This window comes from Nesoenas mayeri (genome assembly GCF_963082525.1).
Source record: "Nesoenas mayeri genome assembly, chromosome: W".
In the NCBI taxonomy this organism is placed as follows: Eukaryota; Metazoa; Chordata; class Aves; order Columbiformes; family Columbidae; genus Nesoenas; species Nesoenas mayeri.
This window is the reverse complement of record NC_137553.1, coordinates 11,466,168-11,599,502: the sequence shown is the minus strand read 5'-3', so window position 1 is coordinate 11,599,502 and position 133,335 is coordinate 11,466,168. Positions and strand designations below refer to the sequence as shown.

Sequence of the window (133,335 nt, the reverse complement as noted above, 5' to 3'; positions counted from 1 at the left end):
ATTTGAAATTGCTATATCTCTGCAACCATGAACCACCCATGAATGAAACTTGTACCAGGGCACAGAGTTTCAAATGATTACTGCTAGATGCCTTTCCCAGAACACAAACAGCCCCCAGCCTCAGTCATCTGCAAGATTAAATTGGGTTGATGAAATTGGGTCCATCTTTTTGAAACACCCTGTATAATGTAATATACACTTTCATTATGTTGGATTCATTGCAGCTGTCTTGATTTTCTTGGCTGCAAACAGGAAGGCCATCTTGTTCAAAAAGTTCTGCTACCTGCCTGATAGAAGGTTACTTGGTTTTGATACAGGGAATTGACAATTAACTAATTAACACTTAAAGAACTGGCACTTGAGAACTAACCCTACCCCACATCACTAAAGACATTTAGAGAGCTAACCCTTTAACCCACATCACTATTGCCTAGCCTTGCTTAAATCTGTGTAACTTATTGTACAAAAAACAGGACTTCACTGACGCCTTGCAAAAATAATAATCCTTGGGTGCATCCTTGGGTGAACTAGATTACAGAAACTTGGGCACAGGACAGGAGATATGCCAGTTTTAACTAACTCAGCAGTCTGAGACCTAACCAACTCATCACACTGGACCAAAGGTGACCATGTACAGAGAAAGAGGACCAGGGTTCACGATCACTGTGCAGCTGCAACCGGGAGGAGCCAGAGGTGGAGACTATGGAAATGGTCTCCCAGAACTCATTGTAATACGAACCGCCTTCTCAGGGACAGGTTATGAATATGTATAGGCATTCCTAAAACTTTAATGAATATGTAAAACTTTACTGCATTTAACCAAGTTCACAGCTACTGTAATTTTACACACATATTAGATGAAATGATTCCCCGTGTGTCCGGCATTGTAAATAAATACATAGCTTCTTTATAACCTCAAGGGTTGTAAGGTCATTCCGTGCCTCATTTTGGCGAGTCAGCCAGGAGGGTGTTTTGCTTGCCTTTTTGCACAATTGGGAAGGGATGTCTTAGGCGCGCCCCAAAGTTAGTTTTTTGTTTTTTTTTTCGGAAAGATCTCCAGTCCCAGTTGTTCATTGCAGGAGCAGACAAAAGATCTCCGGCCACGATAGCGAATAAGGTATGTTGCAATAAATTTAATTTAAATGCATTTAATTGCATTTGGCAGCGAGCCAGTAAGGCGTGGAGAGACGTCTCGTGCGTGGCCAGAGTTCCACAGTGGGAAGAGATACCTGGGAAATGGGGGGAGTTGCTGTCTGGATACAGCCGCTAGCGATCTTGGGGGTAGATCTAGCAACTCTGCGATTTCTGCGTCTCGATTCCGAGAGCCAGGATGGACTTTTGTTAATGACTAATTTAGCAAGAGTGAAGGGTAATGCAGAAATATTTTTTTCAGCTGCTGAAAAAGGTAATAGTGAAAAAGGAATAATTGGTCTATAACTGCGTGTTATCTTTTGTAAGTGCCCGGGTATTCCATGCATTCCATTCTAAATCATAAAGTAACTTGTAAATCGTAAGACCAACCAGCCGTGTTTGTGTGAGCTGTGTGAGTGTGTGCTACTTAAAGTAATTGCTGTTTATGGTGGTACGCTTTAGCATGTGATCTGCATAAAGCATAAGATGAGTTTAGAACACCTTGATTTAAGTCACGTGACATATGAGTTAAAATTACAGTGTGCACAATGTAAGAAAGTATATGCAGATATGTTTTTCACCCTCCAAAATCAGGGACATAATAACAAAATGGGAACCGATTCCATTAGAATACTAAAGTACCATCTTGCTCTCCGTAGGATGCATTTTTACACATTAGAGTCATTAGTGGGGAATCCTGATAAGAGAAAGTTTGAAACAATATTGTATTCACTTGTGGTTTGAATGTGGGCCTATATCAATTAGTGGCAATTAAATGCTGTTCTGCAGAACTTGGAAAATAGGATGAGATATAGTACTTTAAGATAATTTGCTTTTATTGTTATCTAATAATTTTGGGACCAGGAAAGGATTTAAGTTGTTAAACTCTGATCCGTATTGAATTTATGTGCTAGTTGGAGATATGGAAAAAGAACAAACTAAATGTTATGATGGATGTGAGCTTGGGAGATTGTATTTAATAGTGGTTTGAAAGTGGCCAGAATATGAATTGAATTGGATCTAGGAAAATAGAAATAATGGACTTATGTTTAATATGCTGTTTTTCTGACATCTGCAAAAGGTAAATGGGACTGGGGAATGTAACTATAGCTGAGGTAATATGGAATTGCATATGAAGTGTATTATGACTGGAATTAAACGGGAAAACAAGAAAGCGAAATATCCCAGGCCTGTGTTGTTATATAAATTACAAGCCTGTGCCAAGCTCTAAGATAAACTCAACCTCCCCCGTCCGCGTGGCCTTGCCTGTGTCTAAACTGCAGCAAGGAGAGAAAGAAAAATATAGAGAAAAAAAAACCCAACACTCTGATACAAGTGGCAGAGAGGGAAGGAGGTGGGGGGAGGACAAGCCGTATGCCTCTCAGGGTAGCCTGACACCTAAAATGGTGCGAGCTCCCCTAGAGAAGTTATAGAAGCTGAGGGCAACAGAGAGTAGAAATTTGGAAATGTTGTTAGATGAAGCTTGGAGAGTATTTAGTAACAGGGAAAAGGAAGAATGTCGAAAGGATAAGAAAGTAGGGAACTAAAGAGGTTGGAAGGCTTTGGAAGCCTTTAGAGAGAAGTCAGTGTATATATATTGGGAAAATGAATGTTGGGGAAGGTACAGAAGAAGTAGGCAGAGAGAGAAAGGGACAGTTGCAAGTTTTGAAAAAGACAGATGGGAACCTGGAATGAACAAAAACAAGTGGAATTTTTGGTGGATTGACAATAAGTAACAATTACATAGTAGGTAAAGGGAGTCACTGGCCAAAGTGAAAGGGCATATTTTTGTAAACCTTTGAAATACAAATTGGGTAAACAAGTAGGTATTGATAAATTTCTATATATGTCCAATTCCTTGAAACCTTTTCGGGAGAAATTTGTTGGAACAAATGGATGCAGTAATCAGGTTTGAAAAAGGATAAATTACTCTGGAGGCAAATGATCAGCAATATATGAAAATAATGGGCTTGCTTTTAGCAACTGTTCCCACAGAAGGCAAGATTAATGAAGAAGTCGTGAACCAAGTGTATCCCGGGATATAGACTACTGATGTACCTGGAAGGGCAAAAATGCTGTACCCATCGAGGTAAAAATCAAAGAAGGAGAAAAGCCGGTAAGGATAAAACAATGCCCTTAGAAAAGGGAGGACAGGGAAGGAATTCGGCCAGTAATAGAGAAATTAATACAAATCAGGTTATAAACAGAATAACAAAGGACCTCCACCAGTGGTAACAAACACTTTTCTGAATGTATTAACTCTAATTTGATTTGGTTTACTGTTTTAGATTTAAAAGATGCCTTTTTGCCTCTCTCTCCGTGAAGCCAGCCAGACAATATTTATGTAAAACCCAGCTCACGTGGACGGTGTTGCCACAAGGATTTAAAAACAGCCTGACAATATTTGGAAATCAGTTTGCTAAAGATGTTGAATCCTGGGAAGCCCCATCTGATGAAGGGCAGATGCAACAATATGTGGATGATCACTACCAGGACACAGAAGATGTGCATAACCTGAACTGTAATTTTATTGAACTTTTTGGGGCTCCAAGGACACTGGGTATCACAGAAGAAAGCCCAGATGATACAGCAACAAGTAACTTATTTGGGCTATGAAATTAGTGCAGGGCAGAGGACCCTGGGACAGGCTCAAAAGGAGGCTGTATCCAAACTCCAAAGCCTCAAACTATAAAAGAATTAAGGACCCTTTTTGGGCATGAAAAGGTGGTGCCGGTTATGGATTTATAATCGTGGATTTTTTGTCAAGGCATTGTATGTACTAGCAGCCACAGATCAGGAACATCTGCAATGGAAAAAAGGAGCTACATGAGCCTTTGAAGAACTTGGTAAGGCTTTGATGACAGTGCCTGCTTTAGAACTCACAGATGTCAGTAAACCACTTTTTTTTTCTATTCTCTCACAAGAAGCAGGGAATAGTCTTGGGTATACTGGCACAGGATCTTGGCCTGTACTGACGAGCGGTGGCCTATTTCTCCAAACAATTAGATGCAACTGCAAAAGAGTGGTCTGGATGCCTGCGGGCAGTTGCAACAGTGGTACTGAACATACAGGAGGCCCGGAAATTTACCATTGGTCAGAAAATGACTGTGCTAGTATCCTATACGGTGTCTACAGTTCTAAAAGAAAAAGGGGGACATTGGCTTTCCCCACAAAGATTTCTCAAATATCAGGCTAAATCATTGTCACTAACATTGTCAATCCAGCTTCTTTCCTCAGTGACAACATTGGAAGACAAGTTCATCATAGTTGCCTGGAAACCATTGAAACCACATACTCCAGCTGACCAGATCTAAAGGACAATCCTATGGAGAACACTGAGAACTGCTTTGTGGATGAAAGCAGCAATATCCTGAATGGTGAAAGGCATGCTGGTTATGCTATAACTACTAGCCATGAAGTGATGGAATCTGGACCTCTGCCTGAAAGTACTTCAGCACAAAAGGCAGAAATAATTGCCCTTACTTGTGCTCTGGAACTAGCTGAAGGTAAAACTGTGAATGTTTATATGGACTCTAAGTATGTTTTCAGGGTCGTGCATGTGCACGGAACAATTTGGAAAGAAAAAGGACTCTTGAACTCTCAAGGAAAACATGTCAAACATGCAGAAGAAATATTGGCAGCTCAACTTCCTAAGAAGGTGGCAATCATGCATATCAAGGCGCACCAGAAAGTGAGCTCGGAATTGGAAAAAGGAAATGAGCTGATGGACAGAGAGGCAAAACTGGTGCCTAAGCAAAAGGTAAAAGTGGAAAGTGCCCTAGTCTCCAACGGGCAGGTTATTTTAGAAGGTAAGCCAGAATATACTAAGGAAGATCAGAAACTTATTATAGATTTAGATGTATCATATAATGAGGAAGGGTGGGCTCACACCTCACAAGGCAAAACTTATTGTTACCTCCTATTTAGTTTGGCCTTTAGTAGCAGAAGCATTATATAAACATTTGATCAAAAATAGTAGCTAGAAATTTGTATACTACTGTAAGACAGGTGACACAGCAATGCGATCTTTGCCTCCAGACTAATCCTAAGAATATAACTAAGCCAGAAATGGGTCAAATTGGGAAAGGAAACGGACCTGGGCAATAATGGCACATTGATTTTTTCGGAACTCCCAAGAAAAGGGGGGTGCTGATATTGGTTGGTACTAACCTTTTCAGGTTGACCAGAAGCACTCCCTGCCAGAACAGCAAAAGCTTGGGAGGTAACTAAAATATTAGTACAAGAAATAATACCAAGGTCTAAAGTTCCAGCTGATATATCCTCTGATAAAAGGCCACATTTTATTTCAAAAATTGTACAGCAAATCAGTCAGTACTTGGGAATAGACTGGCAACTACATACCCCTTATCATTCTTAATCCAGTGGCCAGGTAGAAAGAGAAAAAATGAAATGAACCATCTAATTAAACAACAAATTGTAAAATTGGGGCAGGAGGTGAATTTGGCTTGGTCTCAATCTTTACCTTTGGCCCTCTTGCATATGAACAAGGCCAAGGGCAAAGGAAGGGCTAAATCCTTTTGAAATCCTGTATGGGAGACCCTATAGTGTACAGAAGGGGATGTCTGCACAAGAAGGGGATGAAATGATGACTTCTTATATGGTAGTATTGGGTAAACAACTTAACAAAATTGGGAAACATGTTTGGAACTTGGAGTAGGGGTTTGGATGGACCAGTATATAACATCCAATTGGGAGATTATGTGTATGTGAAGTCTCTTGCAGAAAAGGACTTTGGAACCACAATAGGAAGGTCCATTTCAAGTCCTCCTGACATCCTTCACTGCTATCAAGATTAGAGAACGGAACACCTGGATCCATCATTCTAGAGTGAAGAAAGCCTGCAAAGCACCATGAAGGGTAACCAAGGCGCAACCTGGAAAATTGTGGTTCTTACAGTCATAACCTTACCACACAGGTGAGATGGAAATTGGCATGAGCAAGATCTGAATAAAACCATGGGGGAATGCTTTAAATTGGTGCTTTGGAATCAAAACAATCAGAGTATATATATTACATTGCCCACTTCTGCAGAACAGAGCTTTAAATTTGTAGTAATTAACCAAAACCTTTTTGAAATTCTATCAAAGAAATTAGTTTATGTCCACCTTGACATGTTTTGGTCCTTCTGGACTTTCTGGCTAACCTTTTGGTCCCTTTGGCCCTTTTGGTCCTTCTGGGTGACCGGCCCGGGTGGCACTTACTACCTCAGCAAGAAGAAACCCAAAAGAGAAGACAAATGTTACAACTGCAGTGAGCGGGGCCGTCATGTGAAAGAATGTAAGCTCCTGTCGCAGCCCAGAAGATGCAGTGCACTAAAGAAAAAAGAGCAAAAGTCAAACAGTTAAAACCTTTATTAGTTTTTAGGTATTGCTAGAAATGTTTGCTTTATTTATTTTTTTTTTTTTTTACTTTTTAACCATACTTGTTGCTTAATACTTTATAGCATTGAGCATTTTAAGGTATAGTATGTTTGCTAAGTTGCTTAGAGTAAAATATGCATTTAATATGTCCTTTTGAATATAACAGAGTTAAAGATCTTTCTTAAAACCAAGCATAATGAGCTAGTGTTTAAGTCTAACAATAATGTACAAAACTAGTGAATGGCAAATTGGTTTTAATTATTTCTCATTTATTCAACAGGCTTAAAAAATAATTTAGTTTAAATAACCTTTACTGGCTTCATTCATGCCATACAATCTGCAGCCATCTGTATTTCTTGAGCTTTCATCTTATGATTCTGTATTTGTATATATGCAAGATTGAAATCCAAAACATACAGTAACACAGCTGTGAGATGTTGAGTGTCCCTAATCCCCAACACCTCTTTTTCAATTCAGAAATCAGAAAAATGTTCCTAAAAGAATCTGAGAAATCAAGCTGGTCTACAGCAAACTAATTACTGAATAGGTGAGTTTCTAGAATAAAATCTCTGCAGAGCTTGGACTACACTCACCAAAATGGCCATTGTCCTTCTTGCTCTCCCCTTAGCATCTGGATGCACATATTGTTTTTGAAGATCCATGTAAGGCTATCTTTTTGACAGTTTTCCCCAAAAAATCTACAACTGTTACTGTTCCTTCCCATGCCTGCATTTGAAAATGACACAAACTGCCAGATGTGTTGTTGCCACTGAACTATGCTTGTGCAACACCAGGCAGTGAGGAAGAAAGTGGGTATAAATTACGCTTGTGTTTATTTGGTCCTAGGATGAGCTGCCAACAGCTCAGAGGCAGTGCTGGCAGCTTCAAGTCCCTGAGAGTTTATGGCAAGCAAACTATGAGATCCTATATCGTGTGCGAATCCATGCTATCTAGAGGTATCACAGTTTATTTTGATATAAACAGTTGCACCTGCTTTCCAGCTATGTTGCATGGCCAGAACACTGGAGGTGAGCTGAACTGACTCCAGGATTTAACACAAAACTCTGTTCATCATTCCCAAACATTTAACATAATGGGGAAAATTAATCCTACTTGTCTGGAGTGGAACTAATGCTACTAAGCAAAAATAGAGAACTGTTTTAAAAAATACCTGTTATTCCATGATATGTTCTCTGCTTAGCACCATTGAGAGGTAGTGGACATATGCAGCATTATTAAGAAAATGTAAACAAGACAATTTGAACATTACTTTGCAGAGTCAGGTCCATTCTCAAAAAAAAAAACAAAACAAAACAAAATCAGTTTATAACTGTGCATTTAATTGACATGTACAGTTACTGAGATTGAACTACATGCATTTGGATGGAGTTTCTTGATGGTTGGTTGTGTTATGTTGTTGTTTGTTGGTTGGTTCGTTGGGTTTTTTTGTCTTTTGACATTCAGACCTAATCTCTAATCATGTTTATATTTTACCTCATCCAATATTTCTGTAATCAAATAAATTAAGTGCTTTTACCTGCAGAGAGTTAAGGTCTGCAACAGTTTTCCATTCTTCTTTTCATGCATTATTTCTGAAAAAGGCTTTGATTTGCCTTTCAAATAAACTTGAAATAAATGAGGGGTTCAGAGAGTGCTTTTCAGAAGCCACTTCAGTACAGAATATAAAAGATGAAAAAACAATTTGAGTTTTAGCCCGTTATTGAAGATAAGCATGAAGTTAGTCCCTAACTGGAAGAAAAATGAGCAGAAATCAGAAATCTTCCACAACTTACAATTGAAAAGACACATCTCAAAATATTCCTGGGAATGCCACCAGTAGCATTAAATGATACTTATTTTTGTTACATCTGGTTTAGCCCTTTATATATTTATTATACCTGAAAATATATTTTCTTAGAGACCTTAAAACAGCATTTCTGCATTATCAGTTCATTTTGTTCTCCTCTTTCCTGGGAATATTAACCAGGAAAAGGAATTCCCAGTCTGCAACAAACAGATTAATTCACATGTTTTACTTTGTCCACATAGAAAAATGCAATTTCTGGATCATTGAGGCATATGGATTATGAACAAGACACTCCAAAAACTAACTATCCAGATGGGGATATACTTAAAAAAATCTTTTATGTCCAAGTTGGATTTCACACCATAACATGCTAATTCAAAATCCAGCAGTACCTGAAAGATTAACATAGCTGCTGCTATCACTTGCACATAGTTGAAAAAGTTTGAAGAAAAAGAGAGTATAAGTACATTCTCCAGAGAACAGAGAGTGTATTTCAAAAAAAAAAGGTGTATTTTTGATTACTTTCCTTTTTTGTTTTTGTTCTGTTGGGTATTTCTGTTAGGTGTGTTTTTTGTGTGTGTGTTTCTGTTTTGTTTTGGTTTTGTTTGTTTGGGTTTTGTTTTTGTTGGTGTTTTGGTTTGTTTGGTTTTTTTTTTTAAGTTTTTTTTTTTGGTTTTTTTTTTTTTTTACAAGACTGTAGTTGTCATGCAAGTTATATGTGATGTGTCTGCTCTCCCCTCCTGTGCAAGTTCACAGTCATGTTTTCAGGCTGTAGTATTCAACACTGTTTTCTGGTATACATATTCCCATAGTTTCATCGAAGGTAGATACAATGCGTAATACCCGTCTCTGGGAAAAGTAATGTTTCAAACAAGCAGACTTTTATCTTAGAAGTGGAGAGGCTACAGTAGGTTGCAATTTCAAAACACCTACTGTAAATAAACATTAAAAATACTCTTAGCAATAAGATTTTATATGTGCACATATGTCCACCTTATCCCATATTTATGTTTGACAACTATTTGGGAATTCAAAGGTGCAGCCCTCAATAATTGTATTATTTAAAAATAGGCAAGGAAGCATATCTACAGAGAAAATAACTTCTCAAATATCAATTTCCAATTTTAAATTTAATTTAACTAGGAAAATATTTAAAATGTGCACATCTAAATTTTTTCATGTTGTTATACATATGTGTGTACGTACACATAGAAATACTCATGTACCACACATATTCACAAAATTTAAGTGGAAATATTTTGGTCACTACTTTCCCACATGTAAATGACATAATATCTTAAAAAATGTCAATAATAATATCATTAAAAATAATATTACATTTATCCCATCATCAGCTTTCTGTGGTTTTATTCTTTCTTCATCCGTATTATGTCCACTGAGCATTAACAGGACAGATTCTCCTTGTACTTCCACAGATGTTGTGCCAACTGAATGTTGCTGACATCACAAGGACACATTTTGTTGACAGCAGCACAAGTGACAAGAGAATCAGGCCCAAACATCCCCAGGTAAATTAAAAACTGGTTGTATCTGCTCATTTGGACCTGATGAAGATATATATACATATATATATAAAATATATATGCCCCACCATCTAAAATTCACCAAATGAAAAACCCATAGCTTACCACAAAGTTTTCAACCAGTAGCATGTTGAACCAAGCTCCCCCCACTCCTTTAATAAATAAAATTAATAAAATAATTGAGAAAATAAATATGGTATAAACTTAAACATTGTGTACATTACACACAGTATAATACATGACGGTTTAGCATTTGACCTAAACCATTTTCCTGACTAGTCAGAGGACACCTAATAAATTACTGGTAAAGAAAAAACCCCAGTATTTTAGAAATAAAGTATGTATTTCTGATATAAATGAGAACCTGTGTGTATTATATGGTGTATATACACACAGTACACACATAAAAACAAACTTATCTTTTCTAGTTTTGAATAGCAGTCTCTAGTGGAGAAAATTGTATTGTACAAATTTAATAAGCAGCTAGATTTCATGTTTAACATTCAAATTAATTTGGGGAGCAAACAAACGTCAGTGCATCTTTTGACTTTGAAGTATGACACATTCATATGTTTTAAAAAATCTCTCTTCAACATTACAAGCAATTTATGGCAAGAATGTACTTTGATGTAAAACAGGACACTTGGCTTACCTTTCAAAGATTTGTTTTGTTTCCTTTGTTTTTAAATAAATCTATTATATAAAGAAATGCATGTGTTGTCAAAAGTCTGTTAAAATTACATCAAAACAACTTGAAAACTTGTTCACTGAGGATAACTGAATTTGATTTCCTGTTTTCAAACATTTAGTTAACAGTTCAGAATATTGCCTTGTGTAGTTTCAATAAAGATGTGATATGAAAAACCATAAAAACATATCTCCATTTCAATTTGTTATGACAACAAAACTTCTAGAAACAGCTTTCTTGTCTGGGCAAGTTCAGTGTACATGTAATCCCTTGCAATAGCTCTATGCCCTTAATGCAATCTGTAATAAACAATGTTCCTCATAAGCCATTATTCCCAAAACCTCAAATTCATGTGACATTCTGAATAAGTCTCCTGAAGAACAGGTTAACAGTTAATTGAACATAGTCAATATATGGATCATGGCCAAAAAACAAACAACTGGCTATTTCTTGTTATCTGTGCATGTCAAATTTTACATGTAAAATTCTCAAGGGTTTTTCGCCTATTTTTTTTTTTTTTTTCTTCTGAGAGGCTCACCTGCCATCATTAGTTGACTTCAAAATATAGTTAAGTGAAAGATAGTATTTCACTATAATTACATGGAATTCATATGAAAAAGTAAACCTTACATTGGCAATACTGTAGAACACCAGAGTAAGCTCCATAAAGAAATACAGTATCCCCAACCAACCAACTAACTGAAAAACCCCAAAAGGAATAAATTTATACAAGCAGATATAGTAATGTTGTTTCAATTAAAGATGCAGCTCTCTCTCACTCCTGGAAGGAATAAATTAGTAACAGCAGTGCTGCTCCACAGTGGAAAGTATCCTGAGAAATTATTAAGAACAACGAAATACAGGGCTGTCATCACTATGTTCTTGCACAAAACACAGCAATTAAATATCTTAAATAAATAAAACAGCAGATAACCTATATTGTATCTATCACAAAAAGGGAATGTGAACTGGGACACTGCTAATTCTTTCATCACTGATAACTGGAAAAGGATTGCATTAAGTGACTGTTAATATCTTTCAAGTTATCTATGGCCAATAACGTACAAGGAGGTAATTTGTAATTCAAGTTTGTTTGTAGTTTTTTTCTTCAACTAGCTACAAGCCGTGTTCTAAATTTTACATTGAAATATGACTCAAATTTAAAACAATCCCTCTCAGAGGAGCATTTTCTATTTTTGTGCAACTTTGATGCAGGATCCAACACAGTCCTATGAAGAGAGACAGTGCATCTTTAGGCTGATTGGTATTGAAATCCCATTTTCTTTAGCTGCATTCTATTAGCTTGGCCAAGTTATCTCGTAACTCTGTTAGTTCAAATATTTTTCCATCAAGAATTTCTAAAAGTGTCTTCAAGTTATTGCGAAAAGCTTCTTGCTCATTCTGACTTTTCTCCAGACGTTGCTCTAGATCAGACAGCTGGACTTCCAGGTCTTTGTTTCGAATTTCTACTTCCTTCAAAGAAAATACATAACATGTTAATGTATTGTCTGCAAACAGAAACCAGTCTAACCTCCTGCTGGTATTCATGTGCTATTTTTGTCAACTGATTTTTGAAACAATTTGTGATTGTGACCCTTTACAGTTTCCACTGAGCCAAAACCAGAACCCAAATTGTTATTAGTATTGCACATGTACTATAATTTCCTCCATTTTTTTCAGTAATTCATCTGAAGGACAGAAACTTTTGGACAGGGATAAAATTTAGTCAGTGAACAATGGATGTGCTATTCAGGTAACCTGTGTAACCTCATCTAGGTGTTCCTGCTCCAGCAGGGGGATTGGACTAGATGATCTTTCGAGGTCCCTTCCAATCCCTAACATTCTGTGATTCTATCATACAGAAATATGCCATCTACTGAAAACAGTTTCTCAAAGGTTTCCCTAAGTTCAAGTATTCCCTTATTTAGACTATATGAATTGTTCAAGTATACAGTCCCCATTAAATGGTCTCATATAGAAGCTCATCCAGAATACTGCTTTACAGATGGAGGAGTACTACCTTACTCCTGTCCCACATTATAGGCCTTTTCACCTGAAAATTAAGACAGAAACATAAACTGGCAAGACTAACGTCAAGGTGAAATCGACTGTAACAAATTTAAACCAGCAAGTGCAATCTTGTCTCGTTGCACTGTGCCCCAAAACTCTCACCTGTAAGTTCTGCAGTAGTGCAGCTGTGGGAGCAGGGAAAGTGCGTGAGCCACCAGTTCTGTACAGACAAGCTGTTCCCATACAGCGGGTGGAAGGATGAATTAGCAGCACATTACACATAGCTGAGGGGATCCCTGAGCAAACTCAGCTCTTGTTAATGATGAAGAGAAGGTCTCTCATTCCAGACAGCTTTCTTTCTGCCCTCTCACTCTTCCACTGTTTTTTTTTACAATTCTTCTGTCTCCCTTAAAGCTAACAAATACATTCATGTTTATATTGAAGAGATCTCAGCTAACCATAAGAAATAACCTGAGCCATACAGAATATGTATTTGGGCAGTCAAGAGTAACAGGTATAAAATGGCAGCTTTGTGTCAAAGTCCGTGGCCTTTCCATCTGTGAGGGTTGTGATGGCAATGTCGATGGGCCACTGCACCCCTGGCCAGAGGAGAGATGGGATCATGTCTTATGAGGAGCAATTGAGAGAACTGGGGCTGTTTATCCTGGAGAAAAGGAGGCTGAGGGGAGACCTTATTGCTGTCTACAACTACCTGAAAGGAGGTTGTAGCATGGAGGGTGTTGGTCTCTTCTCCCAAGTAGCAAGTGATAAGACAAGAGGAAATGGCTTCAAGTTGCACCAGGGGAGGTTTAGATTGGATATTAGGAAAAAATTCTTCACGGAAAGGATTGTCAGACATTGGAACAGGCTGCCCAGGGAAGTGGTGGAGTCACCAACCCTGGAGGTGTTTAGATGAGGTTCTTAGGGACATAGTTTAGTGCTAGAGTTAAGTTATGCTTGGACTTGATGATCCTGAGGGTCTCTTTCAACCTAAATGATTCTATAATTCTATGTGGCCAGAGCTCAGTGTCAGCTCCCAGCCTTGGAGTGGGGGTAGCTCTGGGATCCCCAGCAGCAGTGCAGGTGGAGAAGGGAGAGCCTTGGGGGGCCCGATCTCCTCATAGCTGTGGTTGCTTGTGCAATCAAGGTTTACATCCAAGCTGAACTGGAATACCTCCCTTCTTTGTAAATGGGCAAGTTAGAAATTACAGAGTTTTGGCCACTGGTCTTGAACAGCACAGCTAAGAGCAGGAATTATCCCTTGCTGCCAGGACCAAGAGAAGAACTAGCTTAATCTGTTTAACACTGAATAATATAGTTGCCAAAGCATTAAAGGAAGCTAACTGAAAAGAGTATTTGTAGAAACAATATAAATTAAAATGTCTACATACTTATGTAAGGATTAACTACTCCACCATTGCTACAAATGAACAAGCTAACTGAATATAACCCAGTCCATTCACTCTGTAAACTCTCCTTCATTGACTCTACTCCTGCCCTCCAAACAGTACTGACAAGTACTACCCAGTGTAATGACTGCATGGGTTCAAGGCCCTCTGAGGCTGAGTAACTGCAGTAGAGAAAGAAAAGGGAAATTCAGAGTCCTCTCAGCTCTGCGGGAATGTCCTTCTTTTAGCTCACAGAAAACCGATTGCTGTTTTCCCACATTTGCTCATTCTTTCTGCTTCTCCTGTCACTGCTCCTCTTCTACTCACGAAATGCATGTGCTCTAGGAAGTGTCCTTGCCACTGCTCTTACCCCAGAGATACTTAATTTTTTTAAGTAGGCAAGCCAGTGATGAAAGGGAACAAATCCATGGATATGCATATGGTTTTATTTCATGACATCTGGGCCTGAAAAGCAGCCTGTATCTAGCAGCCTATATCTAGCACTGAACATCATCTTTCAGGCCCTCCTCAGATGCTCTTAAACTGAGGAATTGTTCTGCTGTGAGCTGTTAGGTGGGAGCACCCAGATAAAACCAAAATCTTTATGTTAGATGTAGGAACTTTTATCCATATTCAGCATAAGGTGTTTCCCTTTAACTCTCCATTGCTAGTCCTTGCCCTGCATTTCTTCAAAACAGAAAAGTTTCCTTCTTTTTTTAAATTTTCATTTAGCTTCCCCAAACACATCCTCAGATATACTTTCTCCCATACTTCCTTCTGTTTTATTTTCCCTAACTTCTGCTTAACATATTTAATGACTTATGGTAAGTAGAACTAACTGAAATATGCTATGAGCTGTTGCTTTTAATTTCTGGAAAACACTTCTTCCCAAATTTTATATTTGATCCTTATACATATTTACCCTAGATTAGTATTACTGATTTTCGCAATAGTATTGCATTACATGTCCAGCTCATGCAGTTTCTTATTACAAGTCAGTGCACCTCAAAACTGTTACTTCTTGATGGGAAGAAATGGAGACGTGTCCATATGAGAAAATCTATTCCCCTGGTCGTGCAATTTAAATTTATGTGCAGTTAATCTCATCTAACAATAAACTAACTCTTCTGATACATTCAAGCCCTTTACATGGTTTATTTTACACTGTTTTTTCAAGCTTTTCTTACACCAGGGACAATAATTTGTCATACATTTTGTTTTGTTTTAGAAAAAAAATTATTAACAAGTTTTGATTGTTGTTTGCACTTTAATAATCTTTTGTGGAATTCAGTGCAAGGATCTGAATAAAATATTTGAAACATAGACAACATTTATATTTAGGAATCAGTCATAGTAATAAAGATATCCTGACTTACTGTGAGAATGATACTCATTATAACTCATTGACAGGTCTTCTCTACATTACTAATGAAATTATTGAGTAATAAGGACTCTGATACTTACCATTCACAGTGCTAACATACTGCTCTTCACTGGAATTTGCCAATGATAGATTTCTAATTCTTTCCCTGATATGAATGTGTCAGAAATGTCATACACTTTGATAAACTAATTTCTTTGCATAGAGTTTTTCATACAGGCTATATTCCAAAATGCTTTAGAGTTACATAAGCCATTTGCAAACACAAGAGGGGAAAAAGAAAAAGCAGAAGAAAAAAGAATGAGACAAACAGATATAGACCCTGGAGACAATCACCCTGAAAACAGATGATGAGTCAACTAAGTGAACGGATGTGAGATGGTCAGTCTGCAGCTACAGAAGAAAACACCATTTCACTGACATCACAGACACAGGGTAAAGTGGCTCAGAGAAAGCCAGTATTATCAAAGCAGGAAGATTATAGCAAGGTAAAGATTCAAGATCTTTTAGTTGGGCTGCATCAGGTCAGTAATAAGCTTTAAGCTGAAGAAAAGCAACTTTTACCTTGAATCCTAAGACAGCTTTAAATTTATTTGAATAGGATCATATAGAACCATTTTCAGAAACTGATCTCCTACAACGTGACATATGAAAATATATACATAATATATCCATTTTGTTACTAAAGATATAAATATACCAAAAGGAAGCTACTGACTTTATAAAGTATAATTTTTAATAAAAAATCTAAATTCTAAAACTGCTTTCATCTCTTACTAGTCTCTCATAATTCTAAGGATGACTAGTTCTCAGCTCATTATTACTTTTCATGTGATCTTACACTGAAATTATTCCATATGCTACTGCTAGAACAATTTACATTTTGAGTCTCTCGGATAAGTTCTTTTCAGCTGAAAACTCTCATACCTAGTCTAAAGCCAGCAACAATTTTTGGAATAGTGGAATAGGCAAGCTCAGATGTATTCAAAATAGTCTTTAAAGAAACACTGTAATAACATACTTTTTCCAAAGAATTTGACTTAAGAATGGGGAAAAATGAATAAACTAATTTTGTTCTTATGTGGTTTATTCTGTAGTTAAAATGACATTCAAGGAAGTTCCAAATCATATAATGCATTTCAAAGAATATCAGCTTAATGATTTTTAAGCTCTGGATAATCTGACAGGGTTTGTTTTCAGCATGATTTAGGTCAAGCCACAGAACAGCAAGGGTCACCCTTCAGTACTTTGGATTTTGAGTTATTTAATGCCTGAGTTTCCAGTCCTATCAAAACTCTTAAGTCTGAATTCAGAGTTTAAACCCAACTAAGCTTTGGCTCAGCCTCATTCAGAAGACAGGTTTCACAAGGGAGGTGTGTCTGTGCTGGTTGGTCAGCCCAGAGACAGAAGGACAGGAGCCTAGACGTAACAAGTGAGGGTATACTGAGGGCATACTGCTTCCAGTAGGCTGAGGTATCTGGCTTTACACACAGTAAAGAAACAACCCAGAAAAAACAATAAAAACACAGTGATTCTAATTCCAAGAAAATGTCAGTGTGTTTTTGAAGTCTGTACTACATAACACTTTGACCTTTACTTTCTCAAAGCACGTTTAAAAACTGAATACAAATTCATCCCAACATGATGATACACAGCCTGACAGTTCAGTGGCACATGACTTCTGGGAAGACACTGCAGTGAAAATGACACCAGAATTGGCTAGAACTTGTATCAATGAAGCACATCTGCTAGTCTAAGTGTATTCCATGCACTTGTAAATGAAATTTTCCCTCAGGAAAAAATAATGACTTACAGCAGGTGGAAATTTTGGTACAAATTCCCAAGGAGCATCCCAACCCACCACTTTGCAACACAATGTAATTTGCATATTTATCTGGCACCTTCAGTGAATATACCACAAGTTGCTCATGTGAACTGCTCACTTGATGATCATTTTTCCCTTCTGTCTAAGTTGAGATGGTGCACTATAGCTCACCTGTAACTTCTGGGTCAGAGAATCATTCTGTGCCTGGAGCTTTCTGGCACTGTCAATTTCTTGTTTCAGTCTTTCTATTTCCTAAGGAAGAAGAAACAACCTCACTAGCAACATTACCTGGCTTGGACTCAGTTCAGGTAAGCTGGCTGCTGCTGCTTCTCCTGAGCAAGCCATTGCAATATCAATAGTGGCAGTTAGCTACTGCCCATCATAGCACATGAAGTTTAAGCCCTGCTTCCAATATTCCTGAATCACAGTCGAAAAAGAGAAGTTCTATTGTGAATAAACACATAAAAGCATTTTTTTTGCTATAAAAATCCCAGTCTTTCCCACACAAAAGATATGAAGTAATGTTTTCCTAGAAAATTATGTACTTTTAATTAGAGGAACAGTTTTATACTTTAAATTCTATTATAATATATCCTCCATTTTTTTCAAGAGAAAAATCTAGTTTTCATTTGTGAGTTGCTTATTATGTCACTAGCAGGGCTGGGCATCAAAAAATTGCCTGCTTTGACCATTAATTTCTGTAAAAAGAGAGTCTAAAAGAAATTGTATCCCTAATTTAGCAAGAAGGAAATAATAAAGTATAAAAAATAACAAATATAGATAAAATAATGAATGAAAGAGAAATTTTTTCTTAGCTTACTTTCAGGAGACAAGAATAGAAACAATTAATGAAACTAAAAGGTATGAAACTTAAAGCTAGCATTTTTCCTCAGAAATCATAGTCACCTCCCAGAAATCCTTTCTGAAAGATCTCTTTGCAACAAATAGCTCAGCATAATTCAAAAGTGCATGGGCACCAAAATAAGAAACATTATCAATCTGAGGCTAATCTCTTAAGTATGAGGGAGTTTGGAAAAAATTTGTTCCATTTTGGAAGGATATTCTGTAACTCATGCATCCTCCTTGGAAACACCTAACAACAGCTCCACTGGAGGAAAGACCCTGCAAGATACACAGCCCCTCGAAACATCCACACCAGTGCCCACTGCATCTGTTACAGAGGTCTCAAGGGATCTGGTCTTACACGGGGAAAACAATCCTTCATACGTGGCTCCTTCCATCTCCTTTTTCTCATCCATAAAGGGGCGATTCTTGATCATTCTGTGGCACAAATCTGCTTTCCTCTAGGACCCGTGCCAGTGCACGTGTTACTCCCTCGCATTTTCTTGCTGCTGGTCCAGCCCAAGGTAGATGGCGCAATAACATCAAGTTACAGGCTGGGGGTTGGGCATGCGTTTAAGGAAGAGGCTGATCTTAGGGATCATAAAAGTCAGCTATCTTAACATAGCCTGAAAAACAGATTGGCCTGAAAAACACACGGATCTATTATTTGCTCCAAACCCTACAGCCCAAAACCCTACTCTCCAGAAACAAGGAAAGTGTGCTTACAGCTTCTTCCCTTCTTAGTGAATGTGGACTGCATCAGTGTGATGGCTGCACTGTAGAAACTACGTATGCCTCAATGCAGAGTTACTTTTGCAAAGAGAGATGCTTGGTAAAAGCAAACAAGAAAAAAATTATATTTTTTTGTTGTTGTTCAGATACCCAGCTCTATATTGGACTGATGTAATTATATACCTGGAAAAATATTAATCATTTCAAAGAAGCTGAAAAAAATGGATTTTACTTCATAACGTCTATAGGAAATAATACAGTATTTACTAGTCATCACAAGTTTAATATTGAAAGCCTTTAGAAATGACGCAACAAAAAAGGCAAGAATAAATGTTAGCAAATACCTCTTCTTTTTTCTTCAGTGTAGACTCTAACTCCTGTATTGTCTGGTTTAATTCTGTTTTATGCTTGTGGACTACATTGGCTTGACTGTTCATACACTCTAGCTCAGTCACCTGTTGAAATAAGTAGAAGCAACACATACAGAATTTATTGCAACAAATTCAAGGTACTATCACTTCTTTGGATAAATAGCTGCATTTGAAATATACCCTTAGTTCTCAGTGACTTATGTTGATTAAAATGGTGAAGGTGTTCTTATGAAGTTAGCATAAAATTAGTTAAAAAATTGTTTTGCATAAAATGGTTGCTATGACTTCTAATTTTTACTGTAATACCTTGGAATCAATATATTCAGTATGTTACAGCCTGAAAAAGCATTAGTTAAAAGTTATACTTACTAATTTTTGAAAATTTTATGAAAGTAGCTGAATTACCATTTCAGAAACAGTAATATCTAGATGATTAAACACAGATCTGCTTGTCTAACTAACCTCTCCATCTGGCACTTTCTAATGTTGCACTTTCTTAATCAACTAAGCTACAATGCTCACCTATTTCCTAGCAAGTCAACTGACATTTCACAGCCTCAATTTCTGACTCAGCATCAACAATACAATAGCAGACACTCAGGCACCAATGTACAGCTGTCAATTTCTTACTTCCTCTACTTTCGGATCTCATCTCTCAGTCACAAAGCCAACAGCTTAATGGCACAATTTGTATTTGTACAGGTCCTCTTTATTAGCAGGGAGCAAACATATGCCTGCATGGATGTCTGCACCAAAACCTTTTTCTTTAGTAACAAACTGTTAAAATATTAAAAATACAATAACTCATTTTTTTTCCAGAAGATATGTGCCTGACAATCTTAGTATACAGTCTTCAATAAAGCTGCATCATCTATGTACAGTAACTAACAAATCTGGCCCCCAAACTCCTTTGAACAAAGTTTATTTCTGTGCTACCCAGTTCTGCAACAAAACCCTTAAGGTCTCCATTTACCTTTCTCAGAGAAGTAGCCCCTAGACAGAGGGCATGTATTCTCCAAGAAAATTTTATTTCTTACATAAAATAACATCTTGAGGAATCAAGGTTGGTGCCCTCCAGCACCGATGTAGTCTAGCTCGTGAAGCCACTGTTATGCCAGTGATTTCAGACTCCGAACTGTTTGTAGGCTCAAAAGGTAGATTACTGAGTGCAGGGAGAAATCAAAGGAAAGCCAAGATGAAATATAAGAAAATTAAACCAAAATCCCTATCAGCTTCTCCTTTCTGAGTCACAGAGCATAAATTTCCCCTCTGTAACAGCTATGAGAAGTCTAGTTTCTTCTACTGGAAAACTATGATTAGACATTTTTGCATATAAGTCTTACAAATGAAAAGAAACTGAGATTATAGTAAATTCTTGGAAGGAGTAAGGGGAATGAGGGATGAGGAGATAGCTTGGTAGCACAACACCTCACCCCTCACCCCCAAGAACTATCTCTGGAATTGTCCCAAAAGAAATAACAGTGCTCATGGCAAAAAATGTAATAGAAGTTTGCTTGGTTTTATATGCCACTGAGCATTACGAGTGAAGTCTTGGATAATTTTCTCAATTTGCTTCAATTACACAAAAATATATCTAGATGATTTATGACTGCTACCAATTATGACTCTTACAGTATTCACCACTATAATCACACAAAAACCAAACAAGCACAATTGTGGCACACTGACTAGGAAAACCCTATGTCTAAACAGTGTCTGAACAAACATCTAAATATAGCAAGAATCACAGAGGTACAGAATAAATTAGGCTGGAAGGGGACCCTGGTGGTCATCTGGTAGAGGGCCCCTGCTCAAATTAGGGCCCATTTTGAAGTCATATTTGGGTTCTCAGGGTCTCAGCCAGTCAAGAACGCTTCACCATCTACTACAGTTGTACATAGGCTCTTGTATTTCTGCCACTGCAGCTTTATGCAGAGCTCTAGTTAATTTCTAAGTTTTTCTGGAACTGTCAAATTCACCCACCTCATCCATCTTCACTCCTTTTGAAGTTCAATTTATCAAAGAATCATAGAATTGTTCTGGTTAGAAGAGACCCTCAAGATCATTGACTCCAACCATAACCTAACTCTAACACTAAACTATGTCCCGAAGAACCTCATCTAAACGCCTTTTAAACACCTCCAGGGATGGTGACTCTACCACTTACCTAGGCAGCCTGTTCCAGTGCCTGACAATCCTTTCCATGAAGAATTTTTTCCTAATATCCAATCTGATCCTTCCCTGGTGCAACTTGAGGCCATTTCCCCTTGTCCTATCACTTGCTACTTGGGAGAAAAGACCAACACCCTATATGCTACAATCTCCTTTCAGGTAGTTGTAGATAGCAATAAGGTCTCTCCTCAGCTTCTTTTCTCCAGGCTAAACAGCCCCATTTCTCTCAACTGCTCCTCATAAGACTTGTGCTCCAGGTCCTTCACCAGCTGCTTTGCCCTCCTCTGCACTCTCTCTAGTACCTCAATGCCTTTCCTAAAGCAAGGGGCCCAAAACTAAACACAGTATTCAAGGTGGGGCCTCACCAGCACCAAGTACAGTGGAATGATCACTTCCCTAGTCCTGCTGGGCTGCACTATTCTTGATACAAGCCAGGATGCTGTTGGCCTTTTTGGCCACCTGGGCACACTGCTGGCTCATATTCAGCTGGCTGTCGATCAACACCCCCAGATCCTTTTCTGTCCGGCAGCTTTCCAGCCACTCTTCCCTGAGCCTGTAGCATTGCATAGGGTTGTTGTGACCCAAGTGTAGGACCCGGCGCTTGGCCTTATTAAACCTCATACTATTTGCCTCAGCCTGACGATCCAGCTGTTTCAGATCCATCTGTATAGCATTCCTACCCTCCCACCCAATTTTATGTAATCTGCAAAATTACTGAGAGTGCACTTAATCCCCTCATCCCAATCATTGATAAAGACATTAAACAGAACTGGCCCCAATACTGAGCCTTGGGGAACACCACTCGTGACCGGCTGCCAACTGGATTTGACCCCATTCACCACAAACTTGTTAAAAATTTCCATGCTTTTTTGCTGAACTGAGTCTCTAATTGGAGGTGGAAGCCTCTGTGAACCCAGGACTAGGGTTGTTATGGGAACCCAGGGTCAGACCCTCTCCTATCCATTGGTAAATACCAGAAGGTTGTGTGGTAACCTCCAAGAAGATCAATCTCTCTTTTAAAGCTCTTGTACTCGGCAATACCTGCTGGCTTTTACCAAATTCTGTCATAGTGAATACTCATTTATGCAAAGTGGAAGAGCCTCAACAGGAGTGATGGAAGAAAACCCAGTCTCTGAACCACCTCTCTCCTAGTGCCTAGTGCCCTAGAAGCAGGTGCAGAGGTGTCCCATCCTGTGACTAAGGAAGGCCTTGGACCTCACTGCTCTCCACATGGTTTACTCTGAGCTGGTACACATGGTGAGGATGCACGTGTTGGTGAGACCCTGGAGTCCAAGGAGGCTGGTGAACTGAACTGGGGTGGATGAAATGTTACAGGTCTCAGCTGCATGTATTGTCGCTGGCTAAAATCACCTCCCAGTACAGCCCTGATGGCTGTGTGGCTCACATGAACACTCCTCAGTGTGGTCCAGTCCATACTAACTCAAGACACTTATTGAAATTGCTTAAGCAAACACAGTTAATTTTGAGCATAGTAGGGAGTCCTCTCACAAACCTTCTTGCCAACAGAGGCAACCACTGTCAGAAGGGCAATTAATTACCCACACTAAAGGGGCTGTGATGTCTTAACTCTGGTCCAGCTTTTCTCTGGGCAAACATCCATCTCTTACTGCTTATACAAGAAAATAATGCATTGTTCAATTATTTTGTTCACTGTTTGTTGAAAAATCAGTAACTTGGAAAAAAAGAACAAATTCAATTAAAAAATGGGTTTACTTTAAACACAGTCATATTTAAATGCCCTACAGAGATCTGAAAAGACATCACATATTTTCATGATCTCTTCTTGAATGTACCTATAAAAAAGAAAATTGGATTGTGATGCTGGAAAATTATGTGATATAAAGAACATGCAATTGAAAACAGAAGCAACAAAAGACAAAGCTCTAGGCAAAAATCTGAAGCTATTTACTTGGTCTATTTTCTTGTTTCAAATTTGATTTATTTTTCTCACGGCCAGGGGTCCAAAAGTCATTAAAACCAACTTTTTATGCACTATGCACACAAGTAGCCATAAAAGGAAGCTAAAATGCTTTAGTCTGACCCCCTCACATTCTCCTCATCCAGTGTTTCATGTTTAAGAGCAAGGCTCAATCAATCATTCTAGCCTTTGCACAGCAACACTAAGCAATGTACCTGTGATTAAGCCTTTTTTCCAGTACAAAATTCAGACTGAAAAATAAGTCTTTGAACAATAACTGATTAAACAAGGTTCTTCTGTTGTGCTATCTTAAGACTGCACTGACCTGCATATCTGAAAAAAGTTAATACTGTGGCTTTGTATTTGAGACTAAAAAAAGAAAAAAATATATTGTTCTTAGCCTCTGTTTCTTTATTTTGCATTTGGGTAAGGATTGCACTTAGGGAAAAGACTTCTGAAAGGGCTTTTTAGTGACTATTTAATGAGCTAACTGTTCTAGTATATGACCATTATTATACTTAACTGCACACTTCAGTGAGAAATACTTCAGCTGAAATAAGACAGCAAGGTAACTTGTTCTGGCAAAGACTAGAACTTCTCAGCAGAGGCCATTTGAGAGTTTCCTGGAAATGTTGATCTAGGTCCGGGGTGTCAAACTCATTTTCACCAGGGGTCACATCAGCCTCACAGTTGCCTTCAAAGGGCCAAATGTAATTTTAGGACTGTATAAATGTAACTATTCCTCCATTTATATAGCTATGTTTGCTACAGGTTGATTCATTTTTTCAAACCACTTCCTGGAGAAAAATTTGTACATTTCTAATCTCAAACAACAATAGTTTTTATTCAGCATCTTAAATTCAGTACCATCAGATCACGAAATTCCTTCTAAACTTCATATAGAAATTACTTTGCTACAGAAATGCAAAGAAAGACAGATTAGAATATATTTTCAGTGTAGCTGTAGCCTATTTTATAGATATACCTGGCACTATTAACTTGTTGTTTCCTAAAGATACTTATAATTATAATAATTATTGTAGTTTTCCAAGATTTACCCATAGATAAAATGACAACCTGAGGGCAGGGAGAGGTGGGGTTTTTTTTCCTTTCCCAGAGTGACAGCAGCTTGGTTGGTTGTTTTTATTTCTTTTCCAAATTATAATCTTGTATATGACACTTTTGTATCATCCCACATTCAGTGAAAGTGAATTCCCAGAAAAAAAACTAATGAAATAGTCTTGGGTCCTAAATGCAAATCTGCTCTAAAAACAAATCAAGGCAAACAGAAAAAGACAGAAAGGACTTGCCTTCAGTTCACCATCCATTAAAAATGATGAATTCACATTTTGATTTCAGAAAACAAAACTACCATAACCTGATTCACCTGTTCAGTCTGAAAAGGTCCCATCTTTTTAGTAAATTGTAAGTATTAACTAAGGGTTGAACCTTGGAAAAAGTCTAGATATGTATTATTTATATTAGGAATCTTGTATAGAAGTGGAGTTGAGAGTATGTACTGGATTTCAGAAATCCTGTCCTAGGAAATGCTCTGATACTCTAATGTCAAGACTGACAATATATACCATTTCAAAATTAATACGGAACTTATGATAGATGAAATGGATATTGGAGGAGTAAAAATGTATACCTGAGAGAAAAAAATATAACCTCTGAAATAAAATGCTCATATTGTTTCTTTGGTATCCCCTAATTTCATGCAAAGAAGGTGATCAGCCTCTGCAATGGTTTATCTTAAGGATTTTTAAAATATTACTCTGGATTTCCTTTTATTAGAAACCAGTTCCACTGTAAGAAGGATAACAGACCTCATGCAGATAATTACAGCCTTCTCTAAAATATAAACTCTTTTTAAGGCAAGATTGTAATTTCAAAAATAAAAAAAAACCAAAGTCACTATATTCCCACGTCTTCTAAAAACTTGACTGTCACAGTTAGAACAATTAGCTTTTCCAGATCTTACTGTGTTGTAGAAAACCTTAATATTCCCCAGAACATCTCTCTTTAATATCTGGTCAATAGTTAACCTTATGACCTCAACTGGGCAAGAACTGCCCTCTTTTTTGCCTTTTGCGGAGTTTTTAGTGCAATGAGAATTTGCTTGCAATTCTAGATGAAAGGACTGCATATGTAAAAATATGGACTTAGTTGTCCATTTTTTGTGCACTCAGGATTGGTCTATCATCACACACACTTGTTTCAATTAAATGCATAGACAAATACAAGCAAAATGGTAATGTTGATTACCATTTTTGATTACCTGTTTTGATTGAATTGCCAAACTAACCATATTTACCCTGTAAAATGCTCATCTATTTTCTTTATTAAACAAATGGTATCAAGCTACTATCTACCCACATGCTAATTACAACATCTTAAGAAGGAAATTATACTTGTATAACTTTTTTCTTTAATCAATCAAACCAAATTTAAATATAAGTTTGCATTGTTCAATTGTGGTAGGAGGGGCTCAGTCTTAAAGGAAGGATGACAAGAGGTAGGCATCACATAAAAAAAAGGTCCTTTGCCAATAATTTTTTTGATCAAAAGTCCATTAATAAATTTCTTGTTACCACACTTTCTGTCACTTTATTTCATATTTCCACTTTTAGAAAATATCCTTCCTTGGTCATATAAAACCAAACAGTTACTCACAGTAGACCTACAATGGCGCTAATAAGTTGTTTAATAAGCACTGACTTCTCAGCAAGTAAGAAGCCCACAATATGGGCTCTGATTCAGCAAGAAACTTTATCACACATCTGCATGTTTGAAATTGAGTTTTGGTTATTCAGTTATTAATGCAGCTGGTGGAAACATGGAAGTGACTGCTAAGGGGTCTGCAAAGATTTTCTACAGAAATTTTTTGGACAATCTGAGCAGATGACTTAAATGAAATCCCATACTTCTTGTGGACTTTAATAATTGCTTTTATAGATTCTTGTTTTCTTTAAGTAGCACAGAAATAACCCAGTAAAATCACCATGGTTTTATTTCAGTACGTTCATGCATTTTTTTAATATCTACTTTAAAATTTCTTTTAACAGGAGTGAAATTAGGGTCCATTATTTGTCAGGTGTTTTTGATGACTACATAAGATGTCCTCATTTAATTAACTGAATGAAAGAATCAGAACATAATAAGATATTTTTAACTTATTTCCTTGGATATCCTGGTAAAGTAATAAGCAAGAATTCAGGAGTTTAACTTTCTATTCTATCAGGAATACCCAAGAGCTTGATCACTTGCCATCATCTCTTGTTATCTCAGATTTCTTTTCCTGCAACTGAATGTTCTTCAAGGACTGCAGCTCCTTTATTATGCACTGGTGTTATTACTGTGCATTAGTGCCTAGTGTCATAGGATGATTTATTTTAGGAGTTAGCATGCAAGAAAAATGTATAATTTTCATTTTTTTTAAATAACAAAGATGAAACTTTGGGTTACTTTCCATAATTTTTATCACCATACAATCCTTTCCTTTATACGATATCAGGATTAATGTTAGTACAAATGCTATTCCATTTGTCTGAAGTAGCTCGCTTCAGGGTTTTTCTTTCTGTTACTGAGCTGTTCTAAATTCATGAACTCACTTTGACTTCTAAAAGCTATGCAAGGTGTGTTGGAGTGCTCCCCAAATCCATTTTCAGGAAATCATTGTTGTTAAACTGCTTCTGGGCAGATTAGAGAAGGTTGAGAGCTCTGTTAGGTTAGGCGCAAAAGTAATTGTGGTTTTGGACCATGAATTTTAAATCATTATAACTAGGCTATAAAACATCTTTATTAAACAAAATAGGAACTGTTACAAGCAACAGATTTTTGCCAATGAGAAATAAGTTAGTTTATTCTTGTAGTGTAAAAATCCGTGCTTTGGGATTTGACAAACTCTTTGAAAGCATTTTCTGCATCCTGCTGGTTGTGGAAGCCTTTTACATGCAAAAAGTTGTCAAGATGCTTGAAGAAGTGGTAGTCAGTTGGCAAGAGGTCAGGTGAATATGGCAGATGAGGCAAAACTTTGTAGCCCAATTCATTCAACTTCTGAAGAGTTGGTTGTGCAACCTGTGGTTAGGTGTTTTTGTGGAGAAGAATTGGGCCCTTTCTGTTGACCAATGCTGACTCCGGGCATTGCAGTTTTCAGCGCATCTCATCAATTTGCTGAGTATACTTCTCAGATGTAATGATTTCACCAGGATTTAGAAAGCTGTAGCAGATCAGACCAGCAGCAGACCACCAAACAGTGACCATGACCTTTTTTGGATACAAATTTGACTTTGAGAAGTGCTTTGGAGGTTCTTCTTGGTCGAACCACTGAGCTGGTTGTTGTCGGTTGTCATATAAAATCCACTTTTCATCGCATGTCACAATCTGATGAAGAAATGGTTCGTTGTTGTTGTGTAGAATGATAGAAGATGACACTTCAAAACGATGATTTTTTTGATTATCAGTCAGCTCATGAGGCACCCACTTATCAAGATTTTTCCCCTTTCCAATTTGCTTCCAATGCTGAACGACTGTAGAACAAATAAGGTTGAGTTCTTTGGCAACTTCTCATCAACTTCGATGATTGCTCTCAATAGGTCATTGTCAATTTCATCTCCTTTGTGAAACTTCTTGAACCACCACTGCACTGTTAGCAGTTCCTGGGCCAAATGCATTGTTGACATTGCGAGGTGTCTCCGCTACTTTATGACCCATTTTGAACCCGAATAAGAAAATTGCTCGACTTTGCTTTTTGTCTAACATCATTTCCATAGTCTAAAATAAATATAAAATAAACAGCAAGTAATAAGTCAGTAGCAAAAAAACATAAAGTGAGAAAAGCACATTAAAATTATGTGTAACATAAGCACATTTATTTAAGAATGTATTCCAATATCAAACAGCAAATTTCAACAATGCAAAAACCACAATTCCTTTTGCACCAACCTAATACAAGCCAGTCAGCCTCACCTCCATCCCTGGAAAGGTGATGGAACAACTCATGCTGGATGTCATCTCTAAGCATGCGGAGGAAAAGCAGATCATCAGGGTAGTTAACATGGATTCAACAAAGGGAAATCATGCTTGACCAATCCAATCACCTTCTATGATGGCATGATTGGCTGGGTAGATGAGGGGAGAGGAGCGGATGCTGTGTACCTTGACTTCAGCAAGGCTTTTGACACTGTCACCCATAACATCCTAATAGGTAAGCTCAGGAAGTGTGGGTTAGATGAGTGGACAGTGAGATGGATTGAGAACTGGCTGAGTGGCCGAAGGTCGTGATCAGTGGCACAGGGTCTAGTTGGAGGCCTGTAGCTAGTGGTGTTCCCCAGGGGTCAGTACTGGGTCTGGTCTTATTCAACCTATTCATCAGTGACCTGAATGAAGGGACAGAGTGCACCCTCAGTAAGTTTGCTGATGATACCAAACTAGGTGCGGAAGGGCTGACACACCAGAAGGCTGTGCTGCCATTCTGTAAGACCTGGACAGGCTACATAGTTGGGCAGAGAAGAAACTAATGACGTTCAACAAAGGCAAATGTAGGGTCCTGCACCTAGGGAGAAATAACCCCATGTACCAGTACAGGTTAGAGGTTGACCTGCTGTAAAGCAGATATGTGGAGAAGGACCTGGGAGTCCTGGTGGACAAGAAGTTAACCATGAGTCAGCAATATGCCCTTGTGGCCAAGAAGGCCAATGGCATCCTGAGGTGCATTAGGAAGAGCGTGGCCAGTGGGTTGAGGGATGTTTTCCTGCCCCTCTACTCTGCCCTGGTGAGGCCACATCTGGAGTACTGTGTCCAGTTCTGGGCTCCCCAGTTCAAGAAAGACAAGGAACTACTGGAGAGAGTGCAGCAGAGGGCTACAAAGATGATTAGGGGACTGAAGCATCTTTCTTACAAGGGAAGGCTGAGAGAACTTGGTCTGTTCAGCCTGGAGAAGAGAAGGCTGAGAGGAGATCTTATCAGTATTTATAAATGTCTTAAGGGTCAAGGGGACAACCATCAAGAGGATGGGGCCAGACTCTTTTCAGTGGTGCCCAATGACAAGATAAGGGACAACAGGCACAGACTGAAACATAGGAGGTTCCATCTGAATATGAGGAAAAACTTCTTTGAGGGTGACAAAGCACTGGAACAGGCTGCCTGGCTGCCCAGAGAGACTGTGGGGTCTCCTTCTCTGGAGATATTCAAAAACCATCGGACGCAATCCGATGCAAACTGCTCTAGGTGTACCTGCTTTAACAGGTGGATTGGACTATATGATCTCCAGAGGTGCCTTCCAATCTCAGATATTCTGTGATTTCTGCCCCCATTGTACTCTAATTTCTGTTTTGCCAAATGACCTCTGCAAACAAAATGTACAGTGAATGGAACGTAACTGTTTCCCTCCTGTATGAAAGCAGAGGCAGATCTCTGTGTATAATGAGCTTGATTCTACATTCATTTTCTTTAGATGCAAGAATGAAAGGAAGCTGTTGGTTTTTGTTATATGTGGAAATTACAACATCGTTCCTTTAACTTACATATCTGATGTCAAGTTTCTACGGGCTTAAATGCAAGAGGGACTAAAGTGTAATGCTATGGAGAAGATCCTAAAACAGATGTGATGCAGCTGGCAGAAAATGAAGAATGAAAGTTGTCAGACATGTCCTGAATATCACAGGTTAGATAACTCTTCCTGCAACAAAACCATCTGCAGAAAAGGAGCTGCTACAAAAGAAAGAATTTCCCAACTGAAGAACCCTGTGTGCTTTAAAGTCATTAATTTCTGTCTCAAAGATTAACCTAAAGCCCCAACAATAAGCTTATTTTACTTCAAAATGAGTGAATACAGTTACCAGTCCTTCCATCTCTAGGATCCTGGCCATTTGTCTCGACTTACCCGCTTATGAAGACGTTCTGCTTCCTCCTGATATGCAGCAAGCTGTTGCTTCCATTGTTTTACATTGGCAGTGGACTCCAGCAGGGCTGCTGTGAGTTTAGCATTATTACCCTTGAGCATGGCCATTTCTGCTTCCCAGTGCTTGCTGATTGTCGAACTGCACAGATAGAATGAGAATGGTCAGAGCCCTCTTTTTTTCTCTTTTTTTTTTTCATTCAAATATCCAGGAGAAATAGAACTGTGCAAAAATCCTATGACTGAATGTCCAAATGAGAATCTAAGCATTCAAATCATCAAAACTTTAAATTCTGAAAATATTAATCAACAGATTTTTTTAATATAGATATATCATTATTGGAAAACAACCTCTACCTTCTCAGTTCAACCAGGTACTTTTTAAAATAAAATGTTAAGGACGATGAAATCTATAGCAGCTTTCCAAAAGCAAGAGTGTGTAATTCTAGAATATGTATATTACTAGTCACCATTTTAATATATATGTATTGAGAGTAAGTGCTTTTTTAATCTACTACTTTATGAAATATATTGTTAAAAAAAGGTTTGTCACCAGCTTGATTAAAGAGAGCTAATCTAGTGCCTTGGAATTACAGTTTAGTTGTCCTAATGCAAATCTTCTATGTCTGAAAAATACTTTATTAAATACCACATTTAATTTCTACTTACAAATTCAAAAACCTTGAATTTCAACACCATAATACTGTTAATGTGCCTTTCTTCAATAATATCAGCAGAGACCAAAGATCAAGGAGCATAGAGATATTATTGCTTTCTTGCAAAGAAGCAGCTGATGTTGGGGTCTCTTGACGTAGCTTATGGAGGAACAATCCTTCCCTACAGTTTAGTTATTCTCTGAGGAAACACAGGGCTTTATTCTTCACAGATAATTAGTCTGCCATCATCCACAGACCCTATCCTTGCACTGAGTATGCAAAGGAAAAACATCTCAGACACATCAGGTGAATGTAAAAGTATGAAAATAGGTCATTAATGTTTTTACTTGTATAATGTCAACAGCATTTGGGGTGCACACCTATAGGGAAAATACATGCGGAAGGTAATTATTTTGTCTAATTAGCTTACTATTAAAGGCATCATTGAAAATCAATGATCTGTAACTCTGGTCAAAATGATTTTGTATATACGCTTATGGTGAATTAAAAATAATTATTTATTATAATAAATATATTTAATATGCTTAATTTAATTATAAATTATAATTATTATTTTGCATGTAAGTTTATAGGTTTATTTGAACTCTGTACATATGAACAATTAAATATTCTGTCACCAAGTTCCTTTCACCCACTTCATGCATATGCACAGCCCATCCCATAAAAGCATATTTCAAAAATATTATGATTCCTATAAAAGCTCCTTAGGTATTCTAAGCCAAGCAGTCACCGAGGAACATTCATTACCCATTCAGATCACATCTGCTGTTTCACTAAAATGAGATGTCTGATTCTTCCACATTCCAGTATTTCCTTCTAAATACACCATTTTGTCCCCTTGAACAGGAATACAGGTTCCTTCAGAAGAGGAATATGGGTTCTTTCAAATTGCTTTAGCATTTCATGATCTATTCAAATAATAAGACGTTCACCACCGGAAATTTTAAATCTTAAATCACTAAACTAAAAAAAACAATAATCCTTTTTTCATCAAGGAACACTGACTCACACATGAAAGAAGATGAGAAATAAATTTTGTAACAATGTCTACTCTTCTTGTTTCTCTGATCAGATTTACTTTTCATTTATAGTAGCACAGCAGATCAAAAAATTCCATTTAAAAATGCTAAAAAAACCCTAGTTCTTTATCATATTCACAATTCCTTCTTGATGTTCTGATCCAGCAAACAAATATCCACACCAGCAACATCATGCAAGCGAGTAATCCCATTTAGTAGTCCTGCTATGGCAGGACTAGTAGCTGTGTGTGCGTGACATGTATACATGTTTACAGAATGTGCCTTACTACTCATTTTTCCTCACAGAAAAACTATTTTATATTGATGTAATGCAGCGGGTAAAAAGCTTTGTATCCAGGACAGTTACAGGATGAGAACTGCTTGGTCACTTGACATCCTAATTTAAGATGCAAAAAGGGTAGTGAATGGATTTTTTTTTGCAATGCAATAATTTATGTACCTACAATGATGCAAGGTAAACTTATAAGCCATGAAGATCCCAGAAGACAGACTCTTAGCTAGTGCTAAGTAATAATGCGAAGGGAATTTGTGGTGTTTCATCTTTGCCCAGTGCCTTATTACCCTGCCAAGAAAACACTCGGGAGCTCTGAACTTATTGCCTGTATACTGAAATGTCAGCATTAAATATGAAACATATATTTTATGCTACTGCTATGGCTACCCTGGTTCAAAGACTGAAATTTCTTCAGTCTCTCTCCCTCTCTCTTGAACATTCAAAGCAAAATTGGAAACAAAAAGGGGTTTTGTCATTTAATTATACCTAATTAGGAGTCCTGGAGTGAGTGGGAAGCTGAAGAGCGAGCAGTGGAGCACATAGCTGTCAGGTCATCTTCCATTCCAGGAAGAGGTAACAAAGAAATGTCTTGAGTTGTTCTGCCATTTTAATCTTCATACAAAGCTGCCTGCTTGTACAGGTCTAGTAGATTCAACAATTCAAAAGACACTGAATTTATGTGCATGAGGGACACAGTTGTCTACAGTATAAATAATTTAAGTAAAGGACCAGCAAACTTAAGAAACAAAACAAAAATGCCTCTTTACAGCTACTGCTTATTGTCTTTTTATTTGTAGTTGTGATTAACTGGACACATGCAAAAGGAAGTTTTAGTTGATAAATTGGAATTTATTAAAAAAAAGTAAGTCCTCTCAAAGTTATTATCAAGAGAAAATTACCAGGAAATTGCTTTGAGTTAAATATTTTGAGTGAGGCCAATGAAAAACTAATTAATATTCAAAGGGATCCTTATCCTTAATCAGAGTATTCAAAAGAATTTTTAGCAAAGGAAGATAGCTCCCCTGAGTAGGGAAGTAGAAACATTAATGGAGTGTGAAAGATCTGGTTTTCCCTTCAGGATAAGGAATAGCTACATGATCTCAATGAAGTTACATCAGCATAAAACAAGGGAATCATAGTTGTGAATCAGCTCTTTAGATTGGAATACACAACTTAAATGACAAATTTGGTCATAGCCTAAAAGATGAAGGAGGCCCTTGAAGCACATAGTCTTTAAAATGAGGTAACTAATAACAAAGCCGCACACCCCTACTGGAAAGTGAGAATGGCTGAAAACAGCAGGTGAGAACATGACTTTTCTGATTCTATCATTTTCTACAAATGTTGAAGGTTTATCCCACTCCAGGATAGAGTGTTTTGTTTTGCACACCCCTTTGCTCAACTTGGAGCTACAATATGCTTGAACTCCCAATTCCTATGTCAGCGTAGAAGATTATAGAAATGCAGAAGCTTTTTCTGCAAATTTGGGAAGAGGGGTGCTTATGGAGCTATTATGGATTTCTCTTTCAAGGTGTTTCATATATGATCTTCCACTTGCATTTAGCCTTTCAGTTTGACCATGCTCTTGGGATTCCGAATCATCCAAAGGACACATGCAGCCTGTGGGCAGAAGAGTTGCCTTTCCAGTTCTGTTACAGACAGTCCTGTTATTAGGCATCTCTTTGTCCTATGCTTTGATCATCAGCTCACTGGGCCAGGGTCAAAATCTTTTGAGACTTGATGGATGAAGCTGACCAAAGAGGTTGAGTAATGGTACAGACTCTTTCCACTATATGGTAGACCACTATGCAATGCAAATCAGTGACTATATTCTATTTAGATCTACCACCTAAATATTTCCCCTATTGTAAAAAACACTTTCTTTAAGAAAAAAAAAAACAACACAGCACCTTCCCTTAATTCACTGCCAGTTGATAGTTCTTATTTACTCCATCTAGACTTGTGGGATCTAAGTGATCTTAGGTTTCTTTCAGCTTCTTTTCAGAATAATGCATAGGGAAGATGATTTGCAGTTGAACTCAGTGATCTTAAAGGTCTTTTCCAACCTAAATGATTCTATGATTTGACTCATAAGACAGCTGGAAGTCAAAAAAAAAAAACAAAAAACAAAGTTATAGACCAGTTCTTCCCAATTCAACACTTAAAGCAAAAGTTTCAAAGACGAACATAAAGCTTTGCTCCCTGCTTCTCTCCCCTCCAGTTTACAGAATTCATCACAAACCCAACAGGGACACCAAGAGTATGAAACTGCACATGAATTTTGCTAGTTGCAATTTCACAGACAGCAGAACAGATACTGAGCTTCCATCCTTTCACGAGGCTATGCCTAAGTGACACGGCGCCGTTAGAGCATGTTTGTTTTCTAACATTGTGAGCTATAGTACACTTTCCCTGATAAGGCACCTAGACTAGGAAAAGGGTGGGGCAAACAGCATGATGTGAAGATGTTTAAAATTCAACATTCCTGAGCTTCCCTCTGTGCTGAACATTAAACCCAGCCAAATGATTTCTTAAGTGCTAAAGTGGAATGAAATAAGAATACCAAGATTTCTAGAGTACAGAAAGAAGGTGCTATACAATCAGTGTTGTCATGTAATTACATTAGTTATAAATTTCAGAATATTTCCTAAATAAAGTGAACATGTTAAATCTCAGTCATACACAGTGATCAGATCACAATTTGTCTATGAAGGAAATTTTTAGCTAGCTTCCTAAAATTCAGGTCAATTTAATCTGAATTATTTGCCTACATAAAAAAGCATTTAGCTTCAAACAACAAACCCTTATCTTATTTCTATACCTATTCTTACCATAGTGAAGGAAAAAAAAACCCTTTTATTTTATTTTTCCTTTAGCAAACTAGAGAGCTGGATAACTTACTACAAGCAAGTAGTTGTGGGTTTTTTTGTGTTTTGTTGTTGTTGTTGTTGCTGAGCCATGTTGTTTAAATAAAATTACTTTCTAATTTCCATTGTGGTTGCAGTCTCCCAGAAGAATGGTTTCCACTACTCTAATTTTGAAATGGAACCTTTTGCATTTTGTGACAGGAAGAGAGAGCATCATTATATCACAGTGCCACAGAGTAAAATCTGCAAAGGCAACAATCCTATAATTGAAATTCTTCACAATGAATGGACCACTAGTAATGTTTCATCATTATTTACTTGAGAGAACAGAGTCCTAGTCATCCCAGACATTTTATTTCAGCACCTTTGTCTAGCTCCAGCTTCCTTAATTTGCCAAACAGCTTAAGAGCTGATAAAAAACCAACTAAACAAAACAAAACCAACCCAAACAAACAAAAACCAAACCACAAAACCAAACCAAAATAAACAAACAAATAAATGAAACAAACAAACAAAAACAATAAAAACACACTGTTTGGTGTCACTGTGAAATATTCACAGTATCACAGTATGTTTGGGATTGGAAGGGACCTCAAAAGATCATCTAGTCCAATCCCCCTGCTGGAGCAGGAACGCCTAGGTGAGGTCGCACAGGAACATGTCCAGGCGGGTTTTGAATGTCTCCAGAGAAGGAGACTCCACAACCTCCCTGGGCAGCCTGTTCCAGTGCTCTGTCACTCTTACTGAGAAGAAGTTTTTTCTCAAATTTAAGTGGAAGCTCTTGTGTTCCAGCTTGATCCCATTACCCCTTGTCCTATCATTGTTTGCCACCGAGAAGAGCCTGGCTCCATCCTCGTGCCACTCACCCTTTATATATTTATAAACATTAATAAGGTCACCCCTCAGTCTCCTCTTCTCCAAACTAAAGAGACCCAGCTCCCTCAGCCTTTCTTCATAAGGGAGATGCTCCACTCCCTTAATCATCTTTGTTGCCCTACGCTGGACCCTCTCCAGCAGTTCCCTGTCCTTCTTGAACTGAGGGGCCCAGAACTGGACACAATATTCCAGATGTGGTCTCACCAGGGCGGAGTAGAGGGGAAGGAGGACCTCTCTCGATCTACTAACCACTCCCCTTCTAATACACCCCAGGATGCCATTGGCCTTCCTGGCCACAGGAAGAAATTTGTCCTATGGATGAACTTTGCTCATTATAATACCAAAACATATAGTCATCTTAGAATTTATATATATTTGGTATCAATACTTATTTCTTGCAACTAACATGTTTTTTACAACTAAAGTCTATTTTTGCAGACAGTGTATTTTATCAAGGGCAATCTAAAAGAACTTGTACCTGTTGCTTTAATAAACCTCATTGTGGATCTAGCCATGAGAATTTCTCATTGAATGCACTCAGACTTATAGTATCATATAGTATATATTATACTATTTGTGAATCTATGCAAGTGTGTAAATTCAATGGTCACAGCTGCCCCTCACTATTCGTGTATCCAATTGTGTGAATTCAACATTATGCCAGACTGGCTGTTGAGCAGTATCGGACTTACAGCGCCAACTTAAAGTTATTTGATGTAATTGGGCATCACTCAGGGGTTCAGCTCAGCCATCCCCAGGGTCACAGTGCACGCAATGAGGACATTAGTTCTACACTGTTTCAAGAATAGTTACTTTTTAGTCATTAATGTTGTCATCATACATGTATGCTTACCATTAGGCATTCCAGATGGCAGTGATACCATAATCACACAGCATATAGATAGTTCTAAAATCTATATATATCTCTCATATGAGAAGTCTATGTCTCATTATCCACCACTACACCAGAGACAACACAGACAGCAAGTAACTTCTTGGTATCAATAAAAGAAGGACTAAATTGGTATCAATGGAGCTTCAGCTTCACTAAAATGTACTTGGTTAGAGGTTAGAGACTTTTTGTTTTATCTTTTTTCTCTCATTTTTAAAAAATGCATTCCTCAAGTACTCCACTCGGTTTGGCTCCGCTGCCTATAAAACTTAACATATATCCTTTCTTTTAAAGAGAATAAAGTGGACAGACAAGGTAAAAAACACAGATATCTTTCAGAAGAAACTATCTAGTAGTGCTATATAGTCACCCACTCACCATCAAGAATTAATCCCAAACTGAAGATATGAGCAATCTTAGTCATGAGATACTTTCACGCATCAAATTCCCTAACAAACCAGGATGGGACAGTGAAGTTTGAGCAATCAGACTTTGTGAAAAATATGTTCATATTTGTCCTGCAAAACATCCCCTCTGCTTTTCACAAAAGGCTTCACTTTTCAAGGGTCATGACTGCTAAAAAATTAACTTGAGACTTGGGGGATGAATAGCTATGTGTTGTTTTACCCCTGGTAAGTTCAGATGTTATTGGCTTTCTGTTTCTGTAGAATATATTTTTTTTAAATGGGTGGCTGAAAAATATATTTAAGTATGCACTGAGGCTTTCAATCCAAATAAGGCATGCCATTTGTGCTTTCAAAGTATTAAGACTTTCCACAGATTATTTTAAAATAAAAAGCAATTGCACGAAGTGGCTATTTCCTCTTCAAATTTTTCACTGTGTTTTTTTTCTGCATGACTGTGCATTGAGACCTGTTGTATTTCTTTGCTGTCTGTTCTCTTTGATCCTAGCGACACTTCTCAGTTTTCAAAAAAATCTTTCAAAAGACATTGTTGTAGTTGGAAATGCTGACGTAACTTCAGCAAAATTTACCCAGAGGGATCTTTGGTGTATTACAGAGAACACCTTGGACTCCTTCATGGTGTCTGAGGAAAGTTCAGTTTGCAGCTTATCCCTACTTAATGGTTGAAAGACTTCCTATGACGACTCTCAACAATACAATACAATACAAATATACTGAAAGATGGAAGTATGAGTGAAGAAAACATGAGGTGTCAACTGTCTACATAAGATCTCCTATAACTGTCATTTGAATTCTTCTTGAAAATATGCTTGCATGTTTGAGCTTAGAACTAACAAAATGACAAATATTCTAAACCATATATGTACAAATCATCCCATAAAAGAAACCTCACAGACACTGCTCACAAATTTAAACAGGCATACACACATGGTATCAAAATGCACAATAGAAAAAGTTCATTATTCAACTGAATTACTAGGAAAATCTAGAATAAAGAGAATAAGTCCTCCATCAGTGCCTAAAGATGACAACAAAAAGTCACTGTCTGTTAATAGTAGACTCTTAAAAGGAATAACACATTTCAGAAAACTGTATTACTGAAAATACATAACAAAATTAATGATTGTGAATTAATGGATGCAACAACAACAAAAACACCCCATACCCCACAGAATCTGATTTAGTGTTAAGTATCACATATCCCAATTTACAGAGGCAATATTTACAGTTACTGAAGTATTAACACACTATCTTTTAATGTCATACATATTTTGGATTGGTTGAACACAATGGATATATTCTTTTAGAAAATGAAAGCTCCTTCCTTAAGCAAGAGAGTTCTTTTTTTTTTCCTTAATTTTTACTATGCTTTTAAAAAAATCTTATATATCTGTTTAAAGGAGGAAAAAATTACATGTTACAAGTTGCATGTTTTTTAATATAAATTACATAAAGATTATATTCCTCTTCTAAGAACACACTTGACAGATATATTAGAAGAGTGCTCACTTGTCCATGAGGATGGTATTTATATAATCTAATTTCAAACACCCATCTCACGTTGTCTGAATCATCCTTTGCAGTTCTCACTAAATAAACAGCAGGAAGTAGGTAATTCACATGCCCCAAACTAAAACTTCCTTAGGTCCACAAAGGAAATTGTGATATTACTCTCTTAAATGTTAGGCTATTTTTAGTTTTGGCTCTTATCCATTCCTCTAGCCATTAAAATTAGCTCTATCAGTTGCAGAGTTGCTTAATTTTAAAGAGATGATAAGCAACACATACACCATGACCATTCTTCTAATAGCAGATACGAGTCCTCTCCACCTCTCCTTCTATTACTAGAGATATCTTATGAAAATGTTACAGTATGAGCTGTATTATGCTGTGTATGACACAATACTGGTTTAAAACCATGTAATGGTTTACTACATATTACAGAGATTCCCTACAGAATTTTCAGAAACTGTCACAATCAGGAAAATCAGAAACATGAAAAAAAATACACAAATACAAGGTAAGATTTTTCTTTCAAATTAATAGTTTCCTAGCAAGAACTTTTATTTTGAAGGATAGCCTAGTTGAGCTAAATCCCAGCAGTTCAGACAAAAGTGCAGTAGTGTGGGAAGCAGTAAGAATTAGGGAGGGAGGGGAGAACAATCTCTCTCTGTGTGCTTCTTCCTGAGACCACCAGGCTCTTGCTGGTGGAGCACAAGAGGCAGACGAACAACACAGCAAGGACCTTCACAGCATCAAACAAGTATTGGTTGAGGTGAAATCAAGATCTACTTCTAAGTTGCTATATTAACCAGTTATTTGCTTACACTGACAGCGGGAACATATCACCTTTGAGTTTCTTCTCTGAGTATACCTCAATAATCTTTTCTCAACAGAGTAACTGAATTTACTGGAGTTCCTCCAGTGTGCCCTAAAATGTCACAGTTCATTATAGTACTGTGTGATGTGAAGACATTGCCTTTTATGTTACAGAGAAACCTTTTAAAAAAGCCTAGCTTTATCAGTCTTCATTCTAGAAGGTTTTCAAAACCCAACTGGATATATCTTAGAGCAGCCTGGTCTGATCTCATAGCTGACCTTCTCTGAGCAGGACCTTGGATTAGAGAATTCCTGAGTTTCCTCACAACATGAGATTATCCTATCATCAGGCTAAATAGCATTCAAAAATATGAATTATTAAAAACAAACCAAAACAAAACATCCAAATACTAGGATTTCAGTATAAATTCAAATTACAAAATTCCACAAAAATTAAGTCAAAACTTTTCTTTAAAGCCAACGTAACAGTTCAGCATGATTCACGTATCTTTACTGTAACATATCTAAAATATTTAAGCTTGTAGAAGTGAGTAGTTGTAACACACAAAGTGAAAAAATCTACTAAACAGATTTCTGCATACAAATTTTAATGAAAACTCAGTGAAGAAACATGAGCTAGCAGCAAGATCTTTTTTCTTTGTTATTACATGCAGCATTATTTATTAAATAGTAAACTATCTAGACAACAAAATATCTAATATATAAACATCATAAGTCCATTTTCACTAAGGTAATGAGTCAAAATTTCATAATAAAAATGTGCTTGAATACAAAAATAGGAATTTTAACAAACAAGCAACAAACACACACATATATGTTGTCATGCTGGTATGACTGAAATCAAGTTAATTTTCTTCATGTAGTTAGAAACTCTTCTTTTTCATAGCTAGCACAGTCGTTATTTGGATTTAGTTTGAGAACAAGAAGATAACACCCAGGGACAGAATTAATGTTTTCCTTCAAGTAACTTTCCTGTGTTTTTGAGTTGGAATGAAGGGAATGTAAGAACTTAATGATATCTTAGCTGTTGTTGGGGAAACCAAGGTCTTTCTGGGCTTGCTTTCTGCAGGTGCGAGGCAGCTAGGAAGGGGAGCATAGATGCGACAGACCTTGATTGACATCCAGACTGATCAATGAGAATATTCCATGCCATTAGCATTATGCTTCATATTTAATGAGAATTGGGTTTTCCAGCTGAGGAGACCCTTTCCAGTTCTATCCTGTTTTGGTTAAGTTCTGTCTAGGAGTTCCTTTAGTTCATCCTTTTGTGATTCTACCATTTTACAGTCAGCTTCTAGGCCTTTCTGCCTTTTTGGCCTTTTTTGCTCTCTCCCCGTGATCGGCTGTTCAGGACCAGGGTGCTCTCTTCCTGGGACTGGCTGCTCAGCAGGGACGGAGTTCATGAGGAATTGCATTATTTTTTACTTTACATTCTGTTTCATTTTATACATATATTAGTAGTAGTACTTATAGTATAGTAGTAGTATATTAGTAGTATATTAGTATAATTTATTATTTTATTAAGCTGGTTTTATCTCAGTTGACAAGTTTCTTCCTTCCCTTTTGATTCACTCCCCTATTTGGGGGTGTGGGGGGGTGAGTGAGTGGCTATCATGGTTTTGATTGATAGATGGGTTTAAACCATGACAATTGTCTAATTAAAATACTATGTAATAGAAATTCCAAATTTCATTAAATTTAGATGGAACTTCTTTAAGCATTACATGAAAAAATTAAGTAAAAGGTAAAAGTCACAGTTGACAGAAAGTTGAAGACTTTCAGGATTTGTCCCAGAAGAATCCTCTTATTTTAAGTTTTTTTCTGAAAGTGTTTTATCCCACAGCTTCATGAGGTGCCAAAAGTGGAATAAAACTTGTTATAAACAAAAGTATTCTCTTCAAAGGCAAAAGAACAAGTTTACCAAACAGTTACCAAAAAGTCTGTTGGAAAGTAAAATGTAGGAAAGCAAGATGTGCGGTTCCAGCCACCTGGATGATAAAAGAAGATCAATACTAACATGACCATCTGGATGGTCGAAGACATAATACTAACATAATAATATATAAAGGGCCTTGGACAGATTACTTTGAAGTACGTTTCTCGCAATTGTAAAAAGTTATAGCCCAGACTCGTGAGAATGGTATCTCGGGCCGGATAACCGCCCCCAAATGCATGGGATGTGTGAATGTCCTTGGGCCTGGTCTGTGAATGAGTAGAAAAACAAGTGAGACAAACATCACATGAGTTTAGTGTGTTCTTAATAACAATTAGTGGAAAAGCACCTTTTTTGTAAACATCTTAGTCCAGGCCTGTACCTGTAAATCCTATAAATTGTCAATGGTGAATAAAGAAAGCAGCCTAGGCGTAGGTCAGCTCTTGGCTTGGCCAGGCTTTGCACTCCTTCCGGAACAAGACCTCTGCCTCTGCGTGAATTTCTGTCTGCATCCTGGTATGCATCATTCCTAATCGCTGCAAAGTCCTAAACAGCAGTTGCAGAGTAAACCAGACACACTATTCAGCTTTAATATTCTAATTGTATCTAGGGCTAAATAAGCTCAGTGTAATATTTCTTTGGGCGCATTCAAGTCATCAGGAATTGTATACTATGCACCAGCAGGATTAAAACTTACATTTACAAGCCAGGTGCAGTCACATTGAAAAGGGTTGCAAATTTTTTTAGCAACTTTTTTCTCACACCTTTTTTGGTGAACTTTTTTTAGATGGGAAAAAAAATAATATCACAATTTAAAGAATGTGGAATATATATATATATAAGGAAGATGACTGAGGAAACAAAAATTTAGTTAAGAAAATACACACTTTTAAAAGTCTATTAGTATTATTTAGTATTAGATTTTATTAACTAGCTTTTGTTAGAAAGAAGCCTTCCTGGACTAGCCATCATTCAGAAAATCAGACTTGATCAGAGTCTCAGTCATGACTTTTAAAAATTCTAATGCCAGGCTTAGGTTACACTTTACTTTCATTTGTTTTGGCAATGTTTACTAATGAGAGCAGTTCTCAGGCTATAAGATGTGGGAGTTTCCAAGCAACATTACTTCATAATTCAACATTAACCTTCATAGTTATTTTAAAAAAGGCAAGAGGTTTAATTACAAGAGTTTATCTTTCTGTGCAAGGCTCATAACTAGTTCACTAGTGTCACACTGTTTGTGTTAGGACTTTCCAAATAAAAGATAAATTGAAGCAACTAGACTTTTACTCTATTATGTTCATGTGATATGAATAGGATTGTAGACATATACTGGACAATGTTCATTTCAATACTTACAATTATTTACTGAAATAACAAAAAATTTAAAGATCTAATAACAAAACTCTGGTAACTTAAGTAGTGTTTTCTTTCAGCTTTGGGTATAAATGGTCAGAAAATAAATAAATACCAAAGTAGTCTACACTTCGCTGAAAGAACGCAGCCCCCAACTGCCTACACTGAGACATACAAAGCACACAGAATCCTTGCAGAAGAGGACTTATTTGGCCAGAGGTTGTTACAACAAAATGAATTTGAACATTTTTTGGCATGTGTAGATTAAAAATGACAAGTAGTAAGATGTAGACTAAAGCATGACCTCCACACCTCTCATTTTGACCTTGTTAACTCATTTCAGACCCTTTCAGTTCATACAGACAGGAAAACCTCTTCCCTAGATCACTGTCTTGACAAAACCCCCTTCAAACCTTTATCCCTGTTCTCTGCTACAGATCTGCCCGCATTTGGCTAAGCTCACTGACCCTCTCAGCAGCAACGCAGTTCCCACCTCAGCAGTCATCCTCGCTATGTGGTGCTGTGGCACCTCATTCTGCCCATGAAGCCCCAACCTTTGCCCCATGGCTGCCTGGGCTCCTGCCAGGTGGCTCTATGCTTGCTCCAGCCTACACTGAGGACCACTCCTTTTGGACCTTCACAGGGTATGTACTGTCACACCAGAGCAGAATATAGCTTTCCTAATAATGGAATAAGTGAACTCATTATGTTAGTGTTATTTCAGTGAAGCATGGCCAGACTCAGAGACTCCCATGTCCCCTATAGCTGACTGCATTGGAGGGAAGACCATACTATCTTTTCTTTTGAAAAGCACCTAACGATTGATCAACAGCTCCAGGAGTAAAAGTAAATACGTAAAAAGCATTGCCATGTACAAGACAACACTCACATGTCCTTCCACTGTTATCCTTCTCACCCAACTTTAACTTTGCTGAAACAAAGGGTGGGGAAGAGGCTCAGCGACTGGCAGGAGTTACCAGGACACACAGGGAAAGGGTTCAGTGTGGTAACTCCTCTCCATCACACATAGAGTGTCACCAATACACAGCAACATCAAAAGGGCAGGGAACAAGGAGGAGCACAATCGCTTTCTGCACCCCTGACACTTGAAAAGCTCAGGGAATCTCCAATGATCGGGGTGTAAGGTTTTATTTATTTATTTATTTATTTATTTATTTAATCAGGGGCAAACAAACTTCCTTCTGAGAGCACCCTTGCAGCCAGCACAAGCAACTAGGTATGTCTACGTAGTTGCCAATTTAATACTATGAAATGCTGCTACAAAAACATGCCTATTTAATCAGCACTAACACAATCCTGGAGGCTTCACTTTCCATCTCTTTCATGCATGTGTTACATAGTGCTGTTTTAGAGAGCCTTCATTACAGCTAAAAATTAAATCTAATCAAAGCAGCTGATTTCCAAACTAAGTTCTGTCATCAACTTGAAAAACATGATGGTGCCTGGGAAATAACTGGAATCTTTTGGAATATACATTTTTTAAAATGGTAGTTTCCCTCTGATTGAGACAGTATTCCTTGATACACACACACACAAAGAATTCTTTTCTTTTTATATGAAAAAATTTTCAGACAGCACCTGAAAGCATGTTCTCTCTGGGTTAAATAATAATATTAGGTATATAAATGTACTCACTTGAGCTTTTCAGTGCTAAAAACAAAACAAAAAAGTAACCTACATGAATCATTTTTTTAATAATAAAAACCTTATCTAATCCAAAATTCAATTAATTTCAAAGGGTTTAAAAAGCTGGCATTTTCTTTGGTAATAGCTCACTAACAAACTTGAAGCTACCATTAGCAAGACAAATTATTCTCATGAGACTCATCATGAGAAGTGACCCTCAAAATGCAGTTATTGTCGGAAGACCAATACTAGCTAGTGGCATTTAACATGATAATAAACTAGACACTCACACTGCATACATGAAGTAGATATAAAAGTACAAAGCATGTAAAAATTTTGTAACCTCTATTCTACACCATCAAAAATTGCAACTAAGTAGTTTCAAAAAATATCTTCAGTTGTGGTCAATGCAGAGCAAACTGTAGTTACTATATCGGCATATCAGAAAACATATTTACATATGTAAAGCCAGAGGGAAGATCTTGCAGCTGTCATTTAAGAAATAAAATCAAAACCAAACCACCAAAAAAACCCAAAAACTAAAAACCAACCAACAAAAACCAAACACCACTATTCCTGCGTGCTTTATCACAACTCCTTTTCACAAAAATATTGACAGAAAACTCCAACACACAAACAGTAAGTTTAAATGTACTTGTTACAGAACACTGATGTACAACATTTGTAACACTCCTTCAACATACACAGAGCTCACAAAACACTATTTCTTGTAAAGCATGTAATAGATGCACTGATGAAAACTGAAGTATAAAAATAAACAGAATCACTCTGCTAAAAAAGTCCAATTATTTTCATTTGGAAATGTAAATTATTTTTTCCACATTTACTTAATAGTATTATTCTCTTACAAAAAGTGAGAAGTCTTGAACAACTCCAATTCAATCTCTGCTCATTCTGAAATATTTGCATGACATATCTGACATCCTAGTGTTCCCCAACCTTTGATCAAGTGCTTTTAAACTCTATTTAAACTGATTCAGGCCATGTTTAAAAAAATAAATCTGGTATTTCTAGCTTTGCTCTAAATTTATTAAATATTTAAGTTACTCTCCATGGTCTCAGTACATAATGCGTTTTATTGAATGTCCCATTTACAATCATTTCTAATAGGTGAGATATACCAATCTTAAGTCGTTATTTGTATCATTAAATTAAAAGTCCTAGTTTTCTTAAAGAACAGATTACAGTATTCCTAGTGCAATGAATTATAATTCAGTCTGAAGCAGAACTACACTTCTCTCATGTTTCAAAAAAAAAGTCAAAAAATGTTTTCAACTGTCAGAGAACTGTTCAGTTAAAGGCTGCTTTAAAAATTGTAATCCAAAAGTGTTGTAAGAGTCCCTTCCAACAACTCATCAGTGAAAGTTTGACATCCAATCCTATCAATCATTTAAAGAATATGTGTGCAAAAATAATTTAATTGGACTATTCTAAGAAGCAGTTAACTTTACTAAGATCTCAAACATTGAAATAATTCTTCCTGTTAAAGGGACACCTGCACCAATCAGCGTTCAAGGCTTGCATTCAGCTGAATTAAGTATAAAATAACACCCCCAAAATCTTATTCAAAGAGATTTCCTTGTGTGTTTGTGTGGTGTTTTTTTTTGTTTTTGTTTTTTTTTATTTTTGTTTGTTTTTTGTTTGTTTGTTTGTTTTTGTTTTGTTTTGTTTTTTGAAAACAAAGATTATATTGCAAATCTGTGAAAGCCAATATTTTTTTTTTTAATCATGTAACTTAATTCTCAACTTTGCTAGGTGGAAGCCATGAAATGGGAGAAGGTCCCTTTAACAAGGAAGGAGACAAGTATCACTTAATCAGGATGTGGGAATGGAATCTGTACCTGTGGGTAAATGGCAATGCGTTCTGTGTTGGTTCAGCCCTTGGTTCTGAGTTCTGTGTCACTTCCAGCACCGCTCTCTCATCATCTGTCCCATTTATACTTTCTGGTGTTAAAGGAGACTGAATATCCCCTCCAGCTGATTCCTTAAGTAAAACAATCAAATGACACGTTAGAATTACCAAGTGACTTACTCAGCAAGACTACGTGTATATAAACACTAACATTTATTTTTAAATGAGATACAAACTTTAGGCAGTATTAATGTGAGGCTCACAGATTTCCAGCATCCCTCATGGTCATATTTCATCATGTGAATTTAATTTAGAAGTATGTTACCATAAGATTCACATTATCTTGCACAAAACATAACTGATCTATGATTTATTTGCAAGTATCCAGCCTCCGGCTTATTACAGATCTTTCTCCCGTACCTGATATTATATTCAACCCTCAGCCAACTATATACCAGGCGACTATTGACATTCAGGATTCTTATCTCTTACTTTATATTCTAACATGGTGAAACAAACAATTCTAATATTTGTTTCAAAAACTAGCTTTCATTTCATGCATTAACCAAAGTGAACAGTGGAAGGGCCACTGGTGGCGCATTCACAGTTTCATCTATGAACCATTTGTAAAGAAAACTTGTTCAGCATAGTCCTCACAAAACTTTTGTAGACACATTAGCCTGGCCTAGATCTTGCTGGTCATGGTATTATCTGGGAAGGAGAATACTCCATTTATACCCAGGCAGCTACTGCTATGCAACCGGACACCTGAAAAATTTATTCGCTGTCTCCTAGCAGAAGGCACTTGTGCAGTTTTAATCAGCCTTCATCACACCAACACATATATTTATGTTTTGGCCAACAAACAGTATTTTCCAGTTTCTAGTCACTGAAAAGTACTTCCTTTTTAAAAAACAAAGTGCACTGTGTAGCCCACATCCTAAGTTAGAACATTATAGGCTTTTCAGTCCCTGCATGTGGTTTAATTTTAATATTTTCTTTCCTATTATATACTTTTTCAAATAATGATTTTTGCTGGAGATAAGTGAGGCTAAATAGCTCATCTCGATTTTAAAATGTCTTAGTAGGCTTTTAGTAATCAAGTGGTAAAATTTAACTATAAGATAGAAGAGTTTCATGAATAGAATTCAATGGATGTCATGGAGGGGTGTCTAAACAGCAGAGGACTGACTGAATTACAGTATTTCCAAAAGCTAAGAACCTACTATGGCCTCACAGCCTTTTACCATCTGCATGGGAAAGAGACAGAACGGCTATTTAATATTATTAAACTGAAGCACAAGCACAATCTCTGGAGGGTCAGCAGCTCCTCTTCCCAGCTCTTGGAAACTGCACAGAATGCTGAAGAATTAGCATTGCAAAGTATCTGAAGATAGTCAGGATCTTAAAAGACGAGGGTCTAATTTTGAGCCTCCACTTGTATCCTTTACAAGGATAAGGCTTTTTGAAAGTCAATACTGAATCTGATCCTATATCTATATGAAATGTTGCCCTTGACTTTGAGATCTAACCAGGTGGAAAAACTCAGTTCTTTTAAAGAAAATAAGATCCGGCTGTCACCATCACCTTCGACAAAGCACTAGTGTCAACCAAAAATATTGTTGTTCAACATTTTCATTACAGCTTAACTTATATTAAGCATTTTCAGCACAACAATTGTCAAAATTTTGCTTTTATTCTACTGTATTTCTCACATAGTGAGAGACATATTTGACTCTACAACTTGAATTAGTGGGTAATATGGAGTTATATTAAAACATTTTAATAATAACTTCAAGTTCTATTGTATTTAACATTCATCAAGTTATACAATGTTAAAGGAGAACAGAGTTGGCAAGATAAGCAGGCACATGAATTATTTTATGCAAATTATGTGGGTTTGTCTATTGTCCTCCTCTGATTTGATAAACAGTTTCTACTGCCATTAAAGGCATTATTGACCCAAGAGTTTCTCTGTTATTTCCTCCTCTTTCAAAACTGTACTAGGTGTTCTAGAAAACATATACCACATCCCACAAAATCTGGCTTGCTTGTATCTTTAAGCTAAAATTCCTACAACACTATTATTAGATACATAAAGCCAGAGTTTTATTAAAATATTTTAAATATGAATGCATAAAAATTATTTCAGCAGAAGAAAACCAAAAGTACAAGTTCCATCTAGGCTTATTTTTCAGTAAAGTACTTTCATAGACATCTAATTTGAATGAAATTCAGGTGACAAAAATTAGTGCAGACAAACATCACGGTCTGTGTAATACCTAAAAGTTCATTCCCTGCAAATTCAAGAGAAGCATCAGATCATAGTATGTATTTCTTCCACCAATACAGGTTAATCAGTGCTCTCACACACAACTGTCCCTACCTGCTAAATAATTCATTATGAATAAAGCACCAAATACAACAGAAAAAAACCCACTTATTCAAAACAAAACTAAGATTACAAATAATATATTCACATTTTCTATTTTTTAGAGATAATAAAATAATTCTAGAAACATTTCTGTGAGATGTTCATAAGTAATGAAGTTTTTATTTCATATCATTATAGCTTCACACATCCCCTTGCAATTTTACATAGTTGGTCAGCTGAAAAAGATTTTCATCCCTCCCTTCTAGCTGGAAGAGCAGGTTAACTAAGATCCAACTGTACAGAACCTATATGGAAAAAAAAGCAGTGCGTAAATTGAAAGTCCTCTGTAAACTAATGACATATTTTAAGGCCTGATATTTCCCACTCACAACAGCTACAAAAAGATATTTCATACATTTGAGAAGAAAGGATTAACAGCTCTCCTGTGGTATAAAACCATTATATCATATATAAGTTTTTGGAGGATATTGAATTTTAAATCACTTGCCAGTCCTGGACTTACATGTGGACTGAGGATTAATATTTTTCAACATGACAAGTAAATGTGAGAGTCTGCTGTTTAAGAGTTTTTCAGAGATCTGTACTGTCTAAACCAGGGGTGTCAAACTCATTTTCACCAGGGGCCACATCAGCCTCGTGGTTGCCTTCAAAGGGCGAAATGTAATTTTAGGAATGTATAAATGCAGGAGTAGTGTGTTTGGCAGTGACCATGCAATCGACAGGTGAGTAAATTTAATTTGTGGCCACATTAATCCTTACAGTATAAATAGGGACAAGCAGTCCTTGTGGAACGAGAGAGCTGCGGGATTGCGTTAGTATGGGGCAAGCCGCTTCTCAGGAACATAAATTGTATTTGCAGGTTTTACTGCAGATATTACGTTTTTCTGGGTATCGTATTTCTGAGAAGCAGGTCGCTTCGCTCCTGGTATGGGTGAGAGAGAATTGTGCTTGGTTTCTGAGTGAGGGGACGTTTGACAGTAAAGTTTGGAAACAGGTCAGGGAATATCTACACGCGCAAAAGAATTCTGGTTTTGCAGTCCTCAATGGTTTGCATGTAACTTGGAGATTTGTGTACTCTGCATTATCGCAGTTGCAGTCAGCAGAGCAAATAATGCAAGGGCAAACAGGGGAGGATGGACAGAAAAATACAAATGAGCAGGTTGCTAATGATTTGAGTCTTGATAGCACTAATCCTTTTGAGTCAGGCTCTGTAGATATCAAAAAAGAGTCAGTTTTATATCCATCCTTAATGCCATCACAGCTGTGTAAAGATAAGGCAGAAATTTGTGTGGAGTTGGGTCAGGAGTCTAAAACTCTGCCCTCAGAATCTCCTTTGCCTGATTTTAATGATGCTTATACAGCACACAGTAACCCCTTCATGACTAGGACAGCAGAACACAAAGGGGTGATGCAAAAATGCTGTGAAAAGGCTATGGAGCACAGCAATTTTTCTTTTGCCTTTCCAGTTATTTACAAACCACAACAAACACCAGAACATGATGGACTACCTTATACAATGGTTAAGGAGTTAAAAAAATCTTTTCAAGAAAATGGGTTATATAGTCCTTTTACAATGGCAATTATTGAAGGTATTGGTGCCACATACATAATGACTCCATGGGATTGGAAATTGCTTGCTAAAACAATTTTGACACCAGCGCAATATTGTGTGGCAATTGGAGAATAAAGATCTTGTGATTGAACAGGTCTTGGAAAATTTGTCATCAGGAGCAGGAATAAATCAGGAACCCACAGGCACAGGCTGGGCTTCAGAGGCAGGTTTTTGAACAGGCAACTCTTCTTGGTATTACAGCATGGTGTCAGGTCCCGGAGGCAGGGCAGCACGTAAGCTTGTTTGCAACAATAAGACAGGGACCGCAGGAGTCTTATATGAACTTGATCGACAGACTGCAAACCGCTATAGCAAGGCAGGTTGAAAATGAAGATGCAGCAAAACTTTTACTGCTTCACCTGGCATTTGACAATGCTAACTCTGCCAGGCTGCTTTGTTGTCGGTGAAAGGTAAAGCCACTGATATCGCACAATATGTTAAGGTTTGTCAGAATATAGGGACTGAAACACATCGGGCTTCGGTATTAGCAGCCGCATTGTCTCAGCTCAGTGTAAATCAAGTGAGTCTTAAGTGCTTTATTTGCAATAATGAGAGTCATGTCAGTAAACACTGTCTTCAACAGTGCTATATAACACAGCAGTCATAGATGTCTTCCTTATTAACCTGTTTTCTTTGTAGGTATATGTTTAAGCATACTGCAGTTTAATAAGTCTTTGCCTGTTATATGGTACAGTAAGTTCATAGACTGCTAAATCATGAGAATCCATTGACTCAAAATGTACACTTTGTGATTATACAGAAGACCATGAGTAATTCAGTTCTTTACTACATGAATGTGATTATAAGATTTTGTGTCTAACAGCTGTTACTTTTCTTTCTAGCATGCTAGCTTTATTCCAGCATTCAGACTCGTGCAACTCTGTGATAGGCCGTGTCTCATCTCAGTGTACTAAATTTGGCTCTTTTGTATGCACACCGGATAAAGAATACTGATTTTGGAATAACAGTTATATCACCCTAGATGAGACACTAATAAAAACCTTGCCCAGTCCAGCTTGCTAGGGCAGCGGGGCGGGGGGCAGGTGCCGAATGGGCTCCAGTGTGCACTGACTTGTTTTGTCATGAAGACCCAGCGGCACCTCCCCCTGGCTGAGCAGTAAGCGGCCCAAAGGTGCAATGCTAAAATCGAGATATTGTCTTGAATAAGTGTAACTGTGATCCATCTGTATATTTGAACTTGGTATTTGGTTTTCATATCTGAGCTCAGTATTTTAGTTTGCATATGTATATATATATATTTGGTACCAAAACAATGTTGTTTGGGGAGATTCTGCTACTAAAATGCCACCTTGTTCCCCCTTAGGATGCATCCTTACACATTACAGTAATTGCTCTTATTGTTATCTAATAATTTTGAGACCAGACAAGAATTTAAGTTGTTAAACTCTGATTCACATTGAATTTATGCGCTAGTTGGAGGTATGGGAAATAAAACTAAATGCTGTGTTGGATGTTCACTTGGAAGAGGTTGTATTTAAAAGTTGCTAAAATATGAACTGATTTGGATCCAGGAAAATGAAAGTAATGGATTGATGGCTAATATGCTGTTTATTGACATCTGTAAGAAATTGCAAAAGGTAAATGGGGCTGAGGAATGTAACTATTGCTCAGCTAATTAGAATTGCATATAGAATGTACTATGGCTGGAATTAAATGGGAAAATAAAAAAGCAAAATATCCCAGGCCTGTATCAAGCTGCAAGATAAACTTAGCTCCCTGGCAGCTCCCAGGCAGCTCCCACTTAGCACCAGCAATTAACGCCACCTGTGTGGTCTTGCCTGTATCTAAACTGCAGCGAGAAAGAAAAAGAAAAAAAAAATAGGAAAACCTGGCTGCCCGCTTTTAAAGCAGTGAAAGGAGGGTTGTCTCTCTCCCCTACTGCAGCAATGTTGTAATACTGAATGGAGCAGTCTGAGGGTGGAATTTAAAGGCATCCCTAGCAGATCTGTAGTTCTAATGAAACTGGGAAAATAAACCAAAAATTTTTAATAGACTTATTCTGTGGTAACTAGTTGTAAAAGACTTCTCAGTAAATTCACCGTGATAGTTTTTGAGATCGTGGGAAAGAAAGAAAGACCATTTTTTGAAACCAATGGAATGCCAAATTTGGAACAAAGTTTTAACATATGAATTCTTGTATTTGCCAGAAAACCCTATACCTCTTGTGGGTCAAGATTTGTTAAGTAAATTGTAAGCTCAAATAACATTTTCTGAGAATTCTGTTTAGTTGCATGTCCTACAAGAAGCTGCTTGGATGGTGCAGATCTGCTTGCTGCAAGCAAGAAATCTCCAAGGAAAGTTTGAATGCTGTATTTCCACTAGTATGTGCACCCAAAGTATCAGTAAAGCCAACACTACACTGATAGAACTCAAACAGGACTTTGTTCCGGTAAGGAAAAACAATATCCAATAAACATGAAAGCCAAAATGGGCTCACAGCTAATGCCATTTAGCAGACTGCTGTTAGATATGTCTCATCTTTTGGTCATTTGAAATATGTACATGTTTCTATAGATACTTTTTCAGGTATGCTTTGTGCATCTGCGCATACAATTGAGAAAAGCAGAGATGTTCAGCGTCACTGGACCCGCTGTTTTGCTGTGCTGGGTGTGCCACAACAGATTAAAACTGACAACAGTCCTGGATACACTGCTAGATCCACGCAATATTTTTTACAGCAATGGGGTGTTTCACATGTCACAGATATTCCACATTCTCCCACTGGACAGACTATCATTGAACGAGCACATTCCACACTGAAACAAATGTTATTAAAACAAAAAAGAGGGAATATGATTCCGCAAGAACAATTATACAATGCGACATATACTTTAAATTTTTTGAAACGTACTATGCCTCCCTCCTCTATCACAGCAGTGGAAAAACACTTCCATGTTCCAGATTCACTATCTCAGAGACCAAAGGTTTTGTATCAGGATCCCCTATACAACAGTCAATAGCAAGGGGCTGTAGAGTTAATTACCTGGGGAAGGGGACGTGTGTGTTCTTATTCCAACAAGACTGAAGTGGCTTCCTGCAAAATATGTTAAACCTGACTATGAGTTGGACAAACACAATGCAGGACCTAATACCAGAGATACAGCTTCTGTCCCTGCAGCAGAGGGCAACAAAGAAACAGAAGAGACCAAAGGAAGAGGCACTAGCATATCAGAATGATACAGATTTACATTATTTGGACTGGGTCTAACTGGTGAAAAAACTTTCAATGCATTTGTTCTCCTTATTAGGATGGCTAACCAGCTTTCTCCAATATTTCTTAATAACTGTAATTGTTGTAATTTGCATTATTCTATTCTATTGTAGGTTGTTTTGTAATGATAATGTATACCAGGAAAATGACACATAAGGTATGATGATCCACAGTAGGCATTCAAACTCACCAACAGAATGCCCCCTTTTGACTTTGGAGGCAAGAGGTGACTGTAGTACAACTCCAAAGTAGCCTGTCAGATGACTGTGGTCACAGGGTGGATTGTGTGGCAGTTGCACATTCCCCTAAAATCTGGAGCCTTCAATGAGGATGTTGATGGCTCTTTAGCACCTTTTGTACCCCACTGTGCCTGTCCCAAAGTACACACCTAGGGTGGTATCAAGGTGCTGTCAGTCACATCCTCCCCTGCATTGGGGCAGGGTGACTTCACCTCTACCAACTCATGGGGCAGGAGGGGTGGGACTCTCAGTCAGTTGACAGGATCCTCAACAAAGGAGGTGCCCAGAGAAGCTGCGAAGCTTCTGGACTATGTTATAATGCCCACAGCCACATCTGGCCAGACTATAAAACGGGGTTCCCGCCAAAGACACCCTTTGAGTGGTCTTCTCAGAGCAGCGGTTCTGTAAAATGGAGTCCTTTACTTAGACAGGAACACCGTCTAAGGAGACTTCCTGGGATTGAAAACATCTCACCGCCTCATTTGGGTGAGTGAATATTTACTGGATGTATCCTTGAATGAGACTTCGCCTAACCCAGGCAAGTTATTATTTCTGAGAGTACCCTGATGTAAGAGGCCTCTAGTTTTGTTTCTAGTGAGTGACTACATGCATGTTGTGGATTCTCATTATTCTTATGTTATTGTATTCAAATAATCTCCTTAACTGATATCTGAACCTGTATTTTATGTTATCAGCGTGCTAAATAGGTGTAATGCCATTGAAACTGAATTATAGCGTTTATGAGCGAAATCAAGTAAAATAACACCTCCAAAGGGCAGTCTCAGCTAATGTGCAAGGCCTGATTTAGGATTTAGCCAGTGCCCTGCAAAACAATTGCATAATTTATAAGAATTAGCACTGTAAGACATAACAGCTAACATTATCTAATAGCATAAAGTGATTAGACCCAAAATCTTGGTTTTCAGGCATATATGGGTTTTTGTGGGAATTGGATGTGCTTGTGTAATGTTTTTTCTTGCAGTCTTCTGAATCATCTGGAAAATGATACAGAATTAAAAGAAGAATAAAGCCAGGGTCCTCGCTGCGCTCACTGTGAACCAGATGTTCAAAAACAAAAAAGGGGGAGATGTGGGAACAGCAGTTCCAGCTAAAGGGCCTTGGACAGATTATACAGAAGTATGTTTTTTATGAGTGTAAGAAGTGATAGCCCAGGCCAGTGAGAATGATATCTCGGGTCAGAAAACTGCCCCCATATGTATGATGTGTGAATGTCTTTGGGCCTGGTCTGTGAATGAGTGGGAACGTAACTGAAACAAAGATAACATCCGTGTGGTGTGTTTTTAAAAACAATTATTGGAAAAAACATCTTATGTAACATCTTAGTCCAGGTCCGTATCTGTAAATCCTGTAAATTGTCACTGACTAATAAAGAAGGCCTCAGCCTGGCTCAGCTCTCTGCTCTGCCCAGCTCTGCGCTCCTTCCTGAACAAGATCTCTGTCTGTGCGTGAATCTCTGTCTACCTCCCAGCGTGCGTCGTTTCTAATTGCCGCAGAGGGGAATTCATCAAAATATGCCTTAAATTTCAAAATATTATAAACAAAATGCATGCACTCGCAGAAGATTCTCTAAAGTAAAACAAGCAGACTTCACAGCACAGATCAAGCCACCTTTTAATGGTGACAAAATATGGAATAGAAGAAGGAACAGGTGATTCTAAACCCATAACCAAACCAAACCAATTCCAGCTTCTTTTTTATTAAATATGATACTGTTTTCTCAGTAAATATTCTGTACACTCCCCTGGCATCGCTGTTCTTCACAGAGCTCTGTTCAGTATTGACTAGCAATGGCATAAGGCTGCCCACTACTGATTCAGATACCATAACATAAGATTTGTTCCAGTATAGAAATTCACACAATATCCCAGAAAGTCACTTTTTCCACAAGGTTTGGAAGTAAATTGTATACTTCTACAAAGAAAAAGCCAACAGATGATAAAACCATGACAATTTTGACAAAACCAACCCCTTCCTTCCATTATAAAAATGTTATGATACAAACACTTTTCAGGCAATAGCTACTCCTAGTAGTATAGGAGGGTCTCAGAATCACAGAAGAGTGTTGGATTATTTTGATTTATTTGACTATTTTAATTTACTCACCACACAATTTCAGAAATTGACAGAGGTCTTAATCTGAAATGACCTGGGTCACAAGAAATATCTGAAGACAGATTCTTGCTAAGAGAAAAAAAAAAAACTGAGGTTCGGACTCTAGTTCTCCAGTTGATTGTAAGACTGATGCAGTGAGGGTGCAAACCCCGCAATCTGTACCATTTGGTTCTGTACTTGAACCTAATTAACATTAGTTTAAAAAAGAAACAAAAAAAAAAAGGGGGAGGGGAGGGGGAACACAAGGGGAGGAACACATTTTTCAGCCTATTGATTCATGCTGCTCATTGAACTCCAGATCAAAGTGTTGCACTTTCACTACATAAGCAAGCCTGTAACTGAAAATAGACCATGGGTGGCTTGTCACTGTAAGAGCTACAGGTTTATGACATGAGCAAAGTAATGCATTTTTTAAAGCAGTACCAAGAGAGATGCAATACATTTTATTTAAGTTTTACATGTATATTTTCCAGTTTTTAAATGCAGTATCGTCCTAACTATTATTAATTTAATGCAGAATGATATCTGCAAGTCCAAGACAGCAGAGGGATTGATACTTGTAGTTGACTGAGCTACTGTTATAGACCTCAGTACTCACATGCTACCTCCCAATGCCTTTCCTGTCAAGGCTTCCTAAAAAAGTCAGGTTCCTATGAAGTCTTGACTGGCCACTGAAAATATCTCTCCTTCTTCTTTTACTCCCCCTCTCTGCAAAGGATAACTATGCAAAAGGAAAAAAAAAAAAGAGCTGTAAAATGACTGAGAAAGGCAACACTGGAATTACATGCCTTGCAGTCACTTTTTGGCAGATGACCAAAATGAGAGCAAGTGCTCCTTCAAGTGTCTCTAGGGTCCCACATTCCCTCCCCACTACCAAGCACCCGTATTTCCCCCAATCATACATCTCTTCAAATAAGCTCCAGTGCTATGGAAGAGCTGCAGTTTGCCATGAAGTCATTGCTTGTCATCCGCTCCAAACTCCCTTCTTTCTGGGGAACTAATGAGAAGCATTAAGTATGTAAACACTATTATGCTGATGTGTCAGTACTTGCATTAACTGTATCTTTTGGAATAATACACTAACTTATCAACACAGCTAAAAACCAAGAGATAAAAAGTAAGGCCTGAATATGAAATTATTCTGAAGTGTGCAGTAAATAAATCACAGCTCTCAACGTGCATTATAGAACTGCTCAAGGTAACATTTCTATAATCGCCTATAGTATAAAATGTTAGGCTGCAGGTATAAAGGGATATCTGTACTGGAAAGTAAACAATATTAATAGTTCATGTAGATTAAGAGAAAACTTTAACCCTGGGCAACCACTAGAAAAAAGCATCTTGTCTCTGAATGAATAGTTCAAATTTATGTCCAAACAAAATAAGTCAATCCATTCAACAGTGTCAGATTTAACTTCTGATGCAGACTATTAATCATCATGTCAAAAGAGAAGCAGAGTAATTGTTTTGCCTATAATATTGAGTAACTAGAGGCCTGTTACTGTTTCTAAAGTCCAAGTGTATACTAAGAATACTGAAATATCTACCTCCATTACCTATGTATTTACCCTGCTGTAGTTTTAAAGCTGCTTCATCCTCCGAGAGAAAGAATTAATTTTGTCTTCACTATTGCTTAAAATAAAGGAAAAAAAAAAGATGTGTAGATGAGGTTCTTAGGGACATGTTTAGAGGTGGACTTGACAGTGCTAGGTTAATGGTTGGACTCGATGATCTTAAAGGTTTTTTCCAACCAAAACAATTCTATGATTTGAAATATCTACACACACAGCCAGAAACGCTGGAGGGGAGGGGCATAATTTCACACAATTTCTTTTCTCAAAGCAAATTAAAAGTATCAATTTTCAAGTAAATTAATTTTAGACATGACTAATGTAAATATGACTATATTAATTTATCTTCCTGTTAGGCCTATATTAACCCAACTCATGTTTTGAGATGTCTTTTATACACTCTTCTTTTACAACATGGCAATAAAACTCCAGAACCCACATGTGAATCTGTCATCTTCCTTCAACACATTTCACAAGTGAATACTACAACAGGAGGAAATAAGTAAAAATAGTTTGCAGTTTTAACTTCAATTTATGTTATAATGATTCTTATATAAAGTTCCTTACAGTGCATTGCCTAAGTTTCACAGAAACAATAAGAAAAAAACACAAAAGGTCTTTACTATAGATTTACTTACATAACTGCTCACCATCTTTACTCATAATGTATTTTCTGTGGAAAGCTCAAAAAAAGGGATGGGAATAAACAAAAGGCCAATTTTATATTAAGTCAAGCCTCTTTGACACTTCTGCAATATATATTAAATGCATTCTTAGACTTCTTGACACTTCTAACTGACTGCTGAGAGAATTCAGTGAAACTGTGAAGTACCCTGTTCATTTTTAATACAATGTGTGTATAAGATACGGTAAGTAGCACAGACTATGAAGTACTAGACTTGAATCAGGGAATAAGACTCACTTGAGAGGGTGTACTTGTCAGCTCCATTTTTTCTTGTTTATTTTCCTTTGCTAGTCGTGCAGCTTCTTTAAATTCCTGAAATTTTTCTACAAACTGAAGGTACGTACATTAAAAAGAAAAAAAGGAAAAAGAAAAAGAGTAGACATGAAGTAGTTATATTACATGCAGAACAGAATGCTGTACTTAATATTTTACAAAGTCAAATTCTGTCAGCAGAGTTTTTAAATTTTTCTCCTTATTAGATACTCATTTAAGAGAGTTACATGGTGACATACCTTTCAGACATAATGTACACTGTTTATATGACAGGAAAATTATTATGTAACAAAGTTTAATTTGTTGCTGATAGTGTTAAAAAACCCATTTCATATATGTCTAATAATAATGATAAGCTACCTTTCACAGCTGCTTTCAGGTGCAGGTTTTACTGTCTTCCTGACAATTAATGAAGCCTACTGTGATCACTATTAGCCTAGAGCAGGGCTGTCAAATTCATTTTCACTGAGGGCCACATCAGCCTCATGGTTGCCTTCAAAGGGCCAAATGTAATTTTAAGACTGTACAAATGTAACTGTTCCTACATTTATGCAGTCCTAAAATTACATTCGGCCTTTTTGCTGTCCTTGACCCCTCTCGCCAGCTGTAATTCTAAGGAGGCCTTGGCTATCCTAGCTGCCTTCCTACATCCTCTAACAGCAGCCTTATATTCTTCTCAAGTGGCCAGCCCCTGCTTCCATGACCTGTAAACTCTCCTCTTCTGCTTGAGCATACCCAACAGATTCCTATTCAACCACGCAGGCCTCGTGGCTCCTTTCCTTGACTTCCTACGTGTGGGGATGCTCTGATCCTGAGCATGGAAGAAACAATCTCTGAGTGCAATCCAGCTATCTTGGGCCCCTTTTCCTTCAAGCAGTCTTGCCCATGGGATTTCCCCCAGCAATTGCTTGAAAAGGCCAAAGTTAGCCCTGCTAAAGTCCAGGGTTGCAATTCTACTCGCTATTCTGTTCCTGCCACACAAGATGCTGAACTCCACCATCTCGTGGTCACTGCAACCCAGGCAGCCCTCAACCTTTACTGCTTCGACCAGACCCTCCTTGTTAGTGAGGATGAGATCCAGCAGTACCCCTCTCCTAGTCGGCTCCTCCACCATCTGCATGAGGAAGTTATCATCAATGCACTGGAGGAATCTCCTGGACTGTGGCTGGCTGGCTGAATGGTCCTTCCAGCAAACACCAGGGAAGTTAAAATCACCCACAACAACCAGGGCCTGTGACTGTGAGGCCAGTCTCAGCTGCCCATAGAAGGCCTCATCAACTTCCTCAGCCTGATCTGGTGGCCTGTAACAGACGCCCACAACAGTGTCACCCCTGCCAGCCTGCCCCTTGATCCTGACCCATACTCTCTCAACTCGCTCATCATCTACTCCTGGGCAGAATTTAGTACATTGTAGTTGCTCTCTCACATAGAGAGCAACTCCACCACCACGCCTGGCCGGCCTGTCTTTTCTGAAAAGGGCATAGCCATCCATGACCACATTCCAGTCATGTGAACTGTCCCACCATGTTTCTGTAATTGCCACCAGATCATAATCTCCCGACCGAATATAGGATTCTAACTCCTCCTGCTTATTCCCCATGCTGCGCGCATTGGTGTAGAGGCATTTCAGGGAGCGAGCAGAGCACACCCATTTCTCCCTAGGGGCATAGGAGGCCACCCAGCCCTCATCAGTTTTAGAATGTTGCCCCACTGGGACAAGCCCAGCTACAACCCCATCCCCCTTCGAGTCTAGTTTAAAGCTCTCCTTAGAATTACAGCTAGTGAGAGGGGTCAAGGACAGCAAAAAGAACTTTTTCAAATACATAGCAGATAAAACTAATACCAGAGGCAATGTAGGCCCACTGATGAATGGGGTGGGTGCCCTGGTGGCAGAAGATACAGAGAAGGCAGAATTACTGAATGCCTTCTTTGTCTCTGTCTACTCTGCCGGAGGCTGTCCTGGGGAGCCCTGTACCCCTGAGACCCCGGATGAAGCCAGGTCAATGGAGGAGTTTGCTTTACTTGATGAGGACTGGGTTAGGGAGCAATTAAATAGTCTGGACATCCATAAATCCATGGGTCCAGATGGGATGCATCCACGGGTGCTGAGGGAGCTGGCTGAAGTCATTGCTGGACCGCTCTCCATCATCTTTGCCAAGTCTTGGGAAATGTGAGAGGTGCCCGAGGATTGGAGGAAAGCAAATGTCACTCCAGTCTTCAAAAAGGGCAAGAAGGAGGATCCGGGTAATTATAGACCGGTCAGCCTCACCTCTGTCCCTGGGAAAGTAATGGAACAGCTCATCCTTGGTGCCATCTCAAGGCATATCAAGGATAAGAGGGTTATTAGGGGTAGTCAGCATGGCTTTACCAAGGGTAAGTCATGCTTGACCAACCTCATAGCCTTTTATGAGAATGTAACAAGGTGGATGGATGATGGCAGAGTGGTGGATGTGGTCTAGCTTGACTTCAGTAAAGCCTTTGACACAATCTCCCACAGCATCCTCACAGCTAAGTTGAGGAGGTGTGGTCTAGACAATAGAGTAGTGAGGTGGGTTGCAAACTGGCTTAAGGAGAGAAGCCAGAGAGTGGTAGTCAATGGTGCGGAGTCTAGTTGGAGGCCAGTATCTAGTGGAGTGCCTCAGGAGTCAGTACTGGGGCCAGTATTATTCAATATATTCATTAACGATTTAGACGAGGGAATTGAGTGTACTATCAGCAAGTTTGCTGATGACACTAAGCTGGGAGGAGTGGCTGACACGCCAGAAGGCTGTGCTGCCATCCAGCGGGACCTGGACAGGCTGGAGAGTTGGGTGGGGAATAACCTGATGAAATTTAACAAGAGAAAGTGTAGGGTCCTGCATCTGGGCAGGAACAACCCCAGGTTCCAGTATAGGTTGGGAAATTACATATTAGAGAGCAGTGTAGGGGAGAGGGACCTGGGAGTCCTGGTGGACAACAGGATGACCATGAGCCAGCACTGTGCCCTTGTGGCCAGGAAGGCCAATGGCATCCTGGGGTGTATTACAAAGGGAGTGGTTAGTAGATCAAGAGAGGTCCTCCTTCCTCTCTACTCCGCCCTGGTGAGACCACATCTGGAATATTGTGTCCAGTTCTGGGCCCCTCAGTTCAAGAAGGACAGGGAACTGCTGGAGAGGGTCCAGCGTAGGGCAACAAAGATGATTAAGGGAGTGGAGCACCTCCCTTATGAAGAAAGGCTGAGGGAGCTGGGGCTCTTTAGTTTGGAGAAGAGAAGACTAAGGGGGGACCTTATTAATGTTTATAAATATATAAAGGGTGAGTGGCACGAGGATGGAGCCAGGCTCTTCTCGGTGGCAAACAATGATAGGACAAGGGGTAATGGGATCAAGCTGGAACACAAGAGGTTCCACTTAAATTTGAGAAAAAACTTCTTCTCAGTAAGGGTGACAGAGCACTGGAACAGGCTGCCCAGGGAGGTTGTGGAGTCTCCTTCTCTGGAGACATTCAAGACCCACCTGGACATGTTCCTGTGCGACCTCACCTAGGCATTCCTGCTCCAGCAGTGGGATTGGACTAGATGATCTTTTGAGGTCCCTTCCAATCCCAAACATACTGTGATACTGTGATACTGTGATAGTGATAACTACTTTCTCAAAAGGGCCAGTGTGATTTTTTATTTTATTTATGTTTTTTTAATAGCAAGCCAACTATTATTCCTTATTCAAACATTTATTATACATTCCTTTTTATTGCATTTGGATTTCCAGATTTTTTGTATATTTCAAAGATGAAAATTCTCTGCTTAATGTAGAAACATGTTTTTAAACTGAGAATGGAATTCATCTCGAGAAAAACAGCATTGACTTTTACAGGTTCCTGGACTCATCCACCAGAGTAGTATCAATAACAATAGGGACTGTAGAAAGAGTGCTCACAGGAACGATACCATCACTTTGAGAAAAAGGAATTACTGCTTTCCTTGGATTAAGGTGGACTTCCCTCCTGCACAAGTAGACCAGAAAAAAAACTCATAGGGCACTGAGTTTCTTTAGGAAAAAATTCAACTTATATATTCCAACAAGAAAACATAGTTTTCTTTTACACTGCATATTTTTCCCGCTAGCTTTTCTTTAAGCCTGCGCATGTTGAAATGTCTATAATTTGATGCAGTACACAGCAGAAAAGTGAAAATGAATGTGGCTTAAAAGACAAAAATGGATCTGAAGATTACCAACATTTTTTTTTCTAGGAGATCTAAACACAGAAGAAACACTACATAGTCTACTACTTTAAATTCTGTCATGAAAAACTGTAACAGAAGAACAAATTTAAAGAAGAGAAACTTAACAAAACCTAACAAGTGAAAACCTAGAAAGTATTAACAGCATACACTGTGATAGATTGAATCTCTCTCCTCAATCAGTTAAAAGAAAATTCATAGGCAACAAAGTATTATAACAATATTGTCTTGTCTTTTTACATTATAAGGATGGATACAGAACATTTTTCGTAAACTATTTTTAAATAACTGTAGTGAGCACTGAGTCAAGATACAAACAGAAAGAATACTCTTAAGTTGCTTGACTGACCGAATAGTTGTCATTGGTCATACTTACTTTTGAAAGGTGATGTTCAGATGAAAATCCCAAGCCATAGACTGTATTTGCCCTACTGTCTGCCCATTGGCCAAACTTTTGGGATGTTTTAGTAAATGTCATGTTGGAGGTAATAGTGCTATTTATTATTGCCTGAAAATAAAAAAAAAAATAATAGTTATAAACAATGAGTTCCATGGTTTTGATATTTTTAAAAAGACTATTCAGTAATTAAACATGCAGTAATATAGACAAGTATATGTGTACACTAAATGAGACAAACTTACAACTAGGGAACAGTTTTCTTCTAATTCAATCACAGCTAAAATTATGAAAGCATATATTGGCACACATTCTTAAAAGGGGGGGGCACCTGTTTGCAATTGCCAGCAGTCATTTAATAGTTAGCAAGTCTAAAAGTCTTTTAAAGTATCCACATAGGATAATGACATCAGAATAAAAGAACTAGTGCTGTCAGGATGGCTGACTGGTCTAAGGTGCTGTGTTCGGGTCGTAGTCTCCCCTGAAGGTGTGGGTTTGAATACCACTTCTGACAAGGCATAACTTTTAGGCAAGTGATCATTCCACTGTACTCAGCACTGGTGGAGGCCCCACCTTGAATACTGTGTTCAGTTTTGGGCCCCTCACTACAGGAAAGAAATTGAGGTACTAGAGAGAGTTCAGAGGAGTGTGACGAAGCTGTTGAGGGGCCTGGAGCACAAGTCTTATGAGGAGCAGCTGAGAGAATTGAGGCTGTTTAGCCTGGAGAAGAGGAGGCTGAGGGAAGACCTTATTGCTCTCTACAACTACTTGAAAGGAGGTTGTAGCATGGAGGGTGTTGGTCTCTTCTCCCAAGTAGAAAGTGATAGGACAAGAGGAAATGGCCTCAAGTTGCACCAGGGGAGTTTCAGAATGGATATTGGGAAAAAAATCTTCATGGAAAGGATTGTGAAGCAGTGGAACAGACTGCCCAGGTAAGTGGTTGAGTCACCATCCCTGGAAGTGTTTAAAAGTTGTATAGATGAGGTTCTTAGGAATATGGTTTAGTGCTAGAGTTAGATTATGGTTGGACTCGATGATCCTAGAAGTCTCTTCCAACTGGAATGATTCTATGAACTGGCAAAGTCTTTTTTTGTCTTACAAGTGTATTTCTTTATCCCCTGAAGTAATGCCTCTCAAGATCCCCTGTAAGCTCCATAATAAAACTGGCATCTTCTGCAGTGGCTTTGGCAGCTCCATTATGCTCTCATTAAATTGGAAGAGCAAATCTGGATGTAGCTGAGGATATCAAACAGGCAGTTTTCTCTGATAACCTTTGACTCAAAATGCAAGTTTTGGCTACCATTGTGAAAAACTCCTGGAAATGTTTGGAATATCTGAATGCTTATGTTTGAATCAAGAAGCCTCATTGAATCAACAAGCCTCATCAGGTCAAGGATAAGTGTTCTGAGTCAGCTGTGATATACAGGGGGAGGAAACATGCGACACTTGCTGCACTTGCTGCTTCGGGATCATGTGGTGGGGGGTGCTATTTGTTCTCTGGGACCTGCAAAGCAGGGCAGTTGTGTTAGGGCACAAGATGCAGTCCGAGACTCCATTGCTCCAGGATGGGGTGTTTGCATGAGCATGTTCAAGTGCAAGCTGCAGTCCAGCATTCGCGATCACTGCTCAGGGGGATTGCTGATCAGGAGCAGTCTGGACATTGCTTTTTCCGGTTTGGTGAGTGATTCCTTGGTTTCCCTTGCTTTGTATATTCTTTCATTATTATTATTATTGTTTATATTTTCTCTTTTACTGTTCTGTTAAACTGTTTTTAGCCCAACTCACGAGTTTTACCAGGAGGACTGTTATGTTGTTAATCATTTCAGCCTCGAAATGCATCTGGAAAGAGTCCTTCTAATTCCCTCTTCCAGTGGCAAAACAAAAAATAAGCAAGACTTTAAAAATTCACAGATCTCACTTAGATGTGTATATCTCTTTAAACTCTGATAATCAGTTATTGCTGGAACCTGGATTTTGAAAGATCAATATATTTTGATATTTTATTGAGATCACAGGATTCTTAAAACCTGGTCCATAATCTCCTCTGTTGGTCAAACTGGGTACAAGAATACTTTCAACATTATATATGTTTCTATCTATTTGCAAACAGGCAGGTCCCAGACTACTAAAAATGGGAGTATTTTAAAGTTTCAAGTTAAAGACTGATAACCTCATATTCCTTATGAATCATTCATAAGAGTTCAGCGCTACAGTTAATCAAAATCTACGGAAGTGCATAATTCACAGAATATAAGCAGCCTTTAAAAAAAGTAAAACCTTAAGTTTTTGAAAGGGCTTTTGTTTTTGTCTTTAAATTGAAAAAAAAAAATACAGACAAAAACCTCTTGGGTGAAGTTTAATTAAAGGTGATGTGAAGCCAGGTGCAAATATATCTTCAGAGATTAAAATTTCTGCATCTTTGCACAGGACAGGTACCCAGTGCCATGTTTAAAATGCAGATTATTAAGTCTTTCATTAGACATCCAATTTGAAGTCAGTGGAACTTCTGCAATTAACTGTAATGAAACAGGTTCAGACCTTAGTTTTGTTGTTATAAGCAAAATAAAATCTAAATCCTACCCTCTATTTGTGTTAAATGTTCTCCTTTGATGGGGCTGAAGCTGGAAGTGCAATCGTCCAGAAATTCCCTAACATTCAGTGTAATGCACATAGGATGTCTAAGTTTTTTGTTACTGTGGCTGGCTTTTGAAGAGTGATAGTATCTTTTGAATTCTGTAGTTTTGTTAGATGAGAATTTTATCATTGCTGGTGGGAAAAATGAGGGAAGAGAAAGAAAATTACTCACCCAGCATCTGACTCTAAACTCTGCAGTTTTCAAAGCTTTAAGCATGGGATTACTTAGAGTGGTGCAGGAGGCAGACTGAAGCTTTGTGCAGGTCCTGAGAGCAGGCTGGGTGCAAGCCAGCTCCAGTGCTGGAACCCACAGCTCTTTCAGTCCTGATGGGCCATCAGCACATCTCCAGGAACCAGCTGGCATGCCGCAGTGAAGATGTGCTCTGTCTCTGCTCCTGAAAAAAGCTTGCTGCCTGTGGATCTGCTTGGAGAACTTGCTGCATGGTGCAGTGGGTACACCAGCTCTTGCTGAGGTACTGCTTACAGCTCCTCTGGCAGCCTTTCAGACAACTGAGCTGTTTGAAAGTCAGACACTGATGCTTAAGAAATGGAGACAAGACATGACATCTCCTGCTCAGCTATATGTGCACTCCTCCACGTCTCTGAGTAGTTTTGGCCTGATCCCACTGCAATTAAAGCAATTTCAACTGGGTGCCAGCTTATCTTCGCATAGATACCTCAAAGGCAAAATGCAGTGTGGTTCAGTCAAGCCACTAACATATCTCAGTTTGGGTGGGGTATGGACTTGGGAGCAAGACCAGTTTGACCACCAAAGGAGGCTAAAATGGTCCATCTGTAATGCAGAATCATTTTTGACTAATTAAGCACACAAGGAGGGACAACAATACACAAAGAAGACCTCCAGCAAATTATTTCCAAATTAAGTTCCAAGTTCCAAGTTAAAAGAATTAGCAAATTATATAAATAAGAAAAAAAAGTATTCTCTCCAAAATCTCATGCTGATTGTTCTTTTATAGTGTTTTAATGCTTAGGAATGAAATAAGAAAGATGATTAGTTTATAAAAGTATTAGGATCAGCAGTGACATTAAGACTAGTCTCTACAAACTGCCTTCGCTTGTTAGCTGTCCTAACATCATCAGTTGTGTTTAGACAGATAAGAATTAGCAATCTTGCACTGAACAGAACAGTAAATAGCAGGACTGTCTTCTGAGATTTAGCTGTGAGAGGGAGTGAGTCCTGTTCCAACTGCTAATTAATCCAATGTATAAATCCTCAAGGAGACATCTCATGCCCAACAAAATGAGGCTATTGTTTTCATGAAAGGTGCTTTTCTAATAGCAAAACAGAAAATAATAATAATTAGCCAGTTGACTTGGAAGGCTTTATGTGGAAAGCACATAGTGTTATGTATAAATATGTTGCCAAATGGAGAGCTTTCTTTATTTAAGTGTTTGGAGCAACAAACTAGAGACTTTTCATATTAGACTGCAATTTGCATATTTACTAAAATGCTGGGAGTACAGTGCTATGGTCTCCTCCTCAAATCCAGCACAAAGGTGCAAAGCTTTCTGTTGCATTTTCTTGCTAGTGGGTCCTACCATCTGAGACAGAATGGGGAAGAAGCTGGACAGAAAAAACACCCTCACCAGAAAGAAGGCAGCTTCAAAACAAAGTTTTGGATTTGTTTGAGGGAGGAAACTTGGTGACTTCAGGTTAACAATGGAAGAAGACCCTAGGCAGGGCACAGGGTGAATTTAATAACAGTGTATGTGTGTATCTATCTGTGTCTGTATGTGTCTATACATATTCATGATCAACATTGCTCCTGCATGTTTGGTTTAGTTTTCTTTGTGATGTCCATTTAAATTTCCCCTCATTCCCTTCCTAAGCATTTGTTCTGTCCTGCCTCATGAGGTTCTTAGAGACATGGTTTAGTGTCAGTGTTAGGTTAACAGTTGGACTCGATGATCTTGAGGGTCTCTTCCAACCAATATGATTCTGATTATTTGCATCAGGATCTCCTTGACATGGGTGACAGGGATCCAGATACTGTATGTGACTATAAAATATGGCCTGTACACTGAACACCTTATGGTCCTAAAACATTTTATGGAGTTAAGTATAGAGGGAGATGCATCATTTCTTGTGACAGATATTTCAAGAGGAGACTGTAGATTCAGGAAACAACATTACACAGAATTTAGAAAGAATAAGCAGAACTTGTTTCTGTAGGACCTATCTCAGCTGAATCTGGCTCATAGACCTATTGACACAGAATAAGGGGGGGAAAAAAAACCCTCTCTCAAAATAGACCAAAGATCTTCACAAGCAAATTCAAGTGGGAATCTGCAATGTACAGTAGTATCTCAGAGGTGAGTGAAGATCACATCTTAAAAATGTCTTTTTTTTTTTTTTTTTTTTTTTTTTTTAAAGAAAAAAGATTTAATGATGTTCAAACAATCAGTACATAAGTTAAATGTTATCCAGGAATCCTACTGGAAGCTACTGACCTAAAGAGGGGTAAAGATGTGGGGCAGAAATGGGATTGTAACTCAAATCTCAAGTGTATTTCTCTCATTCTCTACAGAAAAAATTGGAAGATTATGTAACAGAGAAGGATTTACTAAGTGGTTATGGGCACTAAACAGATGTCCTTCATAATGCTGAAACCAACAATATTGATAACATCATTGAATATGGAGATGAAAACAGGTTATTATAACCCTATTTGTACTTTTTAATGTATCTCACAGGGAATGCCTTTTTAGACTGCTCAAAATATTAACTAATGGGTCATTGCTTCAATTCAGCAATAGATTTATCAAACTAAATATGAGTGCATGGAAAATAGTATTTTCCAATAGACACTTGAAATATGTAATGAAGCAATGTAAACAGAATCATAGAATGGTTGGGCTTGGAAGGGACCTCTGGAGATCATCTAGTCCAACCCACCTACTGAAATAGGTTCACCTAGAGGAGATTGCACAGGAATGCATCCAGGTAGGTTTTGAATGTCTCCAGAGAAGGAGACTCCACAGCCTCTCTGGGCAGCCTATTCCAGAGCTCTGTCACCCTTGTGACAACCTTGAAGCACTCCCCCCATGCTTAGCAGAACAAAGACCTTGTTATGCCTTAAACATCTGGTTTTTGTTACTTTGGGAGGAAGAGATAGATGACACCTCATCTTATCTTTCACAAAGTTTTATGGCCATGGAGGCAGACACCTTGGAAGATAAGGACATTTAACAGTGTTGCTGTAAAAGGTCTCATGGCCTAATTGGGATGATAGAGATGAACCATCTGTCGGACAACCAACTATCAGAAGAAACCACGAACCAACAGCTACCCCTGACGGGCAAGACGACTCACTTCTGGTAAATACCATGAACTTTCCCCTAGTTTGAAGACCCCAGACCCATTTCCAGAAGAGTCTTCCTAATTAGCATGAAGAGCGAGCAGAGGGAGGAGAGGAACCGCCTTCTCCTATCTCGCATGTAAATGAACTAGGTTATAAAACAACCTCACGTATGATACAGGTTGGCAGTGTGTAAATCTTCAATGCGTCCCTCCCCTCCAGAGGTTGTCACGGGACTGATGTACCTGTGGAGTGGTGATATCTTACTCTCCCTCTCTGTCTCTCTCTCTCCCTTTCTCTTTCTGATATCTTAGTTGTCCTCTTCTCTCTCTCTCTTCCTTTTTCTTAAACATAAAAAGTAATATCATTATAAGTTCTGCTGCTAAAGTCTTGTTAAGTTTTGCATTACTAATTGTTGCCAATCCACCGTTTTTAGAAGGGCTTTTGCTGTCAATGTATTGATAAGTTTTGTGGTATTATAACATACTTTTGCCAAGTCACTAATTGCTGTAATTTGTATACCACCATGTGCTTTTAGTAAATTCATAATTGGACCCTCGGAGTGATTGTCTGTCATTCACTTCACATTGCCGCACAGAATTACCCAGAGTTAACTCACACCTGATCTCATCTGTTGAGTCAGGGCGTATGTCACGTTCAGAGTTAACTCATCCCTCATCCCATCTGTTGGGACAGGACAACCCTCAAAGTAAAGAAGTTTCTCCTCATTTTCAGATGGAAACTCCTATGCTTCAGTCTGTGCCTGTTACCCTTCATCCTATTGTTGGGCACCACTGAAAGGAGTCTTGTCACATCCTCTTGACATCCACCCTTCAGATATTTGTAAGCATTGATAAGATCCCCTCTCAGCCTTTTCTTCTCCAGGCTGAACAGATACAGCTCTCTCAGTATCTCCTCATAAGAAAGATGCTCCATTTTAACACATCAGGAATCTGTTACTCAGATAATGACAAAAGCAACTGATAAGATACATAAAGGATGTCAGACTGGAAAATAAATATAAAAGACGATCAGCAAGCAAGTTCTCTGAAATACAGCTTACCTTTGAGCCATCCAAACTGATTATTCTGTAGACATTTCTTGTGTTGTCATAGAAGTAGGACACCGTAACAGCATGCTTGCTGGTGGGAACCCAGTTCTTCTTAGTGTTTGGGTCAATCTGGAAGACGTGAGCTCGGGTGCTGAAGATGGGTTGTTCCCTGAAGGAGAGTAAAAGTCATTAATCTGATTTGTACATCATATCGTTGCACACAAGTTATCTGCCAGTTGTACCCACTGGGATGTACATGTTTCATTTTGCATGATGATTTTTTCCTAAGTTCTGTACGTGTTGCTGCATAGAGCAGATAAGTGCATTAATATACATATGCAAGCAAAATGCAAGCCTTCTAAAGGAAAAATCAACACCCAGCTGTAGAGTCAGATAAAGACAGACATCTCTAAATATAGATTCAGCCTTCTCCCATCACCTTCCTAGCCCTCACCCTCCATTTATGCCTTTAAACTAACTGGCATCAATACATATGTAACTTAATCTCATTACACTGCACTTTGCCAAATGTGTGCTACTTCAAATTCTGATCTTCTCAAAAATCATTTAATACTCTGATTATTCTAATAAATTTTAGGCCATAATCTGAAACTGAACTAGCTTATTCAATGCAATTATTCTAAAACTAACATTAATTAGGATCAGGAACATGTGTTGTGAAACCCTCACTCTTTGGAGCTTCACATCTGAATGTTTTCATAGCACCACTAAATATGTAGTTTGGGTACTCATAGTCAAAGGGTTTCAATCTGGCCTCATTACAAAGGGGTACTTGTGAACTGTCAGAAATATCTCTACTGCTTGGCAGTTAGAGTAACCAAGACCAGTTGCTTTCAGCAGCAAAATCATATTGTTCAGCTAGGAGTTAAGGCTCCTTGAAGCCCATCTGTTCCTATGCTGAAGCACCATTTCACTGAAAGCTTGTGATGGTTTGACTGAAATTGAGTTTTCTTCATGCAGTTAGAAACTTTTTCGTAGCTAGCATGGTTGTCATTTGGATTTAGTTTGAGAATAATAAGGTAGCACCCTGGGATAGAGTTAATGTTTTCTTCAAGTAACTTTTCAGTGGTTTTGAGTTGGTATGAAAAGAATGTAAGAATTTACTAATATCTTAATTCTTGTCAGGGATATCAAGATCTTTCTAGGCTTTCTATCTGCAGGTGCAAGGCAGCTAGGAAGGGGGGCATAGATGGGAACAGACCTTGACTGACATCCAGGCTGATCATTTAAAATATTCCAATACATTAGCTTCATATATAATTGGAGTTGATTTTTCTGGCTCGTTAGATCTGTTCTGGTTCATCTCCATTCAGGAGTTCCATTAGTTTGGTTAGTTTTGTTAGTTCGGCCTGTTGCCGTTCTGCCGTTTTGCAGTTGGCATTTGGGCCTTTCCGCCTTTTTGCTCTCTCTTGCTGGGATCAGCTGTTTGAGATCAGGGTGTTCTCCTCTCTGGGACCAGCTGTTCAGCATGCCTGGAGGTTCTTGAGGGAGTGCATTGAGTATCATTTATTTTATTTTATATATAGTAGTAGTATATCAGTTTTGTTTTATTAAACTGTTTTTATCTCAACCTATGAGTTTCTCCCTTCCCTTTCAGCTCTCTCCCCTATTTGGGGGAAGGGGGAGGGAGTGAGCAAGCAGCTATCATGGTTCTTACTTGTTAGTTGGGGTTAAAGCGCGACAAACCTAAAGGAGGAAGAAGGTAACCCAGGGGAATCAATGCACATGCTAGTCCTCCAGAAAAACATCACTGTACCCTCGGCACCAACTCATCTTCTCCTTCTAAATCACCATGCTATAGGAGGTTGGATAGCTGTTTTCTTGATTCCAATACCTTGCACAATCACAAAGGTTATGCAAAGGTGACTTTTATAGCCATTTTGTTTAACATAACCTTTGCACTACTTCTTCTCACTCTTTTGAATCTCTACAATTACTTCTTCAGCCATACCTAAACTTTAGTTCTTGTCTGCAATATTAGATATATTTTCCATTTACCTCTGAATTAAGCATACCCAAATGCAATTTGATGCATATTACTATAGTGCAACCAGTTCTTTAACTCTGGAAATTTAAAGAGACCATCAAAACAAAAGTCTTAGAAACCTGACAATTTTTTTGGATGAAGATTGACATTGGAAGAAGAAAATAAAGGCTCTGACCATATTAACTAAAAAGACAAAAGAATAACTGAATCCAAATCATAGATGTATGCTTAATGAGTACACATACATTTGACCAGAAATGCTATTCAGTTCTGTCACAATACAGTATATCACACAACTGAGGCTTTCAACATACCACAGGTTAGGATTTTCATATGTAAAATGTAGGCAAAACCTATACAACTAAAGCAAGTAGGAGTGTCAGTAAAAGTCCAATTGTTCAGCCTTGAGTTGCTGCTCTCCTCCACTGTCAGCACAAAAATCTTCTATAACCCCAGCTAAATAGCCTCTATTTGTTTTATGAGATGGCCTGCATACTCCTGTTGATTGCTCAGCAGTGTTTTGCAGAAACAAACCAGAGCACTTTGCAGGACACAGTTAGGTACACAACAGCATTAATAAAGCTTACGTGCGCTTTTTTGTCACTTCTGATAAACTAGAGTTACAGTCTTTTCTTTCCATGTTTTAACTGAAGCTACAGCTTGGCTGAATAACAAGCTGTCTACACTGTGGGAAAAAACATAGAGCTCTTTGTTAAGCTAGTTGGAGAAATTGTGATTTTGCCAAATTACTGAGTAATTAGGAGTTTGTTCCAATAACAATGCCAAACTTCAGATGCCTCTAGAATTAAAACAAATACAGGGTGTTTCAAAAAGATGGACCCAATTCGAAATCACTATATCTTTGCAACCATGAGCTGCCCATGAATGAAACTTTTACCACTTGAAAGGGCGGGGCATAGAGTTTCAAATTATTACCGCTAGATGCCTCTCCCAGCTCACAAACAGCGCCAAGCCTCAGTAATTTGCAAGATGGCAACCCTGCAACTGCTTTGAAATTGGGTCCATCATTTTGAAACACCCTGTAGAATACATTTTGACACTTGATGATGAAGATTTTACTGATTATTTCGTCAAACAAATGGAAGTTACACACCTTATGTCTACAGGATGAAATGTGTTATAGAATTAGTCACTGTTTTGCCACTAAAGCCCTTTGAAGCTAATGTACTTTTCTGTGGCAACTCACTATAGAGCTACTTAAATTTTAGATTTACTTAAATATTCAGAAACAAGAAAAAGTTAATATGTAAAACATATAAAAGATTTACAACTCTAGCTAAACAATCTTTAGTATGAGAATTCCATTTTTTCCATAATCCACACATGACATGATGCCCTCCCAATCTGGAAGTTTCAATTAGCTCAGTTGAAGTAGTATTAGTTATATTAAATAGGAGAGTAGTTTCCTTTTTCCCTTGCTAAGTGCTTGGACACATATACATAAAAAAATATAAATGTACTTTTGCTAATTTAGAGTTGAGAGAGAAAGAAAAAAAGAACACATTTAAATAAGAAAAAAAAATCCTGTAAAAACTACTATCAGTTCCTTACTCTTCCTTCTCTTCCTCTTTCAGCTTTCTTCACTACCACAAAGTATATAGTATTCATTAAAAATACTAACAGGAACTAAGACAATAACTCATTACTAATTACAAAGAGAATTAATTATTTTTTCCAGAAATATCTTGATGCTGAAGAAAAAGAAAAGAAACTAACAAAATGCCATAGTAACGCAGTTTGACTATTAAAAATGTCTGCTCTAGCATGGCAGAAACATTAAGGCTAATATGCTGCTGTTCTTAATTCACTTTGACCACTGTAGTGTTGCAGTTTAATGCAGACTAAAAATAAGTGCTAAGTCCTCCTTGACTTAAGTGGGAATATGAGGACTAAAGAAGGATGAGAAGTACCACTTAAGGAGGTAGAGTCACACCAGTTTTTATCATTGATACAGAAATCTATTAATTGATGTGTGATCAGTCCTAGGCTAGGCTTAGGAGAAAAGCCTGTGTCTTAGCAGTTGAATGAACAGTGTTTTCAACTCCTCTTTCCATTTTGACATCTTAACACATCCTTTTCAAAAAAATGCAGACTACTGAATATAAGAATCTACAGGTTCCTTTCTCCACATGTGAGATTAATTAAAGCTTTCACAAAAGCAGCTTAAGTTAGTATAGAAGTTTAGAAAGAACTTTCCTTGCTAGTCTGTAATTAACATTTGCTTTAAAAAAAGGATTATTCTTTTATGTGTTTGGTACTTCCAGATCATGCCAGCACTAGTGCTAAAGACCTCCTTCCTCTTACTTCTTTCCCCACCCTGTTTACCATGACTCCAAAGTTATTTTCATTGCCATAATATCTACAACTTCTCAAGTCTGGGGTTTTGTTGTCTTAGTTACTGTAAAAACAATAAGGCCACTGAAAAGAAGGTATGAACTTCTACAACATTAGCTGATGTCCTACTTGTCTCCCAATTTTGGTCTGTTAATGATGCTAAAAAATAAATAAATTACACACAGTCCCCCATGTTGGGATAAATTGATGGGGTTTTGGTAGTGGGAGTGCTGCACTGTGTGGAAGGAAGTCAGGGACTGTCCAAGCAGGAGCAGACATGGGAGCAGGTACAACACTGAGGAGACTGTGGCCCATGGAGGTGTTGAGTTAAAAAAAAAACAGCCACCAGAGGCACTGACTGCCATCTCTTGAGTACTACCAGTGGCAAGGGGATGGGAGACCAGGATGGGCACAGCAGACCCTGCAACATGACAGCCTGCACACTCAGCACATGCACTCTGGCAGTCCCAAAGACTGCAAACTCTCTCGGTAGGCATCTCATGCACATTTTTGCAGGTATTAATTTTGCACAAGGCGAGTTCTGAGCCTCTATAATATCTCTCATACAAGGTGATTTCTCCCCATATCAGACAACATGAATCCCCTGCATGATCTTTCAGGCATTTGCTGATTATCCTCAGATTTAGGACAGTAGAAAAACCTTTTTGCTTTTTCAAAATGACAGCGTACCAAGACGACAGCTTTCTCCCAATGCCCATCTACAGTCTTAAAAATACTCTCCCTGGCTTGTTTCTAAAGTTGTAGCAAGCTTTTGCTACTCTGAGCAGCTTCATGAGGGATCCCTGAAAATAAATAAGGAGAGTGATTAAAAGTGCAGCTATAGTCAAAAGTAATTTATTAGCTATGGCATCTGTGAAAAATGCAATTGTGATTTGTGCTAAGATGTTTAATGTTTACAGATATAACCAAATGAGGCACGGGCTCTGAACCTGGAAAAAGGTGGTTAAGTTCCATGTAAAAAGTTATGAAACTTGTTTATGAAGGGAACTAACATTTTAAGGGTTAACTAAACATATAATGGGTGCCTACTAATGAACTAACACTTTAAGGCTTAGCCACACAATAAATGCTTAGTTTAGAGCTTTATGTTAAGAAGAACAGAACCCCATCGAATGCCAAGATAAGAAGTTTTACTGCACCTAGCTGTAAACTTGAGGAGACAAGATAACGAAGATTTACAGCAAAAGGGGGCGCCAGTCTGGTTTCAATCGACTTGGCAGCTTGGGTCCCAGTCAATTCAACATAATGAGCCAAAGGTAAAAAGTTCACTGTGACGAAGCTGAAGGAGCCTTCATCCAAAGACCCCCAAAGACCCCTCCTCAAATTCACCAAGTGGCACTGTGCAGGCGCAACAGGGGAGGGTCTATGGAAATGGTTATCTGAGACTCATTTTAATCAGAAGTGGGGAAAGGTTATGAATATGTATAGGCGTTCCTGGGGTCATTATGAATATGTAACACCTTACTGTATTTAAGCACACTTCTTATTGTTTAAAGGTGTGCATGTTGGGTGGAGCGAATCCCCCGTACACCCAGCGCTGTTTTGCTTATGCTCTAATGAACACGTGTTTAAGGAATACAAGGAATTGGATTAAACGTTGTTTATCCATAGAAAAAGCGTAAATTATTTATTTCACATCCAAACATGACCAATGGTTTCTCAGGACTCCGAGTCAACAAGCTCTGTAAACACAATTCAAAGCAACAGGAAAACACAGAATTTTCCTTATTCCTAAAAATGCTCTGAAGTCTGATAAATACTGTATATGATTGTAGTGGCAGAGCGCCCCCCGCCCCGGGGGGATGGGGTTGTCCCCAGCCTGGCTGAGAGGTGAAGCCAGAGACAAAAGAAACTGAAGGAGCACCATTAGAAGGTAATAATGAGTGAGCAGTCGCCGGACACAGTACATGCAGCCTATCACGTTATTGTATGGCACGAGTTACAACCAATCACATTGTTGTAAGGTGCGTGGACAGGGCAGCTTTGCTATAAAGCTAGCCCTGTCCGACAATAAAGTGAACTCTGTGAACATCACATTGGTGTGTCGGGTTCCATGTCTCACATGGAAAAAGCAACATATGATAGCTTGTGTGACAGTATTGTATAACATCGGCTTCTTGTATGGAAAATGCTCTGAAATAAAATCTTTTTCTGGACAGTGTGAAAAATGCAGTTGTGATTCGTGCTAAGATGTTTAATGTTTACAGGTATAACCTGTCAGGGATTGGCTCAAGGAGCATGGACATGAGTCCACCGAGCAACTGTACGAGCAGAGCCCATTCTAGTTGACATAAGCAGGCCTTAGTTAGCTTAATTATTAGGCCGTGGGGAAGGGGGAAATGGAAAAGTACTGACTAAGGCAGGGTCAGCATATCCTTGAAGAGATAAGAGTCAGAAAAATGGGGAATGTCTTTGAAGAGATAAGAGTCAGAAGAAAGAATGCGGAATGTGCATAGTTAGCTAAACCCAAGTAGGTGGAGTAAGTAAATGTAACCTTTTAGTGCTAAGCCTATTAGAAAGTATGCATAATTATGGTATGTGGTATAAATACGCCCTATCCTGGGCAATAAAGCTGAATCATGCTTTATCACTCACATTGAGTCGGTCTGCATGTTTTCCTCAGCCACGAACTCGCAATAACCAAATGAGGCACGGACTCTGAACTTGGAAAAGGGAAAGGTGGTTAAGTTCTATGCAAAAAGTTATGAAACTTGTTTAGGAAGTTATATTGATAGAGGGAACTAACATTTTAAGGGTTAAGCAACTATATAATAAGGGCCTACTAACAAGCTAACATTTTAAACCACATAATTAATATCTAGTTTAGAGCTGTATGTAACTAATTGTAATAAAAAAAAAAAAAAGAAAAAAAAAAGCAGGACTTCATTAAATGCCGAGATAAGAAGTTTTACAGCACCAGCTGCAACCTTGAGGAGACAAGATAGCCAAGATTTACAGCAAAAAGGAGGCACCAGTCTGGTTCCAGTTGGTTTGGTAGCTTGGATTCCAGCCAGTTCCTTCTAATGAGCCAAAGGTAAAAAGTCCACTGTGACAAAGCTGAAGGAGCCTTCATCCAAAGACCCCTAAAGACCCTTCCTCAAATTCACCAAGTGACATTGCGCAGGCGCAACAGGGGAGAGTAAAGGAGGGGAATATGCAAATGGTTATCTGAGATTCATTTTAATAAAAAGCGGGAAAGGTCATGAATATGTATAGGCGTTTCTGGGGTCATAATGAATATGTAATACCATACAGTATTTAAGCACACTTCTTATTGTTAAAAGTGTGCATGTTGGGCAGAGTCAATCCCCCGCGCACCCAGCGCTGTTTTGCTTATGCTCTAATGAACACGTGTTTAAAGAATACAAGGAATTGGATTAAATGTTGTTTATCCATAGAAAAAGCGTAAGTTATTTATTTCAATTGGTGACCCCGACGTGATAACCTTGGATAGCTCTGTGTTACCTCAGGTTCAAGGGAGGTGCCCCACTTTAATAGTGGCCCTTGGACTCGGGTGTGCGGAGAGCTACCAACGTTATTCAAAATTAAAGCATAAGCAAAAGAATTGAGAAGAATTGAGCTCACTCCCCCTGAATGCTGCAGTTTACCTGTAATCCAGAGTGCACGAAGGTCCCCGACGGGAAAAGTGGACTGTAAGTACCGCCGGGTTGGGTAGGTCCTGATGGGAAAAATGGACTGTAAGTACCATCAGGTCGGGTAATGTGATTGTGTGACTGGTGTTGTTTGAGACGCAATCTGGTTGCGAAGCGAGTGCGGAGTCCTTCTAAGTGCGGTTCCAACACCCCGCGAGGGGCTTGGCCACTGAAGGGACAAAGTGAGTGAAGCACTCTCTCTCTGTGTTGTGAGTTTGAGCCTCACGTTGTAAGCTAGTGGGTTCGATGTCCACATTGGAAGCCAGTTGTAGAGGGTTCGATCCCCACGTTGTGAGCCAGGTTTCATGGGTTTGAGGTTCCCACAAGAGGTCGAAGGGGAGCGACCTGCAGGAGGTACCCCCCCTGACAGTCCCTTGGCGGTGGAGGGGCGTCATGTTAGAGTTTTGGACCCCCCAACAGTCCCTTGGGGGGGATCATGCTAGAATTCTGGGATGAAGAGAAGTTCACCCAAGGAAAAAGCAGAGGATAAATGGACTCAAGGAGTGGACCCCCCAGTTTGTAACAAAATCCTGGGGAGATATAAGAAAGAAACTAGAAAAACTCGAAGAGATAAGGAGAAACAAAGAGTTAACTCATCCCTCATCCCATCTGTTGGGACGGGACAGTTTGTTTGGTGTCAGAAGTGGGATATTCTGTGAGAAGCGGTTTGGGGGGGGATAGGAGCCAGAGGCTCTAAAGGAGGACGAATCGGTCTGTGCTGTGTTCTCCGGCAGTAGGTCATGGCATCCTGGGTCAAGCCAGGCCTGGACTGCTCCCTGATATTGAGTTTGCTGAAAGATTATAAGGCTTGCCAGAGTCCTGAGGGTCTTAGGTGGGCTTCTGGACATTGGTCATCTCCAGATATTGTAACTGAGCAAATAAGGGACTTGGCAAAAGAAAGCAGATTTGAGATTTCTGCTGTTTTGGAAGCAGCATTGATAGCTGCCCTGAAAGACAAGCAAACTGAGCAAGAGATCATTAAATCACTGTAGACAGATTTACAAGCAGAATGGTTTGAACTTCAGCAAGCGGAGAGAGAATTAGCTGATAACAAATGAATCACAGAAAAACTTGCAGAACAGACTGCAAGATGCCTTTTAGTACTAGCTTTTTTTTCTTTGTGGGTATCTTTTTGAATGTGTTGCAGTTTTGTAAGTCTTTGCCTGTTGTATGGTATAGTAAGATCACAGATTGACCCAAAATGTACATTTTGTGACGATGAGCAATTTGGCTCTTGACTGTGTGAATGTGGTGATGGGGTTTTGTGTGTGATAGCCATTGCTTTTCTTTCTGGCATGCTGGCTTTGTTCTGGCATCTGGACTTGCACGGCTCTGTGATAGGCTGTGTCTCATCTTGGTGTGCTGGATTTGGCTCTTTTGTATGCGCACCGGATGGGGGATCCTGGTTTGGGGATGGTAGTTGTGGTGCCTCAGATGAGACACTGATAAAAGCCTTGCTCGGTCCAGCTTGCTGCGGCGGGGGTGGTGGGTGCCCATGGGGCTCCAGCGCGCACTGACCTGTTTTGTCAGGGAGACCCAGCGGTGCCTCCACCTGACTGAGCAGTGAGCGGTTCAAAGGTGCAATGCTAAAATTGAGATATTGTCTTGAAGAAGTGTAATTGTGATCTGTTCGCATATTTGAACTTGGTATTTGGTTTGCGTGTCTGAGCTCAGTATTTTAGTTAGTATATTTAGATTTGGTACCAAAATAATTTGTTTGGGGAGATAATTACAAAATGAGAACCGGTTCCATTACTAAAGTACCACCTTGTTCCCCCTTAAGATGCATCTGTACACATGAGAGTAAATTAGTGGGGGAAGTGATTTGAATGTGAAATTCTGAGTTAGCTGTATTGCAGTTAGTGTTGTTCTGTGGATAGACTGATTTGGATCTAAAATTAATGTAAGGGATTGATGCTTAATATGCTGTTTATTGACATCTGTAAGAAATTACAAAAGGTAGGAGCTGAGGGATGTAACTATTGCTCAGCTAATTGAAATTGCATATAAAGTTTATAGACGCAGGAATTAAATGAAGAGAGAAAAAGGGCAAGAGGAGCCTAAGCCTGTGCCTGGCAGCTTTCCCTTGATAAGCTGTGTCGAGAAGAAGAAAAAAAAAAATGGTGAAAAGCTGAGTGCCTGCTAAAGCGGTGAAAAAAGGGGGGGAGAGCGGCGGTGGCTGGAGCTGGAGCTGCAACTCCTCTCCTCCGGGTTCGCCGGCCGTGGGGGATGAAGCAGGGGGGGGCAGTCGCCGCCTGGCCCGTTCCTGCTGGGCTGCTTGGTTGTGTGTAACGCGTACAGAGCACCCGGATTTCCCCTTAGATATACACCTTCTGACTCAGGTTCAGAAGTAGGAATTCGGCCAGTAATAGAGAAATTCCTGCAAATGTGAGTCCAGTTGTAACACCCCTATGTTGCCTGTCCGCAAGCCAGATAGGTCATATTGGGTGGTTCAGGACTTATGAGCTATAAACAAAATAGCTGAGGACCTCTGCCCAGTGGTAGCAGACCCATACACCCTTCTGAGAGTATTAACACCTAATTTGACTTGGTTTATAATTTTAGATTTAAAAGATGCTTTCTTTTGCCTCCCTCTCCATGAAGCTAGCCAGACAGTATTTGCATTTGAATGAGAGAACCATAAAAATAACTGTAAAACCCAGCTCACATGGACAGTGTTGCCACAAAGATTCACGAATAGCCCAACAATATTTGGAAAGCAGCTTGCTAAAGATTTTGAATCCTGGGAAGCCTCATCTGATGAGGGACAGATGCTACAATATGTGGATGACATTTTAATTGCTACTAGAACCAAGGAGACGTGCATGACCTGGACCCTATGGACCAGAAACACCTACAATGGAATAAGGAAGCCACACGAGCCTTTAAAGAACTTAAAAAGGCTTTGATGTCAGCCCCTGCTGTAGGACTCCAAGATGTGAGTAAACCATTTTTCCTACTCTTTCATGAGAAACAGGGAATAGCCTTGGGTATATTGGCACAGGATCTTGGCCCACATCGACAAGCAGTGGCCTATTTCTCTGAACAGTTAGACGTAACTGCAAAGGGGTGGCCTGGATGCCTGCGGGCAGTTGCTGCAGTGGTATTGAATATACAGGAGGCCTGGACATTTACCATGGGTCAGAAAATGATGTGCTAGTATCCCATACAGTGTCTAACAAGATGGTGTAGAAATTATCTCACTAACATTGTCAACCCAGCTTCTTTCCTCAGTGGTAACTTTGGAGAACCAGTTCATCACGACTGCCTGGAGACCATTGAAGCAACATAATCCAATTGACCAGATCTAAAAGACATTCCTATTGAAAACTCTGAAAACTGGTTTATGGATGGAAGCAGCTAACCGTGAGGGTTGTGCATGTGCACAGAGCAATTTGGAAAGAAAAGGGACTTTTGAACTCTCAAGGCAAACATATCAAATGTGCGGAGGAGATATTGAACCTACCAGAAGCAGTTCAACTTCCTAAGAAAATGGCAATCATGCATAATAGGGCACACCAGAAAGTGAGCTCGGAATCAGAAAAGGCTGGCGGACAGAGAGGCAAAACAAACAGCTAAGCAAAAGGTAAAAACAGAAAGTGCTCTAGTCCTTGGGGGACAGGTCTTTTAAAAAGGTAAGCTAGAGTATACTAAAGAGAATAGAAACTCATCATAGATTTAGAGGAATAATATAATAAGGAAGGGTGGGTTCACACCCCTCAGGGAAAACTTATTGTCCCCTTTCATGTAGTTTGGCCTTTAGTAAGGGAAGAACATAAGAAAGGATTTTGGGGAGTAGAACCACTATGCAAACATTTGATTAGGGAAACAGGAGCTAGAAATTTGTATATCACTGTAAAACAGGTGACAGCAGTGTGATCTTTGCCTCCAGACTAATCCCAAAAATATGCTCAAGCTAGAAATGGGTCAAATGGGGAAGGGGAATGGGCCTGGACCACAGTGGCAAATTGAGTTTTCAGTACTCCCAGGAAAAGGGGGGTACCGATATTTGTTGGTATTAACTGATACTTTTTCAGGTTGGCCAGAAGCATTCCCTACCAGGACAGCAAAAGTTTAGGAGGTGACTAGAACATTGATACATGAAATAACACCAAGGTTTGGAGTTCCAGCTGTTATATCCTCTGATAGAGGGCCACATTTTATTTATGCGTATGTGAAGTCTTTTGCAGAAAACTTTGGAAACTACAGAAACAGCGGTTCAGACTGCAGAGAAAGGATGGACACACGCCTCTCGAGTTAAAGGACCCCTGACGGAAGAAAGAACCTAGAAAGTAACTCAAGGACTGGGGGAATTGAAATTGAAATTAACACGGGATCAGTGATGTAACTACTATCAGTATTGTTCATATGAATGTCCAGTATAAATGAAAATCAGAATGTTTTAATAGTTAAGCATGTTGAACTAAGTTGTATATGTAATTCTCTTATCTGTATTTGATGTTTAGGTTGTAATGAACTGTGGTATAAGCATATCCACGAAGGGAAATTACCAACAGGATTGTGTAATAAGCATTTAAGAATAGAAGATAAGGAAACCTAAGCTAGGTTGAGAATTCTAACAGTCACTGGAAGAATACAAAAAGAATAGTGAAGAATGATGGGAGGTATTTACTAAAGGGGTGTATGGGAATTTAGAGAGTCCACCAGTGATAGGAAGAATAGAGTGTAAAAAGAGAAATCAAATTTCGTGTTGTCCTGTTGCTCCTGGGAAGTGAAGGCCAAGAGTTTGGAATACGATAAAAAGTCATCACCTAACGGCAAAAATAGGAAAGGCGGGGACACTACCCTTGCTGCCGAGAAGATGATGGACTCGGCTGCCAGCTGCAACCTGGCAGGCCAGAAAGGCAGAGGGTGTAGAAACCTGGACCTGATCCTCTTGCTAGGAGTGGTGACTTATTGTTCCCAACTTAGCCTGGCCAATCCCTGTACCAAGTGCTATGAGCGCGTGAGAATAGGACGACTGACACAATATGTTCTCAATTATCACACTCATGTTAATTCTGGATGTTATGAAAGAACAAAATTGGAAAAATGTGAAATCCAAGGGCAGAAGTTATGGGTAGCAACTAATCTAGGGAAAGGTGGACTCGGTGTAGGCTCTGTCTCCTGCCCTAGGGGACAACAGAGTATCGGTTTTTCACAAACTGGTATGTGGGGCTATTCAGATGGAGGGGGAGTGCAAGATCAGTATAAGGAGGAGTTAGTTAAGAGTGCTACTCAGGAACTGAAAAGAAGGCAAGAGAAACAGAAAGTGGTACAGAAAAGCAGTGACTGGTATGAAGAACTAAGGCAAAAAGACAAGGGATTACAATTACCAACAGTAGGGAAAAACCTGTTTATAGACCTTATGGAAAGGATAGCCTGGGATTTAAATGTCACATCATGCTGGATATGTGGGGGGTCTCAAATGGCAGAACAGTGGCCTTGGAGAGGAGAGAGTGTAAGCCCAGAAGGATTACTGGTATGGAACAGAACCCATGTAACTCGAGAAAAAAGACCGGAAGGATGGGTATTAAGTCACTTAATAATAGGGCAGATATGCATATCAAGGGATGATGGTAAACGAGATTTTACTGAATACGTTGGACAAACCCCTTGTAAGTTAGTCTTGCGGGCAAATTCATCAAATACTTCTGTTCCTCCCACTTGGTGGCCAGGTCCACCTAATGGATATTGATCTCGAAATTGTAGCCTGGGAAATGAAACGATATGCTGGAAGAATCAAAGCAAAGCAAACCCCTTTGAGGAAATTGGGGATTTAAGGAGATATTGGCAGGATCTTGGCTCTACCGATATAAACGAACCATGGAAAGCCCCTGATGGATTATTTTGGATATGTGGGAATAGAGCTTATAATGAGCTAATGCCTAGGTGGAGAGGGTCCTGTACAATAGGGATAATTCAACCAGCATTTTTCCTTTTACCAAAGGAAAAAGGGAGTCATCTGGGGAAACCTCTGTACGAAACTTTAAACAGAGAGAAGAGGGGTTTAATAAATGTCCCCATAGGAGGAACGCAAACTTGGAAAGATGATGAATGGCCTGCGAAAAGGATAACTGAATATTATGATCCAGCCACCTGGGCCCAAGATGGAAGCTAGGGATACCATACCCCAATACATATGCTAAACCAAATTATCCGTTTGCAAGCAGTGATTGAAATAATAAGCAACCGGACAGCTGAGGCACTGAATCTTATAGCAAGACAATTGTCTCAGACCAGGGCTGCAGTGTACCAAAATCGGGTAGCCTTAGATTATCTTTTAGCTGAAGAGGGGGGCATCTGTGGGAAATGGAATACTTCTGAGTGTTGTTTGGAAATAGATGATAATGGGGAAGCTATAATGAAAATAGCAGAGGAGATAAAAAGAGTTGCACATGTACCAGTACAGAAATGGAATTCTATACTTACTAGTCATTGGTGGGATAACTTATTTGGGGGAGCCTGGTGGAAGAAAATAGGGTTCATGATATTATGCGCATTTCTGGGTTTACTGTTTGTACCATGTATGATCCCGTGCTTTATTCAGTTAATACATTCAGTAGTCCAAGGCATGCAAATCTCAGCTATGCCTATAGATCCTGAAATGGCAACAAAAGGAATGGGGCATAAATTGATGATTTTAAAAGATAACACCAAATTGGACCTAGCTGCCGCTAGGCAGGTGCTGGGTAACTTTGAGGCCAAAGCACAAATCAATAGGATAAAAAGAAAAACGGGGAATTGTGAAAAATGCAGTTGTGATTCGTGCTAAGATGTTTAATGTTTACAGGTATAACCAAATGAGGCACGGACTCTGAACTTGGAAAAGGGAAAGGTGGTTAAGTTCTATGCAAAAAGTTATGAAACTTGTTTAGGAAGTTATATTGATAGAGGGAACTAACATTTTAAGGGTTAAGCAACTATATAATAAGGGCCTACTAACAAGCTAACATTTTAAACCACATAATTAATATCTAGTTTAGAGCTGTATGTAACTAATTGTGATAAAAAAAAAAAAAAGAAAAAAAAAAGCAGGACTTCATTAAATGCCGAGATAAGAAGTTTTACAGCACCAGCTGCAACCTTGAGGAGACAAGATAGCCAAGATTTACAGCAAAAAGGAGGCACCAGTCTGGTTCCAGTTGGTTTGGTAGCTTGGATTCCAGCCAGTTCCTTCTAATGAGCCAAAGGTAAAAAGTCCACTGTGACAAAGCTGAAGGAGCCTTCATCCAAAGACCCCTAAAGACCCTTCCTCAAATTCACCAAGTGACATTACGCAGGCACAACAGGGGAGGGTCAAGGAGGGGAATATGCAAATGGTTATCTGAGATTCATTTTAATAAAAAGCGGGAAAGGTCATGAATATGTATAGGCGTTTCTGGGGTCATAATGAATATGTAATACCATACAGTATTTAAGCACACTTCTTATTGTTAAAAGTGTGCATGTTGGGCAGAGTCAATCCCCCGCGCACCCAGCGCTGTTTTGCTTATGCTCTAATGAACACGTGTTTAAAGAATACAAGGAATTGGATTAAATGTTGTTTATCCATAGAAAAAGCGTAAGTTATTTATTTCAACAGAAAGTCACTGACAACTCAAACAAAGCATACTCAACATACTTGTGAAATGAGTACATCTTAAGATTTTGCTTTCTATATTACATGCATATAATAAGAACTTTTAAAACAAGCTTTGAGAGAGTAAAAAAAGTAGAAGCTACATTCAAGCAACCAGATTGAAATCTCTGCCATACCAGCAGTGGTTTATCTAGTTTTACACTTACATTCTTAGACTTGCTTTTGCTGTTATGTTTTGGATTTGAGTCAGGTTTATTCATGGTCAGTAAAAGCTTAGGAAGTTTTTCCTAAAAAGCTTGGAAAGTTTTCTGTATTTAATTATGAGTTAATACATGTATGTACCTATTTACCTATAAAGTCCAATGCCATAGTTTATAGAATATGTTTTATAGCTACATAATGCTGCACAGAGCAGTGCCTTCAAACTATTTTCTGAACTGTTTTCTTCCCATTTAACAATCAGCTTTTAGCATCAGATCTTTTACCACTTCTGAATTAGCATAAAATCACAAATAATATCAGCAATTTTTCAGGAGCTGAAGGGACAAAAATGGGTTAGAACTTCTCATTAAACCTATAAGGCTAAGAAAAAAAAATACATTTACCTTTACCAGAAACATCATTACATACTGTACATTAGTGTCCTGGTTTAGTTTAAAACAAGACCAATTCTCTTTTAGTGAATTTCCCTTTCATAGAATCATAGAATGTCCTGAGTTGGAAGGGACCCACAAGGATCATCGAGTCAAATTCCTGTCCCTGAATATGACAAGTCCACAGTTCACACCATGTGTCTGAGGGTATTGTCCAGTCTCTTATTGAATACTGTCAGGCTTAACTTTCAACTAATTTCTTCTAAGTAACCGCACTTTTCTGAAGTTGGCTGCATGTTTTTTCCAACACTGTTTGCTCCAGAACTGATAACGGTAGCAATGGTATGCAGAAGAGGCCCAGGTTTAGACTTATTGCTATGGCAGCCAAGGTCACTGATAAATTTTATACATTCCATAAGTGAAAGGGGTGTACTTGCAGGGAGGAGTGGACAGAACAGGTGACCATAAGTGACCAACTAGGTATTCCATGCCCATCCACGTCATAAACCATATAAAATTGGGAGATCACGAGGGTCTCGCCTTCTTCATTGATGGCTGGCATCCAAAGAGGATCTTGCCTGTCCTGCCTGTGATTCTAGGCCTGGTTTCAGGCCATGCATCCCTGAATCCAGTTCTGGTTTACTGCCGAGTCCAGCCCAGAACTTCTTAGTGCCTGTCCTGCAGCCGCTGGCGCAATGCTGTTGTGGGCTGCTGCTGCGCTACACCGGGAAATTCAATATTGGTTTTGTATATTTTGCATTATTATTTTTCTCTTCTTATTAGTATTATTAGTAAAGCATTTTTGACTTTCCAACTTGTCTCTCTCCCTTTTCCTCCTATTCCCTTTCCTTAGCAGGGAAGGCGGGGAGGTAACGGAGAACATCTGCCATGGTTTATTGTCTCCCTGCAATAAATGGTGACAGATTTTCAAGGATCTGAAGTTTTAAGCAACTGAAGTGTTTCATCTTGAAATCAGATATCATGCAGTACTTCATGGACATAAGATACAGCGAGTAAAAATAAAGTGTTTTAGTGATCTGCTCATATTTTCATTTCTATAAAATTTATATTTTGCCATGGATGATCAGAAGACAAGGCCTTGCTGATATACCACAAGACAGCTGCTAGGCCTACTGGTTTAATCAGCTTTGGCCAGCTCCAATGCTTTGCCTTTCAGAGGGTAAGTTGTGGCCTATGTTTTAAACATTTATTTTTATAAATCTACAACAGACATTTTGATGCCCAGTATTGCCTATTTTTTGGAAGGAAAGGTTCAAACCCCATCCCATAAACTCTGTCCCTTCCCCTACACCTTTGCGCACACTACATAATCTATGCTTCATCCACATTCATTCCTTGCTCATTAGCTCTAGTCTTACACATGAACAATGAAGTTTCGAAGACAGTAGAAATACAGAGCATGGTTTGAAATAATTCCAATCCTATTAAATTACAGATCAGACTTTGAAAATACTGAAGAATTATTCAAACATTAGATTTTTGAAGTTCCTTAGATGTCAAATAACTTTAGAAAACAATGGCAAACCCCTCACTGAGTTGATGAAACAACTTAAAACATTAAAGGGTACATAAGAAAGCAAAAGCATTGATGGACTCCCCTCTCAGTCAAACTGCACTGCACAATGGTGACACTAATGTTAAACAGACTGAGTTATAGCTGGTTTTAGAATTCAGGTTGACTTAGTAGTTTTAGTCTGGTGAAGAGGAAATCACAACATGCTCTAAGTTACTGTCCAAATTGTAAAAGTTGTTTACTATTTGAAATGATACTATGACTAGTTCATATAGAAGTCCCTGGAAAATATCTTACAGGAAAAGACTATAGAGCAGTGGTATTACTTCTAGTGAAGGCAGACAATTATGCGTTTGGTTTTGGCCATGGGAACCCTAAAATTATCATGTGGGTAAGTATAAATCAATGTCAGAAAAACAATCTGAGTACAGGGATTAAGGGAGGGAGATAGACTTGTGGAAAACAGAACAAGAAGAGTGAATAAAGATGTAACAGAAATACGGCAGTACCCATTCCAATGGGAAAGTTACTGTAAACTTCATATTCATCCAGTTTTATACCTGTATCATTTTGTATCATCCTAAAGAGACAGCATATCACACAGTCCCACACTTAATTTAATAAGGAGTTGTTGGTGATGCTGGAAACCCCTTTTCCTCTTCTTTACCAAGTGTAAGAGTTGGTCTGAAGAACAGTATTTGCCTCAACATTGCTATCAGGAACTTGGAGAGATACCAAGAAACAAATGGCCTGAGAGAAAGAACTGCGTGGTATAGGGAGTCTCTGACCTGGGACTACAAGTAGCTGCTGTCCAGAAGATGGATTTCACCTGCTGCCTCAAACTTGCCCCCACCTCCTCCCTGTTACTAAGGCCAACGAAGAGGAGCATGCGCAGAGGCTCACAGAGGGTCTTGAGGTCACCCAGCGGTCAAGTAAGAGATCCCTGAACGCGAGGTAGCGCAGGCGCAGTTTGGGCCTGCGCAGTTAAGTCTGGATTGCGAAACGAAAGCGGAGATTGGCCTCAGTCCATGGGAGAGAGGTGTGAGGTGTTGTTGCTTAGCATAAAAGATGGTTCCTAACCGAACTTCGGAGAGATCTCCCCACCAAAGGATCACAGATCATGACGGAGGACTGGCAGGACACTGTTTGGGACCTGGGACCATAGGGATGCCTTTGGACCCGTGGTGGTAGCTATAATACTCTTTCCTCCCTTTTTTTTCTTTCCTTTTTCTCCACTTGCTCTATTGCGTGCCGCTTTAAGGGCAAATAATAAAGTTACACTGTTTGATTGAATTATAACCCCTTGGCATTTTGGTTGCCTTAATTTTGCACTTCGAGATCAAGGTAAACAAACCATCACGAGTCCACCAAATGGACCGTGACAGCAAGTGTTTTTTCTTTTATTTTTTAAGTGTTTTTACAAATAGTATAATTAATAAAAATTGGTCTAAAACCAAATTCTAAGTCACAGTTTGACCTCCAGTGTCTAACAAAAGCAAACTTCCTGAAAACTTCCTGGCTTTTGAGGCAGAACATCTGACTCAACAGATTCCCCTGTGACTATTTTTAATAAAGTCTTTCTGACCTGGCTCTTTATTTTGATAAAAATCTCAGAAATATGTTGTCTTTGAAATGTTGTATTTAGCTTATATGGCAAGGTTTTGGTAGCAGGGGGGCTACAGAGGTGGCTTCTGTGAGAAGATGCCAGAAGCTTCCCCCATATCTGATAGAGCCAGTGCCAGCCAGCTCCAAGATGGACCTGCCGCTGCCCAAAGCTGAGCCAATTAGCAATGGTGGTAGAGCCTCTGTGATAATATCTAAGAAGGGCAAAAAACTGCAGCACAACAGCAACCAGAAGAGAGGAATGAAAATACAGGAGAGAAACAACTATGCTGACACCAAGTTTAGTGAAGAAGGAGGAGAGGAGGTGCTCCAGGCACCAGAGCAGAGATGCCCCTGCAGCCTGTGTTGAAGACCATGGTGAGGCAGCCCATGGAGGTTAATGGTAGAGCAGATATCCACCTGCAGCCCATGGACCCCACCATAACAGGTAGATGCACCTGAAGGAGACTGTGCCCCCGTGCAGGGCCTGTGCTGGAGCAGGCTCCTGGCAGGACCTGTGACTCCGTGGAGCCCATGCTCAAGCAGGTTTGCTGGCAGGACTTGTGACTGCTGAAACAGTTTGTTCCTGCAGGACTGCACCCCATGGGTGGGACCCTACGCTGGAGCAGGGGAAGAAAATGAGGAGGAAGGAGCATCAGAGAAAATGTGTGATGAACTGACTGCAACCCCCATTCCCCGTCCCCTTGTGCCACTCAGGGGAGGAGGAGGTAGAGAATTCAGGAGTGAAATTAAGCTCAGGAAGAAGGGAGGGGCGAGAGGAAGGTGTTTTAAGATTTGTTTTTATTTCTCATTATCCTACTCTGACTTGATTGGTAATAAATTAAATTAATTTCCCCAAGTCGAGTCTGTTGCTGGTGAATATAACTGGTGAGTGATCTCCCTGTCCTTATCTTGACCCACGAGCCTTTCATCATATTTTCTCTCCTGTCCAGTTGAGGAAAGGGGAGTGATAGAGCAGCTTGATGGTTACTTTACAACCAGCCAAGATGAATCCACCACAAATGTCAATGATGTTCCTATAAACACTAGTTGAAAGTTATTCAGTGAGTTTGGGGAACGGTTGCACTGTATTTGCATACCTTAAAAACCTAGGCTTAAAAAAAACCAAAAATTTTTTTATACAGAAGTCATTGATTATGGACTTTCATTAGTAGAAAAACTGTCTGCTTATGATTATTTGTATCAATGAATAAAACTTTCTGTATGACACAAGAGGTAAGTCAAGAAAGCAGATAACTTCAAAAGGTAGGGCAGAAAAGATGTTTTAAATCAGATTCCTTCTGATAACATTTTGGCACATCCACTGATGTGGATGAGCATGTAATCCTATAAAACAGTCCATTTGAGAAAATAAATTAACCACTGTATACATGCTTATCTCAACTAAATGCTCAGGAAGCCCATACATAGGACATTTCATAGAAGGAAGGGAGAGAAGAAAGGCAGAAGAGCATCCTACAAGTATGGACTGTAAGATGATTGTAGACTAGCACTTACAATTTATAGTCATCATATAAAATCACAAGAGCTACGATTACCATACCCAAGGAAATAAGGTTCTTGCTAAAAAACCCTACAAAACCCAAAAACCAGAATTATGAAGAGCAATGAGAAAGTTAATTTAAACTCATTCCTCTTCTGTCTAAGCTTCTCATTCATAAGAGACCAGTGAAGGACAGCAGTTATTGGCAAAATTTAGAAGAGTAAAGAGCTTCTTCCACAGCATAGAACAATCAACTGTAGCACAGCACAGACTACGGTCTCACAAATTTAATAACATCAACAACATGGAAGCTGGCAGAGTTGCAAAGTACAGGAAAATCTGTGCCCAGGTTCCAGTTCTCCACAGAGAACAAGAAAAGCCAAGCATGAGTTTATCATCAGGACAGTGGTGGTGGTAGGAAAGGACACTGCTTATGCTGGCACCCCCAGGCAGAGGAGAATGGAGTGAGTCTTAGACAGGGACCCAAGTAACCTTGCTTTGATCCTTGTCTCAGACCTACCTTCTTGCCTCATTGCAAGTCATTAATATGACCTGACCAACCCTTCCTTGGCACCCTTCCTCTTAGAAAATACACCTTTCCAATCTATTTCACCAATACTTCTGTTCAGACATCTCACTGACTGTGAAACCCTACAAAACAGCAGGAACAAGGGTCCCTTAAACAGCTGTTCCCTAAATATTTGTAATCCCTGCAACCAATTTCTGGTTTGCTGTGAAGTCCCACCCATGACTTTCGGGGGCCTGACCTGCACCTGCTGGAGTCACGCCAGCTCCGCACACCCAGCTCCACTGCTGCTGGAGTGATGCCAACTCCACATAGAGCATTCAAGATTGGTTATGTATACTTTGTATATATTCTCTATTTATTAGTAGCATTAGTAAAAGCCTTTAAAACCTTCCAACTTGAAGTCTAAGTCTCTCTTCCTTCCCTCTTAGCTTCCCTATCATCTTTCCAATCTAAAGGAAAGGGGTGGCAGGAGGTGAGGAGGTAACAGGGAGCATCTGCCACGGTTTATTGCCACCTTGCCTTAAACCTTGACAATACACCTCAAAGATATTACACATCAAGTGTTAAACATGCTACACAGACAAGACTGACCTATTATTTCAGATTTCTTCAAACAGCAAAAAGGACACACAAAATTCAAAATAAAGTTGGTCACTAAATCAGTTAGCATACTTTGAGCACAGCAAGCAAACAGATTTTGCCCTCAGTATCTTACATTAAGAACAACCCTGTCGCAGCCCTCCTTTGCCTTCACCACATCATCAGGCACAGAAGATGCAAAAGCACTCAGAAGCCAAGAATTGTCTTGTGTCTCATCTCCTCTTTAGATGACTAACATCAGGTGGAGAAGGCTTTAACATATTAACTTAAAATTCATGAGACTGATGGAATAAATTATTTTGGTAGGTTAGTGTTAAATTCACTGCATGACAGATACTTCATTTTTTTTTCTTCATTCACCAAGCAAATTCAAGATACCAGTAGAGAAGTTTTAACTGAAACCACTAGTTGCATTACTATTTCTTAGAATACAATAAAAATCTAATGACGGTGTTTTGCTCATTTTCCTTCAAACAAGCAATGGACCAAATTCATCCTAGATATGCTCAATGTCCAGATCAACAGCAAAAACTCATGTTTTGCTTTCTCACAATCAGAGAAAACAAAAGCTGAAACATAAAAACGTATTGTGCTGGTTTGACTGAAAATGAGTTAATTTTCTTAATGCATTTAGAAACCTTTCTTTTTCATAGCTAGCATGGTCATTATTTGGATTTAGTTTGAGAACAAGAAGATAACACTCCAGCACAGAGTTAATATTTTTAATTGCTCTGGTATGAGAGCCAAGGACTTTCTGAGTGCTCTGCCCACAGGTGTAAGGCATCGAGGAAGGGAGGCATGGATGGGGCAGACCTTGACGGACATCCAAACTGATCAATAAGGGTATTCCATCCTATTAGCATCATGTTTCATATTTAAGGAGAGTCAGGATCTTCCGCTCTCTCTCACATTCTTCTTCGCTTTTTTTTGTCAGAGACGGGGATCTTCCAGTCTCTCTTGCTCTCTTGGGCTCTCTCGCATTCTTCTTCACTCTTTTTATCAGAGCCAGGAAAGTTCAGTTCAGGACGTTCCAATAAATGTGTTCACTTTGTCTCTTGCTGTAACTCCACTGTGGGAAACTGCAGCGGGTCTGTGGAATCCTTGACAGAAAATATGAGAGTAGAGATCAGCCTTGAGATATTAAGATTTACCCTTGAGAAGGATGGGAGTAAAGGAGTATCCGGAGAGAGGAGAGATGTACCCGTGAGAGAGAAGGGGATAGAAGAATAACATGGATGATAGAAAAATTAACCAATGAGATGTTAGTGCTGTAACTTGTAACCAATAGTGAAAAGACACATGAACTGGTAGAATTGTATAAAAATGCACTTGTAGCAATAAATGGCACTCTATTACTTTCATCTTGAAAGAACTTGGTCCATGTCGTTTGTCCGTCTCAACCGCGACATATGGTGACCCCGACGTGATCCTGCCTGAAGAGGATCTCGCCTAACAAGGTGACAGCGGAAAGCTGTGAACAGCCGAAGAAGAGCTGTGGAGACGGAGCCCGGTACAGCTGATGAGAGCAGCCAAGGAGAGCTGCCGAAGATCTGGATCGATTGAAAAGACACCTCGCTAAGGAGTAGGTGAGCTACCGGGAACATGGGGGGTGAAACTTATCTAAAGAAGAGGGTACTATATTATCCACATGGAAGCTGCTTCTGAAGAAGCAGGGTGTTAGCCTTACGGAACTGACTTTAAGAAAAATGTTACTATGGGGCAACGCACAAGGTTTAGAGGTTAATCCTGTGACAGCATTTAGTGTGTCACAATGGATGGACTTGGGAGATCAATTGTTTGATAGTGCTACCCAAGGGTCCAAGGAAGCAACTTAACTGTTAACAACCTGGCGCTTGTTATTAGATACTCTGAAAGAGTTAAAACAGCAACAGGCAGAGGTGGTGGAAGGGGATGGTCTTCTTGGCTCTTCTGGGCCAGACTCGGAGAAAAAAGCAAGATGAAGTACTGCTCCGACCCTCCCTGTTACTAAGGATTCGTCAAAACCGCCCAAGTCCATATTATCTGACACGGACAAGGATCCGCGGCACTTTCTTGGAAAGTTAAAAGGAGTAAAGGAGGAGCGTACGTATGTGTGGCCCCGAGATCAGATAAAAGCTATGAAAGACTCACATGAAAAAACAGTGTTGGGTTATCCGCTATCTCGGGAAGGGCCCTGAGAGCACCGGTCGGAGCGGCGTGTTCGGCTGATTGCTCCGCTGTCATCAATCACAACTCGAACCTCTCTTCTATCATCATCAACCGCGGTTCTGCCGTCTGCGTCACCGCCATTAATCACAGTTCAACCCTCTGCTCCGCTGCTATCAGTCATGGAAGAAAAAAAATGGACATTTTTTTTTTCTCTATGCCCCCTTGCCTGGAGATTTAGGTGGGGAGGACCCCGCCGTGGTGAGCCAGACTGAGCCAAATAACGTAATTCCTACAGATTTGAGTCCCCTCAACCTGCCCCCGCCTCCCTCCCACACTGAATTCCTGAGGGTGAGGGTAGAATTTCAGAGCGTAAACCGAACTTACCAAAAAGCTGGGATTTACCCCCAGTTTCGATTACAGTTAAACCACGGGACCCTGTGTGTTTCTGGAAGAGACACTATACAGGCATGATAACTTTCTGAAATCCTGAGGCAGTCAACAGACCTCGCATATCAAGCTATGATAAAGGTGTCTTAAACCAACAATACAGCCAAATCATTTGCAACTATTAATCAGGGTCCCAGTGAGAATTACATGCAATTTATTGACCATCTTCAAGAGGCCATCAATAAGCAGGTTGAAAACTTGGAAGCTGGGGAAGCATTGATGTTGAGGTTGGCAGTAGAGAATGCTAGTATTTGTTATCTGCAAGTTTTACAGTACATATTATGTGTTTCTGTGTATTGCCTCTCTGAAAATCAAGCAGCTTGTTAGGAATGTGAGTTAATTGTTTTACTAGTTGTTTTTAAGTGCGCCATAAAACTCTCTCCCCATTTTTCCCAGTCATGCTGCAAGCAGCACCCCTCCCTTCCTCCCCCTTCTCAAGGTTTTTACTTGCAAGATAGATAGGGTCAGGAATAATTGTTTTCAGTTGTGTTCCTAGAAAAAAAAAAAAAAAAAATAAAATCAGTATTGGGAGGTGTTTTAAAACTTAGGAAAGCACTCGGAATTATAAGGAAGGAAGATCTTGTTAAATATTGAAATCAGTGTTCGCTGCTGTTTAAGTTAAATGATTGGTAAAAGTGTCCGGAGAATAGAATTTTGTTGCAATTAATGTTGTTTTTAAGGTGAGAAGAGCAGGACAAAATAAATCTCTACAAGAGATCATTAGATCATTACTGACAGCTTTACAGATGGAACGGTTTGAACGCCAACAAGCTGAGAGAGAGTTAACTGATAACACACAGGTCACAGTAAACTTGCTAAAGTCTGCAAGATGCTGTCCTCATTAACCTGTTTTCTTTGTGGGTATCAGTTTAAGCATGTTGCAATTTTGGTAGGTCTTTGTTATACGGTACGATAAGTTCACAGTCTGTTAAATCATGAGAATTCATTGACTCAAAATGTGCATTTTGTGATAAATCAGAAGCATGAGTAATTTAGTTCTTTACTGTGTGAATGTGATGGTAAAATTTTGTGTGTAGTAGCTGTTATTTTTTTCTCTAGCATGCTACCTTTATTCCAGCATTCAGACTTGCGCAACTCTGTGACAGGCTGTGTCTCATCTCGGTGTGCTGCATTTGGTTTTTCTGTATGCACATCATGTAAAGAATCCTGGTTTTGGAACAGCATCTGTGGCACACCAGATGAGACACTAAAAAAAAAAAACAACCAAAACAAAACAAAACAAAACACAAAAAGGCCTTGCCCAGTCCGGCTCGAAGGGTGCCAAGGGTGCAGCGCGCAACTGACTTTTTTTGTCAGGGAGACCCAGAGGTACCTCCACCTGGCTGAGCAGTAAGCGGCCAAAAGATGCAATGCAAAAAAAAAAAAAAATAAAAAAAAATTGAGATATTGTCTTAAATTGATGTAACTGTGAACTGTGATCCATCTGCATATTTGAACTTGGTATATGGTTTTCATATCTGAGCTCACTATTTTAGTTTGCATATTCATATTTGGTACCAAAAGAATCTTGTTTGGGGAGATAATTACAAAATGGGAATCGGTTCCACTGCTAAAATTCCACCTTGCCTCCCCTTAGGATGCATCCTTTCACATCAGAATGATTGCTTATATTGTTAGAAAAGCATTTAAATTGTTAAAATGCTATGATAGCTGTGAATTTGGAAGAGGTTGTATTTAAAAATTGCTAGAATATTAACTGATTTGGATCTCGGAAAACAGAATAATGGATTTATGTTTATTATACTGGTTTATACTGTTTTTTGACATCTCTAAATTGTAAAAGGTAAATGGAGCTAAGGAATGTAACTATTGCCGAGCTACTTGAAATTGCATGTAAAGTGTAGTTGGAAGGAAATGGGAAAACAAAACAGCAAAATATCCCAGGCCTATGTGCAGCTCATTGTAACTTAGGAGTTTGCCAGAGCCTTGCACTTCGTACCAGCATACCAGCTGCGCGTGACCTTGGTTATATCTGAACTGCAGTGAGAAGAGAAAAAAGAAAAAAAAAAAAAAAAAGGAAAAAACCTGTTTTCCCGCTGCTAAGCAGAGAAAGGGGGGCTTTACTCCCCCCACTCTGTCTTTTTTTTCCCTGAAGTATTGTCATCCATTTTTGTTGTGGCACTGTGTTGTTTTTCGGCTTTGAATCAGGGGTTGTTGGTGTTGTTTATTTTTGCTTCTGTCTTGTTTCCTAGGTTTTGGCACATCTGGGGAAAAGAGCTCAAAATTTTACCTCCTTGCTGAAGTCAGTCTTTTCACACTGGTCAGCATTGAGGGGTCACAGTGTTCAGTGCTTCTCTGGGTCAGACTGGTACTGATTTGAGTGTGGAGTGGAGCCAGATTGGTTTGATGTGGAGTTCAAACTGATGTGTTTTCATGCTGGGCTGTACGTCTTGCCATCTCAGATGGGGGCGAGAGGGAAGTTTCATTCCCCCCTGCGCCCCTCCCCCAAGCAATGTTACTGCTAGAGAGCTGTAATACTGCATGAAGGAGTCTGAGGGTGAAATTTAAAGGCATCACCAGTGGATCCATAGTTCTAATGAAACTGGAAAATTAAACCAAAAATTTGTTAATAGACTTATTCTGTGGTAATTAGTTGTAAGTGACTTCTTAGTAAATTCACCATGATAGTTTTTGAGGTCATGAGAGAGAACGAAAGAAAGGCCGTTTTTTGAGACCAATGGAATGCCAAATTTGGAACAAAGTTTAAATACATGAATTCTTATAGTTGTTAGAAACTCCTATACCTCTCTTAGGTTAAGATTTGTTAAGTAAATTGTAAGCTCAAATAACATTTTTGGAGAATTCTGTTTAGTTGCATGGCCTACAAGAAGCTGCTTGGATGGTACAGATCTGCTTGCTGCAAGTGAGAAATCTCCAAGGAAATTTCAAATGCTGTATTTCCACTAGTATTAACAGCCAATGTTTCGATAAAGCAAATACTACACTGATTGATCTGAAACAGGACTTCGATCCGGTAAGGGAAAACAATATCCAATAAATATGACAGCCAAAATGGAGTTGGAAACTTTGAGGAATAAATTTATGACAACCTTACAGGCTGGCTGCATTCGATTGGACTTGCAGATTTGTCTATTTATAGCTACAACATAGAAACGACCTGTGGCTATTGTGGGAGAGTATGATGAGATTGCTAGCAGACTGATATACTGCTTGTTACTCTGATCAAGAAAAGCAGGGAATTAATTTAAGTTTCAATAGGCCATGATCCTTTTGTCATATATGTACCATTTGTGAAATTTAATTCTGATTTTTTTTTTATTTTATTTGTAATCTATGTCTTTGTAAATTGCACTAGCTGGTTTTCTTAATGGCACAGCTTTTGTCATGCCTAAATGTAAATTGCTGCAGAACCTGCAAGACTTTAACATCAGGTCATAGGCCATACATGTGTTTGGTCTGATCCTACATACTTGCAAAGTTTTTGTTGATGGTTCTGGGAAGTCTCATAAAGCTGTAGTGGTTTGGTGTGAAGATAACAATTGGCATCATTCTGTAAAAATTATTGAGGGTTCAACCCAATTAGCAGAACTTGGCACAGCTTTACATTACTTAGAGCTTTTTAAGGAGGAACCTCTAAATTTGATTTGTGATTTTGAGTACATAGTCAGGGTTCATAGTCAGCCCTTTACTTAGACTGGAACACTGTCTAAGGAGACTTCCCGGGATTGAGTGCGCCTCACCTCTTCATTTGGGTGAGTGGTTATTTACTTGATATATCCTTGAATGAGCCTTCGCCTAACCCAGGTGAATGATTATTTCTTGTGGGTACCCTGGGTGAGAGGCCTCCAGTCTTGTTTCTTGTGTGTATGTGTGTAAGTTGTGGATCTTCATTATTCTTATGTTGTTGTACCCCAATAATCACCTCAACTGATACCCAAACCTGTATTTTGTTGTCGGAGTGCTAAATAATTGTATAAATCCTGTTTCTAGTTGGTTTATTGGCTACACTTTTCTGGCTAAGATAAAGTCTATTTTGGAACTTGTTGTCCACCTAAAACTGACTGTGGGGTGCCTCTGTGACAGAAATAAAGGAGAAGTCAAACTTCTTTCTGTAAAGAGAGTATCTGCTGAGACTGGAGAGCAGTCATCTAAGGGGAAGAATGAAAACACCTATTCACACCTCTGTAATAAATATGTGTGAAGCAGCCCTGATGTGGATAGAAGATGGAGAGAACACTTTGGCTACCAGAATAAAACTGCATTGCTATTGGGAATATACTCAGAAGAATATATGTGTAACACACTTGAAATGGATTTATAGTGTTTATGAGTGGAATCAAGTGAAACAACATCTCCAGAGAGCATTTTCACAGTTTCACAGTTTCACAGTATGTTTGGGATTGGAAGGGACCTCAAAAGATCATCTAGTCCAATCCCCCTGCTGGAGCAGGAATGCCTAGGTGAGGTCGCACAGGAACATGTCCAGGTGGGTTTTGAATGTCTCCAGAGAAGGAGACTCCACAACCCCCCTAGGCAGCCTGTTCCAGTGCTCTGTCACCCTCACTGAGAAGAAGTTTTTTCTCAAATTTAAGTGGAACCTCTTGTGTTCCAGCTTGATCCCATTACCCCTTGTCCTATCATTGTTTGCCACCGAGAAGAGCCTGGCTCCATCCTCATGGCAATCACCCTTTATATATTTATAAACATTAATAAGGTCACCCCTCAGTCTCCTCCAAACTAAAGAGACCCAGCTCCCTCAGCCTTTCCTCATAAGGGAGGTGCTCCACTCCCTTAATCATCTTTGTTGCCCTACGCTGGACCCTCTCCAGCAGTTCCCTGTCCTTCTTGAACTGAGGGGCCCAGAACTGGACACAATATTCCAGATGTGGTCTCATCAGGGAAGAGTAGAGGGGAAGGAGGACCTCTCTCGATCTACTAACTAGCCCCCTTCTAATACACCCCAGGATGCCATTGGCCTTCCTGGCCGCAAGGGCGCAGTGCTGGCTCATGGTCATCCTGTTGTCCACCAGGACTCCCAGGTCCCTTTCCCCTACACTGCTCTCTAATATGTAATTTCCCAACCTATACTGGAACCTGGGGTTGTTCCTGCCCAGATACAGGACTCTACACTTTCCTTTGTTAAATTTCATTAGGTTATTCCCCGCCCAACTCTCCAGTTTGTCCAGGTCTCGCTGGATGGCAGCACAGCCTTCTGGCGTGTCAGCCACTCCTCCCAGCTTAGTGTCATCAGCAAACTTGCTGATAGTACACTCTATTCCCTCGTTTAAATTGTTAATGAATAGATTGAATAATACTGGCCCCAGTACTGACCCCTGAGGCACTCCACTAGATACTGGCCTCCAACTAGACTCCGCACCATTGACTGCCACTCTCTGGCTTCTCTCCTTAAGCCAGTTTGCAACCCACCTCACTACTCTATTGTCCAGACCACACCTCCTCAACTTAGCTGTGAGGATGCTGTGGGAGACTGTGTCAAAGGCTTTACTGAAGTCAAGGTAGAGCACATCCACCATTCTGCCATCATCCATCCACCTTGTTACATTCTCATAAAAGGCTATGAGGTTGGTCAAGCATGACTTACCCTTGGTAAAGACATGCTGACTGCCCCTAATAACCCTCTTATCCCTGATATGCCTTGAGATGGCACCAAGGATGAGCTGTTCCATTACTTTCCCAGGGACAGAGGTGAGGCTGACCGGTCTATAATTACCCGGGTCCTCCTTCTTGCCCTTTTTGAAGACTGGAGTGACATTTGCTTTCCTCCAATCCTCGGGCACCTCCCCTGTTTCCCAAGACTTGGCAAAGATGATGGAGAGTGGTCCAGCAATGACCTCAGCCAGCTCCCTCAGCACCCGCGGATGCATCCCATCTGGACCCATGGATTTATGGATGTCCAGACTATTTAATTGCTCCCTAACCCAGTGATAATCAACTCATCAACTAAAGCAAACTCCTCCATTGACCTGGCTTCATCCGGGGTCTCAGGGGTATAGGGCTCCCCAGGACAGCCTCCGGCAGAGTAGACAGAGACAAAGAAGGCATTCAGTAATTCTGCCTTCTCTGTATCTTCTGCCACCAGGGCACCCACCCCATTCCTCAGTGGGCCTACATTGCCTCTGGTATTAGTTTTATCCGCTATGTATTTGAAAAAGTTTTTTTTGCTGTCCTTGACCCCTCTTGCCAGCTGTAATTCTAAGGAGGCCTTGGCTATCCTAGCTGCCTTCCTACATCCTCTAACAGCAGCCTTATATTCTTCCCAAGTGGCCAGCCCCTGCTTCCATGACCTGTAAACTCTCCTCTTCTGCTTGAGCATAGCCAACAGATCCCTATTCAACCACACAGGCCTCCTGGCTCCCTTCCTTGACTTCCTGCGTGTGGGGATGCTCTGATCCTGAGCGTGGAAGAAGCAATGTCTGAGTGCAATCCAGCTATCTTGGGCCCCTTTTCCTTCAAGCAGTCTTGCCCATGGGATTTCCCCCAGCAATTGCTTGAAGAGGCCAAAGTTAGCCCTGCTAAAGTCCAGGGTTGCAACTCTACTTGCTATTCTGTTCCTGCCACACAAGATGCTGAACTCCACCATCTCGTGGTCACTGCAACCCAGGCAGCCCTCAACCTTTACTGCTTCGACCAGACCCTCCTTGTTAGTGAGGATGAGATCCAGCACTGCATCTCTCCTAGTCGGCTCCTCCACCATCTGCATGAGGAAGTTATCATCAATGCACTGGAGGAATCTCCTGGACTGTGGCTGGCTGGCTGAATGGTCCTTCCAGCAAACATCAGGGAAGTTAAAATCACCCACAACAACCAGGGCCTGTGACTGTGAGGCCAGTCTCAGCTGCCCATAGAACACCTCATCAACTTCCTCAGCCAGATCTGGTGGCCTGTAACAGATGCCCACAACAGTGTCACCCCTGCCAGCCTGCCCCTTGATCCTGACCCATACTCTCTCAACTCGCTCATCATCTACTCCTGGGCAGAATTTAGTACATTGTAGTTGCTCTCTCACATAGAGAGCAACTCCACCACCACGCCTGGCCGGCCTGTCTTTTCTGAAAAGGGCATAGCCATCCATGACCACATTCCAGTCATGTGAACTGTCCCACCATGTTTCTGTAATTGCCACCAGATCATAATCTCCCGACCGAACATAGGATTCTGCTTATTCCCCATGCTGCACGCATTGGTGTACAGGCATTTCAGGGAGCGAGCAGAGCACACCCATTTGTCCCTAGAGGCATAGGAGGCCACTTGTTCCTCATGAGTTTTAGAATGCTGCCCCACTGGGACAAGCCCAGCTACAACCCCATCCCCCTTTGAGCCTAGTTTAAGCTTTCCAAATGAGCCCAGCTAATTCCTGCTCCAGCATCCTTTTGCCCCTGAGAGATAAACCTTTCCCGCGTGACACTGTCCGGACTGGTGTCTTATAAAACCAACCATTATCAAAAAATCCAAAGCCCTGCCTGTAGCACCACTCTTGGAGCCAACCATTTAGAGAATGAATTTTCTTATTCCATCCCACATCATCACTTGAAGATGGAAGGAGTGAAGAGAAGATCACTTGATCCCCTGAGTCTTTCACCATCCTTCCCAAGACCTTGAAATCGTTCTTCATTCCCCTCAGACTACGGGAAGCAGCTTCCTCCCCATCTGTCTGGAAGACCAGCAGCGGGTAGTAGTCTGTCGGGTGCACCAGTTTGGGGAGCTCTCTAGCGATATCCTTGATCCGGGCACCAGGTAGACTACAAACTTCCCTAAGATGAGGGTCAACTCTGCATATTGGGCCCTCTGTTCCTTTCAGAAGGGAATTTCCTATTACAATCACCCTTCTTTCTTTCTTTCTTATCAGAGGCAGTCTTAAGTTGTGCAGTCAACCGCCTCTTCCTATGTGATCTTGTAGGCAGGCTTGGCACCACGTCCTCAACTACCTCTTCTTCAAAATCCAGGGCCTCAAACCTATTACGGAGGGGCACCTGGGGAGACAAAGCAGGCAGGGAGGGGGGCTGCCCGTGACGCCGAACCGGAATACGCTTCCAACCCTCGTCGTCTTTTAGGTCCCCTACCTCTGCCTGACAGCAACAAGGGTGGGGCCGTCTCAGGACTTCCGCCTCTGTCCGAGAGGGCAGGAGGTCCATCTCCTTTTGGCGAGTACCTCCCTGGGACCTTTCCGACTGGCATGTCAGGCTGTTACTCCACCAGTCGATCTCCCTTTCACACTCCCTGATGGACCTCAGCGTCTCAACCTCCTCCTTAAGTTTCACAACCACGTCGAGCAGATCTTGCACCTGCTCACACCTCACACAGGTGGAGTGCTGGCCTCCCTCCCCTGGCAGCAGCAGGCTCTGGCACTCCCTGCAGCCAGAGACCTGAACAGCCACCGTTCGGGACAGAACCTCAGTCTGCATTGCCACCGTCTGTTTGAGACAAGCTCTCCTCCTGGAGACGACCATGGTCGTCAGCAGTCTGGGATGCTGGCAATAAGTTAGAGGGGCTGACAAGCAACAAGTGCTCTCTGCACCCTGCTGCACAAGCTGCCACAACTGCTGCTGCAGCACAGTGTGGGTGGGACTCACCCGCTACACAAGCTGGTTGCTCCTCCCTGCACCTGGTGGGCAGTGACTAGTGGCTGCCCTCCCAAAGGACTTTTCAAGACAAGGGGAGGGGGTGTGGTCGCCGTCATCGTGGGAACGCCCCCCGCCACATCAGCCGCTCTCTCGCAATGGCTGCCGGGGCTTTGGGGATCGAGACCCACCGGGAATCATGCTGTCCCTGTACGTTTCCTTCTGAGCTTCCTAATCTCGGCTGAACCTCGTGGTCGGCTGAACCCCGCCGGCTCCGGCTCTCGCTGGGCTGGCTCCGATCAGCTAATGTGCAAGATCTGGTTCAGGATTTAGCCAGTGCCCTGCAAAAACAATTGCATGGTTTGCAATAATTAACACTGCAAGACATAATGGCTAACATTATCTAAAAGCATAAAGTGGTTAGACCCAAAAATGTGGCTTTCAGGCCTCAATCTGCATATATGGGTTTTTGTGGGAATTGGATGTGCTTGTGTAATATTTTTTCTTGTAGCCCTCTGAATCATCTGGAGAATGATACAGAATGTAAAGAAGAATAAAGCCAGGGTCCTCGCTGTGCTCACTGTGAACCTGATGTTCAAAAATAAAAAAGGGGGAGATGTGGGAACAGCAGGATGTGCGGTTCCAGCTAAAGGGCCTTGGACATGTTATACAGAAGTATGTTTTGTATGAGTGTAAGGCGTGATAGACCAGGCCAGTGAGAATGATATCTCAGGCCAGAAAACCACCCCCGTATGTATGATGTGTGAATTCTGGGCCTGGGTGCGTGAAATGAGTGGGTCGAACGCCGCCCACAAGATATGCATGGGAACGTGACTGAAAACAGACATGAGTGTGGTGTGTTTGAAATAACAATTATTGAAAAAGAAAACATCCTGTCTAACCTCTTGGTCCAGGCCCGTATCTGTAAACCTATAAATTGAGAACTGTTAATAAAAGTCAGATCAGCCTGCCTCAGCTCTGCTCATCTCTGCCTGGCTCTGCTCTCGCTGCTAACAAGAACTTTGTGTGTGTGTATGTCTCTGTCTGCGTCGTTCCTCATCGCCGCACTCTGCTACACCTGTTACCCCTGTTATGCTGATGGCTTTCCTGGATGATTTCATCCCAAGCTCATCAGCTTGCTGCTTGTTTAAAACACTGATTTGGGCTCTTGTGTTAATCAAGAACTCTAAACTTATCCTCTTCAGATCAACAGCGATGTGTACATAGGATTCCTTAGTAGTGGACCATTGACAGGAATGTTCCAAGGAGATTGGGCCACCGAAGCCCCAATCTGCAGTTTCTATTTTTTTAACTCCTGTGATTCCCCTTGCAAGGCTGCAAAAGCGTTAAGATTCTGTTTCCTGTCTTGAGGGTGGGAGGTGGTTGCCTGTGCTTCCTTTGTGTTCCAGGTTTTCCCTTCTAGCAATGCCACCAGCTTCCGCATATGCTGCCCATGCAGCAGCACCTAGAGGTACCCCTAAGGCTATTACCTTGTGCTACAGGCCGTTCCACTCTAGGCTGCCAGTCCGGTCTGACCTGACCTGTCCTGGGAGGGTTTCAGGTTCTCTTGGGGTGGGAGGCATCTGGGGCAAGGATCTAGCTTGCCAGACCCTCCTGCTTCCATCTGCACCACTGCCTGGGTCCATCCACCCCATTTCATGCCCATAGGTGACTATACTATGCAATATTTCAGCCCAGGTTAGCACATGTGCGGGTAGATTCTGAGGGTTTTGTTGGTTACGCTCTGTAGCTCTTTGAATTCTCCCCCTGAGGGACTGGACATGTATCTTTAAGGCATCTTAAGCCCTCTGATGAGTGGCCAAAGGTAGGCAGGATCTACTGGTGCAACCATTGGGATTCCTTGCTGCCCCCTCTCATACATTGCCTGTACGCAAGCACCCTTTTGTATGCCCTCTGACAACCCCCATTCCAATAAGAGTGGTAATAGGCTCTTTGGAATAAACACTGCCAGCCCAATAAGCCACCTGAGATGTTATAGATTGGTTGCCAACTGGTCTGTCACTTAAAAACACACTGGGTCCCCAAAATCCCCTAGCTTTATCATCACTCAATAATATCTGATCACCTCCCATAAATGAAACACGCCATAGATATTCCATCTCGCCTGGTTTGTGCGAGAATTTAGCCTGCAAGTCACTGAGTTCGGGTCCTGTCTACAGGGTGGTACAAACCGTAGTTCAGGGGTTCCTGCCTTTTGGACCCGTATGCCTTTCCCTTTTAATAAGAGGTCTTACATATTTTTCCTCTAATTCCTCCATTTCATCAACTCTGTTCTCATCAGAATCTCCCCAGATATCCCCATCCCAATCCTCATGGTCCATGCCCGCAATTAGTTTTTGAATTTGGACAACACTTGGGGGCTTTTTTGCTTGGGTTAACATGAGTTCAATCCTTTGTTCCAATAAATGTGTTCACTTTGTCTCTTGCTGTAACTCCACTGTGGGAAACTGCAGCGGGTCTGTGGAATCCTTGACAGAAAATATGAGAGTAGAGATCAGCCTTGAGATATTAAGATTTACCCTTGAGAAGGATGGGAGTAAAGGAGTATCCGGAGAGAGGAGAGATGTACCCGTGAGAGAGAAGGGGATAGAAGAATAACATGGATGATAGAAAAATAAACCAATGAGATGTTAGTGCTGTAACTTGTAACCAATAGTGAAAAGACACATGAACTGGTAGAATTGTATAAAAATGCACTTGTAGCAATAAATGGCGCTCTATTACTTTCATCTTGAAAGAACTTGGTCCATGTCGTTTGTCCGTCTCAACTGCGACAATTAGTATTTTGTTATTTTATTAAAATGTGTTTTGTGTTTATCTCAATCCAAGTTTCTCCCTTCCCTTTTGATTCTCTCCCCTATTGGGGGGGGGGGGGGGGGGGGGGGGGGGTGTGTTCACCATGCAGAACCTCAGCTAGAAGTCTGTCTCTTGACTTCACAAAACATCTTGTAGTCTAGCACTGCTGTTTTCTGAGGCTCCCAAGATGGTAAAGGCACTCCTGATGAGCTCTAACAAGCAGAGTTAACATGCCCTCAAAATTCTGATCAAAACAGAACATGCTGAATTATATTTGCCATTTAAGATGCACTTCTATATTGTGAATAAGACAGATACTATATAAAAGACTTATATTCTAAAGCAAGGAAAAAACAACAAAATTCTCTTAGATTTTTGTTATAATGTCAGTGAATGTGAAGCTGCTTGCACTAGAGTAAAAAAAGGTACCTGGAGGATATACACAGTATACTGTTAACCTGATTTTAAAAGGAAGTAAAAAAGAAACATTGGACTTGCTTTAACTTCTTTTACCAGGTACTTTTTTTAAAGGTACTGTCCTAGTTTTGTTAAAAACAAGACCAGTTTCTCTTTTAGTGAATTTTCCTTTCAGCTAAGGTCTTCTAAGTAACTGCACTTTTCTGAATTTGGCTGCATGTTTTTCACACGCCATTCGCTCCGGAGGTGATAACAGTAGTAATGGTATGCAGAAGAGGCCCAGGTTTAGACTTATTGCTATGGCAGCCAAGGCTGTTGATAAATTTTGCACGTCTCGTAAATGAGAGGGGTGTATTTGCAAAGGAGGGGCGGACAGAATAGGTGACTAAAATTGACCAAATGTTCCATCCCATACACGTTATACACCCTATAAAAGTGGGAGATCATGAGAGTCTCTCTCTCTTCAACCATGGCCAGCATCTGAAGAAGACCCTGCCTGTCATCCCTGTGATCCCAGGCCTGGTTCCAGACCCTGCATCCCTGAATCCAGTTCCAGTTTACTGCGGAGTCCAGCCCAGGACTTCCGGGTGCCTGCCCTGCAGCCACCAGAGCAATGCCAGCTCTGCCGCAGACAATGCTGGGCTACCCCGGGAAATTCAAGATTGGTTTTGTATATTTTTTATTATTTTCTCTATTTATTAGTAGCATTAGTAAAGCATTTTTAACGTTTTCCAACTTGCAAGTCTCTCTCCCTTTTCCTCCTATTACCTTTCCTTAGTGGTGAAGGCAGAGAGTTGACAGAGAGCATCTGCCATAGTTTATTGTCGCCCTGCAGTGAACGGCCACAGGTACAAACTGGAAGAAATGCCTCTTCTCCAGTGCCCTCAACTATCCCCTGCTGCTCAAGTTCTGTGAGTAGGCAAATGAGCCAAAGCATTACAGGAAAAATCCACACCAAGAATTTATCACCAACTATGAAAGTTCCTCTAATGGCTGCATGAAGGTCCATAACTATAAGGTTTTCCTTTTTTGGCCTTCCACCCAATCTTCAAAAGCTCATTTTCATACCGTGAAACAAGTGAGAACTTTGGGAGTCAGATGAGATAACACGAAACGTCTTATCCAGGACAAGTACTTAGCTTTATTTTCACTCTTTTTGCTTCCGTTTATTAGGTTATTCCAGGGGTATATACATTTTCAGATTTTTTCTTGGTACCTAAGTGACTATTCCTCTAAATCATACAAGTAAATGGACAAAGATGTCTCTGAATTAACTTCTACCTTAAATTTATATTTAAATTACAAGATTGGAGAGAACTAGTCATCTGCTTTTAATGACTTAAGAGCAGTTAAATTACAGTAGGTTGAATTTTAGGATATTATTATTTTCACTATACGTAAATATCTAAGTAATATGATAGCAAAAATTGATCTGAAGTTGTATTTAATTCCTGGATTTTGCTCTGTCCAAAAATTCTTGCCAAGGAAGTAGAGAGGATTTCTTCTACCTTTATGACTAAACAATGAAGTTTAAGATATATAGCTATTTTTCACATGTGGTCACTAAAGCATTAACCAGAAGCAAACGGAAAAACGATCTAATATCAGGTTCTATTCTATGAACAAAGAACCCTGGAAAAAACAGGCTAATGAGACATTTCTGAAAGTAGTCTAGATGTTACCATTCCTGTAACAGCCTTTACATACAGTAAACTAAGCTAAATTGCATCTGGAATATCAAACAGCCAGGCAACGGTCTAAAAATATCCATTTCCCTCCGTTCTACAGCATGGAAAACAACTTTGCCGCACTTGCAATACAAAAAGAACTGAGAGGAATGAAGCCTAAACAGCACAATGTAGAGCAAGGGAAGAAATAATGTCATTCATACCTGTTAGGAAAAAAGTTTAGAAACATCCAAAAGCAATTGATAACCAGGTTTTCTTTCTAGTTCCTCTAGTTCCTCAATAATCTCTTTATAGAGGTAATCTTTCCTTTGCAATTTACAACTAAAATGTCCCATGTGATGAAGTTGTGTGTCAGATTACTCTTACAGAACTTGTGCAAATATTTTAAGAGAGAACATAAAGCAGCTTAACTGTTCAGCTTGAATTTCTACCATTACTTAGCACAGCACTTTAACACACAGCAATAAAATGAGCAAGTTAGTTTCTTGCCCTCTACATCATCAGTTTTCTGGAGTTAAAATAGACTTGAGTTTCAGTGATTCAGTTGATGATCTTTAAAACCCAGAGAAAGAAAAACAAACCAGGACCTGAATATGGTCCTCAGGGACAGTATCTACATTCTTCAGAACCATTACAAGACCTATAGTTGTAAGGAAAAAGGAGAAAAAGAAAAAAGAATAAAGAAAAATCCTACAACAGCAGAAGAAGCACAGTTCTTCAGACACAGAAGCAGACAGGGTGAGAGAACAAAGTTGCTTTGGGATCCAGAGATGCTGCTGGTGAGCCAGGACTCCATGTTCTGCCTTACAAGCAGACTCAGCAGCCCTCTCCTTTCCATGGGACCAGAGAAGGAGGATAAGGAGGAAGGCTCCAACAGGACATGATTTTCAAATCTACTGCAATCTCCAGAACGCAAGCCAATTCCCATCCAGCATGTTTTCCTTGTCATGTTTCATAGACACTCTTGAATTAGTTCACAGACTCTTTGAGATCTAAAATTCAGTAATTTCCTTTGCGAAACAATTTTCAGCCTGTGAGAAAGGCTGTTACTGCCACTTGCAAACAACTAATTAGACCAATTGATGCTCACAAGGTGAGAATTAAGCCAAATTGGATGGGGCTACTTAGGTGCTGTTGCTGAGGCATAGATGGGGAGAAACAGCATCCTGCAAACACATGAAGACTTTTTGGTGGGATATAAGGGTCATAAGACAACAGTGGTAGAAGTACAACCCACAGTAGCACATTCAAACAATTGACAGACTGAAAACCCCTGCTTTATCCTGAAATGAAAGCATGAGACTGTCAAAAAATCAACAAAGCTTGGTTAGATCAATTTAGTTGTAATGAAATCCTTCAGCAGCACTGACAAGTGTCACTACACAGCTAGCACAGCAAGAAGAAACCAAGAACAGAGGGTTGGCACTAGGACTAGTGCTGTATTTCACAGGTATATGGCAACAAAGCTCAGGCATTTGACAATAGAGACATATGAGGATTTTGGAACCTAAAAAAGAATAGAAGGAAGACAAAAACATAGAATTAATTCATAAAATGTTTCCACTGAGATAAATCAGCAATTATATGGTAAACAGTGATAGTATTTAAAAATTAGTATTTTTAGATGAAGTTTAACTGATGTTTTTCAGATCATCTTTGAAAGAAAACACTCAACTAATACTAGTCATGATTTTGATATTTTGAAGACTAGATCTCTCAGCAACTGGGATCTAGACTGGCTGGATCATTGGGCTGAGGCCAATTGTATGAGGTTTAACAAGGCCAAGTGCTGGGTCTTGCATTTGGGTCACACCACCACCATGCAGCGCCACAGGCTTGGAGAAGAGTGGCTAGAAATCTGCTTGGCGGAAAAGGATATGGGGGTGTTGATAGACAGCCGGCTGAATATGAGCCAGCAGTGTGCCCAGGTGGCCAAGAAGGCCAACAGCATCCTGGCTTGTATCAGGAATAGTGTGGCCAGCAGGACTAGAGAAGTAATTGTTCCACTGTACTCAGCACCGGTGAGTCCCCACCTTGAATACTGTGTTCAGTTTTGGGCCCCTCATTATAGGAAAGACATTGAGTTACTAGAGAGAGTTCAGAGGAAGGCGACAAAGCTGGTGAGGGGCTGAGGGAACTGGAGCTGTTTAGCCTGGAGAAAAGGAGGCTGAGAGGAGACCTTATCACTCTCTACAACTACCTGAAAGGAGGTTGTAGCATGGATGGTGTCAAGTCTCTTCTCCCGAGTAGCAAGTGATAGGACAAGGGGAAACGGCCTCAAGTTGCACCAGGGAAAGTTCAGATTGGATATTAGGAAAAAATTATTCACGGAAAGGGTTATGAAGCAGTGGAACAGGCTACCCAGGGAAGTGATTGAGTCACCATCCCTGGAGGTGTTTAAAATGTGCATAGACAAGGTTCTTAGGGATATGGTTTAGTGCTAGAGTTAGGTTATGGTTGGACTTGATGATCTTGAAGGTCTTTTCCAAATGAAAATATTCTATTCTATTCTGTTCTGTTCTGTTCTGTTCTGTTCTGTTCTATGACATGCCTTCTTCATGTGAAAATGCTTTTTTTTTGTTTTGGTGGGCCTGGCACTTGTCATTCTTTTCATTTCCAGTTTAAAACCCACAAAACCCTTATTTAACATTAAGAAGTTGTCAGTTAACAGTCACTTTTCAGAGCTTTTACAGTTAACCTTCAGAAATAAACACCTTTAAATAAATGATTAGTGCAACCTGTACTTTGACTGCAGACAGCTCAAAGCTGAAGTCATGCCTTCACCAGCAGCAGTGGAAGTTTCAGAACTTACATATGGAGTGAGTGGAATGAACCAGGCTGAATAAACACACATTTCATCACTGCCACCATCAATCAACCTTCAAATAATTCACAATCCCTTCAAGACTGCTACAGCTGCCTGCTAAGTTTCAAGAAGAATCATTGGTCCACATCACAAGATGAAAATTGAATTATTTCATTTGTATCAAGGAACTGAATTAGACTCCTAGAAAGGCAAAAAGAAAATTAATTTTATATTCATAAGTAACAAATCCATTTGAAACAACCTACTGAGCACTGCAGGAACTATAAAGCCTCTTTAATTCTCTTTCAGTATGTTATTACCATACCAGAAAGTCCCTCCCTTTTGATAACAACGCTATTGAATTTCAGAAGCACTGGTTGCTATAACTGAAAGTGACAGATCTCTATTTCCTTGATTGTTCACACCACGTAACAGGTTCTGAGACTCCTCCAAATGCTAGATGATACCCAAATCCTGTCCCTGATGGGCCTCCAGAGCAGTTTGCTCATCAAATCATTCAAGACATTTCTAGGACAGCTCCAAATCCCGTTTTCCCCAGTGACGTGCCCTTCACTGTCAGGCTACTTTCCACCATAATGGCGAGTTCACAGCAAGCATACAGGGCACAATCCATTTTTAAATATACTAGTATGACCATACACTGTGCCTGGAGCAAACAGTGTCCTGCACAGCCTGCTACAAAGGCTGACGTGGGAATAGGTACACAGGTCTGCACAGTAAACATTAGTCAAGAGATTGTGCCAAGTATTATGCCATGAGGACAGGCTCTGATTGCTGGAGAGGAATGGCCATACCTAGACTAGACTGTCTCGCTGATGAGCAGCTCATAGGGAAGACAATCATGTTGGAAGCAGAGTAACTGCAGCAGTACTACCCTTGGGTATTGCTATCCAAATAATATAAGGAAACTTTTCATCACTGACAGTTCATGCCCTTGCTTTGATTGTGCTGGTGGAGGCTGGTAAAGAAAAAGTATCATGTGTTAGTTGTATTGGAACTAGATCATCAACTAGTTTGCAAAGGATACTTTAAAATATAGTTTATACTACAGAAAGGCACCTACAATTACTGGAGTTCTAACCCCAAGATAGCAGATAGGTATCAGAGCTTTACCCGAATAGAAGTCAGTTTACTGAGTGAATCCAGCAGTCGGCAATGCGGTCATGATGATCGTGATGGGAAAGGGGATGCGCCTGGGGACTCAGGTTATACAAATAATTATGATGCTAGAAAACATTGGCGAGAATGTGAACTGTTCTGAACCCCCCTGTTACTAATGATTCTCCAGCACCATTCAAGTTCATGTTTTCTGATGACTTGGATGAGGATGAGGGTCTGCAGCATTTTTTTTTAAAAAGTTAACAGGAAAAAGAGTATGTGTACATGTTGCCCCGAGATCAGATAAAAACTATGAAAGACTCAAGCAAAATTAGACCTATGCAATGTAACAGCTATAGATCATTTAGGACGGAACGATGGCAACTCGTTGAAAGGGGCAGGTATCCCACAACTCTTGGAACAGACACTAATTGGCGCACCACAATTACAGGCGCTATTAGTTTCTGAAATCCTGAGAATTACATGCAATTTATTGACCATCTTCAAGAGGCCATCAATAAGCAGGTTGAAAACTTAGAAGTTAAGGAAGCACTGGTGTTGAAATTCGCAGTAGAGAATGCTAATGTTTGCTATCAACATGTCATCTGCAAGTTTTACAATACATATTATGTGCTCCTGTGCATTGCCTCTCTGAAAATCAAGCAGCTTGTCAGGAATGTGAGTTAATTGTTTTACTATTTGTTTTTAAGTGCGCCGTAAAGCCTTCTCCCCATTTTTCCCACTCACGCTGCAAGCAGCCCTGTGCTTTCCTCCCTCCCTCCCTCCCTCTTCTCATGGTTTTTACTTACAAGACGGGGTCAGAAATTACTGTTTTCAGTCGTGTTCCTAAGTAATTGGTATTGGGAGGTGTTTTAGAACATAGGAAAGCACTTGGAAATAGGAGAAATTATTGAAATTAGTGTTGGCTGCTGTGTAAGTTTAAATGATTGGGAAAAGTGTCCGGAGAATAGAATCTTGAAGTATAACACCTTGCTGCAATTAATGTTGTTTTTAAGGTGAGAAGAGCAGGACAAAAATAAATCCCTACAAGAGATCATTAAATAATTTCAGTTTTACAGGCAGAACAATTTGAACTTCAACAAGCTGAGAGAGTTAACTGATAACACAAAGGTCAGAAAACTTGCTGAAGTCTGCAAGATAATTTCCTTATTAACCTGTTTTCTTTGTGGGTATCTGTTTAAGCATGCTGCAATTTTGGTAGGTCTTTGTTATATGGTACGATAAGTTCACAGACTGTTAAATCATGAGAATCCGTCAACTCAAAATGTGTGTTTTGTGATACTACAGAAGATCATGAGTAATTTAGTTCTTTACTGCATGTCTCATCTCGATGTGCTGGATTTGGCTCTTTTTTATGCACACCATGTAAAGAATCCTGGTTTTGGGATAACAGTTGTAGTACACCAGATGAGACACTAAAAAAAAAAAAAAGCCTTGCCCAGACCAGCTTGCTGCAGCGGCGGGGGGGCAAGTGCCAATGGGGCTCCAGCACGCACTGACCTGTTTTGTCAGGGAGACCCAGAGGTACCTCCACCTGGCTGAGTAGTAAGCAGTTCAAAGGTGCAATGCAAAAATTGAGATATTGTCTTAAATGAGTGTAACTGTGATCCATCTGCATATTTGAACTTGGTATTTGGTTTTTATATCTGAGCTCAGTATTTTAATTTGCATATATATATATATATATATTTGGTACCAAAATAATTTTGTTTGGGGAGATAATTACAAAATGGGAACCAGTTCCACTACTAAAATACCACCTTGCTTCCCCTTAGGATGCATCCTTACACATTAGAGTAATTGCTTATATTGTTACCTAATAATTTTGAGACCAAAAAAGAATTTAAGTTGTTAAACTTTGATTCGCATTGAATTTATGTGTTTGTTGGAGGTATGGAAACTAAAACTAAATGCTATGATAGATGTGAATTTGGAAGAGGTTGTATTTAAAAGTTGCTAGAATATGAACTGATTTGGATCTAGGAAAATACAATAATAGATTTATGTTTAATATACTGGTTTTTGACATCTGTAAATTGTAAAAGGTAAGTGGAGCTAAGGAATGTAACTATTGCTGAGCTACTTGGACTTGCATATAAAGTGTATTATGGTTGGAATGAAATGGGAAAACAAAAGAGCAAAATATCCCGGGCCTGTGTGAAGCTGCAAGATAAATTCAGCTCATTGTAACTGAGGAGTTTGCCAGAGCCTCCTACTTTGTACCAGTAATTACACCAGCTGCGTGGCCTTGGCTACATCTGAACTGCAGCAAGAAGAGAAAGAAAAACAAAAATGGAAAAACCTGGCTGCCCACTCTCCCCCACACTGCAGTGATGTTGTAATACTGAATGGAGCAGTCTGGGGTGAAATTTAAAGGCATCCCTAGCAGATCCATAGTTCTAATCAAAGTTGAAAATTAAACCAAAAATTTGTTAATAGACGTATTCTGTGGTAACTAGTTGTAAAAGACTTCTTAGTAAATTCACCATGATAGTTTTTGAGATCATGGGAAAGAAAGAAAGAAAGACCGTTTTTTATTTTTTGAGACCGATGGAATGCCAAATTTGGAACAAAGTTTTACCATATGAATTCTTGTATTTGCCAGAAAGCCCTGTACCTCTCTTGGGTCAAGATTTGTTAAGTAAATTGTAAGCTCAAATAACATTTTCTGAGAATTCTGTATAGTTGCATGTCCTAAAAGAAGCTGTGTGGATGGTGCAGATCTGCTTGCTGCAAGTGAGAAATCCCCAAGGAAATTTCAAATGCTGTATTTCCACTAGTATTAACAGCCAATGTTTCAATAAAGCAAACACTACACTGATAGAACTGAAACAGGACTTCGATCCGGTAAGGGAAAACAATATCCAGTAAATATGACAAGAAAATGGAATTAGAGACTTTGATGAACAAATTTCTGACAACCTTACAAGCTAACTGCATTCAATCGGACTTGCAGATTTGTCTATGAAACAACCTGTGGCTATTGTGGGACAGTATGATGAGAATGCTAACAGACTGATATACCAATCGTTACTCTGATCAAGAAAATGCAGGGAATGAATTTAAGTTCAATGCATGTATCTGATTCTGACCTGTATTTTTTTTTTTTTTAAACAAAAAGGGGGAGAAGTAGGAAAAACACCACAAAACCAATTGTCAACAGCACTGTATGTGATGAAACACTTTGCAAGTATGACCCAAAAACATGCTAAATCAGAAAGAACCTATATTAGTTATGGTCAAATCACTAGTTAATGGTAAATGGAAAAGGCCACATCAATTGATAACCTGGGGAAAAGGTTATGTTTGTGTCATTACAGGCCAAGGATTGAAGTGGATTCCCGTAAAATGGGTCAAGCCATGGCTGAATAACGACAACAAAGATTCAACGGATACAGACGGACTGGAGGGAGATAAGTTGTGAGTACTGTTTCAGATGTAAACCATGGATCCTAATTCAGCATTATAGATGCTCACAGACCTGGTGATCTAGAAGCCTATTAGCAAGCAGGTGGTGTACCTTCTGTGGAGAATGGCAATTTGAACAAACAGCAGGAGAGCCAAAAGGGCGATATTACACTTAGATAATCAATGCAAAGATGAGGTGAAATTATGAGACATTCCTACCATAGTACCTACTGCACTCTTTCTCACTGATCTAGCAGCTGGTAAAGCTTTAGGAGACATATCAAAGTTCAGCTATTGTTCTTTTAAAAAGGTTAATTTAACTCTTGAAATACTAATAATAGATGTTGATGGTATTAGACATGTTACTCTACAAAATCACGCAGTTATAAATGTTCTCCTTTTAACATTAGGATTATGGTTGTGCTGTAGTAACTTGTTTGATTATTCTAAATCTATTAATAAGTGCTTTAGACAAACTAGAACCAGACATTAATAAGATTGTCTTAGTAAAGTTAAGGTTTGACATATAGCTTATAAGTTTTGGAATAAGTGGGTAGTTGTTTGGTCTTATTAAATAAGGCTTAATTGCATTATATGTAACTGTAATTATTGTGTTAATCATATGCTGTATATTGCAGTGTATTTCAAAGATGATTCAGTGCACTGTAAATGGGGCCTGGCTGGTTCAAGAAGAAAAAAGGGGGAATTGTGGAGGGGTTGCTGTTAGATGGAGATTTGTTACTGAACCAGCCAGGAATTTCAAGGCTGGGAACAGGACCTGCCATCAGAGAAAAGCAACTCCGAAATAACAAGGCCCCAACGTGGTGTAAATCAATGGACCTATCAGCAGTGAGACTTGGGCGCGTGGACAGCTCGTAAACATAGATTATATCCAATTAGCGAATGCATGCTTGGAGCGTGGACACGTGATCAGAGAATAGTTGCATATATAAGGAGGCTTGTTTCTGTAATAAATGGCTTTGCGTGATTCACATTGAATCGAAATGCTGAGTCCTTTATTCACTCCAACAAATAAATACATGTTACTACAGTTAGGAAGCATCTAATCAAAGACCAGGAACCAGTGCTTTTTAAGAGCTAGTTAGTTATTTCAGTATGGCCTCTTTTTATGAACAGGAACTATTTTCCTTACACGGCACCTGAATGAACTGGTAGGGTTCAATGCATTCAAAACCTATGTACGAACAAAGAACTAGAAAAGCTTCCCTCCTTCACTCCTTTGCATAAATATCAGAATAGATTTTAAACAAAAGAAGCCAAGCCTGTGTGCTTCTATATCCTTGAAATAAACAGTGGCCAGAAATGAGCAGGTTTACCTACAGAATGCTTGTCATTGCAAAGTCAATTTTAAAGAAAGCTGTATTTAAAAACATTTTACTTACTTAGGGAAGACTATACCATGTTTTGCATAACTTGAGCACTTAGATGCTCACATGTTCATGTCCAAAAGAGGCTTAACTAAAGCATCAAATACAAGTCCATGTAGCAGAAACTGCCATTTCCCACTCTCTAACAGGTTTTGTGTTTAGAAACAGAATGCCATGAGTAGGAAGTACTAAAATAGTACTTAACTGCAAAAAAACACAAAACACCCCTCCACCCCCCAAAAAAAAAAAAATTCCACACCCCTCAGTGTTTACAAGCGAATGAAGATTAATGGTATTAACGGTTCTTTAGGAAGATAAACAACATATATATCAGACAAGAACAAAATTTTGTATTTGTTAGTTTAAGTGTCAGTTTTAATAATTACTTAGCCTCCTCTGTGTGAAGTTTGATCATGACCACTAATTTCCCAAACCTCTGACATACAAGCATATTTATTTATAAGCTCAATGGTATCTGAAACCAGAAGGTTTTGGGTTTTGTTTGTTTTTTTTTTTTTTTTTTTCTTAATCACGTTCATTAAGGTGTCAGGTGACATAAGTGAGTCACCATGACTGTCAAGTTCCAGTTATGAAGGTTGATTGCTATTGTGCCACGCTGGTTAGGGATATTTCTTGTTCAATACAAGCTTCTCATAGAAGAATGCTAACTCCATTTTTCAAATGTGAGATACAAAATTTCACTAAGTGATCATAACCAGCAATGATAATCATAAACTTTGAGTTCTAATCAAGTTCTTAATAGCAGCACATAGTCATCTACTTCATTGCAAAACTGCTATTCATATGAGGTAGCATTCAATGATCTGGTTTTCCAAAAATCAGTTAACTTACCACAGTCTGAAATCATCATTCTATCCCTCACAATATTTCTCTTCTACAATGAGGAAACTAGCAGGACTTGTACAGGGTGAAGACCAAAATCTGTATTTTCATACCTGGATAAATACCACCCATATTCTTACTGAGGGAATTCAGAAAAGTAGTTTCACATGCAAGTTGCAGGATCATCAAGCCAGCTATTTTTAGGGTCTAAACAGACTCATCAGGATTTATCCAGAGCCATATAAGACATCAAATCAAACCTCTGTTTCAGGTTCACACTACATATCTAGTATTTTTCCAAGGTTGCAGAAATGTTTGGAAGGTTGGATTTTGTAAAACCACTTTGAACTCAGACATAGTGTTGACAGTTAATATTCCTCCTTGAGAGAATCCTCCCGCCAGGGTGTTCAACTATCCTTTTCCAAATGACTCTAGATGCATATGTAATATCCTACTTGTTGCTCTGACAGGAAGGTCTTGAGTTTTACAAAAACAACAGCCAGTGGGAGGAGTAACAAGGCAAGCAAGAAGGTAAAACAGAAGGTAATCTTTACAAGACCTAAACTTGGGTCCTATCTGTAATGGTTGAGTTAGTGCAAGCAATTTGAGGATTACCATGTTCATCTTTGAGCACTTAAGAGCAAGAGTATTCTTATTTTCATGCTAAGACAGTACTTTGTAAGAACAGTTGGGGAAGTAGCAGATTATTTTCCTTTGTCTAACAACTTAGTTTGAGCATTATATTAATTTTCAAATCCTGCCAATGATAAGTCAGTCACAAATGTTATAGAAAAGGTCCCTATAACGCCCACCAATCCATCCCAATAATAGACATATTCTAGCTTTTGTTCCAACCTGATTTTAAAAATTCATAATTAATGTGGACAAAAATAGAGGGTTTCTTTTAAAAGCTGTATCTCACATTTAAGGTCATCAAATACATAATTATTGGTAAAAATTATCTCAGATCTTGGGTGGCCCATTAAGATCTGTTGTAAGACACATGGACAGCATTTGTATTCAGATGTGAGGTAACTAGGGAATCAGTTTAGTGCTCACATTTCACAGAAATCCCATCAAAATGGATCATTACTTAACTATGTGCTTCAGCACTTGTACCTTTTTCCAGAAAACTTCCCAAAGATCCTGGGAGTTTTACTATTGTGCATAGTCAGACATCCTGAAATCTGAGCTGTGCAGTGCTTCTTAAGAACCAAGCCTACCTAGGACTCAAACCAGCAAGACACCACCTATTCCCAAGCACTGCCAAACACTTCCTGGTAGGAACCTAGTTCCTATCTATGTCTAGATGCAGAGAGCTCTGGATGCCTGGGTAGTAGACTTGCTAAAGCAGATACAGGGAATCCCTCTATGTTTCTCAAGATGCTGAGACTCAACTTAGTTGACAGTCTCAAAAGAAACTTCCCAGACTTCAGATTCAAAACTGAGGAGCAAACTTGGACAGGGATAATAGCTATGAGACTGGATTTTTTTAACACTTCCTGCCAAGATAAACAAACACTTCTGTAGCAAAAGGTAGATCTATTCCACCTGTAATGACACTTCCCTTGTGCCAGCCCTGTATTTGTACAGCCATGCAGTCAGCTAGGTTACAGTACTGGTGTGGCTCACTGCATACTCAGATGTTTGTGTGGCAGTACACACAACAGAAAAAAGCAGCCTCTGTCTTCTGTTGTCCCCACTTTTTGGTGGCAAGCTCAGTGAAAACTTAATGATCAAGATGTTCACAAAGAACACAACCACAAAGATGAACAAAACAGTGGCTGTGAATCATTTGCAAGTTGTCTTGGGTTTGGCTGGGATAGAGTTAATTTTCAGAGGAAGCTGGGAGGGGACATAGACAGGACAGATGACCCAAACTAGCCAAAGGGATATTCGATACCAGATGATGTCATGCTCAGTATATAACTGGGGGAGCTGGACAGGGGAGGGAATCGCTGCTCAGGGGATCACTGCTGGGCATCATTTTTCTGGGTTGGTGAGTAATTGCATTGTGTATCCCTTGCTTTGCATATTCTTTTGTTGTTATTATTATTGATGTTTATCTTTTTCTTTGCTGTTCTGTTAAGATGTTTTTATCCCAGGCCATGAGTTTTTCCTTTTCTTTCCTGATTCTCCTTCCCATCCCACGAGGAGGGGAAGTGAGTGAACAGCCATGTGGTCCTGGTTGCCAACTGGGGCTAAACCATGACAGAAGTATATGGAGGAAGAAGAAAAACCTGAGAGAAATTATGTATTTCAAGTTCTTCCCTCTTCATTCAGATAAAAGCCATTATTCAAAACCAGTGATACTGACTGCTTAAGTTAGCTAACTTGATATCTGTAGCTGAGGGGAAAAAAAAATCATTACAGGATACTGGAAATGTCAATATGTGCTTGTACCTGGAAATCCAGCATGATCTATTGCATGTTTAAACAGTGTCTCCCTAAACTAATTTTTTTAATGATGACTGGCATTCACCACTACTTGCCACCAGAAAAATGCATCAGAATGCAGTGTGTTGCCAAAAACATATTTGTGATGCAGTTCCAGAAAATCAATACAGCATTCAAACACAGTTCTCTTACTTTGCAGAATGAAGTAGATGACATTAATACTACTACTATGGCTCTGTGTAGATGCAACAGAGCCCAACACTGCATGTGCAAGGCCCCGGTGGAATAAAACCACAGCTCCCTCTAGCCTCCTCTCTAACCTCCATGTTCTGAGCACAATACTTGTGTCCAGCCTTGGAAGAAATAAAAATTAAGATACAACACAATGGGGAAAAGAAACCTATTATCAAAATTAGATTTTAAAGCAGATTTTTTCATAGTGCAATGCTTTCCACACCCATTGCACCTTACTTTTAAGATTGAATTGTTGCAGAATAAGTTTAATCAAACTAACTTTTTAATTGTATTGTATTATTTTAGTTGTATTCTTTTGTTTGAATAACCTGTTTTAGCATGAGTAATCAAACTTAGCATGAGTGGCCAGGCCTGCTGGAATTCCAGGCCACATACTGTGAACTTAACCTGGTTACTTGGTGATGAGAAGGAGGGGGGCTGTGAAGACTGGTACCAGGAGATAAAGAGGAAACACTGTCAGCAGAGGCTGCAAACCATCAAGATGAGAACAACAAAAAGATGCCTGGAGGACAGAGAAAAGAGAATCCAATAAGAAAAAAGAAGCCTCTGACCCAGAATTACTCTTGGAACAAAAGGCGCATGGACAGCGCATGAAGGAGATGTGAAGAGGGAGTGCATAGACTGTGAGGGCTTAAAAGCCCAAACCTCTTTTGTCTCAGGGTCCCTCTCCTTGAGAGGCACCCAGTATGGACTGTTTCTTTGCGGCATCTTTCATTTTTTTTTTTTTATTTTTTGATTAAATTCGTTTTTTTAAGCACAGACATCTGAGACTATGCTACAAGAAACTTAGGGTCAAGAACATTTCTTTAAGAGAAAACATCTGAAAAAGCCTTTCAGGGAGAGGAGCATGAAACCCTGAACTAGAAAGCATGTTCTTGCAAAAATTTTTACAGAGGGCTTTCACATAAGTAGGGCCTTTAAATACACATTTCAACTTAACATGGTATCTTAAAAAAAAAAGATGGACTGAGTACTCTGATTTTTTAATACAGAATACTTTATCCCTTTGGTCATTGTTACAGTTTCCTTTTACTAAGACTGTAACTACACACATGGGGAAGCCTGAGATTTTTCTCTTGAGAGCGTGCAGGGTTGTCTCAGATACAAAGGACGCATTGTTAAAAGGCAAGCACACTGACATTCTTTATGTGTATACATATACATATACTCATGTGAGTTCCAGGTCTGGTCTCAACCTCATAAGATATCTCTACACCACACACTCTTGCCAGATGCCTCTTAAACTATTACTGGACGAGAAGAGCCATCATTTCTTGGAAATTACTTTAGGCCGAAACAGCTTCAGATATCTGAAAGAGTGAAAGAGCTAAGTTTCTAACCTGTATGAAGTGTTTGCACTGTTTAGATCAGAGGTGTCCAACTCATTTTTACTGGGGACCACATCAGCCTGGTGGTTGCCTTCAAAGGGCCGAATGTAATTTTAGGATTGTATAAATGTAACTAGTCCTACATTTACACAGTACCACAGGGTCTCCCTGACAAAATAGGTCAGTGCATGCCGGAGCCAATCGGCACCTGCCTCCCTGCCATTCTTTAGTAAGCTGGACTGGGCAAGGCTTTTATTAGCGTCTCATCTGGGGTGCTACAACTGTTATCCCAAAACAGGATTCTTTACCTGGTGTGCATACAAAAGAGCCAAATTTAGTACACCGAGATACAGCCCATCACAGAGTTGTGCAAGTCTGGATGCTGGAATAAAGCTAGCATGCTAGAAAGAAAAGTAACAGCTATCACACACAAAATCTTATAACCACATTCACACAGTAAAGAACTAAATTACTGATGGTCTTCTGTATCATCACAAAACATACATTTTGAGTCCATGGATTCTCGTGATTACAGGCAAAGACTTATTGAAACTGTAATATGTTTAAACAAATATCTACAAAGAAAAAAGGTTAAAAATGAAAAGCATCTCGCAGATTGTTCTGCAAGGTTTCTGTGACTTGTTATCATCTAATTCTCTCTCAACTTGTTGAAGTTCAAACCGTTCCACCTGTAAAACTGTCTAAAATGATTTAATGATCTCTTGTAGAGATTTATTTTGTCATGCTCTTCTCGCTTTAAAGCCAACATTAATTGCAACAAAGTATTATACTTCAAGGTTCTATTATCTGGCCACTTTTCCCAATCAACTAACTTACACAGCTGCTACCATTGATTACAATATTTCACAAGATCCTCCTTCCTCATATTTCCAAGTACTTTGCTATGTTTTAAAACACCTCCCAATATTGATTTATTAGGAACATGACTGAAAACAGATGTTCCTGACCCCATCTCATAAGTAAAAACCACGAGAAGGGGGAGGAGGAGGGGGAAGCACAGAGTGGCTTGCAGAGCGAGCAGGAGAAGTGGGGAGAAGGCTTACAGTGCACTTACACAAACAAAACCACAAAGAAACAACTATAACAACAACCAATAAAACAATTAACTTGCATTCTTGACAAGCTGCTTGATTTTCAGAAGGCAATACACAGAAGCACATAATATGTGCTGTAAAACTCGCAGATATAGCTTATGTACAGGGGAAGCAGCTTGTCCCATTACTAATGCAATCCTGCAACTCACTCGTTCAACAAGGGTTGCTGTCCCTGTTACACCCAGGGATTTGTGGCCACAAAAATTTACTCACTCATTGGATTGCGTGATTGCTGCCACACACTGCTTGATGAAGAGCCTCAGAGGAGTCAGACACTCACACGAAGGGCACCATTTGCAGAGATGAAAACGATGCATACAGAGATGCTTACGGGTATGCAGAGACGCAGACACATGCTTCTTGTTAGCAGCAAGAGCAGAGCCAGGCAGAGCTGAGCCAAGCTGAGCTGAGCCTTCTTTAATTAGCCTTTCTCCATTTGTAGCTTTACAGATATGGGCCTGGACCAAGAGGTTAAACAGGATTTGTTTTCAAAAAATGTTATTCCAAACACACACGCCCATGCCCAATACTCATATGCCATACATCCTGGGGGCGGTGTTCTGGCCTGAGATATCATTCTCACTGGCCTGGGCTATCACTACTTACGCTCATAAAAAACATACTTCTGTATAACCTGTCCAAGGCCCTTTATGTTTTGACTAATTGTTGTAATTTAATCATGTTAGTATTATTCATCCAGATGGTCATGTTAGTATTGATCTTCCTTTATTATCCAGGTGGCTGTAGCTGTACATCCTGCTGTTCCCACACTTTAAGCACCCTTGAATGAATCCTATCAGACCCCATCAACTTGTAGGGATCTAGCTGGAGTAGCAAATCCCATAGAAGTTCCGGATTTGTTGTGAGTTTATCGTTCTCGCTGCCATGGTTTTCTAGCCCAGGGTTATGGGGGCCTCCAAGTCCATCATCAGTGTTGAAGACTGAGGCGAGGAAAGCATTAAATGCCTTGGCTTTGTCTATGTTCTTGTTAATAAGGTGACCATGCTGATGAAGGTGTTGTTTTGTCTGAACAAATCCTATTTTTTCATCGAAGTGCAAAACAGGCCTTATCTTGCAGGTGTCCGTGATAGTCTGTAGCTGCTTTTGTTTTCATTAAGTAGATACAAGTTTGGTCAATATGAGCAGAACTCTACAACATACAGCTTAAGATTTTGGCAAATTTAGCTTACTAAGTAATGTGAGGCAGACAGTACATTAAAAATCACACAACCTTTTAGTTTCATGTGATTCATTCTATTTAATACGCATTTACTTAAGCTAAATGATTAATATAAAGCTTAAATTCAGCTCATCCAGTGATCTGTGATGAGTAAAAGATCATCGCCATACATCCACGCTTGTTTAGCATAGAGAGCTCAAAGTAGGCTTACCCAGGCTGTTATATTTATGGAATGAAATGGTTGGCTCATAGCCAAATTGCATACAGTGGGAAAGGTATGCATGAGACTCCTTGCATCCACAAGTTACTGGTGTTCAGTGTACTGTTCTGCTTCCTTGTGGGTTTCCTAACAGTTCTTGGCAAGACTGCAGCTCAGGCCTTTACCTCCTTTGGAGTCTGTACCAAACTGCTGCTGGTTTGTTTGGTGGCGGGGGGAGGGGGAGGTCGAGTGCATCTGTCACACTGTTTCTTCTTCTTCTTTGATGGCCACCATCCACGATGGGTCCTGCTTCCTGCTCCTGCTCCCATTGCCTGATCCATGACTTCCCTATGCCCATTTGGGATCTCCATATTTTGCTGGACTCGCTGTGCTTGCAGTGTCTACCCTCTGGCCTTAAATGCAGGGACCGCATATTCCAGCAGCTAGCTATCATTCTGTATCACTCTTCTTTTATTATTGTTCTATTAAATCTGTTTCTATTTCAGTCCATGAGTCTTTCTTCCTTTTCTCTTCCTTCCCAGGGAAGGAAAGGTGAGAGAGAACAGCTGTTTGCTGTTTGGCTGCCATCCCAGGGCTAAACAGTAACACATAGAAATATTTCAGATAATAGAGCAGAAGCTTTTTGGCAGCAGTTTAGTGTTACTGCAGTTCCCAGCCATGTTGCTATCTCAAGGGTAAAATGAGACAATTATTGCGGGAAAGCAATGGCTGCATAGTTCATAGAATCATAGAATCATTTTGGTTGGAAGAGACTCTCAAGATCATCAAGTCCAACCGTTAACCTAACATTGTCACTAAACCATGTCCCTAAGAACCTCATCTACACATCTTTTAAATACCTCTAGGGATGATGATTCAAGCATTTCCCTGGGCAGCCTATTCCAATGCTTCACAACCCTTTCTGTGAAGAAAGTTTTCCTAATATCCAATCTAAAACTCCCCTGGTGCAACTTGAGGCCATTTCTTCTTGTCCTATCAGTTTTTACTTGGGAGAAGAGACCAACACCCTCCATGCTACAACCTTCTTTCAGGTAGTTGTACAGAGGACTCTCCTCAGCCTCCTTTTCTCCAGGCTAAACAATCCCAGTTCCCAGATTAACATTACTTAGTATATATAACACCCACAAAACTTGATTTTCTGAAAGAAGTTAGTAAGGTATAAATATCTAGACAGATGTACTATATGCAAATCAGCTTGAAATGGTTAATAAACTACTTTGTCAGGCAGCAATGCATGGAGACTTCTACCATACTTAAATTATCTTCTGTCACAGTAGTTTTATGACTATGAAATAGGTATGAGAAATCTAAAACATTTATTCTGACCTGGCCAACACTGAAATGTGTGTCCTGGCTGATCAGTAAGCGGCTCAAAGGTGCAATGCTAAAATCAAGATATTGCCTTGAATAAGTGTAATTGTGATCCATTTGCATATTTGAAATTGGTATTTGGTTTGCATATCTGAGCTCAGTATTTTAGTTTGCATATTTATATTTAATATCAAAAGAATTTTGTTTGGGAAGATAATTACAAAATGGGAACCGGTTCTGCTACTAAAATACCACCTTGCGCCCCCTTAGGATGCATCGTTACACATTAGAGTAGCTTTGTGAGGGAATTCTCTGATAAAAGAAAATTTGAAACAATATTGTAGGATTTAATGTAGGATTCGGAGTTACAGTGCTGTATTGCAATTAATGTTGCTCTGCAGAACTTCAGAAAAAAATAGGATGAAGTAAAAGTAAAGTATTGTATGCTAATTTGCTCTTATTGTTATCTAATAATTTTGAGACCAGACAAGAATTTAAGTTGTTAAACTCTGATTTGCGTTGAATTTATGTGCTAGTTGGAGATATGGGAAAGAAAACTAAATGTTATGATGGATGTGAACTTGGGAGAAGTTGTATTTAAAAGCTGCTAGAATATGAACTGATTTGGATCTAGGAAAATGAAAATAATAGATTGATGGTTAATATGCTGTTTATTGACATCTGTAAGAAACTGCAAAATGTAAATGGGGCTAAGGAATGCAACTATTGCTCAGCTAATTGGAATAGCATATAAAGTGTATAACAGCAGGAATTAAAGGGAAAAATTTAAAAAGGCAAAAAGAGCCCAGGCCTGTGCTGTACAGCTTGAATACAAATTTCAGGCCTATATCAAGCTGCAATATAAACTCAGCTCATTGTAACCAAGGATTCTGCCAGGGCCTGGCAGCTCCCACTTGGTACCAGCAACTATGCCACATGTGAGGCCTTGCTTGTATCTAAACTGCAGCAAGAAGAGAAAGAAAATAAAAAAAAAAATAAAAGCTGGCTGCCTGCTGCTAAAGCAATGAAAGGGGGGCTTTCTCCCCCCCTGCTGCAGCGAAATTGCTGCTGGAGAACTGTAATACTGAATGAAGGAGTCTGAGGGTGAAATTTAAAGGCATCCCCAGTAGATGCCTAGTTCCAATGAAGCTGCAAAATTAAACCAAAAAATTTTTAATAGACTTATTCTGTGGTAACTAGTTGTAAGAGACTTCTTAGTAAATTCACCGTGATAGTTTTTGAGATCGTGGGAAAGAAAGACCATTTTTTTAAACCAATGGAATGCCAAATTTGGAATAAAGTTTTAACCAATGAATTCTTGTATTTGCCAGAAAGCCCTATACCTCTCTTGGGTCAAGATTTGTCAAGTAAATTGTAAGCTCAAATAAAATTTTCTGAGAATTCTGTTCAGTTGCATGTCCCATAAGAAGATGCTTGGATGGTGCAGATCAGCTTGCTGCAAGCGAGAAATCTCCAAGGAAATTTTGGATGCTGGATTTCCACTAGTATGGGCAACCAAAGTATCAGTAAAGCCAACACTACACTGATAGAACTGAGACAGAACTGAAACAGGACTTCAAGCCGGTAAGGAAAAATAATATCCAATAAACATGAAAGCCAAAATGGGCTTAGAGACTTTGATGAACAAGTTTATTACAAACTTAGAGGTTGACTGCATTTGACTGCACTTGCAGATTTGTCTATAGCTACAACACAGAGGCAACCTGTGGCTACTGTAGGACAGTATGATGAGAATGCAAACAGACTGATATATTAGGAATGGATTGTATTTTTTCCCAATTCTTTCCATAAAACTATTTATCAGCCTCTAGAATTGATTGTTACTCTGATCAAAAATGACAGAGAGTGGATTCAGGTCTTAGTAGGCCATGACCCATCTGTCATACATGTACCATTTCTGAAATCTGATTTTGATTTTTTAAATTCACAATCTATGTACTTGTAAATTGCACTAGCCCATTTTCTTAACAGCATAGCTTTTCACATGCCTAAATGTAAATTGCTGCAGAATCTGAATGTCTTTGACATCAGGCCACAGACCATACTTGTATTTGGTCTGATCCCACATGCCCACGGTTTTTGTTGATGGATCAGGGAAATCTCATAAAGTTTTAGTGGTCTGGTGTGAAGATAACGATTGGCATAATTCTGTTAAAATTATTGATGGCTCAACCCAATTAACAGAACTTGGCTCAGCTTTACATGACTTCAAGCTTTTTAAGGAGGAACCTCTAAATTTGATTTGTGATTCTGAGTACATAGTCAAGGGGCTACAGCACATCCCCTCCACCTTTCTTAAAGAAATCTCACAACAGCAACTCTGAAATGTTTGTATCATTGCAAACTGCATTACAGCTTCGCAAACACCCACTGTTTGTTACTCATATGCATTCTCATACAAATTTATCAGATCCCATAACAGAAGGTAATGCAGTCGCGGACTCCTACATTGTAGCTACAGTCCGCTTCCAGTCTGGCAGGGCTTCACAGGCTTTCTTCCATCAAAATGCTGCTGCTTTAAAAAAGATGTTTGATCCAACATTCGAATGAATGAAAGACATAGTTTACTCTTGCCTGGAATGTCAAGGCCTTCTTACAAGCTCACTCTCCCTTGGAGTTAACCCTCGTGGGCTCACAGCTAATGCCATTTGGCAGACTAATGTTACACGTCTCATCTTTTGGTCATTTGAAATATGTACATGTCTCTATAAATACTTTTTTGGGTATGCTTTGTGCATCTGCTTATACTAGTGAGAAAAGCAAGGATGTTCAGCGTCACTGAACCCACTGCTTTGCTATGCTGGGTGTGCCACAACAGATTAAAACTGGCAACGGTCCTGGATATACTGCCAGATCCACACAATATTTTTTACAGCAATTGGGTGTGTCGCATGTGACAGGTATTCCACATTCTCCCACTGGACAGGCTATTATTGAACAGGCGCATTGCACACTGAAACAAATGTTATTAAAACAAAAAAAATGGGGGAATATGATGCCCCAAGAACAATTAGATGATGCAACATATACTTTAAACTTTTTGAATCGTACTATGCCTCCCTTTCTCTATCACAGCAGTGGAAAAACACTTCCATGTTCCAGATTCACTGTCTCAGAGACCAAAGGTTTTGTATTGGGATCCCCTGCACAACAGTCAATGACAAGGGTCTGTAGAGTTAATCACATGGGAAGGGGATATGCGTGTGTTCGTCTTCCAACAGGACTGAGGTGGCTTCCTGCGAAATACATTAAACCTTACTATGTGTCGGAGAAACGTGACACAGAACCCAATGCCAGAAGTACAACGTGTGTCCCTGCAGCAGAGGGCAACAAAAAAAATGGAAGAGACCGAAGGAAGAGGCCACTGACGTTGCCTGGGGGCAGCTGAAGAAGTTGCAATAATGCAAGTACTGTGATGGCAGCAGCAGGCCCCCTCACTCCAGTTAACTCATTTTTAGCCTATTTGGCTATCATCCCCTTCAACAGTGCAGTAAGGTTTTGTTTCGTGATGATCAGTTTTGGGATGATTCCAACTGCAGAGGGAAAGCATGTATATTGGGCTTACATCATGGATCCACCTCTTTTTAGACATATAACACAGTGGGATCCTGAAGTTCTCCCCAACAATGACACGTACTGGTTAGGTGATGCATAGACACCACCAGAAGGTCAGTTGCTGGAAAACAATGATTGGATTAAATTTCATCAAAGAAACAGTGTTTTGTTGAGACCTCTCCTGTATGTGTTTTTAACAAGCCGATTAACAATTGTTTAATGATGTCAGAGAAGTTTCACTTGTTTTATCAACAATGAGAGGACAGAGGGGTATTTTAAGGCAATTTAACTTTTATTTCCATTCAGGGTCTTGAACATCGAGATGCAAGTCACAATTCTACTTTGAAACCCCCTGCTGACATTCTAACATGCAAGGTATCTAAGGTAACCATGGGAAATGTTTAGAGTTTTTACTGGCCCACCTGTAAATTAGAGGCACCAGCATGTCAAAATGGTACGGATTTACATTATTGGAACTGGGGACCCAGAGGACATTTGATTTCAAATTCATCTAAGCCTGTTAATTTTTCACAAGTAAGCAACGAGACATTAAAGTGGTCAGAAGGTGGGTTGTCAGGACTGGTTTTTCAGGTACAAGTAAATGATAGTCTTAGTCCATTTCATTTGAAAACCTGGCAATTAGCCTTGTCTTTTTTTACGAGGTGTGTGGCTCATGGAAATTATAGAAAAAGCCAAAATCAATACACACTAAAGCTCACTCACTGGCATAATGACACAGTTATGATTTGTACTTCACACCCTTATGAGCTGGCAGCTCCTGCCAATGTATAGGTATCAATGAAGGTTAGATCTATGTGGTAAATTTGACTAACCCTGTTTATGCCAACTGTCGTCACCTTGATAGTCATTACCCTCGCTGTCTTCTTGCTGATGGTTCGCTATAGAATGTGCCAGAAGAAAAGTCCAGAGAGACAAGAGAATGGCATTGAACAGGCCCAGTCAGATAAAGGAGGAGTCAAATTTCTTTCTGTAAACACAACTTCTGCTGAGACTCAAGAGCACTCATCTCAGGGGAAGAATAAAACTTGACAACTCTTCACACCTCAGCAATAAAGATTTGTGAAGTAGCCTGTTGTGGATGGGAGATAAACAAATGCTTTGGCTACCAGAATAAAACTGCATTGTGACTGGGAACATATTCAGAAAAATGTATGTGTAATACCATCAAAATGGAATGATAGTGTTTATGTGTGTAATCAAGTGAAACAACATCTCCAGAGAGCATTTTCAGCTAATGTGCAAGGCCTGGTTCAGGATTTAGCCAGTGCCCTGCAAAAACAATTGCATGATTTACAATAATTAACATGGAAAAACATAATGGATGACATTTCTGATAGCATAAAGGGGTTAAACCCAAAAACATGGTTTTCAGGCCTCAGTCTGCATATATGGGTTTTTGTTGGATTTGGATGTGCTTGTGTAATATTTTTTCTTGTAGTCCTCTGAATCATCTGGAGAATGATACAGAATGTAAAGAATGAAGCCAGGGCCCTTGCTGCACTCACTGTGAACCCAATGTTCCAAAACAAAAAAGGGGGAGATGTGGGGACAGTAGGACGTACAGCTCCAGCCACCTGGATGATATCTCCGGCCAGAACACCACCCCCAGGAAGTATGGCGCGTGAGTATTGGACATGGGCGTGTGTGTTTGGAATAACATTTTTGTGAAAAAAATTTTCCTGTTTAACCTCTTGGTCCAGGCCCGTATCTGTAAAGCTATAAATGGAGAAAGGCTAATTAAAGTAGGTTCGGCTCAGCTCTGCCTGGCTCTGCTCTTGCTGCTAACAAAACTCTGTGTCTGTGTCTCTGTCTGCATATCCGTATGCATCTCTCTATGCACCATTCTCATCGCTGCATAAAGAGCTGGCTGACATCATAGCGAGACCACCTCCATGATTTTTCAACACTCTTGGGCATATGGAGAGGTCCCGGATGAATGGAACTTGGCAAACATTGTCCCAATCTACAAGAAGGGCAACAGGGATGACCCTGGCAACTACAGGCCTGTCAGCCTCACTTCTGTGCCTAGCAAAATCATAGAGAAGATTGTTTTGGGAGTTATTGAAAAACATCTGAATGACAATGCAGTCATTGGTCCCAGCCAGCACAGGTTCATGAGAGGAAAGTAAAGTCTTGCTTGACAAACTGAATTTCATTCTACAACAAGGTTACCCACCTAGTTGACCAAGGGAAGCCTGTCGATGTCATCTTTTTGGATTTCAGTAAAGCCTTCGATACTGTCTCTCATAGTATCCTCCTGAACAAAATATCCAGCATACAGGTGGATAAACATGCAATACAGTGGGTGAACAATTGGCTGATGGGCCACGCTCAAAAAGTTCTAGTAAATGGGGTTATGTCAGGCTGGCGACCAGTCACTAGCAGAGTTCCACAGGGCCAGCACTCTTCAATGTCTTTATAAATTACTTGGACACAGGACTTGTGGGATTCCTTAGTAAGTTTGCTGATGACACAAAATTGGGAGGACCTGTGGACACTCTTGAGGGCAATGAGGCCCTGCAGAAAGATCTGGACAAACTGGAGAACTGGGCAATCACCAACCACATGAAGTTCAACAAGGGCAAGTGCTGGATTTTGCACCTGGGACATGGCAACCCTGGTTGCACATCCAAACTGGAGGACGAGATGCTGGAGAGCAGTTCTGCAGAGAGGGATCTGGGGGTTCTAGTTGAGAGCAAGTTGAATGTGAGCCAACAGTGTGCCCTGGCAGCCAAGAGGGCCACCCATGTCCTGGGGTGCATCATGCACAGCATTGCCAGCTGGTCGAGGGAGATGATTGTCCCACTCTACTCTGCACTGATGCAGCCTCACCTGGAGTACTATGTGCAATTCTGGGCGTCACAGTATAAAAAAGAGATTAAGCTACTGGAGAGTGTCCAGAAGATGGCTACGAAGTTGGTGAAGGGTTTGGAAAGGAAGCCATATGAGGAGCAGCTAAAGTCACTGTGTTTGTTCAGCCTGGAGGAAATTAAGCGGAGACCTCATTGCGGTCTACAGCTTCCTCACAAGGGGAGGAGGAAGTGTAGACGGTAAACTCTTCTCTCTGGTGACCAATGACAAAACCCGAGGGAATGACAGGAAGATGTACCAGGGGAGGTTTAGGTTAGATATTAGGAAAAGCTGCTTCACACAGAGGGTGGTGGAGCACTGGAACAAGCTCCCCAGGGAGGTAGTCATGGCCCCAAGTCGGACAATATTCAAGAAGAGACTAGACAATGCACTCAGACACATGGTGCAAACTGTGGAGTTGTCATATGCAGGGACAGGAGTTGAACTTAATGATCCTGGTGGGTCCCTTCCAACTCAGGATATTCTATGATTTTATGATTCAAGGCTGGCATGAAGTAGCTATGGACTGTAAACAATGTCTACAGCTAAACAAAACAAAGGCCTGTCTGAGGCCAGTGAAAGGACCAATGAGAAGCAAGAAGACCCAAGTCTCAAATATTACTGTTGGACTGAATCATAGAATAGTTTGGGTTGGAAGGGACCTTCAAAGGCCATCTAGTCCAACCCCCCTTCAATAAGCAGGGACATCGTCAACCAGATCAGGTTGTTCAGAGGCCCATCCAGACTAGCCTTGAATGTTTCCAGGGATAGAGCATTTACCACCTCTCTCTGGGCAACCTGTTCCAGAGTTTCACCACACTCACTGTAAAAAATTTCTTCCTCATGTCTAGCCTGAATCTCCCCTCTTTTAGTTTAAAACCATTACCCCTTGTCCTGTCGTAACATGCCCTGCTAAAGTCTGTCCCCATCTTTCTTATAGTCCCCTTTTAAGTACTGAAATGCTGCAGTAAGGTCTCCCTGGAGCCTTTTCTTCTACAGGCTGAACAACCCCAGCACTCTCGGCCTTTCCTCATAGGAGAGGTGCTCCAGCCCTCTGATCATCTTGGTGGCCCTCCTCTGGACCTGCTTGAGCAGGTCCATGTCTGTCTTGCACTGAGAACTCCAGAGCTGAATGCAGTACTCCAGCTAGGGTTTCACCAGAGCAGAGTAGAGGGGCAGAATCACCTCCCTTGACCTGCTGGCCACATTTGTTTTGATGCAGCCCAATATATGATTGGTCTTCTGGGCTGCAAACACACATTGCCAGCTCATGTCCAGTCTCTCATCCACCAGTGCCTTCTCTGCAAGGCTGTTCTCAATCCCTTCATACCCCAGCCTGTACTGATAGCGAGGGTTGCCCCGAC

At 39.7% G+C, this 133,335-nt stretch overlaps 1 protein-coding gene across 1 annotated transcript; it reads right to left on the bottom strand.

The window, feature by feature from the left end:
- Positions 1 to 11,835: 11,835 nt before the first annotated feature.
- Positions 11,836 to 70,248, bottom strand: LOC308051389 (homer protein homolog 1-like; the record flags this gene model as incomplete). Its single annotated transcript, XM_080361817.1, has 8 exons — positions 11,836 to 12,024; positions 17,327 to 17,407; positions 19,075 to 19,185; positions 30,099 to 30,255; positions 46,303 to 46,445; positions 58,418 to 58,510; positions 63,049 to 63,180; positions 70,087 to 70,248. Coding segments are annotated over 8 exons (1,068 nt in total), but the record flags the coding sequence as incomplete, so codon positions are not given.
- Positions 70,249 to 133,335: the final 63,087 nt, after the last annotated feature.